This window comes from Bufo gargarizans, chromosome 4 (genome assembly GCF_014858855.1).
Source record: "Bufo gargarizans isolate SCDJY-AF-19 chromosome 4, ASM1485885v1, whole genome shotgun sequence".
Classification (NCBI taxonomy): domain Eukaryota; kingdom Metazoa; phylum Chordata; class Amphibia; order Anura; family Bufonidae; genus Bufo; species Bufo gargarizans.
This window is the reverse complement of record NC_058083.1, coordinates 213188470-213332648: the sequence shown is the minus strand read 5'-3', so window position 1 is coordinate 213332648 and position 144179 is coordinate 213188470. Positions and strand designations below refer to the sequence as shown.

Below are 144179 nucleotides of genomic sequence, written 5' to 3'. Positions count from 1 at the left end.
ATGAAGCCAGATCCTCTGTTACGGGACCTCTCTCCTCTGCCTGGGTGCTGGGCCTAAATTTATGAAAATGGACTGTTGCAGTGGTGGGTGACGTGAAGCCTCATTCTCTGCTATGACATGCAGACTGATTCTCTGCTGACATGAAGCCAGATTGTCTGTTACGGGACCTCTCTCCTCTGCCTGGGTGCTGGGCCTGAATTTATGACAATGGACTGTTGCAGTGGTTGCTGACGTGAAGCCTGATTCTCTGCTATGATATGAAGACTGATTCTCTGCTGACATGAAGCCAGATTGTCTGTTACGGGACCTCTCTCCTCTGCCTGGGTGCCGGGGCCTAAATATCTGAGAATGGACTGTTCCAGTGGTGGGTAACGGGAAGCCAGATTCTCTGCTATGATATGAAGACTGATTCTCTGCTGACATGAAGCCAGATTGTCTGTTACGGGACCTCTCTCCTCTGCCTGGGTGCTGGGCCTAAATTTATGAAAATGGACTCTTACAGTGGTGGGTGACGTGAAGCCTGATTCTCTGCTATGACATGAAGACTGATTCTCTGCTGACATGAAGCCAGATTGTCTGTTACGGGACCTCTCTCCTCTGCCTGGGTGCCGGGGCCTAAATATCTGAGAATGGACTGTTCCAGTGGTGGGTGACGGGAAGCCAGATTCTCTGCTATGGAACCTCTCTCCAATTGATTTTGGTTAATTTTTATTTATTTAATTTTTATTTTAATTAATTTCCCTATCCACATTTGTTTGCAGGGGATTTACCTACATGTTGCTGCCTTTTGCAGCCCTCTAGCCCTTTCCTGGGCTGTTTTACAGCCGTTTTAGTGCCGAAAAGTTCGGGTCCCCATTGACTTCAATGGGGTTCGGGTTCGGGACGAAGTTCGGATCGGGTTCGGATCCCGAACCCGAACATTTCCGGGATGTTCGGCCGAACTTCTTGAACCCGAACATCCAGGTGTTCGCTCAACTCTACTCAAAAGATGTTCAATTGGATTTATGTCTGGAGACTGGATAGGCCACTCCAGAACCTTGATATGCTTCTTACAGAGCCACTCCTTGGTTATCCTGGCTGTGTGCTTTGGGTCGTTGTCATGTTGGAAGACCCAGCCACGACCCATCTTCAATGCTCAATCTGAATATCTAATGTGTGTACAACTAACGTTCTCTCTACATTTTGGGTTTTGGCGCATCTCATAGGAGTGTATTTTTCTCGGACTTGATAAGTCTTTTTGTATATTCCCTATACACACCGAATTCTTTCAGTGTTGACACCCCTTTCAGCTGCCTACCCTGATACACTGGTTTTCTCTCACCACTACTCTTTTTTCCTGTTCTCCATCCACTGGCGCCTCTAGTTATATCCTATATTTTTGGTATCCTCCATTAGATTGGATAAACCCTCGCATTTTTTTCTCTCTCTATATATCAGTATCATAGTGCCATCTCCCCCCTCCCAATGTGCCAGTATCAAGTGCCTCTCTCCTTCCCACCCCCCACCCCCCCCTATGTTCCAGCATCATAGTGCCACCCCCCCATGTGCCAGTATTAAGTGCCTCTCTCCTTCCCACCCCCCCATGTGCCAGTATCATAGTGCCACCCCCCCCCCCAATGTGCCAGTATCAAGTGCCTCTCTCCTTACCAACCCCCCATGTCAGTGTCATAGGGGGCTTGGGGCCCCCAAATTTCTTCAAACGGCCCTGGTCATCTCCCCCTCCTCCCAATTTGCCAGTATGAAATGCCTCTATCCTTCCCACCCCCCCACCCTCCCATGTGCCAGTATCAAGTGCCACCCCCCCATGTCAACCACTAGGCTACAAGAGCTGCATAGAATCTGACTGACAAAATATGAGACTTCTACTGTAGACTCTGTCATAGCTTTAATAGCCAGTGTACATCCATACACATGACACCTGCCCCAGCACACTCAGCACTGCTACATCTATACACATAACAGCTACCCCAGCACACCCAGCTCTGCTACATCTATTCTATAAACATAACAGCTACCCCAGCACATCCAGCTCTGCTATATCTATACACATAACAGCTGCCCCAGCTCTGCTACATCTATACACAGCTACCCCAGCACATCCAGCTCTGCTATATCTATACACATAACAGCTGCCCCAGCTCTGCTACATCTATACACATGACAGCTGCCCCAGCACACTCAGCTCTGCTATATATCTATATATCTATCTACTGTATAGTAATACTTACAGATATATAGATATAGCAGAGCTGAGTGTGCAGGGGCAGCTGTCATGTGTATAGATGTAGCAGAGCTGAGTGTGCTAGGGCAGCTGATATATATCTATATATATATTTATATATATATATATATATATAGATAGAGCTGAGTGTGTTGGGGCAGCTGTCATGTGTATAGATTTAGCAGAGCTGAGTGTGCTGGGGCAGCTGTCATATATATATATATATATATATATATATAGAGAGAGAGCAGAGCTGGGTGTGTTGGGGCAGCTGTCATATAGAGATAAAGCAGTGCTGGGTGTGTTGGGGCAGCTATCATATAGAGATATAGCAGTGCTGGGTGTGTTGGGGCAGCTGTCATATAGAGATATAGCACAGCTGGGTGTGTTGGGGCAGCTGTTATGTGTATAGATGTAGCAGAGCTGAGTGTGCTGGGGAAGCTATCATATATATAGAGAGATAGCAGAGCTGGGTGTGTTGGGGCAGCTGTCATATAGAGATATAGCAGAGCTGGGTGTGTTGGGGCAGCTGTCATATAGAGATATAGCAGAGCTGGGTGTGTTGGGGCAGCTGTTATGTGTATAGATGTACAGTGGCTAGAACAGCTAACAGAGTCTAAGTCTCATATTTTTTCAGTCAGTAAATATAAAGCTTTAATAGTTGTGTGGTTAAGTGTGTTGCCTCTGATACACAAAGTTGAGTCCCAGCAGCAGCAGGTCGTGAGTTTAAGTCCCAGCAGCTACAGCATCGGCAAGGGATTCGTCGGATTCAAATTTTGAAAATGAGGTCGGGATTCGAGTCCACGAATCCTTTGAATCCAGCAAGATTCGAGGGATTGTGGATTCGTCGTCCCATCTCTACTTTTAATTATTATAAGTAAAGGTTATGTTTTAGCTCCCTATATACAGTGAGGAACAGAAGTATTTGAACACCCTGCGATTTTGCAAGTTCTCCCACTTAGAAATCATGGAGGATCTGAAATTCGCATTGTAGGTGCATTCCCACTCTGAGAGACAGAATAAAAAATAAATAAATCAGGAAATCACATTGTATGATTTTTAAAGAATGTATTTGTCTTGCTCTGCTGAGCATAAGTATTTGAACACCTGAGAAAATCAGTGTTAATATTTGGTACAGAAGCCTTTGTTTGCAATTACAGAGGTCAAACTTTTCCTGTAGTTCTTGACCAGGTTTGCACACACTGCAACAGGGATTTTGGCCCACTCCTCCACACAGATCTCCTCTAGATCTGTCAGGTTTCGGGCTCTCGCTGAGCAACACAGAGTTTCAATCCCTCAAAAGATGTTCAATTGGATTTATGTCTGGAGACTGGATAGGCCACTCCAGAACCTTGATATGCTTCTTACAGAGCCACTCCTTGGTTATCCTGGCTGTGTGCTTTGGGTCGTTGTCATGTTGGAAGACCCAGCCACGACCCATCTTCAATGCTCTGACTGAGTGAAGGAGGTTGTTGCTCAAAATGTCACAATAAATGGCCCCATTCATCTTCTCCTTAATACAGTGCAGTCGTCCTGTCCCCTTCGCAGAAAAGCACCCCCAAAGCATGATGTTACCACCCCCATGCTTCACAGTAGCCATGGTGTTCTTGGGATGAAACTCATCCTTCTTTTTTCCTCCAAAAATTGCGAGTGAAGATTAGACCAAAAAGTTCTACTTTGGTCTCATTTGACCACATGACTTTCTCCCATGCCTCCTCTGGATCATCCAGATGGTCATTGGCAAATTTCAGATGGGTCTGGACATGTGATGACTTGAGCAGGGGAACCTTCCGTGCAATGCATGATTGGAAACCATGACGGAGTAGTGTTCTACAGACAGTGACCTTTGAAACTGATTAATGAGGTGTTCAAATACTTCTGTTCCTCACTGTATTACTCCCCTAGGGGAATTTGTGTTTATGTTCACATAGGCAAACTATGTGTGACAAAACAGTAACCGATTAGTAGTCTGATTTGCCTCTGCGAACAGCTCATTTTTAGTGGTGGAAACACCACCAAAATTTTGTAAAATACGGCTGGTTATTTTAGACCTTTCCATTGACCTAAATGGGTAACACAGCTGAAATACGCTTTAAGTAAGTAACATCTTGTTTCTCAAGGAGAATCTTTGTCAAGAATTAGTGTTCAAACTTTCATTCATCTTAGCAGGAACACATGACTAATCTTTTTGAGGAAACAATTGTCCCCATGTACCAAATTTGCCTGTGGCAGTTCCTGTGCAATTGACATTAGAAACAATAATTGATATTCCCAGTACTGAATTTATAGTTAATCAAAATCATCTTCCGTTTATGCAATAGCTGAAAAAAATTACAATGGCTTTAGTTTTGTATGTACTAAAGCAAGACAACCCTCTTCCTTATGTCTCTATTAGACAGAATTCACACAAAAAGAGGCTCTAGCTATGACAGATGTAATCCATCCATGTAGATAGGCTGCGTGTATACTATACAATGTACAGTATGTCCCTTAGTTTATATCATCTGAATTTACTGTATATTCTTTTACATAGAGTTAACATATTCTGCCCTGTTGCACAGAGATTGCTATCCAGGGGCATACATAGAAATCACTGGGCCCCATGGCAAGAATCTGAATGGGGCCCCCTTGTGAGTGACCCATAGCCCCCCATGGGTACGTGCACATCTGCTGCAGAGGTTCCAGCAGAAGCCTCCGTTGCAGACTCTTGCAAAAACAAAGGGCAAAATACCGCTCCATGTCGGATCGTAAATGACCCTAATATTGTGAATGGGCAGGCATAAGGTTCAGCTAGTTCCCTCCAGTTCTCCAGATCCGATTGTTAAAATTACAACTGGATCGGAGAACCATGTTACTGGCTGAGTCTCGATCTGATGCTCTGGCGGCAGGGCAGCTGGAGATGTTCACTTCCATTGTTCCGCTGATAGTTTAGCTCCTTAGTTGGGTGGTATGTGTGTGTAGTGTATATAGTATATGGTGTATTTATGTGTATGTGTGTTGCATATATATATGGTGTATGTCGTGACGCCGCATGTCCACCGTTCAGTAGGGAACCTGTTGTTAAAAATTTCCACCCCTGTTGAATGAGATCCGGCAGGTGCCAGCTGTGTTTGGCATATGCTGGATCTGGCGTATCTGGTATTCTGCTGGTATGCTGGAAGAGAATACCGAAATCTGATTGCAAGTGATTGGCCTTACCCTATAAATTGTGCCCGCTGCTGCTACTTTATGTATAGCGTGTCATCCTTCCCCAATGGACTGTGCCTGCTTCACCTCCTCCCCAGTTCTGACTTACTGTTTGTGCTGCTGGCATTGCGCAGTCAGGGCCTGGGGCAGATCTTCACAGAGCTGGACTAGAGTCTGGACTGGTGACGCTGCTGGATCAGGTCAGGTCCCAACTGGTCAGTCAGGTCACAGTGCGACGAGTGCTGGCAGAGGAACAGGACAGGGACATTTTACAAACTGCAGACACAAAACTAAAGGAATTAATCCAGTCACAACTGCAGAACCTCATAATACACACTTCCACTGCTGCAGGTCCTCCTAATACACACCCTCAGCTGCTGCAGAACCTCATAATGCACACATCTGCTGCTGCAGAACCTCCTAATACACACAATCAGCTGCTGCAGAACCTTATAACACAAACCTCAGCTGCTGCAGAACCTCATAACACACAACTCAGCTGCTGCAAAACCTCCTAATACACACCTCCACTGCTTCAGAACCTCCTAATACACACCTCAGCTGCTGCAGAACCTTTTAACACACATCTCAGCTGCTACAGAACCTCATAATACACACCTCAGCTGCTGCAGATCCTCCTAACACACACCTCAGATCTCATCATAGTCAGCGGGATCTGTCAGGTGTTGTCATACATGAAGTGCCAGATCCGGAATTACAGTGATTTTTGTTTTTGTGCTCCTATGATAGGACAGAACAGCGAACGCCAGCAGCACAGATGTGAACAAAGCCTAATACACACCTCAGAAGCTGCAGAACATTATGATAGTGACAAGATAACAAGTCGTATCATCTCCAGACTGCTATTATAGGAAATTAGGGGGCAACACAGGGGAGGTAAAAGTGGAGAGAAACCTCAACTCCCAGTATGTTCAGCTGTTATTATTGGATACAAGTCGATATTGCACAGAGAGAGTATAGGGCCAGGTTCGAATCACTGTTCAGTTTTCCATCAGAACAGAAAAATAAAGAAAAAAACAGATCCTGCATTCTACATCCGTTTGAGCCATTTCCACCTGAGATCCATTATTTTAGACGGAAAAATAGTCTTGCATGCAAAACAGAAAACTAAACGGTGATGTGAACCCAGCCTAAGAAGATAGAACTACAACTCCTAGCATGTCCAGGTTATTATAGGGCATCATCCAGGTGAGAGCTTTAAAAGGAAATAGCTATAACCCCCAGTATGGCTAGACTTATTATGGGGCATCAGTATACATTACAGAGAGGGGGTATAAGAGGAGAGAACTACAACTCCCAGCATTACCAGACTGTACTAGTGCATAAGTTAAAATTCAATGGACAGGGACATAATAGGACAGAACTGCAATTCCCAGCTTGTATAGGATGTTATGGGTTATCCCACCACACCACTAACCTCTCCTCCAAGCACAACACAGATGCTCCACCCGGTCACAGCCACATCCCACAGGTCTTTCACCAGGTCTCTGCACTGGTCACATGATGATGACATCACCAAAGATACTTCCCTGCTCTGCTGTTCCTTAGCTTCCTGCACTGGTTACATGGTGATGAGGACATCACCAAAGGTCCTTCTACACGTCCTATATTCTCCTCTCACAGGTACCCCCATGGGCCCCCTTCCCCAACGACAGCTGTGTTGTCTGCCTCTATTGCCATAATTTAAATCACATCCCTTTCCTCATTTGAACTCACAATATTAATTTCAAATTAATTTATCTTGGGGGCGCAGCCTAGTGCTGGAAGGAGCAAGTCATGGAAGGAGCAAGCATGTGGCCCAAGCTCCGCTTCTGCCTACCAAATAACTACTCGGAACTATTTGCCCAGATGGGCTTTCAGCTTTATTTCCCACTCTTAACACAGGGACCCAAGGGGAATCTGTGCAGCCGGTTACTGGACACAAATATCCTTACCGGACCTTTGGGCCTCCTCAGCTCGGTGTCCTGTCGATATCCCTGGCATTTCCCAGCTTACTTGACCCACCGGAAGTTCACCATCGGCAGTCTGAAGAGACAGCGATTGATGCAGGATAACAATGACGGTTGGCATAAGATCATCCAGTATTATTTGCACCCAATGAGCAACCTGGCCGTGGCATTTACCACACTTTAGAGCTACATTACCCCCTTTTGTGACTCCTGCACCTGGCTCTAATTTTTGCTTGGACTACCCTCTTTGGTGGTCTAAAACAATCATCTTTTCAGTGGTCTGCACGGGCCAGACCTTGCCTATAGCGTTTATAGCCCAATATTTCTTGAGTGCCAGGCTGTGACACTCGCTCTAATATAACAGCGTGGAATTTTGGAGGATTTGTGCACTGGTTATTTTTATGCCTCCTCTGCCACTCCCATGTTTTTTTAGTTTTGGACCCTATTAGCGCTCTGCCCTATACCATGGTTAGAGTGAGGAAACCTGAAGGGTCTGGCTCTGTAATCACAAAAGATAACACAGTCAGAGATGTTTCTCCACAAGAAGCCCCCCGGCCCAAAAGCAAAACACTAGCTCTCGGCCTCGGGGAATGCTGATAACCCTGAAGCGTCTGACCACGAGAGCTCAAGCTCAGAGGAACATCGAGAAGGTGACTCCAACACCTTGACCTCATGTAAGACCCTGCAACAGATCATTGAATCAGCCATAGAGCCTGTCCTACAGGACTATCAGACATTAAAACAGACACCGGTGATATTGGAGGCCTGGTTGAGTAAAATAAACTCAAGCATTCCTTGTTTCTTTGGGGGAATCTACTGCCTCAGCCCTCCATCACTGTCAGTCCCACTTCAACGGTCTCCTCTCCTACATTGAAGATCAGGACAATAGAGGGAGATGCAACGATCTGTGATTGAAAGGGGTCCCTGAGTCAGTCACATTATCATCTGTTATGGAGGTCACATATGATATCTTGAAACCCCTCTTGCCGTTGAACATGAGGTACCATTTTACTTTGGAGAGAGGAACACGGAGCGCTACGACCAAAACCCAAAGATTCCCATCATAGGGACACTATCCTGAAGTCTGTCAGGGGTGACAAGGAACTCTCCTATGAATGCTCTCCCATACAGATTTTCCAAGACTTATCAAGTAACACTGTCCAAACACCGCAAGATGAAACCTTTTATTGACATTTTACAGAAAAAATACATCTCTTATAGGTGGTTGTTTCCCTTTGGACTTGTGTTTACCCTTCAGGGATCACACAAAGTGGTTTTCACACCGGACAACTTGATCCGTATATATGGTCTACTTGAGCTGGACTCTTCGCTGGCCCCTTCTCAGGACCCCTTCACTGACGTGGCTGATCTTCCAACCCTTCATACCCTACGCCCCTGGAAGACATAGAAGTGTCGAAAGAGGCTTGCTGCAACTCAGGACTGAATGCCTTTCACTTAAACCCTAACATATCAACCTGTCCCTAACTACTGATGATGCTGGCTAGTTAATGGCAATGTACTCTTAAGCTTTGCTACCCCCCCCCCCTTGTCCTTTCTGTCTTATTTGCTCCTCTTTCCTCCCCCTTTTATGATTTTCTCCCTACTCTTTTCTGTTCTTTTTCCTTCTTCTTTGCTTAATCTATGTTGTGAAGCCAATTTTTGGCACTGTCACTCCTGCTACCACCTTGTGATCATATATTAACCTAGATTTCTCTCTCCATAGTTCTTGTGTAGAGTTGAGCGAACACCTGGATGTTCGGGTTCGAGAAGTTCGGCCGAACATCCCGGAAATGTTCGGGTTCGGGATCCGAACCCGATCCGAACTTCGTCCCGAACCCGAACCCCATTGAAGTCAATGGGGACCCGAACTTTTCGGCACTAAAAAGGCTGTAAAACAGCCCAGGAAAGAGCTAGAGGGCTGCAAAAGGCAGCAACATGTAGGTAAATCCCCTGCAAACAAATGTGGATAGGGAAATGAATTAAAATAAAAATTAAATAAATAAAAATTAACCAAAATCAATTGGAGAGAGGTCCCATAGCAGAGAATCTGGCTTCACGTCAGCCACCACTGCAACAGTCCATTGGCATATATTTAGGCCCAGCACCCAGGCAGAGGAGAGAGGTCCCGTAACAGAGAATCTGGCTTCATGTCAGCAGAGAATCAGTCTGCATGTCATAGCAGAGAATGAGGCTTCACGTCAGCAACCACTGCAACAGTCCATTGGCATATATTTAGGCCCAGCACCCAGGCAGAGGAGGGAGGTCCCGTAACAGAGAATCTGTCTTCATTTCAGCAGAGAATCAGTCTGCATGTCATAGCAGAGAATGAGGCTTCACGTCAGCCACCACTGCAACAGTCCATTGGCATATATTTAGGCCCAGCACACACACAGGCAGAGGAGAGAGGTCCCGTAACAGACAATCTGGCTTCATGTCAGCAGAGAATCAGTCTGCATGTCATAGCAGAGAATGAGGCTTCACGTCAGCCACCACTGCAACAGTCCATTGGCATATATTTAGGCCCAGCACCCAGGCAGAGGAGGGAGGTCCCGTAACAGAGAATCTGTCTTCATGTCAGCAGAGAATCAGTCTGCATGTCATAGCAGAGAATGAGGCTTCACGTCAGCCACCACTGCAACAGTCCATTGGCATATATTTAGGCCCAGCACACACACAGGCAGAGGAGAGAGGTCCCGTAACAGACAATATGGCTTCATGTCAGCAGACAATCAGTCTGCATGTCATAGCAGAGAATGAGGCTTCACGTCAGCCACCACTGCAACAGTCCATTGGCATATATTTAGGCCCAGCACCCAGGCAGAGGAGGGAGGTCCCATAACAGAGAATCTGTCTTCATGTCAGCAGAGAATCAGTCTGCATGTCATAGCAGAGAATGAGGCTTCACGTCAGCCACCACTGCAACAGTCCATTGGCATATATTTAGGCCCAGCACACACACAGGCAGAGGAGAGAGGTCCCGTAACAGACAATCTGGCTTCATGTCAGCAGAGAATCAGTCTGCATGTCATAGCAGAGAATGAGGCTTCACGTCAGCCACCACTGCAACAGTCCATTGGCATATATTTAGGCCCAGCACACACACAGGCAGAGGAGAGAGGTCCCGTAACAGAGAATCTGGCTTCATGTCAGCAGAGAATCAGTCTGTATGTCATAGCAGAGAATGAGGCTTCACGTCAGCCACCACTGCAACAGTCCATTGGCATATATTTAGGCCCAGCACCCAGGCAGAGGAGGGAGGTCTCGTAACAGAGAATCTGGCTTCATGTCAGCAGAGAATCAGTCTGCATGTCATAGCAGAGAATGAGGCTTCACGTCTCCCACCACTGCAACAGTCCATTGGCATATATTTAGGCCCAGCACACACACAGGCAGAGGAGAGAGGTCCCGTAACAGAGAATCTGTCTTCATGTCAGCAGAGAATTAGTCTGCATGTCATAGCAGAGAATGAGGCTTCACGTCAGCCACCACTGCAACAGTCCATTGGCATAAATTTAGGCCCAGCACACAGGCAGAGGAGAGAGGTCCCGTAACAGACAATCTGGCTTCATGTCAGCAGAGAATCATTCTGCATGTCATAGCAGAGAATCAGGCTTCACGTCACCCAACATTGGAACAGTCCATTGGCATATATTTAGGCCCCGGCACCCAGACACAGGAGAGGTTCATTCAACTTTGGGTAGCCTCGCAATATAATGGTAAAATGAAAATAAAAATAGGATTGAATGAGGAAGTGCCCTGGAGTCCAATAATATATGGTTAAGGGGAGGTAGTTAATGTCTAATCTGGACAAGGGATGGACAGATCCTGTGGGATCCATGCCTGGTTCATTTTTATGAACGTCAGCTTGTCCACATTGGCTGTAGACAGGCGGCTGCGTTTGTCTGTAATGACGCCCCCTGCCGTGCTGAATACACGTTCAGACAAAACGCTGGCCGCCGGGCAGGCCAGCACCTCCAAGGCATAAAAGGCTAGCTCTGGCCACGTGGACAATTTAGAGACCCAGAAGTTGAATGGGGCCGAACCATCAGTCAGTACGTGGAGGGGTGTGCACACGTACTGTTCCACCATGTTAGTGAAATGTTGCCTCCTGCTAATACGTTGCGTATCAGGTGGTGGTGCAGTTAGCTGTGGCGTGTTGACAAAAGTTTTCCACATCTCTGCCATGCTAACCCTGCCCTCAAAGGAGCTGGCATTGACACAGCTGCCTTGGCGACCTCTTGCTCCTCCTCTGCCTTGGCCTTGGGCTTCCACTTGTTCCCCTGTGACATTTGGGAATGCTCTCAGTAGCGCGTCTACCAACGTGCGCTTGTACTCGCGCATCTTCCTATCACGCTCCAGTGCAGGAAGTAAGGTGGGCACATTGTCTTTGTAGCGTGGATCCAGCAGGGTGGCAACCCAGTAGTCCGCACAGGTTAAAATGTGGGCAACTCTGCTGTCGTTGCGCAGGCACTGCAGCATGTAGTCGCTCATGTGTGCCAGGCTGCCCAGGGGTAAGGACAAGCTGTCCTCTGTGGGAGGCGTATCGTCATCGTCCTGCCTTTCCCCCCAGCCACGCACCAGTGATGGACCCGAGCTGCGTTGGGTGCCACCCCGCTGTGACCATGCTTCATCCTCATCCTCCTCCACCTCCTCCTCATCCTCGTCCTCCTCGTCCTCCAGAAGTGGGCCCTGTCTGGCCACATTTGTACCTGGCCTCTGCTGTTGCCAAAAACCTCCCTCTGAGTCACTTCGAAGAGACTGGCCTGAAAGTGCTAAAAATGACCCCTCCTCCTCCTCCTCCTCCTCCTCCTCCTCCTGGGCCACCTCCTCTTGCATCATCGCCCTAAGTGTTTTCTCAAGGAGACATAGAAGTGGTATTGTAACGCTGATAACGGCGTCATCGCCACTGGCCATGTTGGTGGAGTACTCGAAACAGCGCAACAGGGCACACAGGTCTCGCATGGAGGCCCAGTCATTGGTGGTGAAGTGGTGCTGTTCTGTAGTGCGACTGACCCGTGCGTGCTGCAGCTGAAACTCCACTATGGCCTGCTGCTGCTCGCACAGTCTGTCCAGCATGTGCAAGGTGGAGTTCCACCTGGTGGGCACGTCGCATATGAGGCGGTGAGCGGGAAGGCCGAAGTTACGCTGTAGCGCAGACAGGCGAGCAGCAGCAGGATGTGAACGCCGGAAGCGCGAACAGACGGCCCGCACTTTATGCAGCAGCTCTGACATGTCGGGGTAGTTGTGAATGAACTTCTGCACCACCAAATTCAGCACATGCGCCAAGCAAGGGATGTGCGTCAAATTGGCTAGTCCCAGAGCTGCAACGAGATTTCGCCCATTATCGCACACCACCAGGCCGGGCTTGAGGCTCACCGGCAGCAACCACTCGTCGGTCTGTTGTTCTATACCCCGCCACAACTCCTGTGCGGTGTGGGGCCTGTCCCCCAAACATATGAGTTTCAGAATGGCCTGCTGACGTTTACCCCGGGCTGTGCTGAAGTTGGTGGTGAAGGTGTGTGGCTGACTGGATGAGCAGGTGGAAGAAGAGGAGGAGGAAGCCGAGAAGGAGGAGGTGGCAACAGGAGGCAAAGAATGTTGCCCTGCGATCCTTGGCGGCGGAAGGACGTGCGCCAAACAGCTCTCCGCCTGGGGCCCAGCTGCCACTACATTTACCCAGTGTGCAGTTAGGGAGATATAGTGTCCCTGGCCGTGCTTACTGGTCCACGTATCTGTGGTTAGGTGGACCTTGCCACAGATGGCGTTGCGCAGTGCACACTTGATTTTATCGGATACTTGGTTGTGCAGGGAAGGCACGGCTCTCTTGGAGAAGTAGTGGCGGCTGGGAACAACATACTGTGGGACAGCAAGCGACATGAGCTGTTTGAAGCTGTCTGTGTCCACCAGCCTAAATGACAGCATTTCATAGGCCAGTAGTTTAGAAATGCTGGCATTCAGGGCCAGGGATCGAGGGTGGCTAGGTGGGAATTTACGCTTTCTCTCAAATGTTTGTGAGATGGAGAGCTGAACGCTGCCGTGTGACATGGTTGAGACGCTTGGTGACGGAGGTGGTGGTGGTGGTGTTGGTGGTACATCCCCTGTTTGCTGGGCGGCAGGTGCCAACGTTCCTCCAGAGGCGGAGGAAGAGGCCGAGGCGGCAGCAGCAGAAGAGGCCGAGGCGGCAGCAGCAGAAGAGGTAGCAGGGGGAGCCTGAGTGACTTCCTTGGTTTTAAGGTGTTTACTCCACTGCAGTTCATGCTTTGCATGCAGGTGCCTGGTCATGCAGGTTGTGCTCAGGTTCAGAACGTTAATGCCTCGCTTAAGGCTCTGATGGCACAGCGTGCAAACCACTTGGGTCTTGTCGTCAGCACATTGTTTGAAGAAGTGCCATGCCAGGGAACTCCTTGAAGCTGCCTTTGGGGTGCTCGGTCCCAGATGGCGGCGGGCAGTAGCAGGCGGAGTCTCTTGGCGGCGGGTGTTCTGCTTTTGCCCACTGCTCCCTCTTTTGCTACGCTGTTGGCTCGGTCTCACCACTGCCTCTTCCTCCGAACTGTGAAAGTCAGTGGCACGACCTTCATTCCATGTGGGTTCTAGGACCTCATCATCCCCTGCATCGTCTTCCACCCAGTCTTGATCCCTGACCTCCTGTTCAGTCTGCACACTGCAGAAAGACGCAGCAGTTAGCACCTGTGTTTCGTCATCATCAGAGACATGCTGAGGTGGTATTCCCATGTCCTCATCATCAGGAAACATAAGTGGTTGTGCGTCAGTGCATTCTATATCTTTCACCGCTGGGGAAGGGCTAGGTGGATGCCCTTGGGAAACCCTGCCAGCGGAGTCTTCAAACAGCATAAGAGACTGCTGCATAACTTGAGGCTGAGACAGTTTCCCTGGTATGCATGGGGGTGATGTGACAGATTGATGGGGTTGGTTTTCAGGCGCCATCTGTGCGCTTTCTGCAGAAGACTGGGTGGGAGATAATGTGAACGTGCTGGATCCACTGTCGGCCACCCAATTGACTAATGCCTGTACCTGCTCAGGCCTTACCATCCTTAGAACGGCATTGGGCCCCACCATATATCGCTGTAAATTCTGGCGGCTACTGGGACCTGAGGTAGTTGGTACACTAGGACGTGTGGATGTGGCAGAACGGCCACGTCCTCTCCCAGCACCAGAGGGTCCACTAACACCACCACGACCATGTCCACGTCCGCGTCCCTTACTAGATGTTTTTCTCATTGTTATGGTTCACCACAACAACAAAAATATTATTTGGCCCAATGTATTGTATTCAAATTCAGCGGGATATAAATTTGAGGCCTAGTATTTAGGCGCTGGGTGACCGGTATGGATTTACTAACAGAATTAGACTTGGAAATGCACAGTAGCGTGTGTGTGAAGTTATTCTGAATGACCCTATGTGCACCTTGAATATTATATACCCTTTTAGGGATAGATTTCAAATAGCTCTGATACAGCAGAAACCACAAAATTATGAAATTGCTAAATTGGGAATTGTATTTCAACCCAGAACAAAAAATGTGCTTTGACGGACACTAAATAACTTTCCCAGCCACAACAGGACAGCGGTAACGAGAGATTTAGCGGGATATAAATTTGAGGCCTAGTATTTAGGCGCTGGGTGACAGGTATAGGTTTAGTGACAGAATTAGACTTGGAAATACACAGTAGCGGGTGTGTGTGAAGTTATTCTGAATGACCCAATGTGCACCTTGAATATTATATACCCTTTTAGGGATAGATTTCAAATAGCTCTGATATAGCAGAAACCACTAAATTATGAAATTGCTAAATTGGGAATTGTATTTCAACCCAGAACAAAAAATGTGCTTTGACGGACACTAAATAACTTTCCCAGCCACAACAGGACAGCGGTAACGAGAGATTTAGCGGGATATAAATTTGAGGCCTAGTATTTAGGCGCTGGGTGACAGGTATGGGTTTAGTGACAGAATTAGACTTGGAAATACACAGTAGCGGGTGTGTGTGAAGTTATTCTGAATGACCCAATGTGCACCTTGAATATTATATACCCTTTTAGGGATAGATTTCAAATAGCTCTGATATAGCAGAAACCACTAAATTATGAAATTGCTAAATTGGGAATTGTATTTCAACCCAGAACAAAAAATGTGCTTTGACGGACACTAAATAACTTTCCCAGCCACAACAGGACAGCGGTAACGAGAGATTTAGCGGGATATAAATTTGAGGCCTAGTATTTAGGCGCTGGGTGACAGGTATGGGTTTAGTGACAGAATTAGACTTGGAAATACACAGTAGCGGGTGTGTGTGAAGTTATTCTGAATGACCCAATGTGCACCTTGAATATTATATACCCTTTTAGGGATAGATTTCAAATAGCTCTGATATAGCAGAAACCACTAAATTATGAAATTGCTAAATTGGGAATTGTATTTCAACCCAGAACAAAAAATGTGCTTTGACGGACACTAAATAACTTTCCCAGCCACAACAGGACAGCGGTAACGAGAGATTTAGCGGGATATAAATTTGAGGCCTAGTATTTAGGCGCTGGGTGACAGGTATGGGTTTAGTGACAGAATTAGACTTGGAAATGCACAGTAGCTAGTGTGTGTGAAGTTATTCTGAATGACCCTATGTGCACCTTGAATATTATATACCCTTTTAGGGATAGATTTCAAATAGCTCTGATATAGCAGGAACCACTAAATTATGAAATTGCTAAATTGGGAATTGTACTTCAACCCAGAACAAAAAATGTGCTTTGACGGACACTAAATAACTTTCCCAGCCACAACAGGACAGCGGTAACGAGAGATTTAGCGGGATATAAATTTGAGGCCTAGTATTTAGGCGCTGGGTGACCGGTATGGATTTAGTGACAGAATTAGACTGGGATATGGCCAAAAAATAACCACACTATTGCTGGTTAAATGCACTTGGTGACGGGCGCAGCTTGCCCCTGATGTAGTATATGGCCAAAAAATGAACAGACTATTGCTGGTTAAATGCACTTGGTGTCACAGCTTGACCAACCACACTACTGAGGGTTAAATGCACTTGGTGACGGGCGCAGCTTGCCCCTGATGTAGTATATGGCCAAAAAATAAACAGACTATTGCTGGTTAAATGCACTTGGTGTGACAGCTTCACCCTGATGTAGGCTTTAGCCAAAAAACAACCACACCATTGAGGGTTAAATGCACTTGGTGACAGGCGCAGCTTGCCCCTGATTTAGTATATGGCCAAAAAATGAACAGACTATTGCTGGTTAAATGCACTTGGTGTGACAGCTTCACCCTGATGTAGGCTTTAGCCAAAAAACAACCACACCATTGAGGGTTAAATGCACTTGGTGACAGGCGCAGCTTGCCCCTGATGTAGTATATGGCCAAAAAATAAACAGACTATTGCTGGTTAAATGCACTTGGTGTGACAGCTTCACCCTGATGTAGGCTTTAGCCAAAAAACAACCACACTACTGAGGGTTAAATGCACTTGGTGACAGGCGCAGCTTGCCCCTGATGTAGTATATGGCCAAAAAATAAACAGACTATTGCTGGTTAAATGCACTTGGTGTGACAGCTTCACCCTGATGTAGGCTTTAGCCAAAAAACAACCACACCATTGAGGGTTAAATGCACTTGGTCGCAGCTTGGATGCACTTGGTCGCAGCACCGCACAAGACACAAAATGGCCGCCGATCACCCCAGAAAAAAGTGACTGACAAACGGTCTGGGCAGCCTAAAAACAGTGAGTGAGCATTTGAATTTCAGCAGCTCAATGATGCACAGCTGCAGATCGATCGATTAATCAAGTGAAGTCCTTTGGAGGAGTTAATCTGCCTAATCTCGCCCTACTGTCGCATCCGCAACCTCTCCCTACGCTAATCAGAGCAGAGTGACGGGCGGCGCTATGTGACTCCAGCTTAAATAGAGGCTGGGTCACATGGTGCTCTGGCCAATCACAGCCATGCCAATAGTAGGCATGGCTGTGACGGCCTCTTGGGGCAAGTAGTATGACGCTTGTTGATTGGCTGCTTTGCAGCCTTTCAAAAAGCGCCAAGAAAGCGTCACAAAAGCACCAAGAAAGCGACGAACACCGAACCCGGACTTTTACGAAAATGTCCGGGTTCGGGTCCGTGTCACGGACACCCCAAAATTCGGTACGAACCCGAACTATACAGTTCGAGTTCGCTCATCCCTATTCTTGTGTTTAATTAGTTTCTTATATTTCGCAAGAGGTGCCCTCCTGAGCTCTCCATTGTTCCTGGAGTCAGGTGGAGCACACCCTCTCACCTTGTCATATTCTGTTCTCATTGATACGCATTACAATTGTGTTCCCTTTTCTCCTTATAGCCTCAATAGTATTGAGAACCGCTTCCAATGTAATCTCATGGAATGTGCTGGGATTGAACTTGCCTACTAAGAGATCCCGGGTGCTTCAAGTTCTCAGGTCACTCTATGCAGATATAGCAATACTCCAAGTGACCCATTTTAAACAGGGTAAGCTCCCTAAGCTAAGTAAGACTAATTTTTCACAATGGTTCCATTCCTGTTACCCTGACTCTAAAACCAGAGGTGTAACCATTGCCTGCAAAATTCCCCTTCACTCTGATATCCAGTCTCACAGATCATGATGGCAGATTCCTATTCCTGAAGGGCCAAATAGCGAACACAACAGTCACACTTGCAGGTGCATATGCACCTAATGTGCAACAGGTACCTTGGTTTGTTGATGTTCTTCAGCGCTTGCGGTCCTTTCAGGAAGGTATTTGTGTATTGGGTGGTGATCTCAATATCAAACTCGATCCATTACTCTATTCCTCCGACCTGACTCACCATGCAATCGCACTCTGCAACTAGCACTCTGCCCTGCCTCTATGCTGGATGTTGGATAAGGTTCTGCACCTGCATAGGGTTGTGCGGGCTGAACCCCCCACATTTATTTCTTTGTAGTATATATTGGAGGCGTGGTGATCTCCAAGCAGTCATGCACACCTGACCAGTTAGTATGCCCTTGAGGCTGGTTTTAAAGTCAGTATAAAACTGAGTCTGCTTATATAGCACCTACCAGTAGCCATTTGGCTCCAGGAGAAGTATATAGTGGGCTCAGCATGCATGTTGGTACTTGCATCCCTGGATCCGATGAAAGCTGTAATGGCACCGGACGGGGTTAAAAGCATAATGTGCTTGGCGTGCATGCTGTACCTGCTCTCCCTGGACTTTGTGTGGCTGTCATGACCCTAACAGGTAGGAACTAGTGTTAGGGACAACTCATGAAGGCGACCTTAATGTGGTGAGTGGCTTACTACGCTTTGGCCAAAATGTACACCAATGCCTTATCCAACATCCAGCATAGAGGCAGGACAGAGTGCTGGTTGCAGAGTGCGATTGCATTTGTGTTTTTGTGTTTTTATCTGTATTTCGCCATAGCAATCTGCACCTGCATAGGGTTGTGCGGGCTGAACCCCCCACATTTCTGACTCACTATGTGGCATATAGAAAACTTAGAGTATTGAAATCGGCCCTGATCTCCACAAAACACATGGAATAATAGTTAACGCCTCTGGTAGGGATTACAAGTATTATTTTGATGCCCTTGACTCGTACCAGAGACTGGACTACCTTTTCCTTTCTACTGCTCATTTATCTCTATTGACTAAGGCTACTGTAAATAATATATCTCTGTTTCAGACCATGCCCTAGTTTTATTTGCCTTATTGGTTACATCTCTCCGCTCTACTGTTCTTGTCCCCCCAGGAGTAGGATAAACTCGAGCTCGCCCAACATGGACACCGTGGGTTTTAGGGATTGGAAATGATGTTTCTGTAAAATATCCCTGTCTTCCGATACCTTGCTGTACAAGCTTTTGTTATTATCTCTTGTGTAAAACTAATAAAAAGAGATTTGACAAAAATGAATTTATCATTATGTGGTATTTTTTGTGGTAAAATGAAGATTGTACTTTCAGTGAAAAACAGAAACTTTACAGAACTTTTAGATTCTGTTTGTGGAGTCTTTCCCTTCAGCCATTTGTGTCACAGACCTTCTCATTCACTGGCAGGAAGTTATCAGATACAGTGGGGCTGTAGTCTGGTCATTTCAATAAGCCTAGTAGCTTACATTAGACCTGTTATTTCTCCAAGTTAGTACATTCATTCTTCTCTATTCACAAGCTACGCATTAAGCTATTTTCGGCAGTCCCATTGAAATGAATTGGAAGCACATGGTGCAAGTGCGGCCACTGCTCCATTATACTTAACACTGGAGATGTGGCGCAGCTATTGTCACTGTCTACAGCGGACACCATCTACAGAAAAAGTACACTGATGTCACAGATATTTTTGGGATGTGCACACTTTACAGGAGATATGGCACAGCTAATGTCGCTGTCTGCAGCGGCCTAACTATTGCACACTATTTAGCGCAGGATGCGCTAAAAATAGATATTGCTGCCACACACAACAGTCCTTAAAGGAATTCTGTGACCTCATTTTAGGTTATAGAGATGCGGACATGCATGGCTAGATAGCCGCTAGCATGTCCGCAATATAACTGTCCTATAGGGCTGTGTCCTTTTATTTTGTTTAAAAAATGATTTTAGAGATATGTAAATGAGCCTTGTAAGGTGCCCAAAGGGCTGTACTAACCTTCTTGGTGCCCAGCCACGGCCCCCCTGTGAAGGAGCCCAGCACTGCCTACGTCCTTCGAATCTCCTCCTTTCGTCACAGTTAGATTGGCGTAATCTCATGATGCGTGAGTTCGCGCATGCGCAGTGCCGGTATTGTGTTTCTTCCCTGTGCTGGCATCAGCCTCAGGGAAGGAACTGCGCATGCCTGAGCTCGCGCATCGCAAGATTTTAGCAATCTAACTGTGACGAGAGGAGGAGATTCTGAGGACGCAGGCGGTGCTGGGCTCCTTCACAGGGGGGCATGGCTGGGCTCCAAGAAGGTTAGTACAGCCCCTTGGGCAACTTACAAGGCTCATTTACATATCTCTAAAATATTTTTTTTTAACAAAATAAAAGGACACAGCCCTTAAGGACAGGTATATTGCGGACATGCTAGCGGCGATCTAGCCGAGCATGTCCGCAGCTCTATAACCTACAGAGCGCCTCACACTGTGCACAGCCCTGCACAGCCTACAACCAAGGACCAGAAAGCAGTGAGAACAGAGCCTTCACCGCTTCCTGGTCTTCACCCTCCTGCCTATTTTTGCTACGGGCAACGAAAATGCTATCGCACTGTACATGTGAGCCCGCACCTGGAAGAGCCAATATCATGGGGCTAAAGAGCCGCAGGTTGCTGACCACTGAGCTAGGCGATTTCTTCCAACAAAATGGCCACTCTCGCTGTGTGTGACAAAAGTTATCCAGACTGCACCCCCTCCTCCTGCCTTATTAGCATGAATAGAATAAGGAGGATATGATATAGCTGCACAGTTTGATAGCAGAGTGCACTGATTTTGTACTGTATTTTCATGTTCTGCAATAGAGATGAGCGAACCAGTTCATAATGAACTGGGTTTGTTACGAACTTTTCAAAAATTTTGTCCAGGATCCAAACCAAAGCTTTTCAGTATGAGCAGAACATAATTCTGTGTCGGGCTGTGAATAAGGGAGGATGGGTCTTGCAGTGTCTGACAAAAAAATTATCTTAGGCACACTGTTTAGTCATAGTCAAACTTCTATTGTACTGTCAGGAACACTGAAGGGAAAAGACTAGAATGGGTGAGGACCACTTCAGCCCCCTTGGCAGTGACCAGGCTGAGAGAGGTTGAAGGAGGAATCATCAGAGGCTACCCAGAACACATCAGTGTAGACTTGTATATAGAGCAAGTCTAGTGGAGATAGTAGCATTTGCTATCCTATGGATTCCACAGCACCTAGTGACCAGGAGAAGCCTCAAGCACCTGGACACACCATTACAACTAAGCACAAGGTTGTGTTTTACCACATTCCTCTATGGACCGTGTATCAGTAACCGTTTCTATTAGCCACCAGTACAAAGAATGGTGCAGAAGTTGCATGCCTGCCGTTAGGGAGAACCCTGTAGGTTGCAAAAAGGAAGAAAGCGAGAGAAAGATATAGAGAACAAGATTATATTATATCCAGTCCCTGTCTGTTAGAAAATGGACCAGTTACCTAATAAGCAAAGATAAAGGACTCATTGATACCAGCAAGAGGAAGTATATTAGTGTCATCAGAATATTAAAGCCTGTTAGTGTCTCAATTGAACCTGTTACCTGGAATTACAGTTCAAGTAAGAACAGTAGTGTCATCTTAGGGATCGACGCACGGACAGCTTTCCGGGCATCGTGGACATTCTGGGACGCTCCAGACGCTTGCAACACCAACACATGTTGTAATAGCAGCTTGTTAGCCTCTCGCTGCTGCAAGTTAGCCTCCACAAGGGCTTTCACGACCGCCTCCATTTTGTCAGGGGACACAGGTCGTAACCTTGCCGGCTTAATATAGGATATACATTTGTGCCCAGGAAAAACAAAAGCTTTTTGGCCTTCAGGCCTGCCTCACTGCATTTGCATGCATCCTTCACCAATTGTGGGGTTTCAATCTGGTAGGCAGGTTAGCGGAAGCAGTATAGAAGCAATCACAAAGTCTTTAACTTAAATAGTTCAGCGTTTATTCACACAGAAGGCAAAACAAAATAACAGTTTGCAGTCTTTGTGTTTGTTCACGCCATGGAAAGTCCACAGAACACAAACATTCACCTTGTTAGCAGTTTCTCATCAGCGGTCCCCAGCAGGCTTTAGGGGCCTGTTTTCCAGCATGTGGCTCTCAGCCCTTTTACACGCCACACAACTTCAGATCCCAAACCACAGAGACTCCACATCTCCACTGTGAGATGGAGGATAATCCACACCACCTGATTAATGGTGACTGCTTTTATAAGCCTCCCAAGACACAGCCTGGAATGTGGGGAGTAGCAACCCACCCAGCACTTTGGTTAGGAACCTCGGTGACACGTACCGACCATCAATGATGACCCCTTGTTCCTTCCTAAAGGGCGTATACATTGATGAATACGTAGATCTGTGAACCCATTTGCCCCTTATTCATGAATTATCTGCCCTTGGCATCTGGGATCTACGAAAGAGGACATGTGTCTGGAGCCTGATGCTCACTCCCCTGAAGTTTGAGGAGTTAGTCCCACAGTGGTACCATTAAGTAAGTAAAAAAGGATAGATTAGGGTAGTAATTGAATTTGAGGTGTGTTTCTTGAAAGAAAATGACAGTGGCCCGATCTCTCTTCAGTGTGGTAAATATCTGGCAATGTTTCAAGGAGGAATTTATGCCTTGAACATTGTATGAGGCAACCCTTTTGTCAACCATTATTCAGCTTGAGAGAGATGGAGACAGCTGAGGAAGTGTAAATAGAGGTAGTGTGTTGAAATGAAACATTATGGTATTTATCTTCCCAAAAATGGCACCACCATTGTTCCAGGGCACCCCCAACACAATAGATCACGTATAATAAGTGAATCAGTGGAGACCTGTGTTTGGCAGAAACAAAAACATTAACAAAACAGCAAACAAGTAATGTGTCATATGCAATGAGAAGTGGGCCTCTAATCTCAATTGAGGCTACTCCCAGTAGCATAGGGTGGGTGAATAAAGTATAAAACCATTAATGACACGGTCCCAATGTCAGGCTCATTCGTAGAACGATGTATCCGATGGAGGGTCCTCAAAGAACCTAGAGCCTCTAGGCATACGTTCTACTCCTGTTACATTGTTTTTTAGGGCTTAGATCTGATCAGCGTTTACTTAGTAAAATACAGAGGATGGAACAGGCAAAATAGAGTAAATGAAATAAAGAAAGAAAGTACAGAGAAGGAAAAAAAATGGGAAACAGATACAAGAACAGAAGTACATGTAAGGCAGCTTCTAATAAGTACTAAAAAGGTAACATAGTAACATAGTACATAAGGCCGAAAAAATACATTTGTCCATCCAATTCGGCCTGTCATCCTGCAAGTTGATCCAGAGGAAGACAAAAAAAAAAAAATGTGAGGTAGAATAACTCCCTGGATCAACGACCCCTCTCTAGTAGCTATAGCCTGTAATATTATTAGACTCCAGAAATACATCCAGGCCCCTCTTGAATTCCTTTATTGTACTCATCATCACCACCTTCTCAGGCTCTTACCATAAAGAATCCTCTTCTATGTTTGTGTACTAACCTTCTTTCCTCCAGACGTAGAGGATGTCCCCTCATCACACTCACAGTCCTGGGAATAAATAGATGATGGGACAGATCTCTGTACTGACCCCTGATATATTTATGCATGACTTGCATTATTCCTTCCCATGTGCATAACCTTACATTTGTCAGTGTTAAACCTCATCTGCCACTTATCTGCCCAAGCCTCCAATTTATCCAGATCCCTCTGTAGTAGTATACTGTCCTTTTCAGTGTTAATTACTTTACACAGTTTAGTGTTATCTGTGAAAATTGATACTTTACTATGCAAGCCTTCTACAAGATCATTAATAAATATATTGAAGAGCATAGGGCCCAATACTGACCCCGTGAGTACTTGCATCCCTGGATCCGATGAAAGCTGTAATGGCACCGGACGGGGTTAAAAGCAGAGTGTGCTTTGCGTGCATGCTGTACCTGCGCTCCCTGGACTTTATGTGGCTGTCATGGCCCATAAAAGGTAGGAACTAGTGTTAGGGACCACTCATGAAGGCAACCTTGACGCGGTGAGTGGCTTATTACGCTTTGGCCAAAATGTACACCAATGCCTTATTCAACATCCAGCATAAAGGTAGGGCAGAGAGCTGGTTGCAGTGTGCGATTGCATTTTGTGTTTTTACATTCTATCTCTATTTCGCCACAGCAATCTGCACCTGCTAAGGGTTGTGCGGGCTGAAATTTTCCATATTTTTCTCCTTGTAGTACGTATTGGAGGCGTGGCGATCTCCAAGCAGTCAAGCACACCTGTCCAGTTGATCTGCCCCCTGGAGGCTGGTTTTAAAGTCAGTATAAAACTGAGTCTGCTTATACAGCACCTACCAGTAGCTATTAGGCTCCAGGAGAAGTATAAAGTGGGCTCAGCATGCATGTGAGTACTTGCATCCCTGGATCCGATGAAAGCTGTAATGGCACCGGACGGGGTTAAAAGCAGAGTGTGCTTTGCGTGCATGCTGTACCTGCGCTCCCTGGACTTTATGTGGCTGTCATGGCCCATAAAAGGTAGGAACTAGTGTTAGGGACCACTCATGAAGGCAACCTTGACGCGGTGAGTGGCTTATTACGCTTTGGCCAAAATGTACACCAATGCCTTATTCAACATCCAGCATAAAGGTAGGGCAGAGAGCTGGTTGCAGTGTGCGATTGCATTTTGTGTTTTTACATTCTATCTCTATTTCGCCACAGCAATCTGCACCTGCTAAGGGTTGTGCGGGCTGAAATTTTCCATATTTTTCTCCTTATAACCTTACATTTGTCAGTGTTAAACCTCATCTGCCACTTATCTGCCCAAGCCTCCAATTTATCCAGATCCCTCTGTAGTAGTATACTGTCCTTTTCAGTGTTAATTACTTTACACAGTTTAGTGTTATCTGTGAAAATTGATACTTTACTATGCAAGCCTTCTACAAGATCATTAATAAATATATTGAAGAGCATAGGGCCCAATACTGACCCCTGTGGTACCCCACTAGTGACAGTGACCCAATATGAGTGTGTACCATTGATAACCACCCTCTGTTTTCTATCACTCAGCCAGTTACTTACCCACATACAGACATTTTTTCCCAGTCTGAGCATTCTCCTTTTATATACTAACCTTTTATGCGGTACAGTGTCAAATGCTTTGGAGAAGTCCAGATATACGACATCCATTGATTCGCCGCTGTCAAGTCTAGAACTTACCCCCTCATAGAAACTGATTAAATTAGTTTGGCATGACCGATCCCTCATGAAGCCATACTGATATGGCATTATTTGCTTATTTCCATTGAGATGCTCTAAGATAGCATCTCTTAGAAAACCTTCAAAAAGTTTTCCCCACAACAGATGTTAAACTTACCGGCCTATAGTTTCCAGGCACCACATTTGCTATGCGCCAATCCTGTGGAACACTCCCTGTCAGAATAGAGTCCGCAAATATCAGAAATAAGGGTCTGGCTATGACATTACTTAATTCCCTTAGGATGCGGTCCTGGTGATTTGTCTATTTTAATCTTTTTAAGTCGCTGTTGTACTTCTTCATTGGTCAGACAGGACACTTTTAATGGGGAATTTATTTTTACATTCAGCATTTTATCTGACAGTTTATTTTCCTCAGTGAATACATTGGAGAAAAAATATTTGACAGCTTTGTTTTCTCCTCGTCGCTCTCTGCGACTCCCCCCTCATTACTCTTTTAAGGGCCGACACCTTCAGATTTATACTTTTTAACATTTATATAATTGAAGAACATTTTAGGGTTAGTTTTACTCTCTTTAGCAATTCATCTCTCAGTCTCTAGTTTGGCCGCTTATATTTGTTTTTTAAATGTTCTATTTTTTTCCTTATAGTTTTGCAGTGCTTTTGTGCAACCCTCCTGTTTTAGTGATTTATATGCTTTCTTTTTGTCATTTATTGGTTTCTTTGCAGTTATAATCATCCACATTGGTTTATTTTTGTTCCTTAACCTTGTGTACCTATCAAAATGAGATTTTAGGATGCTTTTAAAGATATCACATTTTGTAGCTGTATTTTTATATTTGAGGACTTTTTCCTAGTTAGTTAGGCCTATGGCCTCTCTTAGTTGGCTTAATTTAGCTTTTGTGAAGTTTGGTATTTTTGTTCCTCCCTGTAGAAACACACTTTTGAATGATAATTGGAAGGTTATTACTTTATGCTCACTATTTCCCAGGTGTCCCCCAACCTGCACATCTGTTGTTCTGTCAGGCCTATTTGTTAATACTAAGTCCAGTATGGCTGTCCCTCTAGTCGGTTCCTTAACCAGTTGGGAGAAGTAATAGTCTTTGGTTATTTTCAAGAACCTGTTTCCTTTAAGAGATATACAAGTTTCAGTTTCCCAGTCTATATCTGGGTAGTTGAAGTCCCCCATAATAACCACCTCATTATGATTTGCCACCTTGTCTATCTCGTTTAGTAGTAGATTTTACGTGGACTCTGGTATATTAGGTGGTTTATAGTAAACTCCTATTAGTAATTTATTATTGTTTTTAGCTCCATGTATCTCTACCCACAGTGACTCCACATATTCATGTCCCTCACTTGTATCTTCCCGGAGTGTGGGCTTTAGACAGGACTGAAGTGTTAAATAGAAGAAGCTATATGATCTGTATGAATGTTGGGCGACATCATACTTGAGGGTGAATTTATTTACATTAGCCTTATTTCCATATAAGGAATTGTTTCTACTCAGCGCCATTGTATATGGGAACCATATCTGTTCCCTGTATGTAAGTATGTATAAGAAGCCGTATTCTCAAGATAAAATCAGAGCTGTTTCTAAGACAATACTGTGTGTGTGTGTGTGTGTGTCATTGACATATCTCTCCAGGAGCCTGTCATTGGGGATGAAGGAGGAATCAGGGTGCATACAGAAGCAGATCCCTTTCAGCTGGGGGCTCCGTCCGGGATAGAACACACAGGAATTCGGTAAGTATGGAAACTCCCTGCCTTTAGGACTGTGGAGATTCCGACGCTTTCCGAAAACTCTCTGTTGTTTCTATCTTGAATCCACTTCAGACACACTGAAAGGAATAGTATCTATCTGTAGGGAAGATAGACTTTAAATAGACTGGCCAAGTTTAAAAGATAAATTCTTTAGGGAAGGATTTAAAGGAGGAATTATTTTGGGAAGAATTCAAATATTGTCTGAACCCTGGTTTCTCTTGTCAGCCAATTTATATTGCTTCTTATCTGTCACTTTCTTATGCTCTTTTATGTTATGATGCATTAATACATTTTATTTTATGTTGAAGGTAAGCAGCAAATGATACTGTGAAAACTGTACTAACTTTATTGTGTGTGTCCTGTAGAACCGTAAGACGCCACACCACTCTGGCGAGGGGAAACCCGCTAACCCAGAAAGTGGTGAATGCAAGTGACGGTTTTAAGGGATAATACTAACAGACAGTTCAGAAGGAAGTTGAACATAGACAAGTCCTCTCTACTCAGTTGACAGGAATTGTCGGAGCCTTTACGGTTCAGTACAGCCAGTCCTGGGGAGAGTTCTGCTCTGACTCCGTCTTAATTAAGTTATAAAAAATGGGTGCAAAGCAAGGATAGGTCTCTCCACCCCCTCCGTATGTAGGAGAAACATGTAAGGATTATGTAGCCTGGGTCTGTGGGACTGATTATTATTTAGTTACTCCCTGTGGATAATATGGCAGGATGGACAGAGGGGAAGAAGAGTATAAATCCGTTCCCTCGGGAAGGGGCTAATAACACCTTCCATATGGACATGCTAAAAGGGTTATGTTTGGGTGACACTGAAGCTTACCCATATTATGGTCCAGACCCCCAGTGGGACATGCAGTATATGAAGTTGGGAGGGGAAAATTGGCTTACTTATGCACCATATTGGTATGACAGACCAAATAAAAAGGTTAAGAAACAGAAGGCAGAGAACCAGGAGGGATATAAAAAGAAACATTGTTAGAAAAATAATTGACAAGGGGTTAACCTCAGAAGCCCCCTCCTCCCTATTTAGGAAATATCCCACAGATACTGTATATCCATTCTTTTCAAAAGATGACTTATATTTACTGGCTGGATATACTGCTACCAACATCTAACCACCTACAGCTCCCCAGCTCCCGCAGCTACCTCCACAGTTGCCCTAACCTATGCCTGATCAGAGTGGTCAGGGTCCAGCGGCTGGTGCTGTTGGTGATGGGGATGTCATATCTCCCCCGGCGCCTTAGATCACAAAAGTAATTTCCCAAACCTGAACCTATACCTCATCCTGATAAGGACAGTGACCTTGAGGAACAGTTCCCTTTTATGACTGTAGAGGACTGTAAAGAAACCTATTGAAGTAGATGATATTAATAAGATTGTACTAAAGGCTAATATATCACCCGGCAGAAGGATTTCAGGTACAGGTCGCATTACTTCACATAGGTGCCTTTATGCCCACAGTCGCTGTGCATATACCGACATCTTCCCATATAGATAGCCGGCTGACACACTATCTTGCCTGTGTACTTTCCCCCTTTTCTTCCTTTCAGTGCCATCAATCTATTCAGTTTATCCATTTAGAGGGTAGTAGCTGTTTAGATTTTAATTCCAGCGCTGATGTCCAATATCACCCACGGGTGATATATTAGCCTTTAGTATAACTTAACCCCGAGGAGGACAACAGCTCCTTTCTAGGACATCCAGCTGCGGTATCATCCTGCCCAGGCTGATTTTTACATATCTAAACTATAGGAGCGCAGGGAGGCCTATTCTTTTTGATATTAATAAGATTGTTAAACACTGCCCTAAACCCTCTTCATCTTCATCTGGGACATTTCATTATTTGAAGAGAGCTTATAAAGGGAGATGTCTGACTCAGGAGGATATGCGCCTTATAATAGATGGGATAGTTGGGCACAATTTCCCCTGGGATTGGAGTAAGGCCCCCTCTATAAGCACTGTAGAGCCCCCGAATACACCGGCTGGAAATTATAAATTAAATACTGAGGCAGGCATAGACACAATGTAGGAATAAATTAAGTGTGAAATGGAGAGGTGTTTTCAGACTAGGTCCTCGTTGCCGACTCCTGTAGCCTTTAAACAAAAATCAGGAGAGTCTGTTATAGACTTTTGGAAGAGGTTTATTGAAGTTTGGACTCTGGAGGCAGGAATGAGTATTCAGGATAATATGCATTCTATGCTCATTCAGACTTTCCTTACCAATCTACAGCCACATTTCCAGCTTACTGTTAAACAAATGATCTCTCATCACAAACCACTATAAGGAATCACCACTGATTGTGTTAACCATAGAGGGACGCCCTCTCCCTTTTCTTGTGGATTCTGGTGCTACTAGTAGTACTATATGTGAGGATTATCATAGTGGTCCAAGAGAGAATGCTGAGCCCTCTGTGGGAATTAATGGGATACGGACCAGATCTTATAAAACTCCTCCCCTCCCGATCCAACAGCCATACAAGCATCAGTCAATGTTCACACACAGTTATAGGATCATTCCAAATTGTCCTGTGAATTTATTAGGGAGAGATTTGTTTGTTCTGTTAAGGTTGCAGTTGGGGATTAGCAAGACGGGACACCTACATGTCACATCCTCAGTTATGCTCATTCATGTGCCAAAGGGTAATTGATTTTATATTTTGAATGCCAACCTCAGGATCTACTTGATCCGGTTCCTCCTGAGGTTTGGGCAAATACTGACCAAGATGTTGGCCTTATCTCTTGTACACCATATAAGGCAATGCTTAAGCCCAGCGCTGCACCTGTTTATATTAAACAATACCCGCTTTCCCCAGAAAAAGAAAAGGGGATTGAGTCTATGTTGATGGAATTCCTAGAGGCAGGGGTTATTGAGGAAATTATTTCCCCCTATAATACACCTATTAACCTAGTGAGAAAGGCAGATAATACCTTTAGGTTTGTCCAGGATCTTAGAGCGGTAAATGCCGGATCATACCTATAGCCCCTGTGGTTCCAGACGTACCATCTTTGCTATCAGCTATTCCTGCCCATGCAGAGTTTTTCCCTGTTATTGATTTAAATTATGCATTTTTTTCTGTCCCAATGGACAAGGAGACACAGCCACTCTTTGCCTTCAAATTTAAATTTCGCCAGTATACTTGGTGTAGAATGCCTAGTAGTCTACTCCATTGTCCTCCAAGTTACACTGTGCCCTTGGACTGCCCCTCATGGTTCTGTCCTTCTACAATATGTGGACAATCTCCTCATATGTACTACTCGGGAGGCCTGCCAGGCAGACTGTGTTAGTTTATTACTGTGGTTATGTGAATGTGGTCACAAAGTTTCTAGGAAGAAATTACAATGGTGTATGGAAAGTGTTGAGTATTTGGGCTTTGTCCTCGGTAAAGGTGAGAGGAAAATCAGCCATGCCAGAATTACCGCCGTACTGGGTCTGTCCCGCCCACAAACCAAGAAAGACATGTTGACCTTTCTTGGCACGATTGGTTACTGCCGTCAATGGATTGCTGATTCTTCCTACTATGATAATATTCTGAGACAAGCCACTAATACTGATATGCCTGACTTCATTAAATGGTCTGATTAAATGTTACAAACTTTTAGTCATTTGAAATGTGCAATGGTTTCAAGTCCTTGTTTGGGACTACTCGACTATGGTGTGATGTTTCACTTATATGCCAGGGACAATTGTAAAACCATGGCAGGAGTCCTGGCACAAGAACATGGAGGCAAATTCCGCCCTGTTGCTGGGATGACACCTAGGTCATCCAACCACTCTGCATACCTCACACAATGTTCAGGCCCTATTCAAGAGCATACATACACAACATATGTCAGCACAAAGACTGAGTGGATATAAAGTTTTGTTGCTATCTAATCCTCAACTTCTATATCAAATATATCAGCACCCACATTCAGTCCAATGGCTATACTGAATGCCCTACTTGGCTACAAGGGAGAGCAGGATGATTTGCCTCCTCCCCATGCATGTATTGAACTTATACCGTAAATGAACATACCTCACCTAGGCCTGATTTACAGTCCACAGCCATTGAAGGAGCACCTGATATTTTTGTGGATGGATCCTGTTCCCGCCCTAATGACAACACTTATCATGCAGGATACGCTGTAGTTCAACTCCCTGATGTTATTCTAGAATTGAATTCTATACCTTGTCAGTCAGCACCAGGCAGCTGAACTGATTGCCCTCACTAGAGCTTGTTGTCTTTTTGAGGGGAGAGATGTAAATGTATACACCTTCATAACTGCTGATGGGAAGCAAATCTCACATTTCACCCTAGTACATGATCTCCTGGCCGCCATCCAATTACCAAGCAAAGTTGCTATTATCCATTGTAAGGCACATACTGGTCTCCAAACGCATATAGCTAAAGGAAATGCCCTAGCTGATCAGGCAGCAAAAGAGGCTGCTAGTAGAACAGCAGCAACAGTTCAAATGCCCTCCCTAGTTCCAGGCAGTACCCTTACTGACAATATATTGCTAAACCTCCAGGATTTAGCTACCAGTAGTGACAAAATAGAATGGAAGTTGGTAGGTGCAGTACAAGACCCTGATATTGGTCTTATCTGCAAAGAGGGGAAACCATGTATTCTAGTTGCAAGCGCCCCAATTTTAATTTCACAATATCATGGTCTTGGCCATAGGGGAGCACAGGCAACCACTAACCTCATTCGGAGAGATTTTTTTTATGCCAAGTCTTAGATCAAAGGTACAATCTTATGTTTCACGGTGTATTATATGTCTCAGAAACAACCCAAATAATTCAAAGAAGGCCCAACAGCAGCATCTGAATTACCCGACTTTACCATTCACTCACTTACAAATTGACTTCACCCATATCCCAAAGACAGGAAGAAAGCAGGAGTTTTTCCTACTACAAATAAAACCACACAAATTGTGGTAAAAGTTTTGTTACAAGAGATCATCCCCAAATAGGAGTCTCCTGTTCAAATTAACTCAGATAATGGCCCAGCTCTTGGTATGTAAGGAGCTTTCCAAAGCCCTTAGGATTGAGTGCAAGTTCCACCTCCCTTATCACCCACAGAGTTCCGGGGTAGTAGAAAGGATGAATAGAACAATTAAAGAAAAAAATAAGGAAAATTACTGGAGGCACCTTCACTAATTCTAAAAAGTTCTTGCCTTAAGCCCTAGCAGAAATTAGAATGCAGCCTAATAGGAATACTGGTTACTCACCATTTGAGGTCCTAAGACCCTTTCCCACCCCTTGGGATACAAAGGCCCCTGTGATAGAAAAAGGGGATCTAGAAATAGTACAGGCAGAATATGTGAGGAAACTTGTAGAAACTTTAGATCAAATTGAACGAGATGTTGCTCATGCCTCTCCTTTCTCTCCATAGGAACCTACGCATCCTTTCCAACCAGGAGATGTGGCGATAGCCCAGTGCCTGGCAAAAGGACGAAAACAGACTGAGTTCCCGTTTGGATCACCCACCCGAGTGGTAGCAGTCACCAGAACAGCGATTCTCACAGAAGAGGCTCCAATCTGGATTCACGCTAGCAGAGTAAAAAGGGTCCATGAGGCTTCTTCTCCAGTGACGGATAAAGACAAAGAGGGTGAAGCAGGTGTGAAATCCCTGAACAAAGAGAGGAGCTCGGAAGAAGTTTCCCTGAAAAGTGCCTTGCCACAGGCTGAAGATAATGACCCAACAATATTCTGGGAGATTTGTTTGTCTGCTGATAATTATTAATCTTTGTGTTTTCTTGCCAGTCTGGCTTATTACTACATGTATTTATCACCCAGAGGAGTTTCTTCTGCGGTGCACCAAATAATCAGTCAGTATATAAAAGAGCTCAGGAGCAAGATCCCTTTGCTCCCGTCCCCTTTTATTCCGAATAGAATAGTATAGTCAGGATGGCAAATGCCCTAAATGTTAGTTCATTGTGCCTTAAAGACTTACAGAGCCCACGAGATCTTATATAAATATGTGTTATTGCTGTGCCTACACCCGATGAATCCCTCCTTCAAGTCTGGTCGATGGCTAACAATACACAATCTTTTATTCCCTTGTATGACTTCTGTGGGGAGTGTAAGAAATTAGGAAATAGCAGGAATAATATTTAAATAATTCCTATTAATGTGACTACAGCATAGACTTGTTTTACCTTTTCCCAGGATATGACTTTATATTGTGATAGTAGAGACATAAAAAGTGGATTACCTAAGAATAGTGTATATAATTATACTGACAACACCTGTAAAAAGAATAGTAGGCTTGCTACCTCCCTGAATAATTCCATGAGTTGTAATAAGACCATTGTGACTCCCAGTTTTATCTCTAATATAATTCTCCCTAAGGGATGTTTTTTGTCTTGTTGTAATAGCACTTACAATTACATTCCTGATAATGTTATTGGAGGTCCCTGCGCGTTATCCACGCTGACTTTGGCCCTTCCCAGTCAACCCCCTATCAGGAGAGCTTACAGATCGGTTACCAAGACTTTATCAGAAAACTGTGACTCTACTTTACCCCTTCTCAGCCGTGCAGAATATACAAGTTTGGGCACCTCTATATTAGGAGTACCTGGACTGGCTATATATAATACTCATACTATAAATTTTATTGGAAATAAAGTAATTTGGTGGTTGGCTCACACTCAGGTAATTACGGGCGGGTGCTGCAAACTCACAACTTGGGTGCCCGAACCCAAAAATTGATAAACAATATGACAAAAAAGAAAGGAGTGAGCACTCACACTATCTGGACCATGGGGAATAAATAGTATTTAATAATTCGTAACAACACTCAAATATAATAAAAACACATAAAATGATAGGTGGTACCAACATAAAATCACACTGGCGGGTGATAGTTGCGCAAACCTTGTGTAATAATTAATCACAATTCACACTTGTCACCAACTAGGATTATATGGTGGCAATGAAACCGCAGACCGCAAATGTAGTGTCCCGATACAAATTCGTGTGGCTCCGGATTAAAGTGTCCACGTGCATAGAGATGTCTCTCAATCAAGCAGTCTCTCCACAGTTATTTCAGTATGTCCGCATAGGGCTATAGATGATATGTGCCCAATTCAGGTTCCTACCTTATTCCAAGGTTTTACCAGACTGTTCTCCGCTGGGCCGTCCTGCCATGAGCAGCAAGTGTGCCGGCCGCTTCGGCGTCTCACGTCACAGATCTCGAGCCGCTGACGTCACGGTATCGCGGGAACATAGAATTTGGCTGGTATGGATGGTAGGCAATTGTTGGAACCTGTATTCAGCTCCTGTGTCCTAGTGGAGTGTTAGTAAGATTCCTTATCGCATGGCCATGCAATGTATTCTATCAGAATCCAGTGGATTAGGTGGGCGCTTCTTCCAGTCACCAGACGCGTTTCGGGGCGTTCTACACCCCTTCCTCAGTGGTATAAATTTTATTGCATGTGACTTGACTAAATCTCTAAATCATACTTCTATCGCACTATCAGACATGCTTTTAGATCTACAAGGCGTAAGAGGAGCAGTGCTACAAACAAGATTTGCTTTGGAGTATCTGTTACTTAAACATAACATAAGATGTCAAAATTTTAAAGGAATGCGTAGCTTTTATTTATCTGACCATTTCAGATCAATACAGTCCCATATTTAAGTGTTACATGAAATTGCCAATAATATCAAGAAGGCTGTTGATTCATCCTCTTGGTGGGACTGGTTATTGAGCTGGCTGCCGGATTTGAGTTCGTTAAAAACATTATTTATCAGTATTATAATTGCTTCCTTGATTATCATATGTTGTTGTATCCAATGTATCCCTTCCCTCATACAGATTTTTTGTGTAATGTGTCCAAAACCCATAGATCCTGGACAATCATATGCTACTTACCTCTCTATGAGAGAAAGAAGAAAAGTCATATTCATGACTTAAGAGAGGATTGAAGGGTTAAATAGAATAAGCTATATGATCTGTATGAATGACAGGCTGTTGGGCGACATGATACTAGAGGGGGAATGTATTTACATTAGCCTTATTTCCAAATAAGGAATTATTTGTACTCAGCACCATTGTATATGTGAACCATATCTGTTTCCTGTATGTAAGTATGTATAAGAAGCTGTATTCTCAAGATAAAATCAGAGCTGTTTCTAAGACAATACTGTGTGTGTGTCATTGACATAGCTCTCCAGGCGCCTGTCATTGGGGATGAAGGAGGAATCAGGGTGCATACAGAAGCAGATCCCTTTCAAGTACTTTACATAAAGGCATAACCCCCTCCCTCTCCGGTTTTGACGATCCTTTCTAAAGAGACTGTAACCTTGTACATTAACTGCCCAGTCATAGCTATCATCCAGCCATGTCTCACTTATTCCCACTATGTCATGGTCCTCCTCACACATCACTAATTCCAGTTCCCCAATTTTATTAGTCAGGCTTCTGACATTAGTATACATAAATTTGAGAGGTTTATGTATATTTTTTACCCTACACCTTTCCTTCTGAACTGTTCAAGTCCCTCCTTCCATTCCTCAACCAGTCCCACTGCCTTGCCCCTGATCTCTATCTGCACTATCTTCCAATCCTATAATGTAATTTCCCTCCCCCAGTCCCTAGTTTAAACACTCCTCCAACCTTCTAGCCATCTTTCTCCCCAAGTCAACTGCCCCTTCTCCATTGAGATGCAGCCCATCCCTATGATAAAGCCTGGAGCCAATAGAGAAGTCGGCCCAGTTCTCCAGGAACCCAAACCCCTCCTTCCTACACCAGTTCTTGAGCCACTTGTAAATCTCCCCAATCTCCTGCTGCCTTTCTTCTGTAGCCCGTGGTGCAGGCAGTATTTCGGAAAATACTACCTTTGAGGTCCTTGCCCTAAGCTTTTGACTTAAATCCCTGAAATCATTTTTAAGGACTCTCCATCTACCTCTAACTTTGTCATTGGTTCCGATATGGACCATGACCGCTGGATCTTCTCCAGCCCCTCCCAGTAATCTGTCAACCCGATCTGCGATGTGTCGAACTCTAGCGCCAGGAAGACAGCACACTGTTCGTCGATCACGGTCTTTGTGACAGATTGCCCTATCTGTTCCCCTAATAATGGAGTCTCCCACTACCAGCACCTGTTTGGCCTGCCCTGCTCTCCTGGTTCCCTGCTTACAGGAGCTGACATTCCCCTGACTGGCAGAGGAAGTATCTGGCTGCAGCAGGTAAGCAATATTAGTTCCAGGAACCAGTAATAAGAGTTGGTGAGATGGGAGCAAAGAGGCCCCCAGAGAGTAAAAACAAGTATGGTTCCATGCGGGTACGATAAGTTTCCTGATGTTTAGCAAGTAAGTAGGGGCACATTCCAGAAGTCCCTAATGGAGTATGATAAGACCGCTAACTCAGACAATATCTCCATTCAGGGAGCATCAGAAACTATGCGCCTCAGGGTCAGTGATTAGGTATTCTTCTTGGTACATTGAGCCTTTGGTGTCTATTGGACATTAAATGGGCCCATCCTAGGGATGTCTGGCAATCCTGTGAAGTCTTAAACAGTCTCCCAATTTTCAATTTCCGTAGTCGAGATTTTCAAGTGGTAGATCAGCATGGGTAGTTATTCTGAGCCGATTGCCGTTGTACAACCCCCCCCCCCCCCCAAAAAAAAAAAACAACAACAAGCCAAAGGAATATATCATGCGGTACATCACTTTTTGATTCCTGAGCCAGTCGGTCAGTGGTTTTATTATCCTGCACTTTTTCAATGTAAAATGAGCCAAAACTTAATAAATATAAATCCAATGTCCCTCGTACCATACCTCTCGCACATCTATAGTGCCCTAGAGCAGGGAGTACTTTGACATTTGGACATTTGGGGACATTTGCCTATATCCCCTATGCAAAGTTAAAACTTCTTACATTATTTCTCTTGAAAGGGTTTAAGTAATACTGTTTAATACTGTGTACCTACATTTTCATTATCACTGTATTTACATGGCTCTGTGGAAAGGATGAATACTGAGAGACTGTTAGGGCTTTGATTGAGAAGCTGGTAATTTCCCACAGCTATTATAGGGTTTCAAGAAGACAATGTTTTGGAGGGAAAAAAACAGACTTGTTTACCACCATGTTTTGGAGGGAAACCCCAGACTTTTTACCACCATGTTTTGCAGGGAAAACCCAGACTTGTTTATCACCAAAATAAGACAGCCTGCCCTTTTAAATGTCTGGTTTTAGCTATGTTGTTATGTCTGGAAACTTGTTTTTGTTTGGAAAACCTGCTGTGTCATTGAGTATCATTGAAGCTTTAATGTAAGTCTATACCAGACGGGAGCTAAAACAATGTATCTGTTTGTGCTTAGTTTTTCCACTCAACCCCTCCCACTAGAAGGTTCTAGTCTAGCAAAAACTGTATATAAGGATAGCAGTCAGAGACCCTAGTGTGCTGCAGTTAGGGACCAATGCTTGGAGGGGAGACTCATGCAAGCCTGCATAAATGTCCAGAAGAAGACATTGAGATTGGAACGTCGAGCTACAGACCTTGGGTCACTAGCCCTATGACCAAGGAGCCACCCGGACTACTGAGCTACAGACAGTGGGCCCTTGATCTCTCTGAGAGAGAGGGACAGCTAGTTCAGGCCTTTCCTCAGCATCAAACCCTTCTTCTGCCAGGGAGAAGACTCTGACAGACTATTGAGTGACCAGAAGAAGATGCTGAGACGGGGATACACTGCCACAGACCTTGGATCACCAGCCTTGGACCAGGGTACCAGTCTTCTGAAGAGAAAGCGGGACAGCTAGCTCAGGCCTTTCCTCAGCATCAAACTCTTATCTTCCAGGGAGAAGTCAGCCCAATGCCTCGCCTATATTGTTTAGTACCTGAGTTCCTCCAATTTTTTTGTACCTGAATTCCTCCAACTGGAATTCCAGTACTGCTGTCTGAACAGTCTCCAGGGCTTCTACCCACCCCCTATGTGTCTCACATCTTGGCAGGGGGAGGCTATCTCATGTAGCACTGGTTCTAAGGCCTTAGACAAAGCCTGTTTCAGATATTTCAGGATATTGGTAGGCACTGGTGGATTGTGGCATCCTCAGTTTCATTGTCTCTATTAGAAGCGTCGGGCCTCATAGCTGCTGACACCATCTTGGAATCGCACGCCACATATGCAGACACTGCCTTTTTTATGAATTTATCAATTTTCCCACTGTTAGATAGGTGCTTTTTGAGCTTGGGGTTATCTCCAGTCTTTGCATTCCTGAACTTCAACATTTCTGGCTGGATTTGCTAATGATAGTTAGGTTAAAGAGGTGTCTGTGTAAGGCTACTTTCACACTAGCGTTCAGAGCGGATCCGTTCTGAACGGATCCGCTCATATAATGCAGACGGTGGCTCCGTTCAGAACGGATCCGTCTGCATTATATTGTATAAAATTTTATAAGTGTGAAAGTAGCCTGAGCGGATCCGTCCAGACTTTTACATTGAAAGTCAATGGTGGACGGATCCGTTTGAAGATTGAGCCATAGTGTGTCATCTTCAAACGGATCCGTCCCCATTGACTTACATTGTAAGTCTGGACGGATCAGCACGCCTCCGCATGGCCAGGCGGACACCCGAACGCTGCAAGCAGCGTTCAGGTATCCGCCTGCTGAGCGGAGCGGAGGCTGAACGCCGCCAGACTGATGCATTCTGAGCGGATCCGCGTCCACTCAGAATGCATTAGGGCTGGACGGAAGCGTTCGGGTCCGCTTGTGAGCCCCTTCAAACGGAGCTCACAAGCAGACAGCCGAACGCTAGTGTGAAAGTAGCCTAATGCAGCTCCATTCACACAACCGTTCCTTGCTGGCGCTAGCTCCACCCCCCTGCCTTGTATGTTTAATGCTATGCTGCTTCTGCTGCTGCTACTATTGAGTCACTGCTGTTCCCAATTAAAAGGGAGACTTTTTATAGGCTTGTTCGCAACAAGCCACTTTTTCTTCTGACAATTAACCCTTTGTTTGTGTCATATGGGCAGGCATTCTAACTCTGTTAAGGCATAATTTTTGGATGTTTTGTCCCTTCAGCATGCAACTTTAAGGAAAAAAAAAACATGCTGTTTGTCAACACCCTCAAACATGCGTTTACCTATAGTTATGTATGAAACGCCTATAAAGAACAGACCCTCTAACAATCCTCGCAGTTGCAGGTGGGAAGATATGAGAACACAGAAGAGGAAAAGTGCACTCTGTAAACACTATATGGTAAAAATATCAGCTTTATAAGACATCTTAGGCAAACTTCACACATATATGGTAAAGACAAAAACACCACATGAACTAGGGTAAAAAATAACACAGTTGGAGCAAAGCAGATATGCCATAAAATGCAGGTAGCATATGCAACAAGGCCACAATGGAGGAATATAGATTTACAGACCCAGGAGGAACCGCAAACACGAGAACAAAATGATATAACATTCTCCTATAAAATCGGAATCCTCGGGGACTAGAGGGTGTTATATAGCAATTTTCAGGGCAATTGGAGCAACTTTGGTTGGGGCCGAAAAAAAATTGGCGAACCTGAACCAAACCGCACCTTAACAGGTATTGCTTATCTCTAGTCTGCAATTATGATATCTGATGAAATAAGCAATTAGCAAATAACAAATACACATAAGTAGATTATTTTGTCTTTTGTTGGTTGTTCTATTTTTTCAGTGTGTTTGTATTCTGGATTTAGATCCCCTTTCAGTTTGACAATAAAATGTGGCTTCCAGATAATTCCAGGTTTTTTACAACTTTTCTTTTTAAGTTTGTCAGTGTGGCTTCTATAGCCAACTGACATCAAATTGCTTTAGGCAATGAAGTAAATTCTCTAGAAGCATGCAATAACTCTATGCTCATCCGCATATTTCAAAACTATGAGGCAATTTATCAGTCTTAATCATTGTCACCATATTGCCAGGGGTGTGTTCCTGGGGCAGAGGATACATAAGGCACATTGTGAATGAATGATTGCTATAGGGCAGCCTGAAAACTATAACTACTGCAGAGCAGTTACTGACAGACAGTGATTTCCCACTGGGCATACAGTCACAGAAAATAACACTTTAATGGAGGGCACTGGTGATAAAAAGCATCAGTCCATTCTTAACCAAGGAGAAGAAAATGAGATGGTGAGACTTGTTTATTGACTTGTAAACTGTTTGATAGTGCATTTTATAGGTAAAAAGAAATTAACTATGAGTCACTCAGAAGTAGCAAAGCTTAACTTGACATCAGGTAAATTAAGTGATGACAGCAAACAGTGTCCATTTAAGGCTTGCTGCAAAATAATTTTTTATATGTTTAGTGTCAAGTTAATGTTTGCTGCATACACACAGGACAAAAGCATGAAATATTTAGTGCAAATCTGTGACTGATCATACATATATAGTGCGCTAAGAGCTTCCATCGATCCAAATAGTAGGTATAGTACTACTTGAATTTGGAATGATCCCCATTTCTCAGCTTTACTGCTTATATGTGTGTGCAGCCATTATTTTTCTATTTATTATGTTTGCCTTATGGATGTGCACCCATGACTATGATTATGAATAAGAATATGCCAGTCTAAATTTTCTTGTGATATCATACATATATAGTGTTATTGTCTTCTCTTCAGAAACATGTGGTTTCCTTTATTTTCTTTATTATTGACTAGTACTACTATGATACTGACAACATAAAGCAAATGAAAAAACATAACTGTCATAGTTAATCCGTATTGTAAAAGCATATAATGCATAATAAATGTGTCCTGTATTCTATATGTATAATGTTAGCAATAATGCCAGTAATATGCATAAGCGTATATCATGCTATTAGGTAATATAAGTACTAGCTTTAATAAATTGTCCAAAGCTGAATTGTAACCATATGCATTTGTCTTATTACATCTACTTAATCTTAGCAGATATGATGCTTCTATGTTTAGATTGTCCTTTCCGCCACCTCCAAAATCATTTTCAAAGGAAGCATACTGCCTTGTAGGGTAGGTGTCCTGAAACATAGCCTTTGCTGTGAAAATCAAATTCTCTAATCCTAAGAAATGTTTCTTAAAATGTTTATGAAAATAAGGTTTTCGGTGCACCATGGGTTCAATGTTTGATGCACCAGGCTTCCGCAGGGTCATTGCTAGAGGCTCTGAAATTTTGTGCACTGTTAATCAAACTAGAGGGGAAGGTTTTGCGACGTTACGGATGAGGTATGGTGCATGAAAACCCTATTTGCCTGAAAATAAAGCAAGCATTTAACAGGATCATAGGACCAGATGTTTATAGGTATAGTGATGTTTTGGGGCAGCTACCCTACATTGCAGTATGCTTACTTTGAAATTGATTTTGGAGGTGACAGACTTCCTTCAAATTGGCTGATAATTACATGATGGTGAACGTTAATCAAGATTTGTCTACAGCAATAGCTGTCACCTATATGGCCATTCTTACACCTGCAGCTTTGGTAGACAGTCTTGTTTACTGCATCCAATCTATAGGCAATGTGTCACCCTAAAACCAGATAGTGACACACACCTTTTTTTGTAATATGTTTTTATTTTCTGATTTTAGATTTTTTTTATTTTATTTCCTGAACATGATTATGGGACAGCCATCTTGCCTGAGCTGTTTTAACAGCATTTAGATATATACTTTGTAGCAGCCACTAGTGCTGAGCAAATTGAACTCCACAAAGTGGTATTCAATCCGAATTTCAGGGTAAACTCGATTTGCGGCAAAGCCGAATTTCCGCGTGCTTCGTGGTAGCGAATCAATTTTTCGTGAATGGTGGTAAAAAAATGTAAAAAACATACTTACCTCATCCATTTAAACGCAAAGAGCTGGTCTCTGCCATCTTGATTGAAGATCTCGCACGAAACCCTGTGCACAGTGACGTATCAAATGGATGAAGGTAAGTATGATTTTATTAATTTTTTTATTTTATTTTACACTATATTAATTCTAGCAGATGCCGCGATCAGCAATGAACGTGGCATCTGAGAGGTACAATGACGGGGGAGGTGGGGGGCGCAATTGCTGATCCCTGTCATTGCACCCACTACTCACAAATGAAGTTTTTTTGTAAAATTCAGCAAAGCAGCCAAATCAAATTTTTTAATACTTTGCTCATCACTAGCAGATACCATAGACACCATAGTCTGGACTTAATTTTTTTTTTTTTTTTTTTATTTTTTTTATGTTCTGTGACCTGTACATAGGTTATTTTACAAGGCAGAAAGAGATAAGCTTTGACAGTCACCTATTTTGAATGGTGGATCCTGATCAATTGGTCTATCTATCTATCTATCTATCTATCTATCTATCTAATATGTATCAATTTATTATCTCTCTCTCTCTCTATATATATATATATATATATATATATATATATATACACAGTGGATATAAAAAGTCTACACAAAGGTTTCTGTGATGCAAAAAAATGAGACAAAGATAAATCATTTACAGAACTTTTCAGAACTTTTTCCACCTTTAATGTGACCTATAAACCGTACAACTCAATTGAAAAACAAACTGAAATATAAAAAACAAACTGAAAAAATATAAAAATAAAATAATATTGTTGCATAAGTGTGCACACCCTTTAACTAATACTTTGTTGAAGCACCTTTTGATTTTTTTACAGCACTCAGTCTTTTTGGGTATGAGTCTCTCAGCATGGCACATTTTGACTTGGCAAGATCTGCCCACTCTTCTTTGCAAAAACACTGCAAATCTGTCAGATTGCGAGGGCATCTCCTGTGCACAGACCTCTTCTGATCACCCCACAGATTTTTAATCGGATTCAGGTCTGGGCTCTGGCTGGGCCATTCCAAAACTTTAATCTTCTTCTGGTGAAGCCATTCCTTTGTTGATTTGGATGTATGCTTGGGGTCGTTGTCATGCTGAAAGATGAAATTCCTTTTCATGTTCAGCTTTCTAACAGAAGCCTGAAGGTTTTGTGCCAATATTGACTGGCATTTGGAACTGTTCATAATTCCCTCTAGCTTAACTAAGACCCCAGTTCCAGCTGAAGAAAAACAGCCCCAAATCATGATGCTGCCACCACCATGCATTACTGTGGGTATGGTGTTCTTTTGGTGATGTGCAGTGTTGTTTTTGCGCCAAACATATCTTTTGGAATTATGGACAAAAAGTTCAACCTTGGTTTCATCAGACCATAACACCTTTTCCCACATGCTTTTGGGAGACTTCAGATGTGATTTTGCAAAATGTAGCCTGGCTTGGATGTTTTTGTTTTTTTGTAAGAAAAGGCCTTCGTCTTGCCACTCTACCCCATAGCCCAGACATATGAAGAATATCAGAGATTGTTGTCACATGTACCACACAGCCAGTACTTGCCAGATATTCCTGCAGCTCCTTTAATGTTGCTGTAGGCCTCATTGTAGCCTCCCAGACCAGTTTTCTTCTCGTCTTTTCATCAATTTTGGAGGGACGTCCAGTTCTTGGTAATGTCACTGTTGTAACATATTTTCTCCACTTGATGATGACTGCCTTCACTGTGTTCCATGGTATATCTAATGCCTTGGAAATTCTTTTGTAACCTTCTCCTGACTGATAAATGTAGAAGAGGATTGCGCTGCAGGAAAGGAATCTTCTTGTAAATGTAAGTTCCCTTTTGAAAGTCTTAAACCAATGGGATCACAGACCAACTTTACAAACCTTCACTGGTATGGAAATCTGTGGTATAGAAAAAACGCACTATGGTGTAGCGAGTTCAAACATCTAACGCACCATGTGAACAGGATATACTCACAAGATTCCAGATAGGTAAGTGCACGTAGAGATCTAAAAGATGTTTCCTATAGGGCTCTGTTGAGAGGAGACAACTATAGTGTAATATGCAAAGACACGGTGCACGCCTGCAAGACAATTGTACTCACAGAACTTCACTGGAAAAATGCATGAAGAATCCTGGCAAAAACTTCACAGGCAGCTGGGCAGATCGAACAGACGGAGGTCCAGGGGCGTCGGTATAGGAAATTTCGAATATCAATCAGCAGATTGGATACTCCTACACCTAATGGAAAAGATGTTGACTGTGTGGTTGACACGGGGGCAAGCCGATCAATTCTTAGAGCTCATGAACTATTACCAGAATATTTAGGCCCTGCTCTGAAGCTCACAGGAACGGTTCCTGTGAGCTTCAGAGCAGGGCCTAAATATTCTGGTAATAGTTCATGAGCTCTAAGAATTGATCGGCTTGCCCCCATGTCAACCACACAGTCAACATCTTTTCCATTAGGTGTAGGAGTATCCAATCTGCTGATTGATATTCGAAATTTCCTATACCGACGCCCCTGGACCGCCATCTGTTCGATCTGCCCAGCTGCCTGTGAAGTTTTTGCCAGGATTCTTCATGCATTTTTCCAGTGAAGTTCTGTGAGTACAATTGTCTTGCAGGCGTGCACCGTGTCTTTGCATATTACACTATAGTTGTCTCCTCTCAACAGAGCCCTATAGGAAACATCTTTTAGATCTCTACGTGCACTTACCTATCTGGAATCTTGTGAGTATATCCTGTTCACATGGTGCGTTAGATGTTTGAACTCGCTACACCATAGTGCGTTTTTTCTATACCACAGATTTCCATACCAGTGAAGGTTTGTAAAGTTGGTCTGTGATCCCATTGGTTTAAGACTTTCAAAAGGGAACTTACATTTACAAGAAGATTCCTTTCCTGCAGCGCAATCCTCTTCTACATTTACCTACATAGCGGACTTTTTCCCACATTGTCTTTTGGATTTGCAGCGCTAGAGAGGACAAGTATTTTCAATAGAGACTTTATCCTTTTATTCTCCTGACTGATGCCTTTTAAAAATTAGATCCCTCTGATGCTTTGGAAGCTCTCTGTGGAACATGGCTTTTGCTGTGGGATGCAACTTTCTGTGTGACGAAGTGGGATACAAAATTTCAGGAAAGACCAACTAGAGCAGCTGAACTTTATTTGGGGTTAATCAGAGGCACTTTAAATGATGGCAGGTGTATGCTGACTCCTATTTAACATGATTTTGAATGTGATTGCTTAATTCTGAATACAGCTACATCCCCAGTTATAAGAGGGTGTGCACACTTATGCAACCACATTATTTTAGTTTTTTTTTTTGTTTTCTTCCCTCCACCTAAAAGATTTTAGTTTGTTTTTCAATTGAGTGGTACAGTTTATAGGTCACATTAAGGGCTTGTTTACACAAATGTATTTTGCGTTCCGTATATGGGCCATTTTCTGCATTCGGCATACGGTCCATATACGGAACCATTCATTTCAATGGGTCCGCAAAAGATGTGGCTAGCTTTCCGCATCCTTTGCTTCGTTCTGTGGCCCAGCAAAAATTCTGTTTTGCGGACAAGAATAGGCATTTCTATAATGGATCTCCTGTTTTGTTCCGCAAATTGTGGAAGGCATCCGTTTTATGCAGATCCGTAATATGCGGACCGCAAAAAGGGCACAGTCGTGTGAACAAGCCCTAAAGGTGGAAATAGTTCTGAAATGATTTATCTTTGTCTAATTTTCTTACATCACAGAAACCTGACATTTTAACTGGGGTGTGTAGACTTTTTATATCCACTGTGTATATATTTCATATCTATATATCTAATATCTATCTATTTATTAACTATATTTATAATATATATATATATATATATATATATATATATATATATATATATAATCTATTTCATATCTATCATTGTAAATCTGCCCATGATGAAAATCAGATAACTGTTGAAAAGTGATATGTACAGACCAAGGCTTCTTGCACACAAACGTATGTATTTTGCGGTCCACAAAAAACGGATCCGCAAAATATACGGATGACGTCCATGAGTAACTTCCATTTTTTTTGCGGATCCATTGAAATGAATGGTTCCGTATACGGTCCACAAAAAAACGGAACTGACACGGAAAGAATATACGTTCATGAGCAAGAGGCCCAAGAAGTGATGCATATTATTAGGCTTAGTGACGAATGCAAAAGCTGAAAGATTTTAGAATCTTTAGAATCTTTTTAATCTTTAAAAATATGTGTAACATAAAAACTTGATTAAAGCAGTAGGTCGCATGATAACACGTTCCCTTTACAGGGAACCAGTCACCTCCCAAAACCATCCCAAGCCGCCAGCAGTTTCTGCGTGTAGCCAGCAGTGTGTTTCTGATGATGCCTTTCTTCCTGAAGGCCGATGCAGCAAAAGTACTGAAAACTTTGTTTTATCCCCTGCTCGGTGCACTTCTCATGCTTCAAGTCAAGGAGGCAGCCACCTCCTTGCTTCAAGTCACGGTAACCACATCCCTTTTCCTGCCCCTTCACTGTGACTGACAGCGCTCATGCATGAGAGTTTGGCTGCCTTTGCCGAACAGCTGGCTTTCAGTCACAGCGAAGGGGCAGGGAAGGGGGTGCAGTCATCATGACTTGAAGCAAGGATGCCGCTGCCTCATTGACTTCAAGCATATGTGGAGAAGCGCGCCGGGCAGGGGATAAAAGAACGTTTTCTGTACTTTTGCTGCCTTCAGGAAGAAAGGCATTATCAGAAACACACTGCTGACTACACGCAAGTATTGCTGGCGGCTTGGGATGGTTTTGGGAGGAGACAGGTTCCCTTGAAGCAGCTGTGTCTCTATCATGTTTTATCCTTCAATTTAGAAGCCCAATAAATTATTTTGATGTAGAAAATTAATTAGTAGGTAATTATTAATGCTAATACCAAGTATGAAAAGGATTTGCTATATACTGCCTACTATCCAATGTTGAATGGCATGGCAGGGTGAATGTGTGACCGTGGTTTGTACAAATGCCTCCAGAATTGTACGTGTGTGTGGGGGGGGGGGGGGGAGGATTCGGACCCACTTCTAGAACAGTCAGACCCCTAGAAATTATGCACTTATCACCTATCCTGTGGATAGTTGATAAATGTTTGTTGTGGGATAACAAACATTTTGTTCCTTTACCTGTTGACATTAGCAATATTCTCTGATAAAGTTTTTTAATGTAAAATATTGGCATTTACCTCTTTCAAATAAATAAGAAGGAAACAAATTTGTGGAAATGCTTTATAGAATCTTGTGTAATATGACAACAATACATCTAATTTGTTATGGGGCAAGCAGGGAATTGCTCATCTGTCTAACTTACATCACCTTTTCTTACTTAAAGTGATACTCTGGGGAAAAAACTAAAATTCCTGTCCTCACTGTTAACATAATCCAAAAGTATCTTCTGGCGGGCTCCTTCTGCAGCTTGCCTGCACACTCAGATCCCATGTAGCGGTCTCCATGAACCACGTGGAAACCTGACTAGTGAATAACTGGTCCTTGTGTAAACATTGCAGTCCTATAGAAAGTAGGTTTGAAACAGAATAGTCATTCCAATATTAGTTTTACCCATTTTGAACAACCATTGAAATGTCATTTTATCTATTCAGTATATTTTATCCATTGTGAGATCATTAAAAAATGTTTAGAGACATTTTATAATGTGACACTAATTTATTTTTATAGGAAATATTTGGTTATAGAGAACAACCATACAGAAGATTCCTCTGTGTTCTTGGATATATATTTACCTGTGGGTTGCTTTGGTTCACTTTCTACTGGAAGCCTGAATGGCATGTATGGGCACATTGTATTCCATGCTGCTTGGAAGATGCTGATGCTATGTTGCTGAAAACAACAGTAAGTACTGTTTATATAAGTAGCACCCCATAGGGAGTAGTAGTAACCCATATAGGTGTATTGAATTGAAAAACTACAATTATTCATTCTTGAGATTTGTTTTGTTAAAAGCCAAAAAAATAAAAAATAACCTGTAAACGGAATACTAAAAAGTATGTTAGCAAATATGCTAGAAATATATTGTTGTCAATGTTATACAATAATTGTTTCTTACTCACACAGGATGAATTTGAAAAATATTTTAGGAAGAGGGTGACATGGATTCAACTTCAGAATCTGAATATATCACTGAATACTACTGCACAGCCACTGATTGCTGATGGAAAGTCTATCATTAACAAGGCTATTCGAAAAACAGATCTGAAGGTAATGTACTATATTTGTGATTTAATATGTTATTATTGGTATATAAAATATTGTGATTATCAATTTATAATATTGTATTGATCATAGTATTTTAATACTGTGTTCCTTATACAGGTGAAACTTGAAAAATAGAATTTCAGTAATGCAACTTAGAAGGTGAAACTAGCATATGAGAGAGACTCATTACATGCAAAGCAAGATATTTCAAGCCTTTATTTGTTATAATTTGGATGATTATGGGTTACAGCTTATGAAACCCCAAAGTCTCAATATTAAGGTAGCCTTTGCTCAGGGAGTATGGGTTAATTAGCTGACTAGAGTGTGACACTTTGAGCCTAGAATATTGAACCTTTTCTCAAAATTAAAATTTTAAGCTGCAATAATTCAATTCCTTTTAATTTGCATTACTGAAATAAATGGACTTTTGCACGATATTCAAATTTTTCGAGTTTCACCTGTACCTATGCAGAGCTACAGTACCACTGTAGCAACTATAGTGGCTGTTACAGTGCCTGCAATATAAGGGTACATCCACACGACCGCGTGTATGTTGCGGTCCGCAAAACGCAGATTCGCAAAAAATATGACGTCTCTGATGTCCGTGTTGTATCCATTTTTTTAAGCAGCACCATTGTAACAATGTCTATTCTTGTCTGCAAAAGGGACAAGAATAGGACATGTTCTATCTTTTTCAGCGGGGCTGCAGAACAGACATATGGATACAGTACACAGTGTGCTGTCCTCGGTTTTTGCAGCCCCAGTGCATTGAATGGGTCCTCATCTGATCCACAAAAAAATACGGTTGTGTGAATGAGGCCTAAAGACGACCTAGTCAGGCAGTAATTTTGCTTTTAGTAGCTGAGACCATAGTACAACCAGAGCAATTTGCTCCAAATAGAGAACAATAAATGAAAAGCTTTTTATTTTAAATGAAAAATATTTAACATACACAAACTTATATCCAATAATAAAAAAGACTAATACACAAATAGATGTATCTCTATATCACAAACACAATGCACCAAATGTGACAAGAGAAAATCCAGTGCATATACAAAAAGGAACTGTCTTAACAGATCCGGCAGATCCAAGCCTTGAGGTAAATGTTCGGTATCTCCAGAGTGGGCCACGGCAAGAAGTGGTAATTTTCCCTAGTTGTTTCTACTTTGCCTAAACTAACCTTTATGTTGAGGTTGTAGAACACCTGACCTAAAAAGAGCAACCTATAATCCCTAACAACTAGCTAAAAGTCCCTAGATACAATCCTAGGCAGATGGTACAACCCAGTAAAGTGCAAATAAACAAAAAGGGAGCAAAACTGTGATGTCCAATCTCATTAGGGGAGTAAAATACTAAACCATATAGATGACTGACAATGTATGAAAAGATGGGGTCCTCAGATGACAGTGGTGAAAAATAGCCAGATGTTGTCTCTCAACCTGACTGGCTCCTAATACCATGTGTACAAGGCATGTGGCCTGAAACAGCAGATAGGAACACAGACTAGGCGTGCATGAAGTGGTCAGCAAGAGCGACACTTCACATTCGTCTGTAAATAGCATATCATCAGAAACTTCCTTTTCAGGTGAAGCTTTCATCTTGTGGAGGGCTGCTCCAGCTGACCACAGCATGCATGTCTGTAAATTCTTATTGAGAAAGGGATATACAGTACACAAAATACCTATTTTAGCCTAATTAAATACTAAGTAGGAATAATAGATGCTCTAATTTTTAACTAATCATTTTTAGTATAGTGGACAAAATGATTCTTACTGATTATAAGATTCCTTTGTCAGAATTATTTCTCATTGACATTCACAGGTTAAGCTGATCAAAGTCCAGAAAATCTGTTATGTCTGGGATGGAGAGGAACAACAGTTTCATAGAGTAGGGTGAGTAAAAAGTCAGGCACGTCTGCTACTGTACGGTATATCCGCCAACAAATTATCTCAATGCGTCTTCTCTTTGTAAACCATGTACTTGTAGGGTTCTTGAGGACAACCTTACCTGCTATGACATTCATACAAAATTTGCTTCTGGCTTAACAACTGGAGAGCAGACCATCAGGTAACTATACACGTTTGCCCATTGTCATGTACTATGTACAGCAGAAACTGAGATATACTGTACTTTATAATGAAACAGAAGTGATGATAATTATTAGTAAGTCTTTAGACATATTAGATTTCTGTTATATTATGATATTAGAGATTATAAATTCTATACAAATCAAATGTTCTCTAATTGGCCTAAAAGTAGGTAAATGCTACTCTGTGGCCTCCTAGAAGTCAGATTTTTTTTTTAGATCTTGTTCTCTTTTTAATTTTTTTTTTTTTTGAATTTTAGCTGAACGCAATGACAGCAATAGCAAATAATGTCAGAGTGACACTGACATATATAACTGTGGGTAAAAGCATAAAGTAGTTTATGGTGTTAACAAACAGTGTGTTTTAAAACTTAATATTATAAACCATCCAAACATTGTCCCTTATTGGGGGCAGAAGGTGTTTAAACACACACGGTGTCATAGGAAAAAACAGTGGCTTGATGGGACCAAGCGTCCAAAAATTATTGCTTACAGGACATCTGTCAGAAGATTTATACCTATGAAACTGGCTGACCTGTACTTCAGGTGATAGAGCCAGGCAGTGAAAACATCATAATGCCTGGCCCTGTCAATCAAAGTGGAGAAAGGGTGGCAGTTGCAGATCCAAATTTATTCACGGCAAATTACGCAAAAAAATGGCTATTTGCTGGCTGAAGAGAGTCTTTATGGTGGTGTAGAACACTGTGCCTTGCAGTAACACGCATAGGGAGTCTGCCTTAGTAGTGAAATAATACTGTGAGTCCATATGACATGCAGATGACAGGTGTCGCTCTTAGAATCACTGCACGCTTCACTTATTTGGGCAGTCACGAGGCCAAAACTGACCACATAACTTTATTATGAACTCAGCCTTACAGGTCGTTGTAACTACCAAGAATATGCACACTCTTTTTACACTGTCGTCAGCTGATTCCACATAGATGTCAACAGAACCTGTTCTATTAAATGCTTATATAGTCCCCCCAACAGAGTGGAGAGGGTGTTAGCAGTAAGTTTGTGTTGATGATACTGATTATATTGCCCTTCCTTTGAGCCATAAGAACAATAACCCACAAAAAACAAATACTGTCTGTAGAGCATCCGCCTTCACTCGGTCAGCATTTGGTCAGTAATCCATCAGTAATGTTAATGCCAAAAAAAACTGGAGTGGATCCAAAACACAGATGACACGTGAATGGAATATTTGCAAGTCTTCTGTGTTTTTTACCTGCTTTTGGCTACCAAATCACAAGCCAATTCTGATTGGACCAGACAGGCCTTTCAGCTGCTACACAGACAAGATCCGTTGTGCATCTCATTTTTCCTTCCGTCTGACAGATCAAAAGAAAGATCAAATAAATGATAATGTCAGTCAAGCAGAAAAGGATAAATAGTAGCCCAGTCATGAAGTGGGGAGGGTAGGAACAGCATGAGGAGGCCACATAGTGGCCCTATGACATATTGGTGAGGTGGAAGCAGCATGAGGAGACCACAGAGTGGCCCAATGACAGAGTCTGGAGGTGGCGGCAGTATCAGGAGGCAACAGAGTGGCATAATGACAAAGTGTGGAGGTGGCAGCATCATCAGGAGGCGGCAGAGTGGCACAATGACAGAGTGTGGAGGTGGCGGCAGCATCAGAAGACCACAGAGTGGCAAGGTGGCATAGTGTGGAGGTGGCATCAGCATCAGGAGGCCACAGAGTGGCAAGGTGACATAATGTGGAAGTGGCAGCAGCATGAGGAGACCACAGAGTGGCAAGGAGACATAGTTTGGAGGCAGAGGCGGCAATTAGGCCGTAATTTTTTTTTTTACTTTTACACTACACAAAAAGCTTTTCAACAGATAAGTGCAATGCTGGATGGCAAATATACTTTTATTTTGCCACTAATACACAGCAAACAGGCCTGTAGAATATATCACTGCACCGCTGAATGGCAATTAGGCCCTAATTTTTTTCTACTTTTACACAACACCAAAGTCTTTTCAATAGATAAGTGCATTGCTGAACGGCGAATATATTTTTATTTTGCCAATAATACACGGCAAACAGTGCTGTTGAATATATCACTGCACCGCACAAGGGCAAATATATTTTTCTTTTGCCACTAATACACGGCAAAAAGGCCTTTACAACATATAACTGCACCACACAAGGGCAAATAAGACAAACTGTAGAAATATTTCCTTGTAGTAAAGCCTGTTAATGGCTGTATCAAATATCATTTGGACCCCAATAACAAGAATGATTTGCTGAAATGACAGAGATGTATAATGGCAATTTGGATCCCCAGTCAGTGCAGCAAGGGTTAACAGGATTGTTCATATTACCCAGTATGTAACCTCCCCTACTGAATCCTGTTCTACATAAATTCTATGAAATGATTCCTCCCTATACTTTCCCTGTACTTATAAATAGTTTTTTCAGCACAATCAAGTCTTTAATGGCTGTATTAAACAGCACTTGCACCCCAATAACAAGAACGGTTTGCTGGAATGACTGAGCTGTATAATGGCAATTTGGATCCCCAATCAGTGTCCCAAGGTGTAATAGGATTGTTCCTATTACCCAGGCTGTAATCTCCCCTACTGAACCTTGTTCTACATAAATGCTGTGGAATGATTCCTCCCTATACTTTCCCCGCACTTATAAATCCTTTTTTCACCACAATCAAGTGTTTCCTATCACTGTCCATAGCGTCTGCAGATGTCTCTCCCTGCACTAAGTGCACTGGTAAATGGCAGACTCTAAGATGACTGCCGCTATTTATAGGGCTGTGACATCACAGGGCTGGCTGACTGCTAATTGGCTGCATGCATGACATTATGTGTGATCCCCCCTTCCCAGAGTTCCTTTCTCCATGTCCTCACACGTGCAGCAGCCATTTTAGGAAAACATGTGATTCATTACCACGAAGCATGAGGATATTCGCCTTCAGTGCGAATCAAATTTTTCCTAAAATTCAGAACAAATTCCACTTTGTCAGCTTCTCTAATTGTCATCATTATCATTAGCCTTGTCTTTCTGCACAACTAACTCCTCCTCCAGTGAAAACATCTTATCATCATCCTCCACTTCCTCCTCCATAGGACTTTTTCTATGTAGTCCCCAACAGCTACAGTGCAGTCATTAAAATGTGGAAGTTGTTCTTTTTTTTCCATCTCTTGTTGCATTAGTGTGAGAATATTCTCTAAGAAAAGAATCAGAGGGATGACCTTGTTGATGCTACACTAAGTACGTGACAGATGTCTCTGAAGACTTGCCACTGCCTGACCTCAAAACAATGCTCCCTGCTGAGGTGGTCTGTTGCATGAGGAAATCATTCACCGCTTTAAGCTGCTCATTCAAATGCCCTAGCACGGGGATGCTCAACCTGCAGCCCTCCAGCTGTTGTGAAACTACAACTCCCACAATGCCCTGCTGTACGCTGATAGCTGTAGGCTGCCTAAGAATGCTGGGAGTTGTATTTTTGCAATAGCTGGAGGGCTGCAGGTTGAGCATGCCTTCTCTAGCATATACAAGTTAGAATTCCAGCGAGCTGGAATGTCATGGATCAAGGGGTGCAAATGGAAGACCTTTCTGCCTCTGTAAGTCCAGGAGGCATTTTTTTTTGCCAGATAAGCGTGATGTAATGTCAATAACACTCTCTTCCAGGGAAATCGGTGGTGCTCTGCTAGAGCAAACAGTCCAATAATCGCATAAATGAAAAATAGAGGAAAAAGCGGCACTCACCGAATCTTCAAAAAACGTAGCTTTATTGTAGGTTAAAACAATGTTAAGCCCACTGTGATGTGCTAGAGGAGTGCCGTAAATACCTGTCTCCTCTCAGCACGTCACAGACAGACAGGTGAATCATGAATATGGATTACCTCTGCAAATAAATAGAACATTAAAATGATAAAATTCAAACAAAGACAGCAAGGTCATTTCTGTCATTAAAACCTAATGCTCCGATGGCATCGGTTTTGATGATCCATTCGGCTTCTCTCTGCAATAGAATACGTTTCCTGTCTCCACCTCGCACAGGTAAATTGACTGCACATTTTAACACTTCTTTGTTACCTTGATGCACTTCATTAACATGTTCTATGAGGCGCATGACACCGATAGATGTGTAATCGATCTCTTATGTTCTCTAAACCGCACATATAGAGCTCTGTGAGTTTTACCAACATAAAATCTCTCACAGGGACAATAAATCACATAAACTACATAAGTTGATTTGCAGTTAATAAATTGTCGAACTACATGCATCTTTCTTCCCATCTGAATATGTGTCCCTATGCACATTGCACAGTGTCCACATTTGAAATTCCCCATGGGACACCATTTATCCAGCCAGGTATTACTTGTGTCAGGGAGATTTGTATTAGTGACAATGTCATCTATAGTTTTGGCATGTTTAAAGCTCACAATTGGCTTATTCTTGTTTTTTTCACTTAGTTGTTCATCTCTCTGTAACACATGCCAATTGCATAAAATCACATTTTTTTATGGTCTGAGCCATGGGAGAATATCCAAATGTGTACACTGCCCTTGTAGTGTCTGGGGGATCGTTGCCATTTTGTAGAAGGACCAGGCTGAATATTGCTCACTGATTGGCTGGTCAGGCTGCCTGTCAAAATATGAGACAATTAGGCCAAACCCTTTCTTCCTCCCAGGGTCATAGGACCTTCCATCTTTATCCATTCTGTCATTTTTCCCACCAATCTCCACAATTAAAAAGGAACTGCCACCATTTTTGCCGGATTCGTCCGAAAGAATCGCCAAAACTTTAGATTTGTTTGGTGAATCTGATTAGTTCAGAATCAAATCTCTCATCTCTATATTCAAAGTTTGCAAGTTAATGACCTAGTAGTAGAAATGCTTTTTTCAGATGGAATTGTTAAGTATTTTGTTAAGTTTGTGGGAAAAAATATGCCCATTAAAGGGGTTTTATGGGTGTTTAATATTGATGACTTATCCTCAGCAGATCGACGGGGGTCCGACACCCAGCAGCCCTGCCTTTCAACTGTTTGAGGCGGCCCCTCCTGAAAAAAAAAAATCTGCATATTTTATTATTTAATGCATAGGAATAATTTCAATATCTCTTTTATTATTACATTTTTCTATCTTTACTAGTATAATAACATTATATTTTTCCATTTAGACAATCTATTTGTGGACCCAATGCCATTGAAGTTGACATTGAACCAATCTGGAAATTACTGTTCAAAGAGGTAATTTTATTTCATAATAAGTTTTTGTTAAATAGATTAAGGAGGAAAACAGGATTATGAACAGTTAGGACAGGGCTACACATCTACACACTACACCCAGCCTTATAGTTGCAAAAAACTCAGAATAATTAGTAATATAGACTTAAAAGCACAGAAAATATTTTTAAAGAAAAGCAGCAAAATATATTAAAAATATCTCTTGGAAATTCGATCAAATACTGAAGTATTTTAGGTCAGCTTACCGCTTAAAAGTGTTGAAAGTGAATATTCGAAAAGCGCATTTTTATTGCGAATATCGTCACTTTGAGAATTTGCGAATATTTAGAATAAAGTGCTATATATTCATAATGACGAATATTTTTTGTTGTTGTTTTTTTAACACAGTACACATCAGTTGATCATCCCTCTCTTCTTCTAGCTTGTGGGCTAATGAGAAGGTTTTCTCTCAGCTTAGCAAACATCCTTAGCAAACAATAAAAAAGTTAAAAAGTTGTCTACCCCTTACTATATAAGAACCTCCCCAGCAGCTATTTTCTAAAGTGTATTGCAGTTATGAAAGAGACAGCAGTGTCTTTGCTGTGCTCTGTGCTTTGTGTTATTACATTAGACTGTTAACTTATATATATAATTCAGATAGTTAGGGGGAGATAATTAGTGTAGGTTAGATTGATCTATAGTGTAGGTGATAGGTTCCAGTGCAGGGTGTTAGGCACAGTAATAGGTTCTGCTGTCCATACATACATGCTACAGATATTGTGCTGTGATGTCACAAGTTTCACTTATTGCAAAAAAATATGTGCATCATTAATTGCCAGAAATTCACAAGCGCAAATATATTAGAGCACTCTATCTGCATATAAAGCTATTCTAATGTTCTGCCATACCAATAATTTTTTCCAGTCTCAGGAAACTTATACCAGCTTTAAAAATGTAGCATAAGTGACTCATGCCGTTATTTCGCATGCATTATGCGAATAATACATTGCCGATTTTTGCAATCAAGAATATAATCTCAAATTCTTGAATTTGGTGTTGCTTATTATTGACCACTAATCAACCTGTGTAAAATAATCTATGCATAATGGGAGCTCACACCTCCCTTTCAAAGTACTCTGTAAATGATAACTATTGTGCAATAAAGCATAAAAAAAATAAATTAAAAAAAATCTTGAATTTGGGAATACAGTATGTGACAAATATTCTACAACATTTTTGCGAAATATTGCGAATTCGAATATTGCCCCTGCCGCTCATCACTACAGCTTAAGAATATTACCAGACAAAATCAAGGTGGTAAAGCTGTTTGTCTGCATGACTCTATGCCTTGGTTGACCTTGGCTCTCAGTTTGGCAATGTTCTAATAACAATAAAAAAATCCAAATGATAATAATGAAACCATTTACAAAAGAACAGGTTGAATCAGCCAAGGTACAATATGCACTGTCGCTTTGGGGACTACACAAGGTGTCCCTCCATAAGTGAACTTCTGACAACTACAACAGTCCCTGATTTTATACTCTTTAAACAATAGCCTACACAAGCTGTCTCATGCACACTGGTCACTGCCTACATTATTGCTCTCAAAATCTGCCCTTCAAAATCTGTTACCTATAGCCCATTTGCTAGCAACCACTGATATCCCATAAGCAACTAGTGAACTCTTTGTTTAAGACGCATCGGCCACAATACTATAACTCGCTCAATGGTCCATGATGAGAACAGAAACAAAATAGCTTAGAGCTGTAGAGACTGTTTGTGGCCTAATATGGTAAAACATAACTTTTATTTAAAGGGGTTCTCTGGGAATTAAGAAAATGAAAATACCTAAATATTATTTCATTATAAATATATTCCCAAATACCTTTTATTAATTATAATGGCTTATTTTGTCTGGGGAGTCATCATTAGGAAAAACAAAATAATAGCTGTCCTATTAGTACACACAAAACCTGTCCTAATCACACAGGAGGACAAGTTACTTCACAATGCTTTGCTAAAGAGCCGCCTCATCCTCCTCTCTGCTCTGCTTGTCAGGGATTATGATCCTGAATACAGTTTAATATGGTCATCAGCTCAATCTGTGTAGGAAAGGATTTCATGAGCAGATGTGGCTAATGAGCAGTGGCACTTGTATACAGTCTCTATTACCACAGTCTGTCCTGTCCCTTCTCTCTGTACTTCATGTATCTTCATGAACTCCATTCCTACACAGATTCAGCTGAAGATCTTCTCACCTGTATTCAAGTAATATTTACATATTTTAATTTTCTTAATTCCCGGAGAACACCTTTAAGGCTGGGCTATCTTATATTAAAGTTGTCTCCACTATGCAGAAAAATTTGCAACCTAAGGGTTCATTCACATGTCCACGCTGTGTTTTGCGGTCCGCAAAATATGGATGCCACCTGTGTGTGTTCTGCAATTTGAGGAACTGAACGGGCGGCCCATTAAAGAAATGCCTATTCTTGTCCGTAAAACAGACAAGAATAGGACAAGTTCTATCTTTTTGCGGGACCACGGAAAGGAGCAATGGATGCGGACAGCCCACGGTGTGCTGCCTGCAGGGGCGTTGCTAGGTTTAAACATTCAGGGCCTGGGCCCCTGATGTTTTTTTCCAGGCTCTAAATGTCCTGCCTGATAGATACAACTGTATTGGCATCCTCAGGGCGGCAATACAGTTAAACCTAGAGCATTGGAAGAGCTGAAGGACCTGTGATGACATCATATGTCATGTGACCAGTAAAACAGGCAGTTATTGAGAAGGACCTGCAATGATGTCACCATCATGTGACCAGTGCAGGAGAGGGTGGCAGTGAAGAGGAGAAGAAGCTGTGATGATGTCTGCTACATGAGGAGAGGTAATTGAAGGGAAAGGCAGAGGAATGTTGGGAGTTGTGGTAATTTAACTGGGACTATATGCTATGGCTGAAGAGAGGGATGTTATTTAAATGGAACTGTGTGTTGGAGGTTGGTTGTGAGGGGGTCATGATATTTACATAGGACTAAGAGGGAGTGATGTTATTTACATGGGCCTGCATGTTGGAAGAGGCTGGGGGAGGGAATTATGTTATTTATATGGGACTGTATGTTGATTGTAGCTGTGGGAGGGAGTGATGTTATTTAAATGGAACTGAATGTTGAGGGGGTGATATTTACATGGAATTACATGTTGGAGGCAGCTGGGGAGGGGGTGATATTATTTACTTGAGAATGTATGTTGAAGGCGGCTAGAGAGGAGGTGATGTTATTTACATGGGACTGTATTTTGGAGGGGACTGGAAAGATGGTGTGATGTTATTTACATGGGATTCTATGGTGAAGGGAGGGAAATAGTATTATTTACATGGGACTATAGATAGGAGAGGCTGAAAGGAGGGGAGTGATGTTATTTACATGGGACTGTATTTTGGAGAGGGCAGGGGGGATGGTTTGATGTTATTTATATGAGACTGTATGGTGGAGGGAGGAGTATAACTACAGGGGTCCCTGCAGGGGGCATTATAAATACTGGATACACTTCAGAGTGACCATTATAACAGTATACACTCTTCGTGCAGGCAGAGAGATAGGATTTAAAACTAGAGACAGCGTAGTTCCCCCAACATAGGACCGGCATCATCAGGGTTTAAGCTGGGCCATGATAGCCACTAGTGATACATTTTTCAAATATTTGATTCATCGGTTTGCCGAATTTTTTGGGAAAAATTTGGTTTGCTCCAAATAAATTTGCAGCAAATTACATTAAAAAACAGCTATTTACTGGGTGCACAGAGCCTTTATTGTCGTGTTGAACACTGTGCCTTGCAGTAACACGCATAGGGAGTCTGCTTTGGTAGTGAAATAATACTGTGAGTCCGTATGACATGCAGATGATAGGCGTCGCACTGCACACTTCACTTATTTGGGCAGTCACGGGGCCAAAACTGACCACAAAACTCAAGTATGAATTCAGCCTTAAGCCTCATGCAAACATTGGTTGCTATGACGCTGTGCGCTCCTGCAATGCCAGTCCAGTATCTCACGGACCGTGTTCCACAGATGTCTGGATGAGGCTTTACAGGTTGATGTTAGCCACCAAGAAGAAGTACACTCCTTCTACACCGTTGTCAACTGATTCCACATAGATGTCTACAGAACCTGTTCTATTGAACGCTTATACAAGTGGAGAGGGTGTCAGCAGTAAGTGTGTGTGGATGTCACTGATTATTTTGCCCTTCCTCTGATCTGTCGGAACAATAATCCACAAAAAATTGATCCTGTCTGTGGAGAATCTGCCTTCACTCGGTCAGTATTTGGTAAGTAATCCATCAGTATTGCTAATGCCCAAAAAACTGGAGTGGATCCAAAACAGAGATGATACGTGAATGGAATATTTGAAAGTCTTCTGTGTTTTGTACCCACTCCTGCTTTTGGCTACCAAATCACAAGCCAATTCTGATTGGACCATACAGGCCTTACAGTTGCTACACAGGCAGGATACGTTGTACGTCTCATTTTACCTTCCTACAGACAGATCAGAGAAAGGGTCAAATAAATGATGATGTCAGCCAAGCCAAAAAGGCTAAATAGTGGCCCAGCAATGAAGTAGGGAGGATGGGAATAGCATGAGAATTCCACAGAGTAGCCCTATGACATTTTGGTGAGGTGAAAGCAGCATGAGGAGACCACAGAGTGACCCAATGACAGAGCCTGGAGGTGGCGGCAGCATCAGGAGGCCACAGAGTGGCACAATGACAGAGTGTGGAGGTGGCAGCAGCATGAGAAGGCCACAGAGTGGCAAGGTGACATGGTGTGGAGATGGCAGCAGCATCAGGAGACCACAGAGTGGCAAGGTTACATAGTGTGGAGGTGGCAGCAGCATGAGGAGGCCACAGAGTGGCAAGGAGACATACTGTGGAGGTGGCAGCAGCATGAGGAGACCACAGAGTAGGTCAACTACAGAGCCTGGAGGTGGCAGCAGCATAAGAAGTCTACAGAGTGGCACAGACAGAGTTTGGAGGTGGTGGCAGCATCAGGATGCCACAGAGTGGCACAATGACAGTGTGGAGGTGGCAGCAGCATTAGGAAGTCACAGAGTGGCAAGGTGACATATTTTGGAGATGGCAGCAGCAAGAGGAGACCAAAGAGTGGCAATCTGACATAGTTTTGAGGTGGCAACGGTATCAGGAGGCCGCAGAGTGGCATAATGACAGAGTTTGGAGGTGGCGGCAGCATCAGGAGGCCACAGAGTGGCGAGGTGACATAGTGGTGAGGTGAAAGCAGCATGAGGAGACCACAGAGTGGCCCAATGACAAAGTGTGGAGGTGGCAGCAGCATCAGGAGGCCACAGAGTGGCACAATGACAGAGTCTGGAGGTTACGGTAGCATGAGAAGACCACAGAGTGGCAAGGTGACATAGTGGTAAGGTGAAAGCAGCATGAGGGGACCACAAAGTGGCCTAATAACAGAGTCTGTAGATGCCGGCAGCATCAGGAGGCCACATAGTGGCAAATTGACAGAGTGTGGAGGTGGCAACAGCATCAGGAGGCCACAGAGTGCCAATGTGACATAGTGTGGAGGTGGGTGACAATACCAGTACCCGCTGAAGATGGTGGGTGAAAGAAGTAGCACTTGGCATCAGATGTGATGGCATTAGGTGGGTGGCAGCATTAGAATAGTAGCTGAGGCAGGTAGCCAGAAGAAACCAGTCTCTTTTGTCAAAGTGTTGGTGTGGCACCATGGATGATCTAGTCTGATGCATCAAGAATTGGTGGGTGGAAATCCTGGCTGATTCACGCCTGATTCATCTTGACAAAGATCATTGTCTTCACATTTTGGGTGGACATGCGAGTTCTTCTTGGGGTAACAATGGCCCCCGCCACACTAAACACCTGCTCTGAAAGGTCAGTCTCTCCACATTTTGGGTGATGCCACATTACTGGCCGGGCAGGATAGCTTTTCCAGGACAAACTCGGCCAGTTGCGGCTACAAATCCAGTTTGGATGTCCAGTAGTCCAGCGGATCTTCAAGGTTGGTTGGCAGGGTGCACTCACAGTATGCCACCAACTGCTGGTTCAGGTTCTGCTCTACGTCTAGCTGCTGGTGAGTAGTTTCTTCACTATGCGGGTGAAGAAAGCTGCTCATCAGCGACTGTAGACTCAGGCTGCTGCTGATGGAGCTGGTACTGCTCTTGCCACCCCAACCCTCCCCAGCAGCCATGGCAGTGGAACATGAGCACAGAGGGCCTTCCAGGTCAGACCTGCGAGAGGATGGACAATGGCACAGCTAGGCAGCAGCCAACTAACTACATAGTATGTCTCTATAGTAGTTCAGTTTGTCCTCCCTCTCAGTGGGTGTAAAAAAGGCTCCCATTTTAGACCGGTAGAGAGGGTCCAACAAGGTGGAGAGCCAGAAGTCATCCCTCTGCCGAATGGTGATAATTCGGCTGTCACTGCACAAGCAAGTGAACATACAGCGGGAAATTTGTGCAAGTGACTCCATCTCCACTGCATACTGCTACGATGTGTCTGGGTCATCTGCCTCATTTTCCTCATCTTCCTCATCTTCCTCATCTTCCTCATCTCCCTCTTGCTCCTCCTGCTCCACCTCACCTGTCACCTGTGTAGCAAAACCACCCATTTCTCTGTTCGTACAGTCGGTCCAACATATGGAGGGTGGAATTCCAACGGGTGGAAACGTCGCATATCAGCCTATGTTGGGGGATGCCGTTCTGCCGCTGCAGTTCAAGGAGGGTGTGCTTTGCGGTGTACGAGTAGCTGAAGTGCATGCAAAGTTTCCTGGCCATTTTTAGGATGTCTTGCAGATGGGTGGAAGATTTCATGAACCGCTTGACAATGAGATTGAACATGTGTGCCATACAGGGCACATGGCTCAGGCCTCCTTGACGCAGTGCCGACCACAATGTTCTTCCCGTTGTCAGTCACCATGGTTCCGATTTTGAGTTGTCGTGGAGAAAGCCAGGATTTGAATTCTTGCTGAAGGATATGGAGCAGTTCCTCCCCTGTGTGAGAAGAACAGCATGACACCGTTTTGCCCTGCACATATGCTATGCTGGAGGGGCACTGTTCATTGTCTCTGCAGTGGAGGCTGAGGACACGGTGGAGGATAAGGAGGCAGAGGCGGACACTGTTGCTGGACCAACGGCATGGCAAGGTGGAGGCGGAAGCGGCTTGACCTGGCCAAGTTCCTGGTGTGTGGTGTGGCTTTGCAGAAACCACATTCACCCAGTGTATTGTCCCTGACCTTAGTTACAGCTGCACATGTCGGTGCTGCTGTGCACTTTGGCAGACACTGACAGGCTCAAGGACTGGCCCACCTTTGGTTCTACATGTGTGTGAAGGGATGGTACTGCCTTTTTTGCAAATAAATTATGGCTTGGGACTCTCCATCTCGGCCCGGCACAAGACATCAGTTCTCTGAAAGGTGCAGAGTCCATCACTTGGAAAGGGAGGGACTGCAGCACCAGCAACTTGGACAGGAGCACAATCAGCTTCTGAGCTGTGGGATGAGTGCATGCATATTGTTGTCTCTTAACAATCGTTTCAGTGATCGATTGCTGACGAAAATGCATGATGAGGAGTAGGAGGAGGAAGAGCAAGAGCATTAGGACCTGCAGATGATGGGAAGGACAGACAGCTCCCTTCGGCTGAGGTGGTGGAGCCTTGAATGCCAGAAACTGGGTGCGTGCCAGTGGGTGATACAGCTGTTGCTGCGGCAGGCTGGACCACCACATCGGGGCCTCGGTTCTCCCAGGCAACTTTATGGCAACGCTGCAATGCTTGTGGCAGGGCCGTACTTCCAACTTTGGCACCATATCCACGCTTCACCCTCTGCCCACATAGTCTACATATGGCCAAGTTCACCTCCTCTGGCGGCTTAAAACTCTGCCACACCCCCGAGTAGGTGATTTCACCCCCAACACTACACACTGACTGACTGCTACCGCCGCTACTTCCTTGAGCCCCTGCCCCTTCATCACCCGGCTCCCAGGTGAGGGCACAGGGCCTACTCCCGGGCAATGCCAACTAAGGGTTGTGTCTGACAAACCCACTGACTCTTGGCTGGGGGTGTCTGATGTAAGTTGTGACGAAGTCGAAGATCGAGTCAACCATTCAAGAACCACTGGGTTGCAGGTCACAACACGACCGTTAGCTGACACTGAGAGCTCAAGCCTCTCGAAGTGATCCCTGCTGCCACGGCCCCTAACTCTGCTGCGACCTCTGCCTGCGCCAGAAACATTTAGGCCTCTGCCCCTCCCCTATGCAGGGCCTGGCACTTATCTGCCTGACATACTGTTAGATCAAATAACCAAATGTTAGATCAAATTTTTTTGATTTTGCCACTAATACACAGCAAACTAGGTAAGTGAATCAATAAAAGGTGGATATATTTGTATTTCGCCAGTAATACATGGCAAACTAGGATGTAAAACATCTCACTGCACCACTGAACGGCAATTAGACCCAATTTTTTTCTATTTTTACAAAAAAGGCTTTTCAACAGATAAATGCAATAATGAAGGCAAATATATTTGTATTTTGCCAGTAATACACAGCAAACTAGGCTGTAAAATATCTCACTGCAACGCTGAATGGCAATAAAGCCTGAGTTTTTTTCTATTTTTACACAAAAGCAGTAAGTTTGTGTTGACGTTACTGATTATTTTGCCCTTCCTCTGATCCATCAGAACAATAAGCCACAAAAAACGGATGCTGTCTGTGGAGCATACGCCTTCACTCAGTCAGCATTTAGTCAGTAATCCATCAGTATTGCTACTGCCAAAAGAAAACAGGAGTGGATCCAAAACAGAGATGACATGTAAACTGAATATTTGCATGTCCTTCTGTGTTTTGTACCCACTACTGCTTTTGGCTACCAAATCACAAGACAATTCTGATGGGACCAAACAGGCCTTACTGCTGCTACACAGAGAGAATCCGTTGTGCATCCCATTTTTTCTTTCTTCGGACAGATCAAAAGAAGGGTCAAATAAATGATGATGTTAGCCAAGACAAAAAGGCTAAATAGTGGCCCAGTCATGAAGTGGGGAGGGTGGTAACAGCATGAGAAGTAGTGATGAGCGGCAGGGGTAATATTCGAATTTGTGATATTTTGTGAATATTTTGGCAAATATTCGCCATATATTCGCAAATTCGAGAATTCATTATCTCCAGTCATTATTTTCTTGATTGCGGAAATCGGCAATTGAAAAATTTGCTATAAAAATTTGCATTACGAAAATTCGCAATCAACACTACTCCTAAAGTACTGATTAAAAAAAAATCTTGAATATTCGAAATTACGGCTATATATCACTATATTCTAAATATTCACGAATTCTCGAAGTGCCGATATTCGCAATAAAAATTTGAAATTCGAATATTCGTGATCAACACTAATGAAAAGTCCACAGAGTGGCCCTATGACAGAGTAGTGAGGTGGAAGCAGCATGAAGAGACCACAGCGTGGCCCAATGACAGAGTCTAGAGGTGGTGGCAGCATCAGGAAGCCACAGAGTGGCACAAAGACAGAGTGTGGAGGTGGCGGCAGCATCAGGAGGCCACAGAGTGGCACAATTACAGAGTCTTGTGGTTATGGCAGCATCAGGAGGCCACAGAGTGGCACAAAGACAGAGTGTAGAGGTGGCAGCAGCATCATGAGACCACAGAGTGGCAAGGTGACATAGTGTGGAGGTGGCAGCAGCATCAGGGGGCCACAGAGTTGCAAGGTGACATAACGTGGAAGTAGCAGCAGCATCAGGAGGCCACAGATAGATAGGCAAGGTGACATAGTGTGGAGGTGGTAGCAGCATCAGGAGACCACAGATTGGCAAGGTGTCATAGTGTGGAGGTGGCAGCAGCATCAGGAGGCCACAGATTGGCAAGGTGACATAGTGTGGAGGTGGCAGCAGCATGAGGAAGCCACAGAGTGGCAAGGTGACATCGTGTGGAGGTAATAACCTCTTTTTTTCTCACTAATACAAGCAAAAAAATGCTTTTGAACATATAACTGCACCGCACGAGGGCAAATAATGCCTGTTTCAAACAGCACTTGCACCCAAATAGGAATGGTTTACTGGAATTACAGAGCTGTTTAATGGCAATTTGGATCCCCAGTCAGTGCAGCAAGGTGTAATAGGATTGTTCCTATTACCCAGTCTGTAACCTCCCCTACTGAATCCTGTTCTACATAAATGCTGTGGAATGATTCCTCCCTATCCTTTACCTACACCTTGAATAATATAGCAGAGAGTGTGGTGGCTCACCTGTTTGTCGATATGTTTTAGGTGCTCAACGTCTAATCTGACTCACCCAGTCAGTAAAGTAAAATTGAGAAATTGTAGTGTAGACAAGCACTCTATATCCAGATATCGATATAGAGTGCTTGTCTACACTACTATTTCACACCTTGAATAATCTTTCTCTGCACTTGTAAATCGCTTTATTAGCACAATGAAGTTTTTTCTAACACTGTCCCTAGCGCCTGCTGACGTCTCTCCCTGCACTAAGTACATTGGAAAATAGCAGAATCTAAGATGGCTGACACTATTTATAGGGCTGTGACATCACAGGGCTGGCTGGATGCTGAATGGTTGCATGCATGGCATTATTTGTGATTCCACCTTCCCAGAGTTCCCTTCTCCATGTCCTCACACGTGCAGCAGCCATTTTAGGAATAAAATGTGATTCGTTACCACGAAGCGCGAGGAACTTCGACTTTGGTGCGAATATAATTTTTCCTGAAATTCGGATGAAATCCCACTTTGTCAGCTTCGATTCGCTCATCTCTAAGTATAACCTATGTGTATGCAAAGTCCTTAATTTTCTACAAAGTCAGAGAAATATTGTACTATTTTTTTCTTACCAGACATGAGACTTCCTTGCAGAAGAGTAAAGATTCACAGTACTGTACACTGTCTAATTGATTTCTTTTATTTTCTATTTTTAATTTATTTTTTGTTGCAGGTTTTAAATCCTTTCTATGCCTTTGAAATGTGTAGTTTGGCCGTTTGGTTGGCTGTAGGCTTTATAGAATATTCCATTGCTGTTATTATCATGACCCTCGTGTCCATCATTTTTACAGTGCATGATCTTAGAAAGGTGGGTAATGTTTTATAAACGGTGTTCAAAAGTTTTTACATGAGCTGAGGAAACTTTACATACTGTGATTGTTGATGAATTACATATATTTTACAGTATGCTCTAGGTTATAATCAGGTTCAATCATTCAGATTAATGGTAACTAAAAAGACAACAAATTTTGCACAAAAATATACAAAGGGAATTTATTAAGACTGGTGTATTACACGCGGTTACAACTCTGCTGGTTCATGCAACAAAACAGAAATGGATATAAAAGTGGAAGTGGGGCACTCTCTTAAGTAAAGGGATCTTTATTACACAATGGTATATAATGTAGAATATAATAAAATTTGATACAGCAGCAGATAAAAACAAAGTATCAGTCCTACAATAATGTTAAAATTTATATTAAATAGTAACCAACATAAATATGGATCCCAAATAAATATATAAATTATTCCATTATTTTTCCACTCAAGTAATTGTTCGAATCAATATTCATATAAACGCTATCATTAATATTGTTAATTTGTTTATGTGCCTGCAGGCAGGTGAAAGATAGTTCCTTAGTATAACCAGTCTCTTATAAACTTCAGTCTATGACTGAGCAGAAAGTTCTCCTGTTAGGAATAGTAACAAGCTGCAATTCAGTACATCTGCAACATTGTATCAACACATATGCGTATAGTGTCCAAAGTTCAAAGCAATGTAGCTATTCAATGGTTGCGGTAAGTATTAGAAAAGCTACTAATGCATACAGCAGCGTCCCGCTGTGTTTGATAGGAAAGCGATCGCTATAGGATCAGTGTACTCTTACCCGGCGGTCTTTTGGCTGGACAATGAGCCCTCGACTCGGCACACTTGGCTTGTGAAATCCCGGTCTCAAGGGCTGTTGCTTTGGATTTGAATTATGGCGCCACTTGGGTTTGTTTGTTCCACGTGCTCTTGGCGTCTCTAGTATCGCAGTTGGTAAATATAATAAATCCTTTTCGTGTGGCAATGTCCAGGTCACCGGAGTTACACAGTCCTTTCTTTCTTTAAGGGGGGATTCGTACCAGACGCAAAATAGTAATAAACAGGGCAATTCAAAGTACAAAAAGGACAAAAATAATCAGCTTCCACTCACACATTAATTAAAACTCTCTCATCTAAAGGAGAAACGCACTGCATATCTTATAATCAAGGATTGTATGTAGGAAAATGTGATCTTATGAAAACTGAAAATATAAATAATATATTGTATCCAAAGGAATCTGTAAAGCTTCATAACCTGGTGGAATCCAACAACAGTATCAAGGTGACCACACGGCAAAAAAACGGAGGTATGTTCCTTTAGGTATTACACACTGGTAGAAATATTGATTCAAGAGGACATATTACTACTCCTGACATTTCTGTCTTAGTAAATACTTGTATTTCCCATAAAGCAACAATGCTGGAACAGCCTTGTGCTGTTCCTCAGTTATTCCTCCTAGAAATGTATAAATAAATTGGCAACTTTTGCCAAAAGGATGTGTCCCTACAAAGTCTGACACTAGAAACACTGATTGAACAATTATTTAAAATGATTTACTAAAACAGATATGTCAGATGAGCTGGTGTGTCATCTTTAAATAAATTGGGCATGAAATAAGAAATATTTACTTATAGTGTATCTGTATAATTCTTCATTGAACATAAATTAACACACTCTGTAAAGGAGTACTCAAAAAAATCTAAAAGTGACCAGTAAACATGGATCTATGAGTTGTCTTTTTCTCAGTTGTTAAAAAAAATATTTTCTACAGTTTCTTAGACTTCATGCTCATGGCCATATTAAGGATATGTGCTGTATGAATCCCAGATACAGCACAGATTGTCTGGTCTGTCTCCAAGGTACACGGTATATTTTCTCCTAGAACCACTACTATTAGGAGAAAATATGGAACCTAAAAGAAACACCACATGGCGGCACACAGATTGCCTAGCAGACAAAGATTTAATAATAAAAAAATAGATATTACATCATTAAAAGTTCATATCATTATGGGGGTCAATACAAGGACAGAATGTATTTATAATGTACAGTATATTCTGAATAGCAGGGTAAAAATGTAATTGTTAATATGAATTTTCCAATGTAACTTTATTGCAGAATGTAAGGAAGTAGAATCCCGCTGCTTGGTACCGGGTGACGTAATTGTTCTTACGAGGAAGAAACTTTTCCTTCCATGTGATGCCATACTCATCACTGGAGGATGCATTGTGAATGAAAGCATGCTAACAGGTATCATATATATAGGGGGCATGGGGAGAACCGGGAGGCGGGGAGTGGTAGTTGTGGCACTGATAGAAATGGTGGTGTTTCACTGAGGTTGTTCTCACTCGAGCGCTGCCTGGGGCTGTGCAGTGAATAGAGGGGTGCAAAATTCTTACCATCGGAGCACACCCTGGTATTGTGGCTCCTGTCTGATAGTGGCTGGAGTGCCATTGATGTTAGATGTTTGTGGTGAAGGGGTGCAAGGCAGGAGTCCTGGGCTGAATAGTGATGCAAGACAATAACCAGGCAATATTTGGAACGGGGATCCAAGGCACTTTTCTGAGATAGTTTTAGCAGTCCTTAAACAAAGTCATTGGTAGTAATACGTTTTTTCCAGAGTACATACTAAATCTTTCCAAGGCTGAATATGGGATAGCAGAAATTATGAATATATATCACTATATTCTAAATATTTGCGAATTCTCGAAATGCCGATATTTGCAATAAAAATTAGCAATTCAAATATTTGTGATCAACACTACTCTGCACTTCTGACTCAGAGGGGGCAGGATCAGCTTTTCTCATGCTGAGAAGGGCTAGATAACTAAGCTGCTTTCCCATGTTCAGCTCTTGGATTGACACACTGGCATAGAGGATATTAACCTTTAGCAGTGATTTAACTCTTTAGCAGTGATCCTCTGGGTCACTGACTACTGTTTTTTTTATTTATGTAATATATAATATAATTATACTGACCAGAAAAATAACATTGTTATGTCACTTTTACCACACCAAACGCTGTAAAAATGAAATCTAAAAATCAATGGTGGAATCACGTTTATCCCTACTCCACCCTACTTTTTTTTGTTACACTTTCTCAATACATGATATGAAATGTTAAATGTAAATGGTGCCATTAAAAGGAAGTCATCATGTAGCTATGTCCACAGAAAAATAAAAAGATTATAGTTCTTTAAAAGCATGGAGGGAAAAATGAAAATGTCGACTCCAAAATTGTATTGGTCTTTAATGAGTTAAGTAAGCCAGACAACTATGAATTGGTATTTGTTTTCCTAAAACAATAGTGATATTCTCCTGTTGTAGATCACCATTGATAAATTGTGCATATTTAAACCATAAATTATAAATGTACCAAAATAGTTTTTATGGATACTTTTTAATAGGTGAAAGCATCCCTGTCTCCAAAACACCTCTGCCTCATATTGATCATACTATGCCATGGAAAATGCACAGTGGAGAAGACTTCAAAAGACATGTACTTTTTTGTGGAACGGAAGTGATTCAGACCAAGAACACAGGTCAGGGACAAGTAAAGGCTGTTGTCCTACGAACTGGTAAGTAAGATCTCATAATTTCTTACACAAATGTATATATATATAATTAAGGGGTTATCCCATTAAATGAGAAAAATGAAAATCAGACATCATTTGGTATATGAAAGCAGAATTAGAATTAGCCCTGTACCACATATGGATGCAGATCTCCTCCATTCAATGCTCATATTGCTTTGCCATTCCTTCTTCAGGCTGCAAGCTCAGGGGGCGTGTCCTTTGTGTCCTGCAGTTCTCCCCCTGTAACTGTCAGAGCTTCCAACAGTAAATAGGGTTGGTGGCAGTTGAAGGATGGAACTGACCATAGGCGAACAACTCATTAGCTGGACCTGCACATTAGTATACAGATTAAGAGTATATATACAACTATAAAAGTAGAAATAATATCTCACAACATTTTTGTAACAGAAAGAAAATTTCAAAAGTAATTCGTTTTTTATGCTGAATTATATTAAAATAACATTTAGACCTCATACACACAACCATTGTTGGCCGGTTGGCCAACAACAGCCATGTGCATGGGGCCTTACTGATGGCGCAACCCCTCTTATGTTATACAGGGAAAGCAGCTGCTATCAACCATGGTTAGATTGATGGTTGGAGTGTCATTACAAAATTGTTAAACTTGAAATTACAATATCATATTTTGTATTTCTATAGCCACTTAAAATAGACAGACATGTATATGATGTAAAGCCACTATAGTTACAATAAATCTTTGCAATACTTGGCATAAAAACTATACTTATTTTGTCTACATTTTTTTTATCTATAGGATTTAATACTGCTAAAGGTGATCTGGTTAGATCCATCTTGTATCCAAAACCAATGAATTTTAAATTATACCGAGATGCCTTCAGATTTCTTATGGTTCTTGCAATTGTAGCCATTATTGGAACGATCTACACAGTGGCCGTTTTTATCCTGCAAGGGGTAAGATAAATAGTTTTCATCATTTCCCAATTTTTAGCGTTCTTAAAAAGTATCTTATGTAACATATCATTACACAATATATGGATATACAGACAAGGAACAAAGTACATGAACACAATTCTATATAATGTGCTGCTGAGGTGATAGAAGTAAGAACAGATCTGTAATGTTGATCAAGTTCTAAACAGATTGACCATTTTAATATAAGCAGTGGCAAAAGGTCAGTTTAAAAAAAAAAAACTGTGTAAATCAGTTTCTTAGATCACTGCTAGCAGGCAGCACATGGAAACATCTTTGCTTGCAGTTTATTCAAAGACTGAACGCCTATTCAGCCCTAATGCTTCAATGAATCCAACTTCTGTGAATCGTAATCTCTCTCTTTCTCTAACCGTTTGCAACAATACATTATTCTAGGCCAGGGATGCTCAACCTGCGGCCCTCCAGCTGTTGAAAAACTACAACTCCCAGCAACCCCTAATAGCTGTAGGTTGTCCAGGCATACTGGAAGTTGTAGTTTTGTAACAGCTGGAGGGCCGCAGGTTGGGCTTGCCTGTTCTAGTCAATATCAATGGGGAGTGTTACCTGTTTAGCAGTGGATTACTTAGGCTGGATACATTGTAGCAAGTCCACAGCTGTAAGAAGTATTAGGGTGCCTTCACACAAGGCAGAGTTTGTTGCAGAAATGTATTGCAACAGAAAATTGGTTCCATTTATCTGAATGAGGTTGTTTTGGAGGGATGGATATCTGCAAGCCCCATGAATCCATGAGTATTCTACTAAGATAAAGAAAATATAAAAAATGTACCTACATTATCACCGATGCTCTTGTTACAGTACCAAGCTGCCTTCTCTTCCTCTACATGCGCGTCACTGCTGCGAGTGGTTTGGCGGCATGTCACGTGACTCGTCACCCTTCTGGAAGGAGGGACCAGAAGTGGAGGAGAAGGGAGCTCTATGCTGGAACCAGAGTGACGGTGACGGATGATTTTTTTAAATCCCTGTACACTGATGACAATATCTCAGTTTTGGAGAACCCCTTTGTATTATGTCTGTATATGTTTAATGACAAGTAAAGCAATGGAATTATATCTGTCACGCTCCACTAAGTCTGCTATTTAATTGCTGAACATATTGAATTAAATGTTAACTACTGAAGGATTTTTGGGGAATTTACTATTGATGACTTATCCCTACTATAGCTCATCAATTTCGGATTGGTGGGGCGGACAGGAGTTTGCAGTGTAGTCATACAAACTAGATAACTAGATAGAACAGTCAAAATATAGGCATTTAGCACAAACCTGTTATATGTAAGGCATGTCTGATTCCAAAACCTAATTATATTATGGATGTGTTGGAATTTGTCATGTTTATCAATTTGAAAAACTTTTTAATTATTCTGTATACAGCAAAAGACATGCATTATGATAAATTAATATACTTGCTTTGACTGCAGGAATCTCCCACTGAAGTTTTGATAAAAGCCTTGATCATTATCACTACGGCTGTGCCTCCAGCCTTGTCAGCAGCCCTATCTACAGGGATCATGTATGCTCAGAGAAGGCTCAAAAGCAAGGGGATTTTCTGCATTAGCCCTCAAAGAATAAATGTGTGTGGAAGGTTAAATATTGTCTGCTTTGATAAGGTGAGGACATCATAATTTCTAATTTATTACATTAGTTCCTTTATTACCTACAGAGAAGAATCGAGAGGGCACGCTCATTTGTATTGCCATTTAATATAGCTTAAAGGTGGTTTTCCATCCTATCCTTTATGCCAGATAGACAGGAGAGCATAAGTGTCTAATAGATGGAGGTCCTACTTCCCTCTCCAGGAAAACAAGGGTTGGTTGATTTATTCCTGTTCTGGAGAATAGATCTGTGAATATGCCATAAATATCTAACATGTGAAAACCCTTTAAGTGAATGCAAAATGTACAGGATTTCAAGTGTGTGTATTTCTTTTATTATAGACAGGAACGTTGACTGAAGATGGATTGGATGTGTGGGGTGTTCTTCCTTCCCATGGAAACTGGTATGCTTCATCACCAAAGTAAAATTTTCATATTTTTATATCAACATGAGAAGCTTGAGAGCAGGGCTACATCCAAGTTATGTAAGAAAAATAGCCACAAAAAAATTCACAGACGTTTATAATTCTACATACAGAAAATATATGGTTAGGTACACGATTAGTATATACGCTCCCCAAAGTGCAAGCCTCAAGACCCAGACCAATCCAAAAACAATAATTAAGAATGAGCAATATTGATTATAATTTTCTAAACTAATCAAATTTGCTACCAATTTCTCAATTTGCTACCGATTTTCTAGTAAATCCAAAAATGTAGCAATCTGTTTAGGACAAATCTCTGAAAATGAGGGCCAACAATTTAAAGGTCAGAAGACAAGAAGACAGAGACAAAAACATCTGCCACCAATAATTGCTAATTTTTGTAGAGTTTTCTTTTACAGTGCAGTGTGTTATTAAAAACAACTCTTTTCACCGACTTCCATCCACCTACCCATAATTTACCCATAATACTCATATATGTCACTGTCATTGTGACTTTAATAATGCTCTTTTGGGTTTAAAAATCTTTATAGAGTTGGATACAGCATATGTACTGGGAAATACTCCAGCCAGAAAATTCCACCTATACAGTCAGGACCATAAGATGACCTATGGTATACCACTTAGTATGCATTTTGTTAACACGGCATTCTGTTAATAATGTATAACATGCAGTTTCATATATTGGAATTTATGTCTGATGTATCAATCTGGAGATATTTTTGACATTTGTGTTAAATAAAAAAATGTAACTAGGTGTGAAAAGACCCTGATATTGAATGTATAGATGCCATACCATACATACGTTCTGTGAACAAACAGTAACATTACACATTCTATTCTACAGTTTCCAGGAGGTGCACAGTTTCACATCTGGTAGCACTTTGCCATGGGGACCATTGGTTGGAGCTTTGACAAGTTGTCACTCATTGGTTGCTATTGATGGGACAATCCAAGGAGATCCATTGGATCTAAAGATGTTTGAAGCTACACACTGGGTAAGATTAAGAATGTAAATTAAAATCTTTTAAAAAATGTAATATACATTGTTGACTGTTAAGAGTAGCTAGCGTACACCAAATTGTGATGAGCCAGGCTCAAGAGGTCTATGTGCTGTCTACACAATAAAGGATAATGATATATTTTGGTGCCAAGATAAAGTTAACTAAATGTACCCCAAACATGTACATTAGTTACCAGTCAGTAGATCATTATACTATTGGGTTATGCTGATGTCTTTTGGCTATGCATTGATCTTCGCAAAATTGCTGCAAGGTCACAATAAAACTGAACAACAGTGACATATAAGCACAGCCAATAAAGGGCTACCAACTATATTTCAGGTAATTCATTTTATTTATAACACTTATTTTGCAGTAGAGTGTCATATAATGAATGATCTGTCCCTTTTATGTCTTTTTCTTTTATACACTATCTTATACATTTTATTTAATCTCTGTTTAGGAAGTGGTACAGTCAGCTACAGAAAATAATGAAATTTCATCATCCAGCCTTATTGTTAAGCCAGGAAAAGGAACAAGCGTGGTGAGACTTATTTATCAGTATTTTAAAGCAGATAATATTTTTCTTTATATTTTAATATGAATTAATTCTAGCAGTGACCACTCATCTAAGATAGCAGTTAAGACCAGGGTCATATCTAGTGATTATGCTGCCCTAGGAACTTTTAGTTCCATAGTAAAAATACACCACAATTGCATTGAACAACCAATAAACAGTGACACATTAATACATGTGGTATCAAATTCAAAGATCCCGGGCTAATTTCATTTGTTCCTCCTCCCCTCATGTAAGATAAAACTCCTGGATTGGTCTTATCCACCCTCTTTGCCAAATAACCCATTCCTGACGTCCACCATATATATATCGCAGATGTTGGGTCTTTAAAAATGGCAACCGGTCCGGAGCAAAGCCATAGCTACAAGTTGCCTGCTGTTTCACACAGCAGACACCAGCAGCTAATGCTAACTATTGGCGGTAATGCTGATCATGGACATTTAAGTCCTCAGATATTGTGATCACATTTGATGCTGTGGTCATATCTGAAAGGGAAAAAAAACAGACAGGCATCCTTTTCAGGGTGGAATGTGTTCCATTAAACTAATAGGACAGAGCCTGTGCTAGGCTTCTAGGTTATTACCGGTATATTCCAATTCAGGCCTGTAAGTGGTGTCACAGCATTGGAATATACCAATCTTTGTATTCTGTAATAGATTATATTTCATTGCTTTATACAAGTTGCAATCTATTTGCATGTTGGGTTCCACTTCAGAGCCTAAAAAAAGCTTTTAAAAAATATAGTTTTATTTCTCCCAAAATTAAAAATAAATAAATAAATAAACATCATAGGCATTGCTGCATCCTGCAAAAAACAAGCCCCCATATGGCTATGTATTCAAAGTCATCTCCAATCCCGGCAGTTTAGCCCCTTAGACTTACTGTAAAAAAAATATATATAACATTGTAATTTGGTTACATCAGTTTCAAACTTTTTCTCCTCTAGGGTCCATCGGAAGGGATCACAATTGTCCACCAGTTTCCATTTTCTTCCAGCCTGCAGAGAATGTCTGTAATCACTCAAGAAGTTGGTCAGGAAAAACATGTTGTGTTTATGAAAGGAGCACCTGAGATGGTGATAAAGTTTTGCAAAGAGGAAAGTGGTAAGCTAATTGATCTATGATTTATGTAGGTTTTACAGAATGTAAAGGATAGAGGAAAAATGATGTACATAATAATACAATTTTTAAAGAGAACCTTAGTGCTCTTCCACACAACAGAGCTATAGGGTTTTCACATTGACTCCACATGAGATCATTTTGTGGTGCCATGTGGAGGCCACATAAAGCAGTTTTTTTTCCCTTAAAGGGGTTGTCTCACTTTAAGAAATGGCATTTATCATGTAGACAAAGTGGCCGTGCTTGCACACTATAGGAAAAGGCTTTTTCCTATAGTGTATGAGCATGGCCACAGCCAGTGGTGTACACAGAGAAGTAAGGGCCACATATTAAGGATCAAACCAGGCCCTCCACACAGGACAGAATGGTGTCTGCCTAAACCCTTTTCAATGAACCTTGGGCCATTTTTCCATTGCCTCTTTTGCTAAAAGTTATTCTTTTAGAGTCCTGACCATGTTTTTACCTCCAGTGGAAGAGGACATAATCCCAACTAAGATTGGGCCCCCTCTTGTCCTGGGCCCTATAGCAGTCGCATGGTCTGCCGCTATGGCAGTTACGCCCCTGGCCACAGTTTCTGGATTACAGGGTGGTTGAAATCCCTGAATATGAGCAGTGTATAATGCAATGGAAAAATTAATCCACCCAGCAAAGGAGGAAATATGGACAATCACAATTAGAGATGAGCGAATCGAAGCGGACAAAGTGAAATTCGTTATGAATTTCAGGAAAAATGTGATTAGCACCGAATGCTAATTTCCTCGCGCTTCATAGTAACGAATTACATTTTTCCTAAAATGGCTTCTGCACGTGTGAGGACATGATGAAAGGAAGTCTGGGAAGGCGGGATCACTCATATTGACATGCATGCTGCCAATCAGCCAGCCCTGTGATGTCACAGCCATATAAATACGGCAGCCATCTTAGATTCTGCCATTCACCAGAGTACTTACTGCAGGGAGAGACGTGTCTGCAAGCGCTAGGGCCAGGGATAGAAAAATTGTCATTGTGGTAAAAAAAAAAAAAAAAGATTTACAAGTGCAGGGAAATATTATTCCAGGTGTAGGGAAAGGATAGGGAGGAATCATTCCACAGCATTTTTGTTGAACAGGGTTCATTCGGGGAGGTTACAGCCTGGGTAAAAGGAAGATTCCTATTAGATCTTGCAGCACTGACTGGTCACCCAAATTTCCATTATACAGCTCTGTAATTCCAGAAAACCGTTCTTATTAGGGTGCAAGTGCAGTTTCATACAGGCATTAACAGGTGTTATTACAAGGAAATATGTCTACATCTTATTTGCCTTTGTGCAGTGCACTTATCTGTAGTAAAGGCTTTTCTGGGGTGTTTTCGCGAAAAAAAAAAAATACATTTGCCGATTAGCGGTGTAGTTATTTATTGTAAAGCCTTTTGTGACGTGTATTAGCGCTGTAGGAAGGCACAAGGGTCCGTCGTTGACAGAAGGTATGTGTCACCGAGGTTCCTGGCCTCGGTGAAGTAAGAGCCGGTATTTTCAGGTGTCAGAGGCAGCTAATGCTGATTGACACTTTACTATTTTAGTATGGCTGTATAACTGATCCAGGACGGCTCTTGTTGGGAGTAGGTAAAGTGCTGGGTGGGTTACTACTCCCCATGTTCCAGGCCGGGTCTTGACTGGCCTATAAAAAACCTAGCCGGCAGTGTTAGCTGGAAGTGATCACCTTTCTCTGACAGAGGAGCTCTGGCAATCGCTGGTGTGGGAACTGAGCTCTGTGCTGGGCTGGAAAGCTGAGACCTGTGTGGTGGAAGTGCAGGCCACCTAAAGCTGACCGACAAGGTGACTTATTTTATGCACAAACTTTCTACTCGGTGTGAACAAACACCAATCTTGCAAAGAGTATTTTTGTTTGCCATTATGTGTGAATAAACACAGACATTTGAATTATGAACTTGTACTCTGTACTGCACATGCTTATTCCAAATACCAGAGCAAATCCCCAAAGCGCAAAAAGAAAAAAATAAATTTGCCGCTCTGCAGTGCACTTATCTGTAGTAAAGGCTTTTGTGGGATATTTTAGCAGTATAAGAAAAAAAGAATTTGATGCTCAGCGGTGCAGTTATTTCTTGTTAAGCTTTTTGTGATGTGTATTAGCACAAAAAGAAAAACAACATTTGCCTCTCTGTGGTGCAGTTATTTCTTGTTAAGCCTTTTGTTACATGTATTAGCGTAAAAAGAAAAAAAAATTGCCGCTCTGCGGTGCAGTTATTTCTTGTTAAGCGTTTGGTGACATGTATTAGCGTAAAATGAAAAAAATACATTTGCCGCTCAGCGGTGCAGTAATCTGTTTTGCGGGGTGTTTTAGCAAAAATATTATATATATATATATATATATATACGGTACAGACCAAAAGTTTGGACACACCTTCTCATTCAAAGAGTTTTCTTTATTTTCATGACTATGAAAATTGTAGATTCACAATGAAGGCATCAAAACTATTAATTAACACATGTGGAATTATAAACATAACAAAAAAGTGTGAAAGAACTGAAAATATGTCATATTTTAGGTTCTTCAAAGTAGCCACCTTTTGCTTTGATTACTGCTTTGCACACTCTTGGCATTCTCTTGATGAGCTTCAAGAGGTAGTCACCTGAAATGGTCTTCCAACAGTCTTGAAGGAGTTCCCAGAGATGCTTAGCACTTGTTGGCCTTTTTGCCTTCACTCTACGGTCCAGCTCACCCCAAACCATCTCGATTGGGCTCAGGTCTGGTGATTGTGGTGGCCAGGTCATCTGGCGCAGCACCCCATCACTCTCCTTCATGGTCAAATAGCCCTTACACAGCCTGGAGGTGTGTTTGGGGTCATTGTGCTGTTGAAAAATAAATGATGGTCCAACTAAACGCAAACCGGATGGAATAGCATGCCGCTGCAAGATGCTGTGGTAGCCATGCTGGTTCAGTATGCCTTCCATTTTGAATACATCCCCAACAGTGTCACCTGCAAAGCACCCCCACACCATCACACCTCCTCCTCCATGCTTCACGGTGGGAACCAGGCATGTAGAGTCCATCCGTTCACCTTTTCTGCGTCGCACAAAGACACGGTGGTTGGAACCAAAGATCTCAAATTTGGACTCATCAGACAAGAAGAACAGATTTCCACTGGTCTAATGTCCATTCCTTGTGTTCTTTAGCCCAAACAAGTCTCTTCTGCTTGTTGCCTGTCCTTAGCAGTGGTTTCCTAGCAGATATTATACCATGAAGGCCTGATTCACACAGTCTCCTCTTAACAGTTGTTCTAGAGATGTGTCTGCTGCTAGAACTCTGTGTGGCATTGACCTGGTCTCTAATCTGAGCTGCTGTTAACTTGCGATTTCTGAGGCTGGTGACTTGGATGAACTTATCCTCTGCAGCAGAGGTGACTCTTGGTCTTCCTTTCCTGGTGCGGTCTGCATGTGAGCCAGTTTCTTTGTAGCGCTTGATGGTTTTTGTGACTGCGCTTGGGGACACTTTCAAAGTTTTCCCAATTTTTCGGACTGACTGACCTTAATTTCTTAAAGTAATGATGGCCACTCATTTTTCTTTACTTAGCTGCTTTTTTCTTGCCATAATACAAATTCTAACAGTCTATTCAGTAGGACTATCAGCTGTGTATCCACCTGACTTCTCCACAACGCAACTGATGGTCCCAACCCCATTTATAAGGCAAGAAATTCCACTTTTTAAACCTGACAGGGCACACCTGTGAAGTGAAAACCATTTCAGGTGACTACCTCTTGAAGCTCATCAAGAGAATGCCAAGAGTGTGCAAAGCAGTAATCAAAGCAAAAGGTGGCTACTTTGAAGAACCTAGACTATGACATATTTTCAGTTGTTTCACACTTTTTTGTTATGTATATAATTCCACATGTGTTAATTCATAGTTTTGATGCCTTCAGTGTGAATCTACAATTTTCATAGTCATGAAAATAAAGAAAACTCTTTGAATGAGAAGGTGTGTCCAAACTTTTGGTCTGTACTGTATATATATATATATATATATATACAGTACAGACCAAAAGTTTGGACACACCTTCTCATTCAAAGAGTTTTCTTTATTTTCAAGACTATGAAAATTGTAGATTCACACTTAAGGCATCAAAACTATGAATTAACACATGTGGAATTATATACATAACAAACAAGTGTGAAACAACTGAAAATATGTCATATTCTAGGTTCTTCAAAGTAGCCACCCTTTGCTTTGATTACTGCTTTGCTCACTCTTGGCATTCTCTTGATGAGCTTCAAGAGGTAGTCACCTGAAATGGTTTTCACTTCACAGGTGTGCCCTGTCAGGTTTTATAAGTGGGATTTCTTGCCTTATAAATGGGGTTGGGACCATCAGTTGCGTTGAGGAGAAGTCAGGTGGATACACAGCTGATAGTCCTACTGAATAGACTGTTAGAATTTGTATTATGGCAAGAAAAAAGCAGCTAAGTAAAGAAAAACTAGTGGCCATCATTACTTTAAGAAATGAAGGTCAGTCAGTCAGCCGAAAAATTGGGAAAACTTTGAAAGTAAGGGCTATTTGACCATGAAGGAGAGTGATGGGGTGCTGCGCCAGATGACCTGGCCTCCACAGTCACCGGACCTGAACCCAATCGAGATGGTTTGGGGTGAGTTGGACCACAGAGTGAAGGCAAAAGGGCCAACAAGTGCTAAGCATCTCTGGGAACTCCTTCAAGACTGTTGGAAAACCATTTCAGGGGACTACCTCTTGAAGCTCATCAAGAGAATGCCAAGAGTGTGCAACGCAGTAATCAAAGCAAAAGGTGGCTACTTTGAACAACCTAGAATATGACATATTTTCAGTTGTTTCACACTTGTTTGTTATGTATATAATTCCACATGTGTTAATTCATAGTTTTGATGCCTTCATAGTCATGAAAATAAAGAAAACTCTTTGAATGAGAAGAGGTGTGTCCAAACTTTTGGTCTGTACTGTATATATATATATATATTTGCCGCTCAGTGGTGCAGTCATCTTTAGTAAGGCTTTTGTGGGGTGTTTTAATTTACTTTTTATTTATTTGATCTAACAGTATGTCAAGCAAAGAAGTGCCAGGCCCTGCACAGGGAAGTGGCAGAGGCCTAAATGTTTCTGGCGAAGGCAGAAGTCTCAGTAAGGGACTGTGGCAGCAGGGGGTCACTTGAAAGGCCTGAGCTCCCAGTCTCAGCTAATGGTCGTTTCATGACCAGCAACCCAGCGGTTCTTGAGTGGTTGACTCGATCTTCGATGTCGTCGCAAGTGACATCAGCCACCCCCAGCCAAGAGTCAGTGGGTTTGTCAGACACAGCCATTAGTTGGCATGGCCCTGGAGCAGGCCCTGTGCCCTCACCTGTCCTCAACCTGCCTCTGTCCTCTTCTGTTCCCATAGCCACAGAAATATTGTAGGCTGTCGGCTCAGCTCCACTATACAGCAAAGAAGAGGTACTAGAGGACAGTCAGCAGCTACTGCCCAGCCAAGATCTGGAGGAGACATCCGCCGCTTTCTCCCCATGGCGAGCAAGTAGTGATGAGGAGAGTGGCGTGGGAGCTGGTGTTGCAAGCGGTCAGGCTCCTGAGCTAGAGAACGTTGAGGAGGACATCAGTGACGTGCAGACAGTACTCAATAATGATGATGCAGCTGATTGCACTTGGGAGCCGCGTGACGAAAGGGGCTTCATCATCATTAGGAGAAGAGGGTGGCAGCTTGCCCGTAAGCCAGCGGAGGAGCCAGCAAGTCGCAAGCTTGGCTGGGAATCAGCAGTGTGGCAGCTGTGGGAGGTCGGGAGCAAAACGTGCCAGGGGTAGACCACTTACTTTGTGGGGGCCTAACCTGCCCGGGAAGTGGCTTTGTAGAGGTTCAAGTCGGCAGCGGCAGTAGCATTCAGTCAGTGTGTAGTGTTGGTGGTAAAATCACCTACTCGGCGGTGTGGCAGTTTTTTCTTAAGCCACTGGAGGAGGTGAACATGGCCATATGTAGAATCTGTGGGCAGAAGGTGAAGCGTGGCACTACGGCCCTGCATCAACATATGCAGCGTCGCCATACAGTGGCCTAGGAGAACCGAGGCTCCGATGTGGTGGTCCAGCCTGCTGCGGCAACCACTGCATCACCCAGTGGCATGCATTCAGTTTCAGGCAGTTTATGATCCGCCACCTCAGCTGAAGGGAGCTGTCTGTCATTCCCATCATCTAATGGTCCCGATGCTCCTGATCCTCCTCCTCCTCATCACTCATTCCATCAGCAATCGATCACCAAAGCGATTTCCAAGAGATAGCAGTATGTGTGCACTCATCCAATGGCACAGAACCTAAATGTGCTCCTGTCCAAGTGTCACAGTGGGGAGTGGGGGAAACCCCCCCACCATATAATGGTAACTGTTACTAGGCCAGACTACAGAGAAGGGAGCAGGCCACAACCTACAGCCGCCCTAATCCTGACCCTGATCTCCTGACCGCATGAGGAACCCTGAAGGTGGGAGGGCTCATGCACTGGAACCTGGATCCTGCTGACCCTGACAGTCCTTGGCAAAGGGGTCAGGAATAGGAGACAACCGATTCCTCAGGGACTCAGATCAACCGGAGTCTCCAGCTGCCTATTAACAGGTGGAAAGGAAAAGACCATATGCAGCAACTGGATCGGCAGGTAAGAACCCCTGAAAACTCACTTACCTGCCGCTGCCACCACGACTGGAACCCGTGCATAAGTACAGATGCCCGCACAGCAAATAGGACACCGTACAAACAACACAACACACAGGAATTTAGCATACCTGATACTGCCTGGGCCCCCTACAATACGGTGCATGGCAGCCCCAGGCAGGGCCGTATTTGCCACAGGGAAAAAGGGGCAGCTGCCCCGGGCCCAGTTGCTCCTGGGAGCCCAAGGGAGCTCCGTTTCCAGACTCCCATTCACTATGCAGTCTTCAGAACAACTTACAAGCAAGCGCGTCGGCGCCGTCACGTGGTAAAGGGGGTGTGACTCAACGCAGCCTGGTTAGTGGCGCCGCAGCGGAGCAGCAAGCAGCAGGGACTAAGTCTCCGCCTCCGGAGCTAAAGGGATTGGGTGTTGAGTCACGGACTCACGTGACCACCAGTGACTCACTCACCTTACACAGCCAGACCTGCCACTGCCGCGCCAGGAGGAGGAGGTAGGTAGAGGCTAGAGCTGCACGCATATTGACTTTATTTATATTAGAAATTTAGACCGGTCAGTCGGTCAGGTCACCAAATTATTAATTAACCCCATTCATAAATTAGTGGGGGATTATTATAGAGACGGCCCCAGGAGACATAAGTGGTTGGGTTCTCTTTGCCTGTTGCTGAACTGTGGCCTGGAGTTAGCTTCAATCAGCTATCTGCACATAGACCTAGAGTCTTGGTCTATGTGCAGATATCTGATTGGAGCTGACTTAGTGACTTCTTTTTTTCTCTTTGGACATAAATGGTTAAACTATATTCCTTAGTAAAAATGACCATTCCACACCACACCATGAGGGCCCCCCTGAGCAAAGGGTGACACCAGCCATAGCAACGCCACTGCCTCTATCTGTAAGTCGCTGGAGTGCACGGCAGGCTCGCTTTTCTGAAGGAAGTGGAACTGTGAACTGTCTGAACTCTGAATGGCTGTACAGTCAGTAGTGGCATGTGACACATGTGGTGGTGGAGGGCGTGATTGCATGCTAGGGTGTGTGAAGGCGGGATCCAGGGGGCCCAAGTAAATTCTTGCCCAAGGTCCAATCAATATTAAAGACGGCCCTGGCCCCAGGCAGCACTGCATCCAGACATATGATTAACCCCTCCGGGAAACCAGCCCCCTTTCGGAGGTATCAACCATGTATAGCATACAAGCAGGGACCAACACCAACAACAACCCAGACATGTAACAACCAACAAAATGCTACACACACACACAGAACATAAACCCACAGCACACATAGAACAAGTGAGGGTAAAGGTACAATGAGGGTACAAAAGGTAGGACAATTTATGTTCCATAAGGTGTCCCTCAAGGACTGGGCTGGAACACCCAGGCCATTCCGCAAAGCTCCAACACCAAAGAAAGCTGTAGTACAACTGCACCCAGCCAGCAAGCCACAGGTATATATCAAGCTTGCGGCCACGCCCAGGAAACACCTTAATCCCCACTAGCCAGAAGATTAACCCCTTGCTCACCAAACAGCAGGGAGGCACACCTTAAAGGGGAAGTGCACGTGCAAACCCCAAACTACACGTTGCCCCTGGCAACCAGTCTGCAGGGCAACCGCGTTACGGTCAAACACAAATATGACCGTGACACCAAGTTGCTGGTGCTACAGTCCCTCCCTTTCCAAGTGGTGGACTCTGCACCTTTCAGAGAACTGATGGCTTGTCCCAAGCCGAGATGGAGAGTCCCAAGCTGTCATTTATTTGCCAAAAATGCAGTATCAGTTCGGCACAAATATGTAGAATAGAAGGTGGGCCAGTCCTTGAGCTCGCCGGTGTCTGCCAAAGTGCATGGCAGTGCTTACGTGTGGAGCTGTAACTGCGGTCAGGGACAATACATGTCCTTTACGACCCACTGGGTGAATGTGGTTCCTGCATAGCCACACCAGAAACTTATGACACCGCTTCTGCCTCAATGCTGTCACACCGTTGGTCCTGCAACAATGTCCACTTCTGCCTCCTCATCCTCCACCGTGTCCTCAGCCTCCACTGCAGGGACAATACACAGTGCCCCTCCAGCATACCACATGTGCAGGGCACAGCGGTGTCATGTTGTTCTGCACCTCGATTGCTCCACAGACAGGATCCGTTTTTTGGGGTTATTGTTCTGGGCAAAATAATCAGTGACATCAACACAAACTTACTGCTGACACCCTCTCCACTCTGTCAGGGGGGCTTTACTTGTATAAGCGTTTAATAGAACAGGTTCTGTAGACATCTATGTGCAATCAGCTGATGATGGTGTAAAAGTAGTGCTCTTCTTCTTGGCGCTAACATTGACCTGTAATGGTACTTTCACACTTGCAGCAGAGGATTCCGGCAGGCAGTTCCTTCGCCGAAAACTGCCTGCCGGATCCATCGAAACGCATGCAAACTGATGGCATATGTCATGCAGATCAGGATCCTGATGACAAATGCATTGAAATACCGGATCCGTCTCTCCTGTGTCATTTGGAAAAACAGATCCGGCATTTATATTTTTCATGCCGAATCCATTTTGCCGAAACACTCGGGGCCGATCCGGGGCCGGCATTAATGCATGCCAAAGAAAAAAAATGCAAGTGTTCTGAAATTTTGGACGGAGATAAAACCGCAGCATGCTGCGTTATTATCTTCATCCTGAAAAGTAAAAAAGACTGAACTGAAGATATGAAGACTGAAGATATGAAGACTACAGTCCTGACCTCAGTATCTGAGGAAAGGGATTTAGGAGTAATTATTTCAGAAGACTTAAAGGTGGGAAGACAATGTAATAAAGCAGCACGAAATGCAAGCAGAATGCTTGGATGTATAGGGAGAGGTATAAGCAGTAGAAAGAGTGAAGTGCTTATGCCGCTGTACAGATCACTAGTGAGACCTCACTTGGAGTATTGTGCGCAGTACTGGAGGCCATATCTCCAGAAGGATATAGATACTCTAGAGAGAGTTCAGAGAAGAGCTACTAAACTAGTACATGGATTGCAGGATAAAACTTACCAGGAAAGGTTAAAAGACCTTAATATGTATAGCTTGGAAGAAAGAAGAGACAGAGGGGATATGATAGAAACTTTTAAATACATAAAGGGAATCAACTCGGTAAAGGAGGAGAGCATATTTAAAAGAAGAAAAACTACCACAAGAGGACACAGTTTTAAATTAGAGGGGCAAAGGTTTAAAGGTAATATAAGGAAGTATTACTTTACTGAGAGAGTAGTGGATGCATGGAATAGCCTTCCTGCAGAAGTGGTAGCTGCAAATACAGTGAAGGAGTTTAAGCATGCATGGGATAGGCATAAGGCCATCCTTCATATAAGATAGGGCCGGGGCTATTCATAGGATTCAGATATATTGGGCAGACTAGATGGGCCAAATGGTTCTTATCTGCCGACACATTCTATGTTTCTATGTTTCTATATCCTGATGCATCCTGAACGGATTGCTCTCCATTCAGAATGCATTAGGATAAAACTGAACAGTTATTTTCCGGTATTGAGCCCCTGTGACGGAACTCAATGCCAGAAAAGAATAACGCTAGTGTGAAAGTACCCTAAGGCTGAGTTCATACGTTAGTTATCTGGTCAGTTTTGGCCCCCGTGACTGCCCAAATAAGTGAAGTGTGCAGTGATTCTAAGAGCGACGCCTGTCATCTGCATGTCAAAGCAGACCCCCTATGCGTGTTACTGTAAGGCACATTAGTAAGGGCCTTGTATTAAATTTTTCTACATGATAAATGCCATTTGCTGATGTGACACAACTCCTTTAATAAAGCATATCATTGAGTATTATTGTCATATTATTGTTTGTAGGATTCTGCATAAATGTGAAAAAAATCTCTAAATGAAATTGGAACATAGTAAATAATGGCTGCAGTTTTATGGCTCAATACAACTTAGGCTACTTTCACACTTGCGTTCAGAGCGGATCCGTCTGAGACGGATCCGCTCATATAATGCAGACGATGGATCCGTTCAGAACGGATCGGTCTGCATTATATTGTAAAAAAAATTCTAAGTGTGAAAGTAGCCCCAGACGGATCCGTCCAGACTTTACATTGAAAGTCAATAGGGGGGCGGATCCGTTTGAAAATTGCACCATATTGTATCACCTTCAAACGGATCCGCTCCCATTGACTTCCATTGTAAGTCTGGACATTTCCGTTTGCCTCCGCACGGCCAGGCGGACACCCAAACACTACAAGCAGCGTTCAGGTGTCCGCCTGCTGAGCGGAGCCCAAACACTGCCAGACTAATGCATTCTGAGCGGATCCGCATCCACTCAGAATGCATTAGGGCTGGACGGATGCGTTCGGGGCCACTTGTGAGAGCCTTTAAACGGAACTCACCAGCGGAGCCCCGAACGCAAATGTGAAAGTAGCCTTACTGTTTGCACAGACCAGTAATACTGCTTTTTGCCCTTCCTTTAATATGAAAACTGACATTAAGGCAATTTTAGTATTTGAAACTAAAATTTGTTTTTTTTTTAAATATAGTTCCTAAAGGATTTAGCCAAGAACTTCAGTATTATACAATGAAAGGTTTTCGTGTTATTGGCCTTGCCTACAAAACTTTAGATCAGAAGATTGCAGCAGATGGCAACTTTATTAGGTATGGTATACCAAGATGTCATACTATCTGGTCTCAATGGGTTTTCTAGGAGTTCAATGTTGAAGACCTATCCTCAGGATAGGTCATGAATATCTGATTGGTGGTGGCCTGGCTCCCAGAACCCCTGCCGATTACCTGCTTGAAAAGGCTACAGTACTCTGGTGAAATCCATGGACTCTTCCTGGGCCAGGGACATCGTGTTCATTCGTCATTGGTCTATTTGCAGCTCATTCCCATTAAATGCTTTGATGATATGCTCACCGGAGTCGTACCCCAACCAGATATTGATGACATAATGAAGATAGGCCATTAATATTGAACTCCCAGAAAGTACCTTTACTATAAAGACTGTGCTGTCCATTGTAGACCAAGAAAAAAAAAGTGTCAGACATACAGTAATGCTTGAAAGTTTGTGAACCCTTCAGAATATTCTAGATTTCTGCATAAAAGTGACTTAAAACATTCTCTTGAGATTCAGCTCACAGACAGATATCTTGATATTTTCCTTTAAAATTTGGTGATATATTTCAGAATTTATTGTTCTATCAATGATGGCAAGCCACCCTAGACCAGATACAGCAGAACAGGAATGAACTGTGATACTAACACCACCATGTTTTACAGATGTAATGATGTGGTGGAGTGCTGGAATGCAGTGTTTTCCTTTCACTAAACATAATACTTCTCATTTAAACCAATAAGTTCTATTTTGGAATCAAACAAGAAGATATTAACTCACTGCTGTGCTGCCTCAACTATTGGTCGTATTACTCTTATGATCACCTGAGTATACACGGCATACTAAATCGTCCATGTATAACACTGTTGTAGCTGCTGGGCTATTTATTAGTAACCTGCCCGTTAACCTGCTCATTACTAAAAAAATTGTTATATCAGCGCTGGTGATATAACCATTAGAGTCGTTTCGTGGTTAACTTTGCGCGTTTGCGGTTCGCAGAACATGTGAACATATGGCAATATCCTCTGGCGTCATATTCTTTTGCATTGCGCCGAACTTTGACCCATGACACATCCATCAGGTGGACAGAATAATCAATTGAGACATTTCAGCACATGGACACACCCCCACCCTATCAAAGTACCCGTTCTGGCAGCCATTTTGCATTCTGTGTTTTGCCAGTGTAGGAAGAAGTTGCTTTGTGGAGCAGGGACAGACTGTTAGGGACACCAAACGCTAGCTAATAGGGCCACAAAAGTCCTTTTAAGGACTAGTATAGGTGTGCTATCGATAGGTGTGATATACTGAGTGGTGTGATATACTTATAATATATTTTCTAACATGCCTAAATTTTGGGGCCTGTACTGGCCTACAGTAAAAAAAATGTATCCAGTGACCGCCTAATGTACCTCTAGCCATATAATCACACGTTCTTTTCTGTCAGGTGAATGCCTAATTTTTGGGGCCTATACTGGCCTAAAGTAAAAAAAAAATATCCAGTGACCACCTAATATATCTCCAGCCACATCATCACAAGTTCTTTTCTGTCAGGTGAATGCCTAATTTCTGGGGCCTGTACTCCAGCGGCCTACAGTAAAATTTGTATCCATTGACCGCCTAATGTACCTCCAGCCACAACATCACAAGTGCTTTTCTGTCAGGTGAATGCCTAATTTTTGGGGCCTGTACTCCCGTGGCCTAAAATAAAAATGTTCTAGGCTCCAGCGGGGCACATTTTTGAGAGTTTCCCTTTAAGATGCATAAAAATGGCCCCTCATTAAAATACATATTTTTTGTGGGAATTTTTGCCAATGATCCCCCTCTGGTATGTCAATGTCCATGCTGTGGGACTATTTGTGCACTTCTAGTAAGTATTTGGTGGCTGAAAATGTGACCTGAAGGTATTTTCAGGTTCACCTGCCATTTAAGTCAATAGTGCGCGTCGCGAATGCACAGTTCGCGAATATTTGATCAGGAATGCATGTTTGCAAGGTTCGTCCATCACTAATAACCATTTTTTTAAGTTCTATTTTGTTCTCATTCATCCACAAAACATTGTTCCAATAGCCTTCTGGCTTGTTCACATGATCTGCAGATGGGTGATTATGTTCTTTTTGAAGAGAAGAAGCTTTTCCCTTGCAATCCTGCCATGCATACCATTGATATTTAGTGTCTTCCTGATGGTGGACTTTGTTGCTTTGTTCCTTGGTTCCTTTGTGGTCTTGTAGACTATTACACACTCTGCTCCATGATTTTTGATGGAGGACCACTCCTTGGGAGGGTAATAATGGTTTTGAATTTCCTCCATATGTACACAATTGTCTGACTGTGGATTGGTGGTGTCCAAACTCTTAAGAGATGGTTTAGAAACCTTTTCCAGCCTGATGAAATTCACCAACTTTTTTCTGAGGTCCTCAGGCATCTTTTTTTCATGCCATTATACACTTCCACAAACAAGTGTTGTGAAGGTCAGACTTGATCCCTTTTTAAGTATATCAGGTCGCCCTCTTACCCCTGATTGTCATCTCACTGATTTAAAACACCTGACTCTAGTTTTACGTTCAAATTATCTTCTAATCCTAACGATTCACTTTATTTATTTTTTGTCACATACAGATGTGATATTGGATCAATTCCCTCAATAAATAAATTCTAAGTCTAATATCTTCAACTCATTTGTTTGATTTGGTTATCTTTATCTACTCTTAGGACTTCCTTTAAAATCTGTTGTATTTTTAGCTAAAATTTATGAAGATACGGTATATAAAATTCAGGGGGGTTTACACATTTTCAAGCACCATTGTAGTTATATGTAAAGATGTATTATGGAGATAATTTGAATAATGTCCTACATTAAAATAACTTAAAATGCCCAGAATATATACTTTAAATATGTTAAGCTGATGATTATTAATCTGTATACTTAAGTAACAGACACATTGGTTAGGATATAATTGAGTCATTTAAGGATAATCAAACAATTGTAATTTACAGGGAGGATATTGAATCAGATCTGGAATTCCTTGGCTTGCTTATATTAGAAAACCGACTGAAACCAGAAACAAAACCTGTTTTGCAAGAGTTGAGCGCTGCCAATATCAGGACAGTCATGATTACAGGTAATCCTGTGTTCCAGCATCCTGGGAATGTTCTTTAAAAATAACAGGTCTTCATTATATTATCTAATATAAATTCAGTAATCCAATGTACAAATACCAAATATCTTAGTTTTGTTTTAAAGTGTAGGACAAATGAAGAAACTAAAGTCCGTATAATTTACCGAAATAAATCAATTTGTATGAATAGTTTCCCTTATCTCAAGTGTCATAAAAATTTACCAGTGGCAAATATATGTACAAACTACAGTATATTTTGTTCAAATGTGACTCTCCATGCCATTGGTACTCCAGCCAGAGTTGGGAGGCACTAATACCTATATATTGTTACCAAACCAATGTTACTCGGGTTCAAATGGGTAACATTTTATAAGTCTACTTATTTAAATCAAAATTAAAGCTAAACCCAGCTTCCAGAAATGTTCCAACAGCCTTATTTAAATGTTTTTCAAATGTAGCAGGCACTCCTCATCTGGATATATAGGTAATCAATAATAATATTATTTTTTATCACAACAACAATGGCTTAAAATAACAGTTTAAAGAATAAAATAATTAAAATATAAAAACAAGCAATGTGTACAATTGGTGGTTATTAATAGCAGCAAAATTGATGACAGCGGTTATTTATAGCAGCAATATTGTGAAAGGATTAGTTGTTAGTAGCAGCAAATGTCATTAATACTTGTAGTTATCAATGACAATGGTAGGAGCAATATTGAGGTAGTAGTTGTTAGTTGAGGCAGTTTAATAAGTGTTAGTGACAATAATTGTCAATGGCAACGGTCATCCATAACAGTCCATGAATGGTTAATAGCATCCACCAGTTTTAAGATACTCTGTCCCCCTCACTTTAAGGGCATGGATGCTGGTGATCACAGTGATTTTATTACAATGTCTGTTTTAGCATATATCAATAATATAAAGTTCAGTCTGTTATTGGTTGAACTTCTGATGTTGGTCAGGAGTTTAATTTACAGAGGCATCCGTGTCTGGTATATTGGTGAGAAATATTTACTTCTCACAGTTTTTCTTGTTCTGCAAATCTGTAGTATTGTACTGATTAGAGCGGCGTCCCACTCAATATACAGTGCACTCACCCTCCTTGACCATGCCACCGTTGAGGTTCACCTGTGTGCTCGAGATCGTTTCTGTCGAAACTAGGCGTCTCACGTGATGGCTGTGAGTCCAGTTTTGTAATCTTGCGAGATTTGGAAGGGCTGCTTGAAATGGCGAAAATTCGATTTGTATTCGATTTTGCCAAAGGTATTCAAAAACTTGTAATCACTTGCCAGTAGTGTCTGGAAGATTTATAATCGCTTATTCGCGATATATTAGGTGGGTATTTTCAGAATTCTGAAAATACCCACCTAATATATCGTGAATAAGCCATCACTCACAGCCATCACGCGAGACGCCGAGTTACGACAGAAACAAGCTCAAGGACACAGGTGAACATCAAACGGAAGGCGGCAGCTGGGGCACCGTGGTCAAGGAGGGTGAGTGCACTGTATATTGAGTGGGAAAAACAGTGAGAAATAAATATTTCTCACCAATATACCAGACACGGATGCCTCTGTAAATTAAACTCTTGACCAACATCAGAAGTTCAACCAATAACAGACTGAACTTTATATTATTGATATATGCTAAAACAGACATTGTAATAAAATCACTGTGATCACCAGCATCCATGCCCTTAAAGTGAGGGGGACAGAGTATCTTAAAACCGGTGGAATACTATTAACCATTAATGGACTGTTATGGATGACCGTTGCCATTGACAATTATTGTCACTAACAATTATTAAACTGCCTCAACTAAAAACTACTACCTCAATATTGCTCCTACCATTTTCATCAATAACTACAAGTATTAATGACATTTGCTGCCACTAACAACTAATCCTTTTACAATATTGCTGCTATAAATAACCGCTGTCATCAATTTTGCTGTTATCAATTTTGCTGCTATTAATAACCACCAATTGTACACATTGTTTTTATATTTTAATTATTTTATTGTTTAAACAGTTATTTTAAGCCATTGTTGTTGTGATAATAAATAATAATATTATTGATTACCTATATATCCAGATGAGGAGTGCCTGCTACATTTGAAAAACATATTACACTAATCTGTGATTGGGTGAAATCACTATTCAAGCAAGAGCACCCATCCTTTGATATCAGGAAAGTGAGCCGCTATATATTCTTTTAATCATTATTTAAATGTTATTTTAATTTTTAAGTTGCTATATTATTGCATGCTGGCCATGCAAATTAATGTAATGCATGCATGGCCTGGGTCCACAGCAGTTGATCTCTGCCCTGGCTTATAGAGGTAGGGTGACTTCCATATTCTTTATAAGATGCTTAAAGAGGTTGTTCGGGCTTTTAATATTGCTGACTTATCCTCAGGATAGATCATCAATATCAGATTGGAGGGGGTCTGACACCCAGCACCCCTGCCCATCAGCTGTACGAGGGGACAGCGCACGCAGTGTGCATGTGCCATCTCCATTCTCTCTTCCTGCTCACCGCTGCTGTCTATGGCAAAGCAACAGTGAACAGGAAGAGAGAAAGGAGATGGCACGTATGCACCGTCACATCATACAGCTGATCGACGAGGGTGATAGGTGTCTGATCCCTGCCGATCTGAGATTGATGACCTACTACAGATCAGTTCATATTTGGCATAAAAATATATAAAATAAAAGTTATTATTGAGATTTTCTTGAGTTCACAATCCAGTTTTACTTTTACAGGGGACAACTTACAAACAGCCATAACAGTAGCAAGAACATCCGGCTTAATTCCAGCAAACAGCAATGTAATTCTTGTAGAAGCTGAAGAACCAAGTGGAGTGAGTTCAGCAAAGATTTCCTGGCATCCAGTAGAAGGACTTGATGAAAGTTCAGAGGATATGACAGTAAGTTGTTTTTACTTTGCACTTTACGATTTGTTTGTTTCTGTAGCTTCACTGTAAATATTTTTTATATATTGAATGAAATATTTTACAACTTTATATTATTATATATTCACGTTACAGGTGTCTGTTAACATTGACATTGAAGGTAGAACAATTTTAGAGGAGGCCCAGGGGAACTATCACTTTGCTATGAGTGGAAAGACTTATCAAGTTGTTTTACATCACTTCCAGAGTTTAATGCCAAAAGTAAGAAGGTTTCGGATATAATATTTGAAGTATAGTAGATTTTGATCAAACACTTGTTTTGTTAAAATAAAATTTAATTTTTTTTACCAAATATCTTATTAATGAAATCAGTGAAATAATTTTCATTTTACTAATTGTGACTTCAACCTCTGATAACTTGACATAGCATAAGATGATATTTTTTTCATTTGCACAGTATGTCTCTAAACACTATATAAAAAATCCGGCAATTATCCTTTAACAAGTTAATAAATGCAGGGTGGGGAACTAGTCAATCTAAAGGCAAATAAAATTTTAATGTTTGGTGCTGTGACTCCATGTTAAAGAACCACTCCCACATAAATTTTTATTGTGTGGGTTATAAAGATACATAATGTAAATTGTATTAAAGGGAATCTTTTTACCGGTGGATGTAGTTGTGAGTTATCTTATTTGTTCTGCCTTTGGTCCCAGGATAAGCTGGCCATGGTTGATGTCTACTATCTATCTCTATCCCCAAGAGGTGTGATCCTGTGCTCTGTGCATGCTCAGAAACAAATTTGCCTAGCACCAACAGAGGTTTGCTCTGCTTTTTATTGCACATGGTTGTCCATATCCAAGGCTTCCATATGCTCCACTGACCTATATGGAACCCATAGCAATGAATATGTGAAGCAAAGTGATTTAAACAATAGGTCATTTTCTGATGATATATTTCCTTATAGATTTTAATACAATGTGCACGTGTTTTATTGCAGCTTCTGGTGAATGGAGCCATCTTTGCAAGAATGTCGCCAGGACAAAAATCCAGTCTGATCGAGGAATTCCAAAAACTAGAGTATGTTTCCTACAGTCTTAAATACAACTGCCTTATCCATATAAACCATAGTACTAAATAACATTTTAAACATACAGGTCCTTCTAAAAAAATTAGCATATTGTGATAAAGTTCATTATTTTCTGTAATGTACTGATAAACATTAGACTTTCATATATTTTAGATTCATTACACACCAACTGAAGTAGTTCAAGCCTTTTATTGTTTTAATATTGATGATTTTGGCATACAGCTCATGAAAACCCAAAGTTCATATCTAAAAAAATTAGCATATTTCATCCGACCAATAAAAGAAAAGTGTTTTTAATACAAAAAAAGTCAACCTTCAAATAATGATGTTCAGTTATGCACTCAATACTTGGTCGGGAATCCTTTTGCAGAAATCACTGCTTCAATGCTGCGTGGCATGGAGGCAATCAGCCTGTGACACTGCTGAGGTGTTAGGGAGGCCCAGGATGCTTCGATAGCGGCCTTAAGCTCATCCAGAGTGTTGGGTCTTGCGTCTCTCAACTTTCTCTTCCCAATATCCCACAGATTCTCTATGGGGTTCAGGTAAGGAGAGTTGGCAGGCCAATTGAGCACAGTAATACCATGGTCAGTGAACCATTTACCAGTGGTTTTGGCACTGTGAGCAGGTGCCAGGTCGTGCTGAAAAATTAAATCTTCATCTCCATAAAGCTTTTCAGCAGATGGAAGCATGAAGTGCTCCAAAATCTCCTGATAGCTAGCTGCATTGACCCTGCCCTTGATAAAACACAGTGGACCAACACCAGCAGCTGACATGGCACCCCAGACCATCACTGACTGTGGGTACTTGACACTGGACTTCAGGCATTTTGGCATTTCCCTCTCCCCAGTCTTCCTCCAGACTCTGGCACCTTGATTTCCGAATGACATGCAACAGTCCAGTGCTGCTTCTCTGTAGCCCAGGTCAGGCGCTTCTGCCGCTGTTTCTGGTTCAAAAGTGGCTTGACCTGGGGAATGCGGCACCTGTAGCCCATTTCCTGCACACGCCTGTACACGGTGGCTCTGGATGTTTCTACTCCAGACTCAGTCCACTGCTTCCGCAGGTCCCCCAAGGTCTGGAATCGGTCCTTCTCCACAATCTTCCACAGGGTCCGGTCACCTCTTCTCGTTGTGCAGCGTTTTCTGCCACACTTTTTCCTTCCCACAGACTTCCCACTGAGGTGCCTTGATAAAGCACTCTGGGAACAGCCTATTCGTTCAGAAATTTCTTTCTGTGTCTTACCCTCTTGCTTGAGGGTGTCAATGATGGCCTTCTGGACAGCAGTCAGGTCGGCAGTCTTACCCATGATTGCGGTTTTGAGTAATGAACCAGGCTGGGAGTTTTTAAAAGCCTCAGGAATCTTTTGCAGGTGTTTAGAGTTAATTACTTGATTCAGATGATTAGGTTAATAGCTTGTTTAGAGAACCTTTTCATGATATGCTAATTTTTTTAGATAGGAATTTTGGGTTTTCATGATCTGTATGCCAAAATCATCAATATTAAAACAATAAAAGGCTTGAACTACTTCAGTTGGTGTGTAATGAATCTAAAATATATGAAAGTCTAATGTTTATCAGTACATTACAGAAAATAATGAACTTTATCACAATATGCTAATTTTTTGAGAAGGACCTGTACATTTTTGAAAATTAACCCCTTATCGATATGCATTATATATGTACAATGCAAGTTGTCTCTTTAAAGTGGAGTGGGAGCCATAGCCACCAGTACCTGCTGTGTAAAACAAATTTGAGAGGGCTCTGTCTGGGAGAGCTATGCTCCCAGGGCCCCGAACGGCTCCCCTGCACAATGATTGAGAGAGACATTCGGTTCCTATGGCAGCCTTGCGCCCTTTGAGGGTTCCAAAGCCTGTCACAGCAATGTTCCTATGGAACCTCCATATTAAAAAATATTAAAATATTAAAAATGAAAATAAAAGAATAAAGATCATAGGTAGTGTTGAGCGAATGAAAGTTCAAAATAGTGCACTTCGATCTGAATTTCAGGAAATATTCAATTTATTAATGTTTCTGTGAGATGCTGCGATCAGCGTTGAACGTGGCATCTGAGGGGTTCAATGACGGGTGGTGGGGGACAATTGCCATTCCCCATCATTGCACCTGCTACATACAATGGAATGGGATTTGTGATGAAGTAATTTGTAACAAATCAAATTTCTTTGTAAACTTTGGCAGACAAATTGAATTTTTAATAACTTTGCTCATCACACATTTATAGCATGGTGAACGCTATAATGGGAAAAAAATTGCCCAATTCACCATTTTTTTGTAACTTGATCTCCCAAGATATAGAATGAGCTCTCAAACAGCTCTGCAGGCTTAAATTAAACACTGTGGGTTTTAGAATATAGTGATGGAAAGAAAAAAAATTAGTTTTTATCTTTGTTAATTATTAAAATAGAAGAAACATGATAAGTGTGGTATCACTGTAATCATACTGACCAGAATAATGAAGGTAAGAGTTTTACTGCATAGGGAAGGGCATAAAAAGGAAACCCATTTTGAATGGAATTGCAGTTTTTTTTTTTTTTCGAATTCCACCCCATCTTCCTAGTAAATCAGTATAGCATGGTGCAATTAGAAAGTACAACTTGTCCTGCAAAAAACAATTATACAACTATGTGAATGGAAAACTAAAAAGGAAAAGTTATGGCTTCTGGAAGGCAGGGAGTAAAAAACTAAAACTGAACATTTCTCAGTCTTTAAGGGGTTAATATAAGACTTCTGTTTAGTGAACTTACTTATATAAATAAGGGTTCCACAGTGTTAGTTTGCTAGGTGTATATATTGTGCTGGTATTTACAGTATAAGTATCAATAAGCTACAGTATGTGATTAGTCTGAGCTAATGCACTTAAAGCGACCCTCCAGTTCCAGAAAAAAAATCACATTATCTGTGGAATAAACAGAATAGTTATATGTGACCTCTTTCATTTTTCAGCTGCAGATTCAAAGATTTACTGCATCCTTTTTGGCAAACTGCTTTATCAATTAACAAAACTGACCCAGCAATTTGCTAAGGAGACCTGTCACTTGTTCATGTTGCCCTTACCCTGGGTTCACACCTGAGCGTTCTGAAAGGAGTGCTCTGTATGCGCGATTGTACTGGCGTTTACAATCGCGCATACAGAGACAGGCGTGCACACATTGTCGCGCGTTCCCGAATATCTATGTACGGGAACGCGCGACAAAACACCCCAAAAAAGCTCAAGAACTTGTTTGAGCGTCGGGCGTGTTACAGCGCGGTCGTACGTGCTGTAAAACATCCAGGTGAGAACCATTCCCATAGGGAAGCATTGGTTTCTCCTTGTTGAGCGTTTTACAGCGCGTAGGAACGCGCTGTAAAACTGCTCAGGTGTGAACCCAGGGTTAGTTAGGACACCATAAAAATGGTGACAGATTCCCTTCAAAGTGACCATCTGAATGACATTAAAAAAAAAATTCACATCAACTGGGGAACAGAGAGAGCTCTAATTTGGTGCCCTCCTATCTATCTTTTCAGCATATCCACCAATTTCTAGATTTCTCTTCTGCCATTCAATATGACCACACTGCTTCTTAGACTACCTGATGGACATTGTGCATTTTATAGTCCAAGATCCTTCCTGCTTTTCCAGCCCTGCTCTTCGATTGGCCGACACTTTTCATATGAACAGTTATGGCCAATTGGAGATCAGCAGGAAGTATCCTGGTCTACCACATACACAGTGTAGTCTATGAAGCAGTGTGGCCACGTTGGATGGCAGAAGAGAAATCCAGGAAATGGTGGATATATAGCTGAAAAGATGGAAAGAAGAGAACCAAATAAGAGCTCTGTTTGTTTCCCAGTTGATTTGATATATTTTTTTTTTTATCCAGATGGTCACTTTAAAGGGAATCTGTGCTGTCACCAGATTTATGGTGTCCTAACTAAGGGCAATATAAACAAGTGACAAGTAGCAAAATGCTGGGTCACTTTCGTTAATTGATGAAGTGATTTTGCCAAAATCTTTTATTGAATAGCTCCAGCACATGCCGATGAGTCCTGAAGATGGATGATCTCTTGGCTTTCCCCAGACACCTGCTGCTGATTCAGTTAAAAAGCCGTGAGCTCATGAATATGGGTAGTCATTGGCATGTGCTGGAGATGTTAGGATAAAAAATTGAGGGCAGCAGAAAATTGGTGTCAGATTCCCTTTAACCTCTTCACCACCGTTACGTACTTGTGTCTCACAGTGGCTGAAGGAATGTATGGAGCGGAATGGTATGCTGAGCCCACTCCATACACTGTGGGGGGGGGGGGGGGGGGCGGCTGTATAATACAGAAAATCCTGATGTTACCGTTTCCTCCTCCCTGTACCGATGGATTTACATACAGGGCGGGAAATCAGAACGGGGGGTCCAACAGGGGAACGTAGAAGCCCATCAGAAAAAAAAAAGTGATATCACATGTCACCCTACACTGCCAAGTACTTATATGGTAATGTCAGGACTGGTGGAAGGTCCTCTTTAAGCTCATGTATATAGTATACATACAGGAATTCCATTAATGTATATTTATAAATGCGAACAATTAAAAAAAACACTTTGTAAATGCAATTTTTGTGTTGAATTCAGCAAACTCTAACTCATTCTAACCTAAATGTAAATTACATTTCTTATGACTATATGTGACTATATGGAAAGAACTTTACTATAGGGGGGGTGTTCACTCTGCCCTGCTTATGCATGAGGTACAGATTCAGTGTAAAGCAAGGATCAGAAAACTCCAGCACTCCAGGTGTTCTAAAACTACAACTCCCAGAATCCTCCGTTCACTTCAATAGGTATAGGAACAGCCAAGCAAGTGTGCATGCTGGGAGTTGTAGTTTCACAGCAGCTGGAGTGCCGAAGGATGCTGACCCCTGGTGTATAGCACATGAGGACAGAACAGCAGTCTGAGCCCTTAATGAGTCAGCAGATGGATTTCAGGCTAGCGCAGACTCCCAGTGAAAATCTAGCCCAGCTGAACGCACTGATCACAGTTCCTTGATATAGGAGAGATGCAGAGCATGGCGGCCTACGCATCTAAACTTTAAGCTTTTAAAGAGTTATTGTACTTTCACACAATTACATTTAATTTAATAGATAATGGTGTAAATAGCAAATTTTGAAATCATTTCATTTAAAAAAATCTGCCTGCATCCACCAGAAATAAAAAGCTGTAAAGGCATGGCCACTAGGGGTCTCACTTGCACCTACACTGATTTGCAGTCCACTGCCTGTTGTCAATAAATCTGTCCCTAGTAATAAAGACACAGAAGACGGCTCAAAATAAGTGATGTGCAGCATGGTATACACTAATTTTGTTTTTCCTTCAATAGTTACTATGTGTGCATGTGTGGTGATGGAGCCAACGATTGTGGCGTAAGTAAAATTAATATTTTTCCTGATTATTAGTGTAAAAGGAGTGCTATACTCAGCAGGCCGATGGAGAGTTAACGGGGCCTTAGTCATACATGTACACTACCCCTCCATTTACATAGGGGTATCTCCATTCTCATGATGGGTTCCAGTGTTCGGATTCCCAGTGCTCATACATTTATTACAAGCATCTCATCTGAGCTTACGTACATGGTTGTTGCTGCAGTTTTGCTGTTATGATCTAATGAGAACACAGCACTTTTCCTAGCATGCACTGTTTGAAACTGATGTCACTGGGTGAACAATATAGGGATTTTCTAAAACCAATGTTAATAACAAATTTCCCTGGCATACAATGCACGATAAATATTAAAGAGTTAAAAATTCTAGTGCACCTTTTTGGGGACTTCTATGCGCCAGAAAATGATCTGGTGTAGAATTCAGCTGTAATATGTAAAAGGCGCAAATTTTGGCACAAAATGGCACTTGCACTTAAATTTTAAACTTTTGTTTGCCAGAAAACTGGCATTCAAGAATGATACAATCCCCCATAATGTCCTGAAACTCACTGTAACATATTGTATGATTTTTTTTTAACATCCTGTCTACCGCATTAAAACCGCAAAATAATAAAGCTTTTAAACAGCATATAATTATTTCTTCCTAGGCGCTAAAAGTGGCCCATGCTGGTATATCTCTTTCTGAGCAAGAAGCATCTGTTGCCTCTCCATTCACATCACATACTCCTAACATAGGATGTATTCCACAATTGATCAAGTAGGTCAAAGCTTCATTTTATGTTTTAAATAATATGGCAGAGTAATAAGCTAACAAAACTGTACTGTTCCTTTATTACCTTCACTCTATCTATCTATCTATCTATCTATCTATATCAGATTATTTACTAATTTCACAAAATTGCTTTGTGCTCAGGCTCAAAATGTACCAGAGCAGATAGGCTTGGTTGCTTCTAGATCTGTGCAAACAATGCCTTTATGGCAGTTTTTCCCTTACATGGCCAACACACAAAACCACAGCCGTGTGCAATATCTGCAGGGTTAAAATAAGCCATGGGCATTCAAAACAAACATAGGTACCAGGGCTCTATTCCAGCACATGAGGCAGCGTCACCGGATCCTGTGGAAAAATAGAACAGGCCAGTATTCTCAGTCAAAACAAATCTGTCCTCCTTCTCCAGGTCTTCTCTATAAAGTTCGGATCCAAGTTTTAAAATGGTTTTTCAGCTTAAAAATCAAATACCGAAGTTATTCACCAAAGTCTTGTGAGACTTCAGGAAAAACTCACTTCGCCTGATCAGAGTCTACACATTATAATGCTGTATCGAGACGAATCTCCATACAGCATTAAACCGAAGTTTTGAGCGAAGCGACTTTGGATCTAGGATCTGAAGCTTGCTTTGCTCATCCCTAATAATGACAGCTGTAGTCTTGCTCTCAATCAATATGATGATTACTGGATAGCCATGCTTTCAGAATTTTGCTATCAGAGCAAAATGAGGGAATGTTTTTCTGTTGTCGAAAGGGCGGCAAAATTCATTTTTTACCAGGATACATTGTATACACAGTTTGTTGCAAGTTTTGGCGAGCAGACACCTGCCATCCACACGTCTGAGCCCCCTCTCCATCCCCCGCAAAATAACCAACCTCCCTCCTTCTCCATTACAACAAGCAACTGAATCCGCAGGAACCAGTTCACTAACACTAGGGTGGAGAAATGTTTTTCATGTGCTGCACCAGGCTGATTCAAATCAGCAAATGGAGATGTACTATCTGAGCACTCAGGTTCATTTCTACCTTGATTCTGGCCTTTGTTCAGCACATACCATGTTCCCAGACCTCTGACCCCATTGACTTCTGGGCAGCTAGCTTAGAACAGTGTCTGGAACTGGCCCAGTATGCTATGCTCTCTCTGCACTGTCTTGTTCAGCCTCCAGTGTAATTTCAGAGAGGGTTTTCAGTGAGGCATCCTGACACCAAGACGGACAAAGTTGTTCTCCAACAGTGTAGAAAACACCACTTTTGTCAAAATGAACGAGGCATAGATTTGTGAAGATTCTTTTACACACCTCCAGCTGAGGCTGATAAATGGATCCATCCTTGCTAACACTACCCTATCATGCCACTGCTAGTGTTGCCCTACCATAATGTTCTGCAATGTATGGCTGTTGCTGTCTGCCTGCATACCATCATATTTCATACCATATGGCTGCTGCCATTGCAACCGCTAAAAGAGATAATTTTTTGTGGCTAGTTCAGAACAAGCCACTGTTTCTTCTGACAATTAACACTTGTGTGTGTATAAATACGAGCAGGCATCCTGCCTATGTTAAGGCATAATTTTTGGATGTTTAGTCCCAACAAGCCACTTTATTTTACGATAACACCATGTGTGTTTAAACACCATCTGCCACAGATAAGGGACAATTTTCGGAACATTTTTAATATGAAAAAGTATAAAATATGCAGCCGTGAAGTGTATTTTTAACAAAACTCTTTGTTAACATCATCAACCATGTGTTTAACTACCTGTATATACACTCACCTAAAGAATTATTAGGAACACCTGTTCAATTTCTCATTAATGCGATTATCTAGTCAACCAATCCCATGGCAGTTGCTTCAATGCATGTAGGGTTGTGGTCCTGGTCAAGAAAATCTCCTGAACTCCAAACTGAATGTCAGAATGGGAAAGAAAGTTGTTTTAAGCAATTTTGAGCATGGCATGGTTGTTGGTGCCAGACGGGCCGGTCTTAGTATTTCACAATCTGCTCAGTTACTGGGATTTTCACGCACAACCATTTCTATGGTTTACAAAGAATGGTGTGAAAAGGGAAAAACATCCAGTATGTGGCAGTCCTGTGGGCGAAAATGCCTTGTTGATGCTAGAGGTCAGAGGAGAATGGGCCGACTGATTCAAGCTGATAGAAGAGAAACATTGACTGAAATAACCACTCATTACAACCGAGGTATGCAGCAAAGCATTTGTGAAGCCACAACACGCACAACCTTGAGGTGGATGGTTTACAACAGCAGGAGACTCCACCGGGTACCACTCATCTCCACTACAAATAGGAAAAAGAGGTACAATGTGCACGAGCTCACCAAAATTGGACTGTTGAAGACAGGAAAAATGTTGCCTGGTCTGATAAGTCTCGATTTCTGTTGAGACATTCAAACGGTAGAGTCTGAATTTGGCGTAAACAGAATGAGAACAGGCTGGTGGTGGTGGTGTAATGGTGCGGGGGATGTTTTCTGGGCACACTTTAGGCCCCTTAGTGCCAATTGGCCATCGTTTAAATGCCACAGGCTACCTGAGCATTGTTTCTGACCATGTCCATCCCTTCATGACCACCATGTCCCCATCCTCTGATGGCTACTTCCAGCAGGGTAATGCACCATGTCACAAAGCTCGAATCATTTCAAATTGGTTTCTTGAACATGACATCGAGTTCACTGTACTAAAATGGCCCCCACAATCACCAGATCTCAACCCAATAGAGCATCTTTGGGTATGTGGTGGAACGGGAGCTTCGTGCCCTGGATGTGCATCCCTCAAATCTCCATCAACTGCAATAAGCTATCCTATCAATATGGGCTAACATTTCTAAAGAATGCTATCAGCACCTTGTTGAATCAATGCCACATATATTTAAGGCAGTTCTGAAGGCAAAAGGGGGTCCAACACCGTATTAGTATGGTGTTCCTAATAATTCTTTAGCTGAGTGTATATCAGTGTCACTCTGACATTATTTGTTATTGCTGTCACTGCATTCAGAGATGAAAGATGATAAAAAGGAGCAAAGAAAGAAAATAATGAAAAGATAAAAAAAGAGTCCTAGGAGACCTGATTGTCATACACCAATTTTCAGACCAATTAGAGAATATATGATTCGCGTACAATCAATTCGGACACAAATCAAAATTTTTGAAAAAAAATAAAATAAAAATGTATGAATCGGATACATACAGCGCTGCCCATAATTATTCATACCCCTGGCAATTTGTAACTTAAAGTTACTTTAATTCAACCAACAAGTAATTTTTTGACGGGAAATGACATAGGTGTATCCCAAAAGATAATAAGACAATGTACAAAAGGCATTATTGTGGAAAAAAGAAATCGCAGCTTTTATTTACATTTGATCAAAAAGTGTCCAGTCCAAAATTATTCATACCCTTCTCAATAATCAATAGAAAAGCCTTTATTGGCTATTGCAGCAATCAAACACTTCCTATAATTGCAGACCAGCTTTTTGCATGTCTCCACAGGTATTTTTGCCTATTCATCTTTAGCAATGAGCTCCAAATCTTTCAGGTTGGAGGGTCTTCTTGCTATCACCCTGATCTTTAGCTCCCTCCACAGATTCTCAATTGGATTCAAGTCTCGATTCTGGCTGGGCCACTCCAAAACGTTAATATTGTTGTCTACTAACCATTTCTTCACCACTTTTGCTGTGTGTTTTGGGTCATTGTCATGCTGAAATGTCCACTGGTGCCCAGGGCTAATGTTGTCGTTGAGAATCCTCATGTATTGCTCTTTTTTCATGGTGCCATTTACTGTGATTAGGTTTGCTGGACCATTGGCTAAAAACTCCCCCAAAGCATTAGGTTCGCACCACCATGTTTGACAGTGGGGATAATGTTCTTTGGGTTGAAGGCTTCTCCTTTTTTACACCAAATGAAGGAAACATCATTGTGACCAAACAATTACATTTTTGTTTCATCTGACCATAACACAGAAGACCAGAAGTCTTCTTCTTTGTCCAGATAAGCTTTTGCAAAGCCAAGCGAGCTTTTGTGTGCCTAATCTGGAGAAGTGGCGTCCTCCTTGGTCTGCATTTTACACTGTCCGTTGGATTGTCTGCCTTGAGACATTGCCATCAGCAGAGCCCAGATTCACCAGGATGGCCTTGATGGTGATCCTTGGATTCTTTTTCACCTCTCTAACTATCCTCCTGGCCAGCACAGGTGTCACTTTTGGCTTCCAACCACGTCTTCTGAGATTTTCTATAGTGTGGAACATCTTGTATTTTTTGCTCAAATGTAAATAAAAGCTGAGAAATATTTTTTTTTTGCCACAATAATGCCTCTTGTACATCGTCTTATTATCTTTTGGCAGACACCTATGTCATTTCCCGTCAAAAAATTACTTGCTGGCTGAATAAAAGTAACTTTAAGTCAAAATTTGCCAAGGGTATGAATAATTATGGGCAGCACTGTATACACACATAATTGTTTGAGGGTTTTTGTTTAAGATGCGGAACATAATACAATTTAACTATTGTAACTACTGTATACATATATGTAAATAAAACAAGCCTTTTTATTTTTCTGTTTCGCATTTTTTTTCTAACTTATTTTAGCCAACTTCCTCCCTCAGGGTGGGTGGAACGTGCAAACATTTGATCAATTATACCATAGACTGCAATGGTTTGCAGTGCTCAAAATAAACTTTACCGTGATAGGCTCTGGCTGCCATAGGCACCGAAAAGGTCACACTTGTCTGAATAACCTGTTCAATCAGTTCTTTGGGTTATTGCAGTTTTGTGGATACCTAATAAGTATGTGTTTTTGTTTTTACATAATGTGATGTACTGTATGTGTGATGTGTACTGTATTTAATGCAAAATCACTTATTTTCTTTCTTTCTGAAAGTTTTTGTATTTTTTTTAGATTTTTTTATTTGTATTTTAATTCCATTAAGACATTAGTAATTGCAACTTTATTTTTTACTTGTATAGCATGTTTCTGCAGTCAAATATATTATGCTCTTTGTTTCTATGGCACAGGCTGCTCTTAAAAAAAACACTTGTTTGCCCTAGCAGCAACCTTACTGAATAGACTGTGCTGGGGTGTGTTCATTAATCTCGGTATCTCTGATCAGGTCACTGGGAAACCCATTGACCAGATTAAAGGTGGAATACCTTTTGATTTTACTACACTTAAAGGCCATGTCAATCAAATTATCTGCTGGGATCGGAGATTCCTCCAATCACAGCCTGTAGAGTAAATGGCTGCTCTAAGAACCAGAGCCGTTGATAACAGATAGTTTTTTTAGATCAGGAGTTCTGACTGAAGAACTCTGCTCCTTCTATTTCAGCAATGCTAAAATATGTCACTGCAGACTGAAAACCTGTAGACTAGTGGTGTGCCTATCATACAGGCAGACCACACGACTGCAGTGAGCACGTGGAGAGCGGGGTTCAGTTATGAACTGATTATCCTATTCCCAAAATAGATTAACTGCATTTCCAGCCGTCACTAGGAGTAGATTATTACAGCTTTCATTCAAGTCAATAGTAACTGTATGCATTCCTATGTATTAAGCTTACCCTAGTGGCCGGGTGTAGGGCAGAAAGTTTTGTTATATACTGTGTGAAGGAAATGAAAGTATGCCAGTTGTCTGGTGTAAATACATTGAGCGATATGGTGTTCAGAATGAGCACCATATTTATGAAGCACTTGTTCTACTTTTCCTGACACTACTCTTTCCAATTACTCAATAAAAAAATAAAAAAGACAATTCGTCAGAAATTTGAGGAGCTGTATTTTGTGTGCCCTGGAAGGGTTTGACACATGCATACTTGAAAACTGGGTGGAGCAGGGGAGCCATACTATGTTTTGCCATGGGGCCCTATGAAATCTGTGCACGCCTCTGCTGAAGGTTAATCCTTTAATTAGTATATCATTTCGAAACTATTCTAAATACGAAAAAATAACATCTAAAATGTATTCATAGATAAACATCTACCACCTGTCCTAAAACAACGCCTAGTCAGAATATAAATCCTATCCTGGGATCTTTCTTTGTATGTGGAATTAGAGATTAGTGTATGTATATGGAATTAGATTATTGATTGCTCAGTGTAATCATTTACTGACTCATTTTTTTTTCTTTTTAGGGAAGGACGAGCGGCCTTGATCACCTCTTTCTGTGTTTTCAAGTACATGACACTTTATGCGATGATCCAATTTGTTTGTCTACTTCTACTATATTGGGTAAAGTCAAGTATTAATAATCAATGGCTTCTCAGCATTTTGTTGATTTATTATAAATTTCACATTTCTCAGTTTCTGAAAAGCAAATAAAATAGTTTAATGGCAGAGAATCCAGCACAGATATAATATAAAACCTTTTGATGTCAATGTAAAATCTGTAACGAGGCCCCAACGATCATATACTATTTATTTTACTGGTGTCAGGGGAAATAAAATGGCTGCCATCCTATTAGTACACACAAAACCTGTCCTAATCACACAGCAGGGCAAGTTACTTCACGACACTGAGCTAAAGAGCTGCCTCATCCTCCTCTCTGCTCTACTTGGATCTCTGTAGGAATGGAGTTCATGAGGAAACATGAAGTACAGTGAGGAGGTGGGGATGTGGCTGATGAGCAGCAGCACTTGTATGCAGTCTCTATTACCACAGCGCCACATTACCACAGTCTGTCCTGTCTGTCCTCTCTGTACTTCGTGTCTCCTCATGCTCTCCATTCCCACAGAGATTCAGCTGTAGATCATATCACCTGTATTCAGGATCATAACCACTAACAAGTAGAGCAGAGAGAAGGATGAGGGAGCTCTTTAGTGCAGTGCTATGAAGTAACTTGTCCTCCTGTACAGTGGCCATTTTATTTCCCTGATGATTGCTCCCCTGACAAAACAAGCCATTATAACTAATGAAATTTATTTGGGAGTATATTTATAATGAAGCAATATTTAAGAATTTTAATTTTCTTAATTCCCAGAGAATCCCTTTAAGTAATACTTTTTATGCCTGAATACATTTTATGCCTGCTACCCTATAAAATGAAAGAAATATATTTGGATTGAGTTTGAAACGTTGTTTACATGCTCTGGTCTATAATCATCACCGGCATATCTCTCAGAGAAAAAAACAAAACATTGGGCAGTGGAAATCCAACTTACCAAATTCTTAACTCCCCTGACACCTGCCACTGGAGAGAGTTGGGAAGCCCAAATACACATTTGATGGTCACTTGTTCCCCACGAAATTGTCACCTTCAGTTTACGTATCTTTAGAGGATATAAGCAACTTTTACCTAGTAAATGTTTAAGATTAAGTATCTTACTAAATAACTGTATACACCTCAACATAATATAGGTGTTTTTTTTTTATCATGTTAAATTAAATGTTTTCCCTTTTTGCAGCAAATTAATATTCTTTCCAACTATCAGCTCCTTGTTCAGGATGTGGCTGTGACTATAGTTGTCTGCTTAACAAGTAAGAAACATGCGTAATTCATGTAATCCCTTCATATGTTATGTTGCTATGTTCATTTTACACATTTCCTATAAGAGGGGTTTTAAAACCTATATATATCTTTGGGGGCATTTTTTATGATTGCATTTTACTCTTTTTTGGCTTAAAAAATGTTTTTTAAATTTCCTAAAAATGTTTAGCTGTTTCTGAGATACAAGGGAAAATAATCAGTCAGTTTTCAAGTTGCCACAGTCAGTTTTCTTTGAATCACGACAGCTCATATGTAGCTCTTACCTCTGATCTCCTGACCTAATAAAAACTTATTATAGCTTAATTCTTATCAAACTGTTAAGACTATGGTAGAAATAAATGCTTATGTGATCAGGAGATCAGAAATAAAAGGTACACATGAGCCACCAGATGACGGGATTCACAGAAAACAGACTGTGAAAGCTTGCAAACAGACTGATTTTTAACCTGTGTATTTCAGAAATGGCTGAATTTTTTTTAATACAGGCCAATTGAAAAATTATTTTAAGCCCAAAATGTGATGAATGCAAGCATAAGAAATGTCATCAAAGGTGTACATAACCTTTATGGGTAACTCCTAAAATAAGGAGTGATGACAAATCTGATGATGCGTGTCCACCAACTAGTACCTCCACTAATTCTCAGAATAAAGGAATCACAGTGCTAGTGCAACGAGCCCCCATGGGAGCCAGTATAGAGGATGAGAATGGTAGTAGCCCTGATGTAGTGTTATAGTGTCAAGGTATATTCCCTCCAGCCGTTGCTCCCTGGGGTCCGTTGCAGTGAAAGTTAGAGCACTGAAGAATGAGGCCATAGTTGATTTATAGCAATTTCTTTTTTAATAAGAGCAATATAAAAATTGAAAACACCTACAGTAGTAGCAGGCTTTCGTGCAATTCTTCTCTGTATACAGCTGAGGAGGTATGATGGCTAATTGGATGGCTGCAGTTCTGTACTTAGATGATGTTGCCCTAGTTGTATTCTGATGATGGATGTCTTTAGTCCCTTAATGTTGCAGTTCACTCTGCTGTCTGGGATCTCAATGTTGTATTTAAGTCTTTCCTTCATTTATTACACACACATTTGGTGAAAGTCAAACCGTCTTCGGGCTGTGCTTGTGGTCTCCTCCTGGTAGTCTTGCATCAGATGCACAAGGCTGCAATTATCTCTGACTCTCTTCCATTGCTGTGAAGAGACCAGGTTCAGGATATAAAGATTATACAATAAACAATGTCTAGGATAGCAATTCTAACTACCAGGGGTACATAATAGGCCAGAGTCCTAGGGAACATGCCATTCTAGCTATCCTAGACTAAAATGGATAAAGATGTCCACTTAAAGTGCAAACAAAAGTAAATCCTGGACTTGCGGCTAGTACAATGGAAGAAACAAGAGTCCCAGAAGGACAAAGCCAGGTCACACTGCTGCTCAGATTCATTAGAGTTCATGGCAGAGGGTACAGTCCTTAAAAATGTTGCAAAACATCTCAAGGAGCACAGGTGATATTTGAGTCTTTTCCTTGAGGCACATGACTTAGATAACTATAGATATAGATAAAGGGAAACCCTTTTGTAGGCAGGAGGGTGGTTGTGTAGGGCCCAAACAAACAGACAAACAGGAGCCAGTCGAATGTATCTCACCCTCCTGAAGCTCATTGGGCTCCTAGGTCTTCTAGTTTTACTGAAGAACTTCAGGCCTGGTGGGAACCCATGGCCTCTTTTGCAGCAGCTGTAAATCTAGTGGAGATTATATCTGTGATTCTCTGGTGACCTCCAGTGGCCACAGATGAAACTGGCTGCTTGAGCTAATGAAGAGGGCCCAAGTGGCCCAGATAATTCTGCTGTAGCTTGAGGATAGAGTATCTCTAGTCCCAGAGATGATGGCTATACTGTCCTCATACACGTTAGCACGGTGTGTAATCTGACATGTAGCTAAACCTTTTTGTCCTCTGAGAGAAAAGAGACTGTTCCGCTTTAAGGTTCTCTTTATTGCTCGTAGACTGACAGGAAAGGTGAAACTACAGAATAAACAGTAGTATTTTAGAACATAAATACCATGGTATATGGCATAAAACACAGAATAATCTGCTATACATTCAGTATATGAGATAGTACAATGATAGTAATGAGCTATCAATACAAGAAACATAATAAAATGCAGTAAATGACACATAGATAGTGCTCTTACCGACTATGCTCAAAAACAGGCTGAATAACAGATGATGTGACAGGAAAACCAGTGAGAGAGCATGGTTGCTGAGACATAAGATGGTGGCTGTTTGCTGTACCAGCACAAGACTAGCAAGAACCAGGAACTACCCACAATGCACTGGGACTCCCATAATGCATAGAGAAAAACAGGCTGGGTGAAATACCTAAACTCATCAATAGATGGTGCTGTTACGACACAATGTAATGCAAATGAATTACAACAGTTAAATGCCATGTCAACTGATAAAGAGACAGAAACAACTGGAACTGAATCTGGGGACAGAACACTCCCCGCTTGACGTCAACCGACGTCACTATTGTATTCTTTTGGTGCAAACAGTAGAACGAGTTCTCCTACTGGTCTGAGGAACAATTTGGTCTCTCCCTGTCTCCGTATTTTCAATTCTACTTTGCGTATAATTCCGTCCTTACTTGGGAATGTCTTAGTCACAAGACCTAACGGCCACTCGTTTCTCCGTGACTGGCAGTCTTTCATTAGGACTACATCGCCAGTCTGGAGGTTAGGCTTGCTGGTTTGCCACTTTCTCCTCGGTTGCAGAGTGGGAATGTATTGCTTTTTCCACTTGTCCCAGAACGAGTTTGAGAGACTCTGTACTTGTCTCCATCGATTTTTGTAAAGATCTTTGGAATTGAATTCTCCAGGTGGAGCACAAATTTGTTCAGTCTTTTGGGTAAGCAGTGTGGCGGGTGTGAGAACTGTTGGGTCATCAGGATCGCTAGAAATCGGGGTTAGCGGTCTGGCATTTATGATAGCCGATACTTCTGCCATGAAGGTAGTCAGGCTTTCATGAGTCAGCTTTGAAGATCGAGGATTCTCCGTGCTATGCCTATCATCCTCTCCCAAGCACCTCCCATGTGAGAAGAGTGTGGTGGGTTGAAGGTCCAAGTACATCCTCGTTCACTGAGGTATCTTTCTATGTTGTTAACATCCAAGTTGGAAGAGAGTTGTAGTTCTCTCGCTGCTCCGACAAAGTTTGTGCCTCGGTCAGAACGAATGTGTTTGACAGGTCCTCTAATGGCAATGAAACGTCGGAAAGCATTAATGAAACAGGAAGTATCCATAGATTCAATTACTTCAATATGGACAGCTCTGATGGACAGACAGGTGAACATAATCGCCCAACGTTTCCCGTGCGCACGGCCTCCCCTGGTTTGCCGGACAACCACAGGCCAAGGTCCAAACACGTCTAGGCCAACATTGGTGAAGGGTGGATCCATACTTAGTCGGTCATACGTGAGGTTTGCCATCTTCGGTGCCTGTGACATACCACGGAGTTTCCGACAGGTAACACATTTAAATATGAATCTGCATACACATCTTTTAGCTCCAACTATCCACATTCCAGCTGTTCTTAGAGCTCCTTCAGTAAACAGACGACCTTGGTGCTTTGTCTGTTCATGGTCATGTTGCACGAGCAGAGTAGCTATATGATGCTGTCCAGGAACTATCACAGGATGTTTCTCTGCTAGGCCTACATCGGCTTCCATAAGGCGTCCACCTACCCTTAAGAGCCCATCTTCATCGATCACTGGGTCTAGTTTCCTTAAAACACTACCTTTAGGCACGGGTCTTTGGCTGACTACACAGTCGATTTCCGTAGCATAGGTTTCATGCTGTACAGCCTGGATAATTACATTTTTTGACCGCTCTAGATCGAGAGCTGTGTAGACATGCTTACAATGATGCCAACCTCTACAGATATCTTTATCTGCCGATGAGGTTGCTTTGTACGCCCGAGCAATGTGGGTCAGGCAAGTGATGGCACGGACAAGAGATCTCCAAGTAGAGAACCTACTGAATCTGTGGGATTTCAGGTGGTGGTCCAGAGTCTCCGTATGTAACACAGATACCTGAGGACGTATCTCAACATCAGCATGGGGGTCTACTAGTTCAAACATGGCAGTTTCTGTTGTGTTGGGCGTTGGTTTATACAAAAAGGTGGGGCCTGTAAACCAAATTGTATCCTTGAGACGGTCAGCAGCGACGGATCTGGTTGCTTGGTCTGCAGGGTTGAGATGAGTAGGTACATATTTCCATTGTTCAGGAGAGGTAGATCTTCTGATCCTTAGAACTCTGTTGTTGACGTAGACATAGAAGCGTCTAGATTCATTACAGATATATCCCAGTACTATCTTGCTATCTGTATAGAACTCAGAATCTTTAATCTCTAGGTCCATTTCTGTAGCGATGAGTTCGGCTAACTCCACCGCTAACACCGCGGCACATAGTTCCAGGCGTGGTATTGTGTGATCCTGGAGTGGCGTTAGTTTTGCTTTACTCATGACAAACCCTACATGGCATTGTCCGCTGGTATCTAACGTTTTCAAGTAAGCTACCGCCACAATTGCTTTGACTGAAGCATCGCAGAAAACACAAAGTTTTTGTGTCTCAACCTTGGTAGTTGGTATAGAAACATATGGATGTGCTATGTGAAGATCCGATAAGGTTGTAAGGGAATTCTTCCAGGCCACCCACGTGGTTCTTTCCTTCATGGGAAGGGGAGTGTCCCAGTTCGACCCTTCTTTGGTGAAGTCTCTTAACATAGCTTTACCTTCGATGAGTATAGGAGCTGCAAATCCCAGTGGGTCATATAAACTGCTTATGGCCGACAGTACTCCTCTGCGAGTAAAGGGTTTTTCTTCTCTGCTAACCTGGAAAGTGAAAGTATCAGCTTTTATGTCCCATAGTAGGCCAAGGCTCCGTTGCATCGGAGGCGAGTCAAAGCCTAGGTCTAAATCCTTCAAGTCTTCTGAATGGTCCTGAGAAGGAAAAGGCTTCCATCAATTTCTGGCTGTTAGAAGCGATCTTGTGTAGCCTCAGGTTAGACAGAGAGAGCATCTCCTGGGTTCTTTTAAGAAGACTGATTGCAGTCTCATCTGAGGGCATTGATTTCAGACCGTCATCCACATAGAAGTCCTTCTCTACAAAGAGTCTGACATCCGCTCCGTACTTTTCTTCTACTTTCTGAACTGCGCGTCTTAATCCATAGATAGCGACTGCAGGAGAAGGACTATTGCCGAAGATGTGAACTTTCATATGATACTCTGTAACATCTTTAGAGGGATCGTTGTCCTTGAACCATAGGAATCTCAAGAAATTTCTATGTGCCTTCTTAACTAGGAAGCAATGGAACATCTGTTGGATATCAGCCGTGAATGCAACGAAGTCTCTGCGAAACCGGAGAAGCACTCCTATGAGCTTGTTGTTTAGATCCGGGCCTGACAGCAAAACGTCATTCAATGATACGCCTTCACACTTGGCACTTGAGTCAAACACCACTCTGATTTGACCTGGCTTCTTCGGGTGATACACGCCAAACATGGGCAGGTACCAGCGCTCTTCCGAGTCTCGAAGTACAGGTGCTAGCTCTGCATGACCATTCCGCAATATCTTTTCCATGAAGGTAAAGAAGTGATCTCTCATCTCAGGTTTGCTTCTTAGGTTGTGCCCAAGAGAGACAAATCGCTTGAAAACTTGCTCTCTATTGTTGGGTAAGCGTTGTCTTTGAGGTTTAAAGGGTAGAGGTGCAACCCAGCTTCTTGTTTCGTCCTGCACCATTCCCTGCTCCATTATATCTAGGAACAGTCTATCTTCGAATGACATCGCTATACGATTGTCTTCTTTAGTCTTGCGGAAGACTGTGGATCCCAGGTGGTCTTGATTGGCATCCCAGACGAAGTCATCGTAGGTGGGACCTGCAAAGGTACCTGGTGATGAAGTGCTTTGAGGCAGTTCCTTGATGAAGAAGTGATTTTCGCATGGTTGGAGAAGAGATGGGCGTCCATTCTCAAGTGTACTGGTAAGCATGCTGTAGACAGTTGTTGGTTTGTGTACACCTCCCAAACAGACTTCTCCTACAATGACCCATCCTAGGTCTAGTCTCTGGGCGTATGGAGCGTTGTGAGGTCCATTAATCTGCTCTCTAACCTTGTGGACCTGTAGGATATCCCTCCCAAGGAGTAATACTATCTGAGCTTCAGGATCAAGGTTCGGGATCAGGTGTCTTATACGCTTCAGGTGAGGCTGATGCGCTGCTACTTCTGGCGTGGGTATCTCGGACCTGTTGTCAGGAATCTGGTTACATTCCAGTATAGTTGGTAAAGGCAGACGCACTTGACCATCGCTGGACTCAACTATGTAGCCGCTTGCCCTCCTTCCGGCTGTTTCCACAGTACCAGCACAAGTTCTTAGAGAGTAGGGGGCACCGGGTCCTTTGATGTCAAAGCTATCAAAGAAGGCAGACTTCGCTAACGACCTGTTGCTTTGATCGTCTAGAATTGCATACACTTTGATGGCTTTGCTTCGGTCGTCTGCTGGGTAAACCTTCACTAGGGAGATTTTAGAGCAGGATCTGCCTCCTCTGAGGTCTCTGCAAACCTCTGTACATTTAGAAGTAACTGCCAAAGTGTCAGTATTTGTGTCCTTCAGCTCCCCGCTTTGCTCTTGGGTTTTAGATGAAGCCCACGATGGTGGCCCAGGGTGTAGAGCTGTGTTATGGTTTGAGCTGTCACATTCGGCACACTTTGCACTAACCTCACAGTCCCTGGCGAAGTGCGAAGTTGACGAGCAGCATTTAAAACAGATGTTGTTCTCCTTGAGGAAGGTCTTGCGGTCTTCCACTGACTTTTCTCTGAAGGTTCTGCACTTAAGTAGAGAATGAGGCTTCCTGTGTAAGGGACACTGTCTGGTTGGGTCCTTGGGTTTGTCTCCTCCTTGATAGGAGCTGAACTCTTTATGGACTGCACCTGTGGAAGAAACGTTAATTTTGTGGACCTCCACCGTTGCCCTACGAGGTTTACTGAGTGAGGTGGTAGCACATGACATCATGAAATCAAAGCTAGGATCATTTCTGATTTTTGCTTGTTCAGAGACAAAATCTACAAACACATTAAATGGAGGAAATGGTACATTGTAAGTCTGTTTATACCGAGAACCATACATGACCCACTTCTCTTGCAAGTTGTATGGGAGCTTCTGAACTATGGGATTCACACCTCTAGCAGTGTCAAGAAATGTCAATCCCACCAGATCCCCTTCTGCCTTTGCTACACTCAGTTCCATTAATAAGTCACTTAACTCTCTAAGCTTTGAATAGACTTTGTTCACTATTTTAGGAAAGTCCTCAATTCTCTTAAATAAGGCGCTTTCTATGACCTCTGCTGCGCCATAAACCTCATTAAGTCTCTCCCAGACCCTTTTTAGACCAATGTCTGGATAATTTACATTGATGTCTCTAATCCTTCTAGCGTGTTCGGCAGACTCACTTCCCAGCCATTTTACCAGGAGATCCAGTTCTTCACTACAAGACAGACCTAAGTCTCTGATGGCATTTTGGAAGGAAGCTCGCCAAGCTCTATAGTTCTCAGCACGGTCGCTGAACTTTACAAGTCCCTTGTTGACCAGCTCACGTCGAGCAAGGAACCTGGCAAAGTCCATTGTGGCTTGATTGGCGCTGGAACCGGCTGGTGGTGTGTTGTCAGAGTGAATGTGTGGTGCATGGCCATACCTGTTGGAAGTCTCTGGTTTAATCCTGTCTGTGTAATACCGTTCTGAAGCAAAGGGCATCTCTCTTAGCAGGGGCGGATTTCTGATTCTCTGTTCTGGAGAGAAGTTGTTGTAGGCAGTTTCACTCTGATGTGTATTCTCTAGTCTGCTGCAAGGAGACCGATAGTCGACTTTCTGATGATCCAAATAAGCAGGTAGGCTTGGCTTGTCAACAAACCGCTTTGTATTAAGCTGTGGATCTGGGTCGTCGTCCGACTTGGAATGTTGATAGACATATTGTAAGGTACGCTGTTCTGGATCTTGGTATTCAACTTCTGGATGGACATTGCTGCGATGACTCTTGGTTTCCTGAAGTTCCGTGGCTTCTAGATACTCTGCTTCCGCTATGGCAGCCTGCTGTCTCTTTATCTGCGGCCAGTTTTTCTAGAGTGGCTTCAAGTTGCGCTTTCTCCCTATTCAGAGAAGCTTCAAGTTGCGCTTTCTCTAGCTTTATCTGCACCTCTTGTTCTATGAAGCTGGCTTTTTGCCTTTGCTGCTTCTGCTTTGGCGCGGGCAATGGCGGCAGCTTCTCTGATCGATGTCCTATTTGAGCCACTTATCTGAGACCTTGTCTTAATGGAAGATGCTCGACTAATAGACATGTTGCGACTGTTAGGAGACTGCTGCGATATCCGTAAGTAGGCTCTGCGTGGATAATGGCGGGCTCCGTATAGTCAGATATTCGGTGCGACTGTTAGAAGACTGTTGCGATATCCGTATGCAGGCTCCACGTGGATAATGGCGGCTCCGTCAGTCTGATCTTCAGAGCTTGTTCTCAGCAGTCGTTTCACTGCTGTCTTTGGCAGTTATTCACTGAGCTTGTTCTCAGCAGTCGTTTCACTATACTGTCCTCATACACGTTAGCACGGTGTGTAATCTGACATGTAGCTAAACCTTTTTGTCCTCTGAGAGAAAAGAGACTGTTCCGCTTTAAGGTTCTCTTTATTGCTCGTAGACTGACAGGAAAGGTGAAACTACAGAATAAACAGTAGTATTTTAGAACATAAATACCATGGTATATGGCATAAAACACAGAATAATCTGCTATACATTCAGTATATGAGATAGTACAATGATAGTAATGAGCTATCAATACAAGAAACATAATAAAATGCAGTAAATGACACATAGATAGTGCTCTTACCGACTATGCTCAAAAACAGGCTGAATAACAGATGATGTGACAGGAAAAACCAGTGAGAGAGCATGGTTGCTGAGACATAAGATGGTGGCTGTTTGCTGTACCAGCACAAGACTAGCAAGAACCAGGAACTACCCACAATGCACTGGGACTCCAATAATGCATAGAGAAAAACAGGCTGGGTGAAATACCTAAACTCATCAATAGATGGTGCTGTTACGACACAATGTAATGCAAATGAATTACAACAGTTAAATGCCATGTCAACTGATAAAGAGACAGAAACAACTGGAACTGAATCTGGGGACAGAACAATGGCAGAAAAGTCTTATAGTGCCAAGGGTCATTAGCATAGGCCAACACACATGCAGAGATTCTTAGATCCTGTTCTACCTTCATAGGCGCAGCTCTGTGCAGTGCGGCAGGAGCTTCAGCTGTGTTCATCGCATTGGTCGGTGCGTTCAGGGTGTGATGAAGTTGCCAAAAGCTGTGGTTTCTCCCCGGCATACTGTATTTCTCGTATAATATCTTGCAGTTCGGGCTCGTTGACCCACATCATGGCTCCCCATCTGGGTTCGTTTTGGCCATTTCTGGTAGTACTTGGTCTGCTCCCATGACCAGAAAAACTAAGCCTCTGGAGGCAGAGTTCTCTATTGCCGCTCTTGAACAGGGTGCAACCATTTTTTTCATGCTCTGAAGGCATAGCAGCAGCACGCAAGGCACAATTTCAAATTGGACAATTAACACCTATTATTCTGGAGCACCGCTTGTGATGCCATTTTATACAGTTCCACAGCAATAAAGTCATTTATAGAGGGTCTTAAAAAAACATTTTTGCCCAAAAGTAATAAGGTGCGAAAGATGTTCGTGACATAATTTTTTTTCATGCGAGCCCCAGTGGGAGCTGGAGTAGAGGATGGAGTGGTAGTGGCCCTGATGTAGAATTGTAGTGTCACGCTGTACTCCCTCAGGCCGTTGCTCCCTGGGGTCCATTGCAGTGAAAGTTATTTAGGCTTTGGTGCAATTCTTCTTTGGCACCAGCTCAAGAGGTATAATGGCTAGTAGCCTTTGTCCCTCATCTCACAGCAGTGTCTGTAGAATTGATGTCACAGTTCACTCTACTGTCTGGTATGTTAAGGTTTCCCTTGAGTGAAATAGTTTCACTGGAGTGGGTGCTCTACCTACTTCTCAACTGTATAGCAGGAGAGGGATAATTTGGGTCCTGAACGTCCCTCAGAGAGGGAACAACATGGTACTTGGTAGTGGGTGGTCTACAAGCCGCTTCCTCACTCACCCAGTATTTGGACAGGACCTCACCGCCTAATGCCTCATTCACACATCAGTGTTTTGGTCTGTGATTTCCATCAGTGATTGTGAGCCAAAACCAGGAGTGGAGCCTCCACTGACAGAAGGTATAATGAAAAGATCTGCACCTTTTCCTGTGTTTAGAGCCGCATCTAGTTTTGGTTCACAATCACTGATGGAAATCACTGACCAAAACACTGATGTGTGAATGAGGCATAACTCTGACTTTAGATTACTAAACTACACTAGACTTCCCCCTCCTTACAGGATGTCGGGCCAGCCCACTCTAACAGGAGAGGTGGAACAGGGTGGTTAGGCCCTGTTATAGCCAGCCATTGCCAATCAACACCTCCCCCTACTGGATTAAATGACATGGTACATGTGACATACATAACATTGCATAGATTTGCATATAAAAACATATAAGAACACAGCAATTAAAGAATACAAAAGTAATACCCCCAGGTCGGGGGTATTAAACTAGTTAAGCAAGTCACTTTTTTTTTTTTAAGTTTCTTCACTAAAGGCGAACATGCTCAATACTGTACAGAGAATGGTACCTAACCCTTTTTAAATTGTGCTATGCTTCCTGCTTACAAGGGCTTTAAACTTTAGGGAAAGATCCAAAAAAAAACTTGATCCGTTCATTATTGGCATGGGCAGGGGATCCAGATGGAAGAAACATTACAGTCATAATTTTATGACATATGCAAACATTATTCCATAAAATTTATAAATGTGAATAGTTAAATGTGACCTTCAAACACTGCTTGTACAAATACTGCCACTTTGTACTGGTACATTTCCATTCCTTATAGAAGCTTGACAAAGATGTTCCTTTATGGCATTATTATAAACTAAGATCAAGATGCATGTACTAAAGGTCTCATAATGCATCTGATGATATAATATTATTGCAGAAAGCTTAGTAGAGGCATAGTGCCATCTGGTGTCCATATGGCTATATACAATCATCAAATAAATTAAACTCTTATGATCACGTTTCTTTAGGGGTTAATTCCATCTTCAGTCTTAAGTTGGCCATACACATTCATTGGCTGTCGACAGACAGCTATCTCTGCCCATTCCCTCCTAACTCCCCATACACATATATGTTCAGTTTGGCACAGCATTTGTGTATTTTCATTGGGAAAACAGCATTATACTGATTTATATACTATGTGTCTCTGCAGGACCTTCCTTCTACAGGATCATACTGACATAAAGCTGGCTATATGATTCTGTAACAAAAAGGTCATGCAGAGACACACGTGATAATGCCATGCGCTCCTGCAAGATGAGCAGTGTCCAGAACGGAGCATCGCACTTGCGCATGGAGAGTGATTTCATGACTGCACACTCTTGTGTGAAACAGCCCTAAAGGTCCAACTGGGTATTACTAGTTGGGGGGGGGGGGGTGTTCGTGTACAATCTGCCACTAGCAGCACTCATTGGATAGTGTGAGACTTTTCATTCTACTGGTAACACCTATCTGGACCTTCATTTAGACTGCTGGCAAATCATTCACAACTTCTAGAAGGAATACTAAAGGAATGGTACAACATAGATTCATAAGTAAAGATGCTTCAGAATTGTTATTACTTGGAGAATACAATTAGTTAATAAAACAGACATGCCAGGAAAGGTGACGGGTCTTCTTTAAGTTTTAAGCTACAGTAACATTTGCTGTCTTCCCCTAGTCCAGTGTAGTCATACATGTGGTTTACCATTTTGTCACATATTCTGATCTTAGTGGCATACATTTTGCCATGAAAAGAGCCTCAAGTGGATACAACTTATGTAAATATCTTCAAAGTGGGCACTGGTGGATGTCTTTGGGAATTCTTATGAAATAGAACATGAAAGAGAGCTTAGCTTAAAAATTTCCTGTAAACAAGTTTCCAAATGCTGAGAAGTACACATGTCAGATGCCTCATAAAACATAAATTTTGGTAACCTTAAGAGGACTTAATATAATGTAATAGTGTTGATCGAGCACCTTAGTGATCGGGTGCTCGGGGGCCCGGGCCGAACACATCTGGATTCTCAGGTGCTCTACCGAGCACCTGAGCACAATGGAAGTCAATGGGAGAACCCGAGCATTAATCCAGGCCCTTCATCATACCTCCTCAGCTCGGGGGCTCGGGCCGAACACATCGGGATGCTCGGGTGCTCTACCGAGCACCTGAGCACAATGGAAGTCAATGGGAGAAACCGAGCATTAAACTTGGTTTATAGAAAAAGGTCAGAAATTGATGGAACCACCACTGAAATGGTTCAGGAACAGCATGGGGAGGATGTCTGGATGCATCTTGGACTCCCAGGTTGCTGCTGGAAACCATGTTGTCCGAGTAGTACGCCACTTTTACAGATTGACAATAATAAGCACCACACCAAAGACAAAATCGATTTTAGAGGAAAAATTGTTAGGAAACATTCTTTCCTGTATATTTACTTATATATAAAGTGCAAGTGCTGCCAAAAATTACAAGGAATAGGCACTCCGATACAACCTGTATATCACATAAAGGAGGGCCTCATTCACATTGTGGTACAATTGCTCAGGTAGTGGGACTCCTACACTCATAAAGCCTATGCACTAAGTGAAAGGGCTGCCAAAAAATACAAGGAACCGGCACTACAATACACCCTTTGTTACACATAAAGGAGGGCATCATACACAGCCTTTAAAAATTATGATTGATGGCCTGCTGGTGACCCTCAAAAACATTTGGAGCAAGGGCCTGCTGATCTGACCATCTAAAACATTAAGGGCAAGGGCCTGCTGCCGCTTTGGTGACTCTAGATAACCTGGGCCCAATCGCACATCCCCGTGACGGCGATGATCCATTCGGATGTCTGCCCTATGATCAACTTTCAATGTTATTTTCAGAGGGAACCACAGTGACCATGGGTAATAGGGAATCATGGATTCCAGGTGAGGGAGCCTGAGAAACAGTGACGGCTACCCCTTCCAAGTAACGCAGCATGCGTGCAAATTACAGATTAAGTATAATTAGGTGAGGCCCTGCAGGTGAGCTGACCCTGTAAAAGATTGTAGGTGAGGGCCTGCAGGTGATCTGACCCTCTAAAAAATGATATGTGAGGGCCTGCTGCTGAGCTTACCGTCGAAAACATTATGGTTGAGGGCCTGCTCCTGAACTGAACATTGAAAAAATTTACAGTGTTCAAAGCAGGCCGGGTCGCCTGAATACTTCAGCTAGGAATAATGGAATAGGAGTCTGATTCTATTTTGTTGGTTTTCAGAACTGGGGCCATGATTAAGAAGGACGGCCGGGGGCATCCGTATAGAGGTGAAATTCTTGGACCGGCAGAAGACGATCCAAAGGGAAAGCGTTTGCCAAGAATGTTTTCATTAATTAAAAACGAAAGTCGGAATTTCGAAGACAATCAGTTAGCGTCGTAGTTCCGACCATAAACGACAACGACATGCGATCCGGCGGCGTTATTCCCATGACCCGCCGAGCAGCTTCCGGGAGACCAAAGTCTTTGGGTTCCGGGGGGAGTATGGTTGCAAAGCTGAAACTTAAAGGAATTGAGGAAAGGGCACCACCAGGAGTGGAGCCTGCAGCTTAATTTGACTCAACACGGGAAACCTCACCCGGCCCGGACACGAAAAGGATTGACAGATTGATAGCTCTTTCTCGATTCTGTAAAACAAAACATGCAATGCAACAGCTCTCTGCAAACCAAATAAAGTACAAAATTGCATAATAATTGCAAGTGCTATACTAATAAATTAGAGATGCTTGGCAAATAATTTTGTACAAAATTATTTGAGCCAGTCTGCCGCACCTCAAGACGGGTCGATTCTGTGGGTGGTGGTGCATGGACGTTCTTAGTTGGTGGAGCGATTTGTCTGGTTAATTCCAATAACGAATGAGACTCCTCAGTGATAACTAGTTAGGCGACCCCCGGTGGTGAGGATTGTGTTGACTAGACTCCGGGCTCTTGGATAGTGAGACTGGACTTGTATTTGAGGGCCTGCTGGTGAGCTGACCCTCTAAAAAATTATATGCGAGGGCCTGCAGGTGAGCTGACCCTGTAAAAGATTGTAGGTGAGGGCCTGCAGGTGAGCTGACCCTGTAAAAAATTATATGCGAGGGCCTGCTGGTGAGCTGACCCTGTAAAACATTATATGCAAGTGCCTGCTGTTGAGCTGACCCTGTAAAACATTATATGTGAAGGCCTGCTGGTGAGCTGACCCTCTAAAAAATTATATGCAAGGGCCTTTAGCTGAGCTGACCATGTAAAACATTGTAGATGAAGGCCTGCTGGTGAGCTGACACTGTAAAACATTATATGCGAGGGCCTGCTGGTGAGCTGAACCTCTAAAAAATTATATGCGAGGGCCTGCTGGTGAGCTGACCCTGTAAAAGATTGTAGGTGAGGGCCTGCTGGTGAGCTGACCCTCCCAAAAATTATATGTGAGGGCCTGTAGCTGAGCTGACCCTGTAAAACATTATATGCAAAGGGCATAAATGCGAGGGCATTATATGCGACGAATAAGCATGTTGATATGATGGTAGAGGAGAAGGAGGATGAGAAAAGGAAGATTCCTATACCCTTGTTTGTGGTGGAAGGGTTGCATGGGAATAAAGTGTATTCAGTACATTATAAACAGCACATTTAAAGTGCCTTTATGTTCATCAGCTTTCCTCTGGTGGAATCGAGAAGTCAGGGCAATCCAGGCCTTGATCATTTTTATAAGAGTAAACTTGTCAGCATTTTCAGTTGACAGGCGGATACGCTTATCTGTTATAATGCCACCAGCAGCACTAAATATCAGCAGAGACAAAATGCTGGCGGCAAGGCAGGCCAGCACCTCCAAGGCGTAGAGCGCCAGTGACACCCAGTAGTTGTAACAAAAAAGATTGTAGAGTCGCACTCACCAGATCTCGAGGTCATCCGGAATGCACCAGCCTACCTGGAGTCCAAGGTTCATCAGGGCTCCTGAGTAACAAGTCCCATGAAAGAAGATGGAGGCAGCATATCCGGTAAAAAAATCCTTTATTGGGAGCCGCTTACGTGAACAGACGTGCAATGGGTCGTGACGTTTCAGCAGTGTTTGATAAAGGCTGGGCACCAGCCGAAACGTCACGACCCATTGCACGTCTGTTCACGTAAGCGGCTCCCAATAAAGGGATTTTTTTACCGGATATGCTGCCTCCATCTTATTTCATGGGACCCAGTAGTTGTAAGACACTGAGGGATCATTGAGGACGCTGACACGGTCTGCTATGTACTTCTTCACCATATTCCAAAATGTTTCCCTCTTTGTGACACTAGGCAGCGCACCAGGCTTCGGAGAGTGTTGCCCTGCCTCTGTTGGAACTGCTGTGTTTTCCCCTTGTCTTCCCTCCTCGGTTGGCCAAGTAACTATGGACTATGGGAGGTGAGAAGTTCTCTTTGTAGCGGGGGTCGAGAAGGGTGAACAAACAGTAATCCGTGTTGTCTAAAATGCATATAATGCACGGGTCGCGGGAAAGGAAGCTTAACATGAAGTCAGCCATGTGTGCAAGAGTACCAACAGGCAGGACTTCACTGTCGTCATCAGGAGGATCACTCTCAATCTCCTCATCCTCTGCCTCCTCTTCTACGAAACCACGCAGATGGAACAGATGGAATTAAACTTCCATGGGTACTACCCTCTGTAACGGAGGCAACCGTCTCCTGCTCCTCTTCCTCTTTAGCCTCCAATTCGCGCTGAGAAGACAAACTAAGGGTGGTCTGGCTATCACCCTATATAATTTCTTCCCCCATTTCCACCTCTTCCACATGCAAAGCGTTGTGCTTAATTGTGAGCAGCGATTGTTTGAGTAGACACAGAAGTGGGATGGTTATGCTGTTAATGGTGTTATCGCTGCTCACCATCTGTGTTGATTACTCAAAGTTTCTTAAAACCTCACAGAGGTCAGACATCCATGCCCACTCCTCGCTTACGGCCATTATCAGACACAACCATGCCTGGTTCTAGGTTGAGTAGTGAGAGCCACAGCTCAGTCTGGTCTCTTATCCCCTGCCACAGCTCTGCGCCGGTGTGCTGTTTGTCCCCTAAGCATATTAGTTTCAGCATGCATGTTGCCGCTTCCCCACTGCAGTGCTACACTGCTTACAGCTACCGACTGATGAGTGACTGGTGCTGCACGTGGATAATTCGGAGGTGGAAGTGGAGGAGGAGAAGTGGGGGTTGGAACCACTAATGTAGGTGCTGGTGGAAACCCGGATCGACGTAGGGTCTGCCATCTCAGGGTACAACTCTCTCTCGGCCTCCACACCATTCACCCAATGTGCTGTCAGGGAAATGTACCGTCCCTGGCTGAATACACTTGTCCATGTGTCCGTGGTTAAGTGGACCTTCCCAGTAACTGCGTTGGTCAGGGCACGTCTGATGTCACGGGACACATGTTGGTGTAAGGCAGGTAAGGCACACCTATAAAAATAATGACGGCTGGGGACTATGTAACGCGGGACGGCCGCTAATATGAGGCTGTGTCCAGGGCCAGTAATTTGGAAAGATGCGCATTTAGTGCTATGGCCTGTGGGTGGGTGGCTGGGTATTTGCACTTGCGTTCAAATGCCTGGGGTAACGACATTTGTACATGGACAATTGTACGGTACGCTGGGACATGGAAGTAGATGTGGTTGCTGATGGTGCTTGCGACGGTCCAGGTGCAGGGCAGAGGCATCCGGGTTTGTGCCTTCAACAGGCGATTGGCCAGCATGTAGCACAGGGGAAGAGGAGGCAGTGGTGTGACCGGGCAGTCACAGATTGTGGACCCAGGCGTTCCACCCACCTATTAGGGTGCTTTGATGCCATGTGGCGGATCATGCTGGTGGTGGTGAGGTTGCTAGCATTCACGCCCCTGCTCATATTTGTATGGCACAGGTTGCAAATTACAATTCATTTGTCATCCGCACTTTCCTCAAAAAAGCGCCAGACTGCGAACACATACCCCTTTGCAAGGGAGTTTTCCGCAAGGGGGTGCGTCAAGGAACAGTTTGGTGTGGCCCGTCTTCTCCCTTTTGCCACCCCACTGCCTCTTCCAGCCTGTTGCAGTGCAGCAGATCCCACCTCCTCTGTACTGCTGTCCTCGCTCGGTTTTTCACCTTCTCAGGTTGGGTCAGTGACTTCATCGTCCACCACATCCTCTTCCACTCCCTCACTCTGCTCATCCTCCTGACTTGTTGACCTAACCACTACCTCAGTTATTGACAACTGTGTCTCATCCGCTTCCATAACCTCTTGAGACAGTAATTGCTGTTGAGTTATTGGTAACTGTGTCTCATCATCATCCACCTCATTAAACAGTAATTGGCATTCCCTACCGTCATCTTCTTGTGATTGTGCCAAATCAAGGAATGGCGCTGAAAAGAGCTCCTCGGAATATCCAAGTGTGGGATCACTTCTTTGCCCAGACTCTCCATGGTTGGAGGAAGGAGGATTAGGGTGAGGATTGGGTTGAGCAGACTCTTGGCTACTAAGACTGGCCTTGGTGGAAGACAGGGTGGTGCTTAACCGACTGGAAGCATTATCTGCTGCAATCCAACCGACCATCTGGTCGCACTGGTCTGACTTCAAGAGTGGTGTTCTGCGCCGCCTTGCAAACTGGGACATGAGGCTAGCTATTGTGGATGATTTGTTTTTCTTGTGCTCTGGCAGCAGGCACATTTTCACCACGCACAGGCCCACAGCCTCTGTGTGCACCTATCAGCATCACGGCCAATGCCCCGTCCCTTACTGCTCGCCTTCTTCATATTAAATGTTATATATGCTTGCGCTAAAAATATAGATTGCTGCTGCCACACACAATAGTCCTTAAAAGGACTTCTGGGTCTCTGAAAAGTTTTGGTGGTAATAATATTCTAAAATCACTTCCTTCCTCAGCACAGGTCTCCCGACTAAGAATGAGCCGAACATGCGTCATTGGGTGCTATATAGAACCCGATGATGCGTTCCGGCCAGCCAATCACTGTAATGCCATCAGCCAACATGGCTATGGCTTTACAGTGTGAGCAGTACTTACCTGCACGTTTATTGGCTGCGTAGCCATGTGCCGAGCATGGTGTTCAGCCGAGCATGCTCGATCACTAGTAATAAATTAAATAATGTTATACAGTCTTTTACCACTTTCAGGTATAGAAAAGTTGAACTTGCCAATGTAGCTAAGAAAATTTTTCCCTATGGGGCAACATATCTACTATGACAGTATAGTTTAAATTGACCATAGGACTGCATACAAACCTAGTTTTACAATGTATGAATGATAATTAGTTGGCAAATTCAAGTCTGCCCTATCTGCCACAAAAACCATAAAAATCCACAAATAACTTATCTTTTTTTCATGTACATTTTGCCAAAGATTGAAATTAAAACTGTAATCTCCAGACTATGGTTTAGCTCCTCCGCTCCAGATTGCAGTAATTGGCTGGCCTTGGTCGAGAAAGTGAAAAGCTATGAGAGGATTCTGTATAAACAAAGAGGATCCTATTTAAAATGGGGTAACCTGTGGGAAGACTGGGATATGGTTTAATTAATTTGGAATTTTTATTTTTATTATATATATATATATATATATGTGTGTATATATATATATATATATATATATATATATATATATATACATATATTTTTTTTATTTTTTTTTATATATATATTTTTTTTTCCTGCAAGGCTGGGAGGGAGGGGGGGGGGGGATAGGTGGGGTGGGTCGGGGACGATCTTAGACTTTATAATATTATAAATGTTATGTGGATATGTATTTTTGCATTATAAATAAAATATGATAAAAAAATTAAAATAAAATCAAAACTGTAAAATTGGTAAAAGTGAACTATTATAATTAACTAGTAATTATACAGTGTTATGATGCATCCTATAGTGAGGCTGTAATTTACTATTGCATGTTCATTTACATCAAGCACCCACTGCTATGCAGTAACATTCAGTTCCTGGGAATAAAAAAAATAATAATCAAGTTGTGTTTGAATTTTCCTTCTCTTCTTTTTCAGTGAGCCTAAACCATGCATACCCCAAACTAGCTCCATATCGACCTCCAGCCCAGCTCATGTCACCCCCTCTCTTGTTGTCCGTTATGCTGCATGTCCTTTTCACTATAGTAATACAAGTCTATGGCTTCATTGTTGTCCAGCAGCAACCTTGGTACACAGAAAACCCTGACACGTAAGCATTTTTATGTTTTATATTGTAGACCTCAAAATCAAATACTAAGATTTCCCAATATTAGTTATAAAAGACAAATGAGGGCATTCACTTTGATATGTAGTCAGTTAGCATTTTTATTGCAATAAAAATGTTAATTAAATTTGAAAAACCTTATCTTTACATTATGAGTTATCATCATGCACCAGAACCTAAATATTCTCTCTACTTACCGTAAATATTTAAAGGGTTGTCTGGGGTAATAAAAAGGTTCTGATGACTTTCCAGAAATTGTGCTCTTTTCAATTGGTTGCTTCTCAAAAAATTGCAGCTCATCCTAATGCACTTGATCATTTTTTTCTAATCTCAGACAATCCCTCTAACATCTAAAGATGGCCCTATACCTTCAGTAGCTGTTGGCTGAACGCCTGTTCAGTTATTCTCCCTGACCCCACCACACACATTCATGCTTGGGTCTTCAGAGTGTGCTTATGTTCCCAAAGAGGAGAGGGAAATAAGCTGCTGTCAAACAACTCAGATGGCAGGACAAAGGATTAGACTTGTTGAATTTCAACATTGCTGATTTCTCCCCCAGACATTCACTGAATGAATGTTGGCTGAACATCAAATACACATTAACTAGTGTGACAGTTCCACCGAAATATGCGGGTGCAGCTGACGCTAATCTGAGTTATTGGGATATAGCATCCATATCAGTCTATGGGGCCATACTGCATATACATATACTTTTTTTTTGGTGCATTCTTTAAAGAAATACAATAATCCATCAGATGCTGTACTATGAAGATATTTTCCCACAGAAACAATCATGTGGTGAAACGTTGCGTTTCTACAGCTGCCATACCCCTTGCACAGAACTACAGTCTACATGGTTCCCTAAAGCAGTGTTCCCAAAATGGTCGCCCAAGAGGCACTCATGCTTCTTGGACCCCCTGCACAGGGTTTTCTAGCTGTTGGCAGCTCTACAAGCTATTGTGTAATAGCGAGACCAAGGATTTCATAGCATTGCTATAACTTTGAATTAGGGTGAAGACATACTTATAACTTGTAGTTAATACTGAGATAAAAGTTACACCCTTGCTCATTCTCCCAAAACTACCATCTCAGCTGTACTAGCACGCATTGTGGGTTCTTCCAACCAGGTCCCAACCAGATGTGGCCATTTTTTTTCCTGTTCGGCTGCATTATAGTCAGTGCAGTCCAACAGGAAAACGAGTTGTCACATCCGGTTGGGAACCAGTAGTGGACCAATGCAGCAGAGATAGCAGCTTTGGAGGGGTGAGGGAGGGTAAGTGCTATGTACAAAAGCCTCACTCCACAGGTTAGTGTCATATGGTAATTAGACAAAATGCCCAGAGAAACCCTTTAAGAAGTAGGTGCTTATTTATACAGGTAACAGAGTAGCCCATAATTCCAGGAGCAAGAGATGAAAAAGTTAAGAATAACAGATGATTTTCAAGAATAATTAGATTATTTTTTAGAGCAAGAGAGGAAATATATACACAGTGATGTAAAATATCAAAAAGTATGCCAAGTCATCTAATTTTACTCACTACTCATGAATATGAAAACAATAATCTTATAACAATTTTCAGCACTTGCAGTTCCGGGAATGCTAGTCTTCTGAATATCAGTGCACTGAACTTCAACACGCCTGTAAATACATCCTCAAGCTTTCAGCTGAATATGAGCCATAAAAGCTATGAGACGACAACCTTGTGGCCGCTGACTACTATCCATTGCATAATAGTGGCTTTTGTTTTCTCCAAAGGAAAGCCTTTTCGACAGCCAATATATACCAACTGTAAGTACCTTTCTGTAGTACCCTAGACTTTGGGGGGAGGGGTAATATAAATTGTATATGCTTATCTATTATGTTTTACTTTTTGTTCCTGAAAATTATTACCAGCAAAGAAGGTTGGCAAAGGTTGGCTGGAAGAGGGTTAACCACCCTGTACCTTCCCTCCTAGTAGAAGTGAGCTGTTTTTTTTTCCTACCAGGAGGGACAGTTGCTGAGTTACAGAGTGGAGAGGAAGCAACTTGCTGTGCTCCTGGTCCTGTTACAGATTTCTCCATAGAGAAAATACTTTGTTTTTGTCCTCAAGTAAAGCCTTGAAAGTCCAGATAGCAGTGACCTACTATACATTATACAGGGAATACAGCTAAGCCACCCTTCACCATATGACCACCAGGCCAGTATCACCAAGTGCTGAATTGCCACCAACCAGCCCAATTCCATAGCCTAGCAGGTGCCAGAGAAGAATTGCACTAAAGCCTACTGCCGTATATATCTCAAGTTCTACATTGCACTTAGAAAAATGGACTTTACGCATAACGTTTAACTCTGGCCTCATTCTTCAGTACTATAAATTTCATTTAAACGGACCCCAGGGAGTGACCACCTGAGGTAGGACACCATGACACAACAACCCTACATCAGAGCCACTACCACTCCCATCCTCTACCGCGGCTCCTACAGAGGCTCACTGAATTCCTCCATATTAAGTTTAAAAATGAAATTGAATGGAAATCACATAACACTATTTCACAAACTTTATTTTTCAGATGCATTTTCTGCTGTATTGTTGGCCCAGGTGGGAACCTGTATTTTCCTGTTATTTACTGACATACAGAGTATATACAATGTATTGGAGGTAAGTATTCGTTCCTGAGTCCGGATAATATTTTGACAAATGAAAAATTATTTTTTTAAATTCATCCATACATATATATTATGCAATATCTTGATTACCTGCGATGGCCTGCATTTCTACTTACTAAGGCCTCATGCACACAACAGTTTTTTTTCACGGTCCGAAAAAACGGGGTCCGTGGGTCCGTGATCCGTGACCGTTTTTTCGTCCGTGGGTCTTCCTTGATTTTTGGAGGATCCACGGACATGAAAAAAAAGTCGTTTTGGCGTCCGCCTGGCCGTGCAGAGCCAAACGGATCCGTCCTGAATTACAATGCAAGTCAATGGGGACGGATCCGTTTGAAAATTGAGCCACAGTGTGTCATCTTCAAACGGATCCGTCCCCATTGACTTACATTATAAGTCTGGACGGATCCGCTTGCCTCCGCATGGCCAGGCGGACACCCGAACATAACTTGAAGCGTCCCCATCACCATGGGAACGCCTCTACGTTAGAATATACTGTCGGATATGAGCTACTTCGTGAAACTCATTTCCGACAGTATATTCTAACACAGAGGCGTTCCCATGGTGATGGGGACGCTTCAGGTTAGAATACACTGCAAACTTGGTACAAGACTGCCCCCTGCTGCCTGGCACCACCCGATCTCTTACAGGGGGATATGATAGCACAATTAACCTCTTCAGGTGCGGCACCTAAAGGGGTTAATTGTACTATCATATTCTCCTGTAAGAGATCAGGGCTGCCAGGCAGCAGGGGGCAGACCCCCCCCTCCCCAGTTTGAATATCGTTGGTGGCACAGTGTGTGCCCATGGCCCCCCCCTTCCTCCCTCTATAGTTATAAATCGTTGGTGGCACAGTGTGTGCCCAGCGCCCCCCCCCCTTCCTCCCTCTATAGTTAAAAATCGTTGGTGGCACAGTGTGTGCCCATCGCCCCCCCCTTCCTCCCTCTATATTTAAAAATCGTTGGTGGCACAGTGTGTGCCCATCGCCCCCCTCCATCTTCCCCCCCCCCCCATCATTGGTGGCAGCGGAGTTCCGATCAGAGTCCCAGTTTAATCGCTGGGGCTCCGATCGGTAACCATGGCAACCAGGAAGCTACTGCATCCCTGGTTGCCATGGTTACTTAGCAATAGTACAATTGTAGAAGATTCATACTTACCTGCCTGCTGCTGCGATGTCTGTGACCGGCCGGGAGCTCCACCTACTGGTAAGTGAAAGGTCTGTGCGGTGCATTGCTAAAGAACTGTCACTTACCAGTAGGAGGAGCTCCCGGCCGGTCACAGACATCGCAGCAGCAAGCAGGTAAGTATGAATCTTCTACTATTGTACTATTGCTAAGTAACCATGACAACCAGGGATGCAGTAGCTTCCTGGTTGCCATGGTTACCGATCGGAGCCCCAGCGATTAAACTGGGACTCCGATCGGAACTCCGCTGCCACCAATGATGGGGGGGGGGGGGAGATGGAGGGGGGCGATGGGCACACACTGTGCCACCAACGATTTTTAACTATAGAGGGAGGAAGGGGGGGGGCCATGGGCACACACTGTGCCACCAACGATTTTTAAATATAGAGGGAGAAAGGGGGGGGCGATGGGCACACACTGTGCCACCAACGATTTTTAACTATAGAGGGAGGAAGGGGGGGGGTGATGGGCACACACTGTGCCACCAACGATTTTTAACTATAGAGGGAGGAAGGGGGGGGGGCGATGGGCACACACTGTGCCACCAACGATATTCAAACTGGGGAGGGGGGGGTCTGCCCCCTGCTGCCTGGCAGCCCTGATCTCTTACAGGAGAATATGATAGTACAATTAACCCCTTTAGGTGCCGCACCTGAAGAGGTTAATTGTGCTATCATATCCCCCTGTAAGAGATCGGGTGGTGCCAAGCAGCAGGGGGCAGTCTTGTACCAAGTTTGCAGTGTATTCTAAATAGAAGCGTCCCCATCACCATGGGAACGCTTCTGTGTTAGAATATACTGTCGGAAATGAGTTTTCACGAAGTGAAAACTTAGATCAGAAAAAGCTTTTATGCAGACGGATCTTCGGATCCGTCTGTATGAAAGCAACCTACGGCCACGGATCACGGACACGGATGCCAATCTTGTGTGCATCCGTGTTCTTTCACGGACCCATTGACTTGAATGGGTCCATGAACCGTTGTCCGTCAAAAAAATAGGACAGGTCATATTTTTTTGACGGACAGGATACACGGATCACGGCCTCGGCTGCAAAACGGTGCATTTTCCGATTTTTCCACGGACCCATTGAAAGTCAATGGGTCCGCGAAGAAAAACGGAAAACGGCACAACGGCCACGGATGCACACAACGGTCGTGTGCATGAGGCCTAAGCGTCATCTCAATAGATCACTTACAATATCTATTAAATGCAAAATAACTAACCTAGTAATCTCCATTCACATGACCAGACAATATTAATGCTTTGTAATATTGGTAAAACAAATCTTCATGACATATTTAAGAATCTGAAGTGGAGTCTCGCTAAGTGAGGCATCTATTATTTGTCCTAATTGAAATAATATAGTGGATTAGGGATCCCTCCCCCAGTTGTTGAATTGAGGAACTTTTGGGATTTCAAAAACATGACAAATTCCCAAACACTTGACAACCCTGGCTCCTTTTCTATTCCTAGAGGACCACAAATCCCCTCCCATGAGACTCTAAATTAGCCTGGCCAGCGAATTTATGTGATCTTTCCACCCCACCCCCATGCTTACATCTTGTCCACCAACTGACATCGGCCTACAGTGGCCTGAATGTTCATAGCTTGTATTCAAACCTTATATACATTTGGTTAGAAGTCAGACCCTTTGACTCTATATTTTGTTATATCTGTTGACAATTTCCCATTTTCACATAATTAGTAAAGGTGTTTTGTTCATGCAAATGTGGGACTGGTTTAATAATTCTCCACTGGTTTTGTCTACAAAAATTGATGCATATTTTTGCATGAATGTGTATGTAAAGTTGTAAATTATTTTTTCTCTCTGGGGGGCTGCAAGAAAGAGTACACAAGACTGTAAAACAGGTTTTTCTCTTAGCCAGTAGCTTAATAGTGATTACATGTTTACGTATCTACAAAGGCCCATGTTTAAAGCTAATAGCATACTGATTAAGATGAGTTCATATATAGCCTGTGTTAAACTTTTCCTACGGGTAACTATAAAATCAGTTCTGTCATCAGTTTCACTCCTACTGTTTTTACCCCACTGAAGGTAATTATGATGTGTAGGCCAGAAATACTGTATATTAATAAGCTCTTAATTTCTGTGTTCTGTTGTTTCCAAACATTTTTACAGATATCTTTAAGGTGTCCATGACCCATAAAGAGCAAACTAATAGAATTATACTATTATTGCGTTTGCCTTATTTTCCCCTACTCTTTGCAACATTTATACTATCCATATATAACTTCGTAGCCAACCTGGAAACTCAAGAACTGCAGATTTTCTGTTTTTGTAGGCAAAGAATCCACAGTGTTTTGCGAGTCAAAAATATTAGCCTTGGACATTTATTTATTGAGAAAAAGTATCCAATATTACATGCCTGTGAGTGGCAAAGATATGTGAACCTTTAAGACTAGCAGATAATTTGTAGGTGGAATTAGAGTCAATTAATGGGATGAAAATCAGGTGTCAGGGAGCAACCTGTTATACTTAAAGACATTTTACTCCTTTTGAGCTAAAAGTCCTTTTATTTCAGTTGGTCGTTAATAAAAAAATTACCAGCAGTTATTGATCAAAAGCATAAAAAAAAACAGTAACATGACTTACCCATTGACCTGTGCGGCCAGAGATGGTGCCACCCTGACACGCATTTCGGCGTGCCTTTGTCCTCACATGAAAATGGATGAGCCATGTTACTGCTTTCGATCACTAACTGGCTGTATGAACTTAGGTAATGTTTTGGAACAATTGGCAAGTGTATTTTGCTTGTTTAGTGTTTTATGCCCTAGCTATCATGTATATATTTTTTGAGCTAATTCCTGTACTGTACACTGCTGACTAATTTGTTAGGAATGTTTATACTGTTTTTTTTCTGTTTACTCTTTTGAGTGGGAACTACTCAAATTTGGCACAGCACCATGTGGCAACCACGGTCGCCAAAACACAACAGGGTGCGAGACCCAGCTGCCTAACAGCTTCACTGCTGTCAGACTGAGCCCCCTTGGAACTGGGCCCCACCAACCCACAGGAACAGCATCAAAGCCACAGCAGCAACCACGCAGTACTGCACCATGTGAACAGGTGTCTAGAGCTCGCCTGTCCATGTGGTCTCAGAACTTAAACTGACACCAAGTAGCCTTCAACCTATATGCAGTCTCCTGCTAATTAAAAATGCATATAGGTTGGAGGTTTTGATGCTGTGCCCTATAGGTTGGTGGGGCCCAGTGCCAAGGGGACTCAGTCTGATGGCAGGGGTAATGTTAGGCTGCTGGATCTCTCTGACTGTGGGTGCTGTGTTTTGGCTGCGGTGGTTGCCACATGATGCTGCGCCAAATTAAAGTAGGTGCCAATCAAGAGAGGCAACCTGGAGGTAGTGGGTGGGCTTATGCACTTTGATCAAGATGTATACAAATAGCCTCATGTATATTAAGTGTACTATGGCATTGTATACTATTAAATAGTGTTGACCGCGAATATTCTAATTGCAAATTTTTATCGTGAATTTTGGCACTTCGAGAATTCACGGATATCTAGACTATAGTGCTATATCTTCTAGATGTCATTTTATCAGTACCCATGGTCCCTCACTGCTTCTTGCTTGTGGGCTAATGAGAAGACTGCAATATCTTTAGGAGAAGTATTGATCGCAAATTTTCATATTGCAAATTTTTATCGCAAATTTTACGATTGCCAATTTTCACAATCAAGAATCAAGAAAATAATGACTGGAGATCATGAATTTGCAAATTCGCAAATATATGACGAATATTTGCCCAAATATTTGCGAAATATCGCAAATTCGAATATTGCCCCTGCCGCTCATCACTGCTAGTAATTATGCTGAAAAGCAATCTAGTGATAACAGGCAGCAGATCAATGTTGAGATTGTGGATGTGCATTCCATGTTTTTTCTCTTCGTAGAATAACCATAAACGTTTAGAAGCTGTTATTGCTGCAGGAGGGTCACACCAGACACTGAAAGCAGAGGTTCACATATTTTTGCCACTCACGGAAGTGATATTAGATCATATTTTCCTCAATACATAAATTACTGAGTCTAATATTTTGACACATTTGTTTGATTTGGTTATATTTATCTTCTCTTAGGACTTTAGGAAAAATATACCCTAAATTTCCCAAGGAGAGACACAGTTGGGAGATCAGGTGGTCTTGTAGCCTAAGCAGCTCTGCAACACTAACGGCTTTTCCTATAAAGCTTCTATACTTTAACAGACACATAAGTAGAGGTACACTTTAAAGGGAACCTGTTGCTGGGATTTTGTGTACAGAGCTGAGGACATGGGTTGCTAGACGGCCGCTAGCACATCCGCAATACCCAGTCCTCATAGCTCTGTATGCTTTAATTGTGTAAAAAAAACTATTTGATACATATGCAAATTAACCTGAGAGGAGTCCTGTCCCTGGCTCATCTCACATACAGGACTCCTCTCAGGTTAATTTGTATCAAATATTTTTTTTTTTACATAATGAAAGCACACAGAGCTATGGGAACTGGGCATTGCGGATGTGCTAGCGGCCATCTAGCAATCCATGTCCTCAGCTCTATACCCAAAATCCTGGTGACAGGTTTCCTTTAAGGTTCCAGTCTAGTCTGGTTCTATTATTCATAGTACTACTTTTATGTAAATTATTCAAAATGTGTCATTTCAATTTGGTGCCCTGAATTTTGTTGACCAACTTGAAGATTTGCAACTGCTGCCTAAAAAAATGTTTTATACCACACTACTGTATATTTAAATCCAATTGCAATTGCCCCTGGAAGTTAGACAGATAGAGCACTGTGAGGGCTCTCTTACAGGATGAGGATTGGGCCGAGTATTTGGAAGGAACATTCATAAAATTGCATTGCACCCAGAATCACCATTTGTTGGCAACACTGCCCTTTGTAACAGAGGATCTGCTGCTGACAATATGCAAAGTGAATGGGGGATGAACAATCACAAGGATCATTTTGCATCAGGCCATATTAAAGGCCCATTAAACCATCACCAATTTCTATATTGTGGATTTGCACTTGTTTATTGCCCAGCATCACCACTTTTTACATATTTTTATAGATTCTTGTTGTCTCTACTGCTATATAATGCTAGCCTCCCTCGCTATCTAAATCTGAAATTAAATTGAATTTCCTGGCTAGAGTGCGTCACAAATATTGCCCCACTTGTTGTTACATTACAAAAATCTAGCTGATGCATTTTTGCATCATAAAATACATACGTAGATGGTATATAATTAGGGGTATGAAATCTGTAGAAAGATTGATAAGGTGAAAACAATGGCACCATCATGTACCACATGCTATCTGACTGCCAACTTCCAGAAGTTTCAGAAAATTTAGGAATTGAATATATATCCTAATCAAATCTCAAATAAATGGTTGTGTTTTTCTTCCTAGATTGTGTGCACACCAACGTCTTGGAGAGTCAACATTTTTATCACCCTGGTTATCACGGTTTCTGTCTCAGTCTTAATTGAAGTAAGCTTTTATTTCATGAAATACATATAGTAACTATATTTCCATGGAGTAATTGTTCACCTGTTTAACATGAATCAGCTTTGAAGCTTCAAATTTTATGATGTATTGCAAATCTAATTTCTACTATCTCTTTATTATCTAAATTTTATGTGGCATGTTGAACATAGTACCATATCTTTCACCCCATAAGACACACTTTTTCCCCCCCAAAGTGGGGGAAAATGTCACTGCACCTTTTGGGGGCAAATACTAATAAGAACTTCCATTATGGGAGCGCTCATTAGTACTGGAGAACCAGGAAGCAGTGAAGGCTGTGTACTGACCGCTTCCTGGTCCTCTGCTGTCGGCTATGAGGTGGCTGCGTCGGGTCACAGCACAGCCGCGGCCAGAATAAAAAGACAGAACGCTAGAGGTGAAGTGCGGCGAGGTCTGGAGCAGGAGAGTTAAGTGTTTTTTTACATTTTATTTGCTGTGAGCTGATCTGAGGTAGGGGGCTGATCTGTGGCATTGGGGGGCTGATCTGAGGTCTGACTGGGGGTCAATCACATTGGGGTCTGAGCTGAGTTCTAATTGTGGGTCGTATCTGAGGTCTTATTGGGGTCTTATTAACATTGGGGGTCTGATTTCTAGCCTGATCTGAGGTCTAATGAAAAATTAACACAATTGAGCCCTTTCTGGGACCCTCGGGATGAATACTCACAAAAGAACTAGCGGTCAAATGACCAAGTACTCCCTTTTAGGGGTCCTAGCTAATGTATATGATATAACTACATCTTTTATTATATTCTATTAAAACTTATAACATAGAAAAGAAAAATGTGTAAGATTAAAACTGTCAGGGACCAGCCGGGGACATTTATTATTTCACTGATTATGGCAGCAATCAGGTCAGTGCTTTATATTGCAGCACTGTGTTGTTAATAAGCACTGTTTTGTGAGTTAAGTTGTGTGTTGTTATTATCTCATGTCATCGTCTCCATATATCAATCCCTTATTATACTTATTCTTTATTACACACTAATTAGTCTTACAGTTTGCAATATATGTCTTTTTGCTGTTGACAACAGTGCAGGATTCTGGAGGCGAGGCCAGATAGTCTGAACTTACTGCAGTTGTCACTGCTTTATATGCTCACACATACACACACACTCTATACTGTACATCTGAATACACTGGAGCAATTAGTGTATCGATCCACACAGTTTCTAACCCACACACTTGGCTGCATATGTATCACACTGTCCCTACAAGCTCACCCTCTATTATAATTGGTGCCCTACAACTAATCCCTGCCTAAAAATTAGCAGCAAACACTACCCATCCCGACATGTTTCGCCACGTGTGTGGCTTAGTCACGGGAGTTTGGGTAATAGTGTTTGCGGGTCACTAACTGTCCTGTTAAGTAGCTTCATTCTCCTACTTTTCAGATAGTTTCCTCCAATGTACGGTCCTCTTGGGCTGCTCGTCATCAATACTGACTGACCCGATTGCTGCCATAATCAGTGAAGTAATAAATGTCACCGGCTAGTCCCTGATCATTTTAATCTTACCCATTGTTCTATTCTATGTTATACGTTTCAATAGAATATAATAAAAGTAGTTTTAATCATATACATTAGCTAGGACCCATAAACAGAGTATTTGGTCATTTGACCGCTAGTTCTTTTCTAATGAAAAATATTTTCTTATTGTCCTCCTCTAAAACCTAGATGTGTCTTATGGGCCAGTGCGCAAAAAAACTTTTCCATGTTTTCTATATCAATTTCTTAAGATTTTCATGATCTCTGCTTGCTGCTTTTAAATTAGAATCTTCACAGTATACTTCCAGTGGATAATCTTTCCTGGTCAGGTGATGGATGCACAAGTGAAGAACTGTGTACAGTTACAGAACAGTGATTAGAGTCTTGTCATGAGACATACATTTGTGTGTACATCACATGAACAGGAGAGATTTTATTTTTTACTGGATGTAAACAGTGAAATTCCTATTTAACCCCTTCAGGACCTTGGACGAGTATACTCGTCCAGGAGCAACGGTACTTAGCGCACCAGGACGAGTATACTCGTCCTGGCATTAAACTGTCACCATGTCTGCAGACATGGTGACAGCGCTGAGTGCAGGCTGTTACACACAGCCAGGCACCCAGGGTCAATGCCGAGGGGGGTCCTGTGACCCCTCCCCCCCCCATATCAGCGATCGCTGCAAACCGCAGGTCAATTCAGACCTGCGGTTTGCAGCGCTTCATGTAGTTTCTGATCAGAAACTTAAAAATGGCCAAAATCTAATTTTTTTAACCCCCCCTTCACCCCTGAATTAATTTATGTGGCGGGGTGCAGGGGGGCGGTTTGTGGGCTGTGCGGGCCGTGCGGTGCGGCAGTTGTGGCAGCCGCTAAATTTTCATTGGTGTTCAGTGGTACCAGAGTGTCAGCACATTGCTGACACTCTGGTATAAACTGCTGACATTGCTGCGATGTCAGCCGTTTAGCCGTTTCACCCTTTCCATACCGCGGTCCAACTTCTAAACTTCTAAGCCTTGTAAGGCTACTTTCACACTTGCGTTCGGTGCTCCGCTTGTGAGTTCCGTTTGAAGGCTCTCACAAGCGGCCCCGAACGGATCCGTCCAGCCCTAATGCATTCTGAGTGGATACGGATCCGCTCAGAATGCATCAGTCTGGCACCGTTTGTCCTCCGCTCCGCTCAGCAGGCGGACACCTGAACACAGCTTGCAGCATTCGGGTGTCCGCCTGGCCGTGCGGAGGCAAACGGATCCGTCCAGATAAGTCAATGGGGACGGATCCGTTTGAAGTTGACACAGTATGGCTCAATTTTCAAACGGATCCGTCCCCCATTGACTTTCAATGTAAAGTCAAAACGGATCCGTTTGCACTATCATGAACAAAAAAAAAAAATTTTTTTTTTTTTTTTTTTTTTTTTTTGTTCATGGTAATGCAAACGGATCCGTTCTGAACGGAGCCACCGTCTGCATTAATATGAGCGGATCCGTTCAGAACGGATCCGATCGAACGCTAGTGTGAAAGTAGCTGAACATAAACTTCTAAGCCTTGTAACATCCCCAAAATATAAAATATCATTCCCAAAATGATGCAAACATGAAGTAGACATATGGGGAATGTAAAGTAATAAATATGTTTGGAGGTATTACTACGTATTATAGAAGTAGAGAAATTGAAACTTGGAAATTTGCTATTTTTTACAAATTTTTGGTAAATTTGGTATTTTTTTATAAATAAAGTACATGAAGTACAATATGTGCCGAAAAAACAATCTCAGAATGGCCTGGATAAGTTAAAGCGTTTTAAAGTTATCACCACTTATGCCTCATTCACACGTCAGTGTTTTGGTCGGTGATTTCCTTCTGTGATTTTGAGCCAAAACCAGGTGCGGCTCTAAACACAGAACAGGTGCAGAACTTTCCCTATAGCTTATCTCTGTGGAGGCTCCAATCCTGGTTTTGGCTCCCAATCACTGATGGAAATCACTGACCAAAACACTGACGTGTGAATGAGGCATTAAAGTGACACTGGTCAGATTTGCAAAAAATGGCCTGGTCCTTAAGGTGAAAAGGTGAAAATGAGCCGGGTCCTTAAAGGGAACCTGTCACCGGGATTTTGGGTATAGAGCTGAGGACTTGGGTTGCTAGATGGCCGCTAGCACAGCCGCAATACCCAGTCCCCATAGCTCTGTGTGCTTTTATTGGGTAAAAAAAACGATTTGATACATATGCAAATTAACCTGAGATGAGTCCTGTACGTGAGATGAGTCAGGGACAGGACTCGTCTCAGGTTAATTTGCATATGTATTAAATAGTTTTTTTTTACACAATAAAGGCACACAGAGCTATGGGGACTGGGTATTGCGGATATGCTAGCGGCCATCTAGCAACCCATGTCCTCAGCTCTTTACATCAAATCCCGGTGACAGGTTCCCTTTAAGGTGTTAATGACTGAAGTGAGATATCTAAAAAAAAAAAAAAAAAATAAAGTTATATATGATGTACATTGCAAATGTGTATAACTTTTCATTACACCAAAAAAAATAAAAAATTTAAAAACCTGAATATTTGCTTCTTCAAGAAATTCTGACGATTTGTTGGACAAAACAATAGCTCCATGTTAGCGAATATATTGTTCTTCTTTTATATTACCAATTTAGAGGATTTATAATTATTCTAAAGTATGTTTCTGACCCTCCGATGGGTCACACTTGCGGCAGATCATTCCGGCAGCCAGTTCAATCCTGACGCAAACAGATGGCATTTGTCACACGGATCCAGATGCGTATCCGTCTGACAAATGCATTGAAATACCGGATCCGTCTCTCCGGTGTCATCTCAACGAATCTGGTATTTTATTTTATTTGATTCTTTTGCATTTTTAAAGGTCTGCGCATGCAATTTTGACATTTTCTGAAAAATGTCAAGATTTGCTTCTAAACTTCTAAGCCTTGTAACATCCCCAAAAAATAAAATGGCATTCACAAAATGATCCAAACATGAAGTAGAGGGAATGTAAATTAATAACTATTTTTGGAGGTATTACTATGTATTATAGAAGTAGAGAAATTAAAACTTGGTAAATTTGGTATTTTTTTATAAATAAAAATGAATTTTTTGACTCCATTTTACCAGTGTTATGAAGTACAATATGTGACGAAAAATCTATCTCAGAATGGCCTGGATAAGTAAAAGCGTTTTAAAGTTATTCACACATAAAGTGACACTGGTCAGATTTGCAAAAAATGGCCTGGTCCTTAGGGTGAAAATGAGCCTGGTCCTTAAGGGGTTAAATGGCCTCTGGGGACACGGACACTATTTTTGTGGATTTGCATTTTCTCACTGTAACTGGAGCATCCAAAGGAGCTCCAGTTACAGGGAAAACAGCCTCCAATGGGGGCATTGAACACAGACAGAGCTGATCAGGGTCTGCTAAGACCTTGCAGCTCTGCTCTGCCACCAAGACACCCACTATTACATGATCTCTGTGTCCAACAGCTGTTCACTGTATAGCGCTCATGCACACAGGGAAGGAGAAGTCAGAAGTGGTAATTAATCACTTTTGCCTTCAAGAGCTTTATTCCCGTGCCGTATATGTATGTTGCTTAGTCAACATGGAGTTGAGAAACTTCTACGTAATGCAAATACGTACATTTTCACCTTTACTAAATCCTTTCTCTTTTCCAGAGATATCCCAAGATGAGTGCTGCAAAATGGCCAGCTTTGAAAACAAATACCTATTGAGTTACTTTTCATGTGTGATGAGTCACACAAAAACCGGTCATCTTGCACCATTTATTTAGGGATATCTTGAGACAGGAGGAAATGTAAAGAAAATCACATATGCATAGCTAATTTTATTATTTTCAACGTGATAGTTGGAAATACATGATTGCATAGAATAAGCAGATTGATATTTAATATAAATTGACCAATGTAGCCAATTTCATGCATATTCTAATGATGTACTCTTTTTTTTAAATATTTCTTTATGTGTTTATAATAGGAGTTCATCATAGAGAACAGAAAGCTTTGGCTCATCATGAAGAGATTTATAAACTATAAATCAAGAAGTAAATATAGAACAATTATAAGAGCCATTGAGATGGATGAAACCTGGCCACCTATCAACCGAACCTACTGTACAAAACCTGTCATCAGACTAACAAATGAAAAAAGTGAAGTCTACAGCAATCCAGCCTATGAGCACAATGAAACGCTCAAGTAACTTTATTAGATCCATGGGATGTGTCATCAAGTTGAATACAAATAGCTCATCTACCTTGCACAACTTTTTATACATTGTCCTGAAGGCACTGACACAGAACTTGTTAGGATCATGTCCCACTGATGGAAATGGAATGTAAAGATACTGCAGCTAGCAGCAAGTGGAAAAACATGTACGGCTATGTAATCTACACTATTGTTTGTGTGTATTCTTTCAGAATGTGTTTATTTTTACAAAATTATCAAAGTGTAAAATATGTAGTGGTACAAGTGAATGTGATAAGTATGTTGAATTTGTAATAAAAGAGGCATTTTTACGACCACTGAATAAAGGCTTTTAAAGTTTTTGAGCGATATTTTGACTTAATGTAGTAATTTTCCTCTTCCATTCATCCATTTCTCCTGTTATTTCAGCATCCTGAACAGATAACAGATGCTGGGTGACAACCATTAATGGAAGCCACTACATGGTTAATAGTAATTTTCACCAAGATTTTTATGGATGATTTGTGTGTTTTTCATTCAGCAAACTAGGATATCCAGGTTACATCTGAATAGAATATAGATCTAAACTGAAGCCTATAACACTTGTTGAGTAATGTACATAAGCAGCATACTGGTTAGTACATGACCTGTGATATGGGTATTCATACTGTAGCAGAGATGCAGCTCACCAGAAGAGCACAGTTCGAGATACCAGTCGGAACCAAAACCAAGTTTTTAAGTGGTTTTCTACTGTAAAAATCAACTACCAAAGTTATTCAACAAAGTTTTGGGCAACTTCGCAAATAACTAACTTCGGCTCATTGTAGCTCATACATTTTTATATTGTGCGGAGATGGATCTCTGTACACTATTAATCCGACGTTTTGAACGAAGAGACTTTGGATGTAACATCTGAAGCTCGCTTCACTCCTCACTAGTTATGACTAGTAGACTGATTTATTTCACTAGTTACAGTATATAAGTACACTTATTGTATATTGGAGACATTTTTGCTTCTTTTATGTGTATGAGATGTGGTATGTCACCAATAGTGTTGAGCGATGTGAAGCATTTGAAGTGGACTTTGATTAGAATTTCAGGGAAAATTTGACTTGCCGCAAAGCTGAATTTCCTTGTGTTTCGTGGTAACTAATCAATTTTCACTGAAATGGCGGTAAAAAAATAAATAAATCATACTTACCTAATTCATTACAGCGCGAAGGGGCTGCCGCAACCATCTTGATTGAGGGCCCCATGCAAAATCTTGTGCATGTTGATGTATAACACATCACCTCGCTGGCCAGCGTGATGGCATCATCACGCACCACATAAGATTTTGCGCGGGATCTTCAATCACGATTACTGCAGCAGCCTCTTCTCACTTAAATGGATAAGGTGATAAGTTTTTTTTTTACCTATTAACCCCTGAAAACCCTCATTTTTCATGTCAGATGCTGCGTTCAGCGCTGATAGCGACATCTGAGCAGTTCAATGACGGGAGGAGGCGCAATCGCCGTTTCCAGTCATTGTGCTCTCTAGTAACAAAGAAATGCGCTTTGTGAAGAAGTAATTAGTCATTAAGCTAATTTCTTTGTGAAATTCGGCGAAGCAGCTGAATCAAATTTTTGTAAACTTCGTTCATCACTAGTCACCAAGACCAGACTCTGCTAACTATATGCACTCCTACCACCTATTCATAGACATCTCTGCCAGTGTCTGTTTCCTGAAGGTCTCTGATGAAATTTAAACATCTACTCACAAACACGGTTTTATGACTTTTCTTTGCCTATTTTCATGAGAACATTTCAGAAGCTAATTAAGGATCTACATCAGGGATGTCAAACTCGTGGCCCTCCAGCTGTTGCAAAACTACAACTCCCATCAT

The 144179-nt window shown here is 42.3% G+C and overlaps 1 protein-coding gene across 1 annotated transcript; it reads left to right on the top strand.

Moving 5' to 3' along the window:
* The first annotated feature begins 40018 nt into the window (after positions 1-40018).
* LOC122934715 (probable cation-transporting ATPase 13A4) lies at positions 40019-142665 on the top strand. Its single transcript, XM_044290377.1, has 30 exons — positions 40019-40158; positions 47537-47710; positions 47933-48076; positions 49898-49968; positions 50063-50143; positions 55310-55379; positions 66344-66478; positions 67710-67782; positions 68595-68726; positions 69884-70054; positions 70827-70984; positions 72441-72629; positions 72957-73018; positions 73905-74055; positions 74522-74602; positions 75582-75738; positions 86930-87044; positions 89998-90122; positions 92887-93050; positions 93171-93296; positions 94034-94113; positions 99482-99524; positions 100189-100298; positions 106444-106540; positions 107714-107786; positions 127051-127222; positions 128818-129026; positions 129788-129876; positions 136488-136568; positions 142089-142665. The coding sequence occupies exons 1-30, from the start codon at positions 40096-40098 to the stop codon at positions 142308-142310; spliced, it is 3618 nt and encodes a 1205-aa protein (XP_044146312.1). The 5' UTR covers positions 40019-40095; the 3' UTR covers positions 142311-142665.
* Positions 142666-144179: the final 1514 nt, after the last annotated feature.

What these genes read in the sequence shown, in the direction of transcription:
- LOC122934715 (XM_044290377.1), top strand. Translation starts at nt 40,096, where the DNA reads ATGGAGGGCACTGGTGATAAAAAGCATCAGTCCATTCTTAACCAAGGA. An exon ending in GAATGAAAGCATGCTAACAG is followed by an intron (nt 68,727 to 69,883) that starts GTATCATATATA and finishes ACTTTTTAATAG; the next exon opens with GTGAAAGCATCCCTGTCTCC. An exon ending in GAGGAATTCCAAAAACTAGA is followed by an intron (nt 94,114 to 99,481) that starts GTATGTTTCCTA and finishes TTCCTTCAATAG; the next exon opens with TTACTATGTGTGCATGTGTG.